We start from the raw sequence: 144,179 nt of genomic DNA on the forward strand, positions 1-144,179 counted from the left end.
GTTTGGTTGTCATATTTTTGTGAGATCAATAGTATCCAACAAATTTATTTTCAGAAATGTTCTGTACTTGAAAAGAAATACTGCTAAAAGGCAAATAAGCATTGGAAATCACAAGGCAAACAATTTGGAGTTTTATCTACCCTTAGTTCAATTTATGGACTCTTTTTTTTTTTTACCTAGGTCTTAAGAATGACAACAGAATTACTGAAGTGCAAACGTTTTATTTAGATTGTCATATTTTGTCACGATTAGGCGTGTTTTTAAAGCTAGAACGTATCAAGAAAATCCTCGAAACAAATATTTCTGTGGTTAATTAGTAATGATCGAAAAAGCTTCAGAATCGAATATAATTTATTCCAAACAATAAAAGTAGTAGTATAGAAATTTCGGTAAAGTAAGTTTGATATTCAGACAATCATATACCAGTATGCAATGATTGTTGGTGTATTGTAATTGCACGGAAATCTCTAGAAGATATACTTTAGAAAAGAATTGACTTCTTTGTGATAGGAAGAAAAGAGGGAGATGATAAAACTCTTTGTATTTCTCTTAAATTATCTGAAAGTTGAAATGAGAGAGAGTAAAAATCAATTCAATACTTTTATTAGTTTAGCGCCTTTTTCCTTGAAATAAAAAGCATGCACATATGTGGCATTGCTTTTGACGTATGAAGATTCAGATGTTGTTTAAAATATGTTCCAACAAGTTAATGGCCTTATATATTTCTTCATTCGTATGAGATGGAAATTATTCAAGTTAATACGATTGTTTAAGACACAAGAAGAAAAAAGAAACAATTGTTATCTGTACTTTGTGATATGTTTAACTATTTTGATATGAGCGTCACTGATGAATCTTATGTAGACGAAGCGCACGTCTGGCGTAATGAATTATAATTCTGGTACCTTTGATAACTATTTGCCTGGTTATTTTTTATCGTGTTAATCAGATCATTGTCTTAAGTACTTACATCAGAACAAAATAAAATAAGCTTCGAATTCTTTATTCTTTTTAAAAACAATTGATGATCTTGTTTGTTTTTTTTTTTGTCAAAGTGTACAGCTTTCATCTAAGTTTCTAACCAACTTTAATGTATGAACTGTGCAAAAGTAAAACAAAGTACAAAAGTACATGAAAATAGATTAGAATGTGCGATCCATGTCTATATAGTTCTTTTTCGATCAGCCATATTATAAAATGATTTTGTTTGTGGGTTTTAATTATACAGCTGTGTTGATAATGATATAATGAACGCATGATATTCTAAAATGGATTAGAATAAAATTCATAATATAAAATATTAATATATGATTATTTTGTTTTTTTCTATATTGCGATATCAGCATATTTTTGTTCTGGAATGTTTCATAGGATTGTAGTACATGTAATACCTAATTTTGTGCGTATCATTGAATTATGAGCAAATAATGTTGCTGAAGTCTGTTAGTCAGAATGAGTGAAATAAGATTTATAGAAACAGCCCTACGGAATATCCATTGGTTAATATTAAAAGGACAACACATAAAAAGTAATTCATTGCAAAAATATCACCACCTACATGGATTGATAGTTATGCCTTTAAAAACTTTTTTATATCTGTCATGGCTTATAATTTTCGGTAAATATAATTCAAATGACTTAAAATGAGTCTGATATATTCGGGTTTTGGTGAACCAGGTATCCCTCACTTGAATTGAAAAATGTTAAAAATGTCAGTATCTATTACTATATAGAAAAGAAGATGTGGTATGATTGCAAATGAGACAACTCTCCAAATGAGACCAAATGACACATAAATTAACACTATGGGTCACCGTATGGCCTGCAACAATGAGCAAAACCCATACCGCATTGTCAGCTATAAAAGGACCCGGAATGACACATGTAAAATAATTCAAACGCGAAAACTAATAGTCTAATTTATGCACCAAAACTGAACGAAAAACAAATATGGCGAGTTAAGCTTACTCCTGGATGAAATATTAACAACATTTAAATTCCATTGGCCCCATTATGGGTTTGTATATGCTTCTGCAAGTTATATAGTAACTTTTTATCGATCATACATCCCTTACTTTACTCCCCATTTTGTAGACAGGTGAGTATGAACAACCTATTACTGTGATGGATCACAGCAGACACACCTGCATTGTGAGAACAAATGTTAGATACCAACAGTTAAATGTGATGAAAACAATACCGCCAATATGCAATGCTACATGCAGACAACCGACAATTACAAGAACAGAGGGTAGATACCAACAGTTAAATGTGATGAAAACAAAACCGCATATATGCAATATGTTACAAGCAGACAACCCAGAACTACAAGAAAATATTGTTGATATCAACAGGTAAATGTGAATTAAATCATCCTGTGAAATGTCCTAGCAGACCAGACATCAGTTAAGAACCTGTTAAAGATATTAAAAGGAAATGTGAATGATAAAATACTTTGATTGATCACAATTATGCAAAGAACACGATACAGAAAATATCTTTCGCGGATTCGTTTCATAAAGCTGTGACACAAAGTCAATTTATTTATGCATCATACGAACTTACCGAGTTGGTTCTGTTTAAAACTAACTAGTTTCATGTAAAAACACAAAAGTTAATTTTTCAATACGTTTCTTAAAATATCAACTTTCACCCGCATTTTTGGAACGTTCCCTTTAGTTTATACGCCTTCCAATTCGTCAATTAATTTAAAGTTGAATGCAATAAAATGTTTGTAAATTCATACAACTATGCGAAGTACAAATTCATAGACACTTTTCTTGCGAATACAAAGTAAAATAACAAAAATACAGAACTCAAAGGAAAGTCAAATTAGTTATCAAAAGTACCAGGATTATAATTTAGTACGCCAGACGCGAAAACGGAAGGTCAAATGGCAAATCAAAAGCCAAATACATAAAACGAATGGAAAACAACTGTCAAATTCCTGAATTAGTACAATTATTTTCTTATGTATATAGAAAAAGTAGACTTAATCTGGTTTTATTCCTGTAGTTAGTAAAACCTCTCACGTAACAAATGCGTATAAACAAATTATACCGTTGATTTGTTCTTGCACCTTTGTTATGTAACTTTTTTTTTAAAGTAAAACATCGTTTGAAAATGAAAAAATGGTAGTCTATGAGATCGCTTTTTAGGTAAAAATGAAAACCGTTTTTTTTTAAATGCTTGTTGTCTTGATAATTTGATAATTTTAAATGAAATATTAGACAAAACTTAACAATGCTGACGTATTAATAAATCGACGGACATGTAATTTACCTAACATTATGCGAACTAAGTAAAGCCCCCAAAGAAAACGTAATTTTCATTGATTACAGAATAAGGAAAACAAATCGCAAGCGTTTGAATACTTAGTAAATATAATTCATTTTTGAATGTGTTTACATTTGTCAATTTGTTATATATCTCTCGATGGCAAAGCAGTGCATGAATAAAACTTGAATATTTGATAGCTAGTTGGTGTCATATGACAAGTTTTGCACTTGTTTAAAGAAAGCTTCCTACAATTTCTCATCTTCATGAATCATGATTAACCTTAGCCGTATTTGACTTAAACTTTCTTAATTATTTGGTGTGCAATGCACTTTAAAATCCTACATAGTTTTTAGTTAAACTTTTTGTAATTTGTTGCGCCATTGATGTTCCGTAGGTGGACGAAACGTGTGTTTGCAGTGACATTTAAGCTTCGCATCTTTGATGTGTTTTTAGTCTCCTCTCAGTGTTTAACACAATGTCGTCATAAATGAAGAATGAAGTTTCGTTCCATTATTTAAAAACATTAAATTATCAAACATTGTTAGGTTGTATTAAATCTGATATTTATTTAGAATTATGTGAATATGAAATTACCTCTTTTTAACAACAGTACAACGTTTAATGAAGTGAGACATACACATGATCTGCATCTGTAAATACATATACTGGCAATATTCTACTTTTAGTGCTAGCATTGCCTGAAATCGAATTCCATAGCCTTTTAACTATTTCCACTTATTGAAGCGTTCTTTATCTTTAAAATTTTAACAGAATTCAACAATATTCTAAAGAGAAATGCCGATACATGTAGCCCAATGCTTTACATTTGGAACCAATTTGTCTTATTGTCTAATGAGCATTTACATTATATTTCAATGTAAAATATATGAATTCTCATAGTTATTCATAGCTACCCAACAAACTGCTTCAGAATATGTGTTTTAAGATATTATTCTCGATCTACACTAATCTCATAAAGAAATACAATTTGTTCTTATATCAGATACCATGATCATATCATTGGGTGTTTTCTTCGTATTTCGTTTTGTCTTGATTTTGTTTTTTAGTTTGCCTTATTAGACAGTTTTGTTACAATTCAAATTTTCGAAGATAAAAGATTTTTTTCACTCTTCGCATGTTTTATTTTCATTATCTTTTTGATTTGTCGAAAATGATTTATCAAAACATAATTGTTTTTCCTCTGCTTTAGTTGTAACATTTATTAAACTGTGCGAAAATTTAGGAAATTTTTCTGATTTTAAAGGTAATTTCACTCTTTCTTGGTATTAATTTTATTTTACTCTTCTAAACTCATATACAGATACAAATCACTAATACAGTCTCAAATATGTATTTCTCTAATACAAAGATACTTCAATTGGTCACTTGTGGAGAGTTGTCTCATTGGCAATCATACCAAATTTTCTTTTTTATATTCACAATAAATATAATTGAATTACTGTTTATGTGTTTTCATTTTAGAAATAAGGGGACATGACATGATTGACAAGGACACACCTGTCTACTAGATACTAAACCGAAATAGATGTCAGCAACTATAAAACGCTCTAAGCCTTCAACAATTCACAAAACTCATGCCATATAGTAAGTCATAAAAGACCTTAAAATAAAAGCATTTGAAGATTTTAAAACGTGAAAACTAACAGCCTGTTTTTCTATACCAGTATAGCTCAACACTCTGCAATATCAACACTGGTTTTTTTCACTCAAAAAATCTATATGTCTCATCAATACAGAACAATAAACCAAAAAACATTTTGAAGACAGCGGAATAACGACACCCACTGAATTACGTGATTCTGACTTTGGACAGACACTTAAATAACGTTATGAGGCTAAATATGTTTTGGGAACACTCCACCCTGCATCAATTGTCTGTGTTCTCGCTGTCCATTCGATAAAGTTTTTTTTATACAGAATTGTTGTTGACAGGATGTGTACAAGCAATGCTTAGGATCATGGTTTTCTAGGTTTTAGCGTTCCTGATGAGGTAAATCTTGAAATGCGCTTTTTGATGCACAAATATAAAGTGAATATCTCATCGTTATCGTTGATGCCACTCCATTCATAGTTTTAATGACGAACATAGCTTTAAAATGAAAAGAACACCACATTAAGTGATTGTGTTCAAAATGCTTTAGGGATTTGCTTTCACAAAAAATGCCGATGACCAATTTTCTATACCAGTATAGCTCAACACTCTGCAATATCAACACTGTTTTTTTCTCTCAAAAAATCTATGTCTCAAAATTGCGGTTTGAACTTTGTTTTCAATTTAGACTTGTTTATATTTTTTCGTATGGGCTTGTATTATATTTGCCTTCGTGTTTATATGATCTGTTCATCCTATTTCGACTGATTCAAAATTCACGAGTCTATCCTCAGTTGAGGTTAATTTTAAGGCCGTCCAAATCCCGTTTCGATTCCTAACATAACTGAAGAGACATTAATTGTCGAAATCCGGATATGGTGTTCAAATGTTTGCACCTCACGTTCAACAAACGGATCACCAGATGTAACAAAATGGATCTTAGGTATCGATTTAAAACCAAACAAAAACTATAAACCTGCAGATAAGATGGTATTCCGCAAGCAAAATGTGCATCCGGATTTTCCATAATTAGCTGTAACCAGCAAGAAACCCATGCCAGGGTATATCAGCAAACAGAGCAAAAATTGGCAGAAATGATTAATGAACCCTTAAATTACATCTTTTTTGTTTTTGTTTTTTGTTCTTGTTATGTTTTGTTGCTATGGATACATTAAATAATATATATGCATACCTAAAAAGTACAGGTAAAATAAAATTCTTTTTTTTATATATATATTTGCGAAAAGATTTAAGAGACAGAATGTTTTCCATTCAATTGCCTTGCATATAAAATGAAATAAGAAATTAGAATCTTGAATGATTTATCTGTATGAAATGGGATAAAGACTATTTATATCAGTATATTGTCATGTTGCCATCTTGAAATATGAATGTATATATAAAAAATGCAGAGGGCTTTTATTTATATCAGTTCTATGCAATTGTCCTCTTTAAATTTCTGTAAAAGAATTTAGAATGTGATCGTCAAAGACATTTTGAGAAAACCGGTTTTATATTTACCTCTTTTCAGTGATGTTAGTAATCGAAACAGTATTTGGAAGGCCATATAATAAACCTCAATTTAATATATTTTGAAGAGTCGAAATAGGATGAACGGAACCCGAAGTGTGAACAATACTAAATTAACATTTTTTTTTATTCAGATCAATACCAAACATATTGAGTCCAAACAGATAACATGTTTTAGAGCATAACCGTCTAAGTCATACTATAAGATTTAAGAACTCGTTTAATATATATAAAAAAAAGATGTGGTGTAATTGCCGGTCAGACATCTCTTCTTTATCAGAGACCAAATGACATAGAAGATAACAAATCGTTGGCTATTTCCTGTTCTGATTGTTTTGGATTTCAAACAGGGTAATAAATGTATTACTAGTGAATGAGTAAGTACTTTCAGATCTGTACTTAATGTCTTTGTTTGTTCTTAGGAATGTATAAACCCCCAGCAGCGTCCACCCTGTGTTGTTGTTAAATGATTTGTCTGCCTTGTATCAAGCTGATGAGTTACGCCCTTTTAAACTTTTAATGATGGATATGTTCCAATTGTTGTAACCACAATACCGTTCCATTTATCATCGAATGTGATCTACCGAATAAGACTTAACAACTTATGTATACTTACAAGTTTAGCACAATATTTGCGAAATGTGGAACAGGATCTGGTTACCCTTTCGGAGCAACTGCGATTATCATTAGGACTGTTTTAAAGGGCTTCGTGTTTCTAATGCATTAATTGTTTATTCTTTGTGCTCAATTAGTGTGCAACACTATCCTTTGTCATGAAAGAGTTTGTTTCAATTTCAAAATTTCAGGGTTGGAAACCTTTGACATGACCAGTTTCCAGAACCTGGTTGTGTCTTTAGGTTAGATAATAATCTATCAGATAAATTGCATGATGTCTAATCACGTGATATAACTTATCAACATATTGTAAAGGAGTAACACGGCAGGTGTCGCATGTAGAGCAGGCTGTGCTTACCCATCCAAAGCACCCCCAGTTTTTAGTGGGATTCGTTTTGCTTTGTGTACTGTTTTATTTGTTTTTGTTTTTTCAATTTTTGCTTTTGATTGCTTTGGTATCTTACGGCTCTTTTTTCCCAGATCATTTTTAAATTTAAAGCTCGATAAACAACATCACTGTATAATTATTAAGGTGTTATTCCGTTTGTAATAATCGTGTTTCAGGTAAAACAAAACTTTAAAGAAATCTTGTTGATTTAATCAATTGAATGCAAGCGTCTCGAGAATTGAATATCATAAATCGTTAATGCTGAATTGAAAAAAATGAAAAGAAAAAAATCCATTTAAATGCTTTATTATATATACAATTTGTACATGAAATCAATAAAATGTAATAATAAATAGCTGAATATACCCATTAATTTTGTATCGTCAACTTGCTAGCTAGATTTAATTTAATATATCATGACTATAATAATTGCGTTATAGTACATTATGGAATAGTCCAAGTATTTATTTATTTACGCATTATGAGATAATTTTAATGGTTTGTAAATGTAACCGATGACAATTCTATTATAAGTACTCATGGAAATAAGTAATACAATGTATTTCAATATCCAAACTGTATTTTATATGTATGTGTGTGTAACAATTCAAAATGAAACCATCAGCACTTGAACGGAAAACATTTTTGAAAATCCAATACATATGGACCATTTAAATATTCTATCTCTTAAAAGCGGCAACACAGATATTCATATTTCACATTTTATTGTCCTTGATTCTTTTGTCTGTCCATTTATCAGAAAACTATTAGATACACTTCACACTGTATAATATAGGAGTCTGAACTGCCAATATGCTGTACGGATTATATCTGTGAATACAAATATTTGAAAAATATTTCAAACTGATTATAGTCTGAACGTCTTTAATGATTTAGGTCAATGTGATAGCAAACTAAGAATGGAAAAATATAGGTCATATGATTGTCATTGAGTGACATGTGTGCTATATCTAGCTCTAAATAAAATAGATAAGGGATGAGTTATCGAAACAGAAATTACCGAGTCAAAGATCTGCAATAACCACTACTTTACAGTGATAACATAAACACATTAAGATAAAATATGCGACAACCACAAATCGGGATTCCGACTTGAAACAGGTATATATTGATGTGGTTAGGTTAAACTAATACCTTCAGTTCCAAACTCTTTCGTATACCCGTAGAAAAGAACATGCAACGTCAGATCTCGACCCTTCCATATAACAGTGCTAATACCTTTAGATCTAAACCCTTCCGTATAAAAGAACAGGCACCGTCAGATCTCGACCCTTCCATATAACAGCGCTCATACCTTTAGATCTAACCTTTCGTATAAAAGAACAGGCACCGTCAGATCTCAACCCTTCCATATAACAACGCTAATACCTTTAGATCTAAACCCTTCCGTATAAAAGAACAGGCACCGTCAGATCTCGACTCTTTCATATAACAGCGCTAATACCTTTAGATCTAAACCCTTCCGTATAAAAGAACAGGCACCGTCAGATCTCGACCCTTTCATATAACATCGCTAATACCTTTAGATCTAAACCAATCCGTATAAAAGAACAGGCACCGTTAGATCTCGACCCTTCCGTATAACAGCGCTAATACCTTTAGATATAAACCCTTCCGTATAAAGGAACACTAGGCTAGCAATGCAATTGCAAATATTTTTGTTCACTGCATATGCCTTTTAAATTGCATCAAAAATCATTTAGATAATTTCTCTTTTTGTTCATTAAGTATTCGTTTTGATGTAAACTACTAATATACAGTACCTTGTTTATGTACATTCAATTTGTTCTTTGACTTCTACATCAGAGCCTAAATGAATAAAATATCAAACACTTTGAAGAAATATACGTTTTCATCTATTGTGAAGCGAACTTTTATAAAGATAAAATGATTGAAAATTGCACCATATTTTCAATATTGAGACTGACAGCTATCCGACTATTTCTCTTAAAACTTAGCAGCAATTTTATCATACCAGGTCTTACGATATTATACTCCAATATTTGGTATTCTATTACGTAAACATCTTGGTTTTGGTTTCTCTTCTATTTTCTTATTATTTGTAATAAAAAAAGTTAAATAATCAGGATGTTGGTTTCTAAATGACGTTGCATGATATGTTAAATTGTTTCGTTTATTTATGACGGCATACGTGTATACGGCATGAGTTGTTCTCATTGTTGAAGGACTATTATTGCTCACATCTACTTTATTTATGTTTGAATATTTGCCTCATTGGCAACCATGCCAAATTATAGATGTAGAGTTTATTGTGATATAAATGACTTTCATTGACCATAACCAGTTTGTTAGAGTGCGTTGGCAATTTTTAATTACATGTATTAACGTCTAAAACAATGCAACTTATAAAGCACCGTTATTCTCCTTTAGATTACGAAAATAGACCTCACTCACTTAGATTTTTAATGTGTGGATTTGACATTGACACTATTGAAGATCTTATACTTAAGTTCTAATGCATTTTAATAGTGACAAATTATTTTCTATTCTTTATGCAAAATAGCAACAACAATATAAGGTCGATTTAATGTCACAACTATGTAAAAACTTAACCTACCCCATCTGGACCTCTTTTTCCTCTTCGTCCTACTTTTCCTAAAATATTTTTTTTAATATTTTATAAAACTCAACAATTCAAGCTCTGTGAAACAATTGTATGATGCAATATACTATATAATCGATATACACTTTGATTCTTGGGGATTCCTTTTTATTTTCTTTACGTTTTCGCTTCCCCTTCTAACTCTCGTTATGAAGTGTTATCTAATAATCTACTATTACGTGGCTATGGCGTTTGACATTGACTGCTACTACTTAGTTTATATTACTACGCGTACTAATGTTCTACTAGTACTCTTATGTGTGTACAACTAGAAATGTGTTCTTTTTCTAATTGTAAAGTTTTGTTGATTGTTTCTTTTTGGGTTTTGTACAAGCAAAAAGTTCAATATTGATAGATTCTTGTTTACAAATACTATGTATGGTATAAATCTTTATTAGCCCTTGCGTGATTGTGTAAAGATATATTTCATTGTTTATTAAGTTACGGTGTAGTGCGGGGAAAACTAACGATTTATTCGCATTCTCATATGATTGAAATGGATGATAAAGACAAGCACGATTTATGTTTGTTTTGACTTTAACAATTATAGCAAAAAGGGGCAGTTAAAGTTCAAGATAAAAGAACTAAAGGCTCCCAAGAGCCTGTCTCGCTCACCTTGGTCTATGGAAATATCAAACAAAGCCTACTCTTCAACGTTGTAGACGATAATAGACCATGACAACAATCTCTTTTTTGTTGATCGTGTATCAATGGTCTTTTAGTCTGTTTAGTTTCATTGGCTTATCATAGATCTTGTCTTAGTGATCGCTTATGTGATTTAGAGTGTTTATTTATCTATCATAATAAGGCATAACAGAAAACAAATGTTTTTTTTCTCTAAATATCATAGTTTATATAAGGTAAAAATTAAAAACAAAATAACGGACGACAACGACGACTACGGACGACAGGCGCAAAGTGATAAGAAAAGCTCACTTGGCCATGTAGGTCAGGTGAGCTAAACACTTATTAAACGCAACAACTAATTGACTACGTAAAATATTTTGATCAAATATTTACCGGTAACCGGTACCTTAAGGAAGTATATTTTTATGATAAAAATGGAAAAGAATAAAGAAAGTTCTAAATGTATATTAATAAAGAAAACTTAAACAGACATCAATAAATGACATCAACTAAATTGAAATGGATAGTAGTAAATGACATTAAGCGAACTAAAATTAATAGAAGTTAAGGTAGTAAACTAAAGTTAACTAAAATGGTCATTAGTAAATGACATCAAGTAATCTAAAATGGACACTAGTAAATGACATCAAGTAATCTAAAATGGACACTAGTAAATGACATCAAGTAATCTAAAACGGACACTAGTGAAAGACATCAAGTAATCTAAAACGGACACTAGTGAAAGACATCAAGTAATCTAAAACGGACACTAGTGAAAGACATCAAGTAATCTAAAACGGACACTAGTGAAAGACATCAAGTAATCTAAAACGGACACTAGTGAAAGACATCAAGTAATATAAAATGGACACTAGTAAATGACATCAAGTAATCTAAAATGGACACTAGTGAAAAACATCAAGTAATCTAGAATGAACACTAGTGAAAGACATCAAGTAATCTGAAATGGACACTAGTGAAAGACATCAAGTAATCTTAAACGGACACTAATAAATGACATCCAATAATCTATAATGGACACTAGTGAAAGACATCAAGTAATCTAAAATGGACACTAGTGAAAGACATCAAGTAATCTAGAATGGACACTAGTGAAAGACATTAAGTAATCTAGAATGGACACTAGTAAATGACATCAAATAATCTTAAACGGACACTTATAAATGACATCCAATAATCTATAATGGACACTAGTGAAAGACATCAAGTAATCTAAAATGGACACTAGTGAAAGACATCAAGTAATCTAGAATGGACACTAGTGACAGACATTAAGTAATCTAGAATGGACACTAGTAAATGACATCAAATAATCTTAAACGGACACTAATAAATGACATCCAATAATCTATAATGGACACTAGTGAAAGACATCAAGTAATCCAAAATGGACACTAGTGAAAGACATCAAGTAATCTAGAATGGACACTAGTGACAGACATCAAGTAATCTAGAATTGACACTAGTAAATGACATCAAGTAATCTAAAATGGACACTAGTGACAGACATCAAGTAATCTAGAATGGACACTAGTGAAAGACATCAAGTAATCTAGAATGGACAATAGTGACAGACATCAAGTAATCTAGAATGGACACTAGTGAAAGACATCAAGTAATCTAGAATGGACACTAGTGAAAGACATCAAGTAATCTAAAATGGACACTAATAAATGACATCAAGTAATATAAAATGGACACTAGTGAATGACATCAAGTAATATAATACGAGCACTAGTGAAAGACATCAAGTAATCTAGAATGGACACTAGTGAAAGACATCAAGTAATCTAAAATGGACACTAGTGACAGACATCAAGTAATCTAGAATGGACACTAGTGAATGACATCAAGTAATATAAAACGGACCACACTAGTGTGTGACATCAAGTAAATATCAATGGACATAATTAAGGGAAATCAAGAAAATTTAAATGGTCTTTAGTTTGACCTTTATCTTTAAAGAGTGGTATAAGTTCTTGGGAAGTTAAAATCACAAGATGAAAAAACGTTTTGTTGTATTTGTGATCTTAAAGTAGCACAAAGGTAAGTGCAACTCGTACTATAGAAAATAATGGGAGATATTACTTCATCGGCAATAAGTATATGGGTATAAACTCTTATAATTCTCTTTGTTGAAAGTTTGAAACAAAAATGTTTTCAATAAAGCTTAACTATTTAACGAGTGAAACAGACCCTGACCGACAAAATACGATAGTAAATAACTGATTAGGTTAAAAACTTTTAAACACAAAACGAGGTAGCCAAAAAATAAAGGCAACAGTAGTATACCGCTGTTCAAAACTCATAAATCCATGGACAAAAAACAAAATCGGGGTAACAAACTAAAACCGAGGGAAACGCATTAAATATAAGAGGAGAACAACGACACAACACCGAAACGCAACACACACAGAAACGGACCAAGCAATAGACAAAACACCACGAGAATAACAAATATAACATCAAAACCAAACATATTCCGTAGATTATAATTTCTTTATATAATTGACCATCATTATTCATTTCTATATAAAAAAATTTTTTTTACTGTTAATTAAAATACTGTTAAAAGTATCGCAGACTAGTAATCATTGAATAAAACTTATAAAAAAATGATATTTTACTTGCTTTAATGATTATTAATCAACATCTATAAAGGGATTTACGGAAGTTTCTGAAACTATCAAAAATGTACAAAGCAATGATTAAAATCTGTATTGATTAGACACTGACAGATATAAGTAAGGACATACCCTTTATTCCTTTTTCTGATCCTTTGTCGCCTTTCTCTCCTTTAAAGCCTTTAAGTCCTTTTGCTCCTCGTTGACCTCGTTGTCCCTTAACACCTTTTAATCCTTTATAACCTTTTTGTCCTTTGTAGCCTTTTTGTCCTTTAGTACCTTTGTATCCCTTTTGTCCTTTATTTCCTTTATGTCCCTTATAACCTTTGTATCCTTTCATTCCTTTATAACCTTTCATTCCTTTTTGTCCTTTGTATCCTTTATTTCCTTTCTGTCCTTTCATTCCTTTGTATCCTTTGTAACCTTTTTGACCTTTTTGTCCTTTATATCCTTTGTATCCTTTCTGTCCTTTTAGACCTTTATAACCTTTGTGTCCCTTGTCTCCTTTCAATCCTTTGTATCCTTTAATTCCCTTGGTTCCTTTATATCCCTTTTGTCCATTATTTCCTTTGTATCCCTTCAATCCCTTTGCACCTTTGTGTCCTTTTTGTCCTTTGTATCCTTTAATGCCTTTTTGTCCCTTACTTCCTTTCAAACCTTGTTGTCCTTTTAATCCTTTCAATCCTTTACTTCCTTTGTTTCCTTTGAATCCTTTCATTCCCTTGATTCCTTTTAATCCCTTTTTACCCTTACTACCTTTGTATCCATTTATTCCTTTACCTCCTTTATTTCCTTTCTGACCTTTGTATCCTTTATATCCCTTTAGCCCTTTTTGCCCTTTGTGCCCCTCTGTCCCTTTATATCCCTTTACACCTTTCATACCCTTAATTCCTTTGTACCCCTTTTCTCCCTTTTGTCCTTTATAACCTTTCTGTCCTTTGTTACCTTTGTGTCCTTTAAATCCTTCTAAACCTTTGTAACCTTTTTGTCCTTTAAAACCTTTTTGTCCTTTTTCACCCTTAAATCCGTTATATCCTTTCTGGCCTTTCTGTCCATTGTTTCCTTTGTATCCTTTCATTCCTTTAATACCTTTATATCCTTTTTGTCCTTTGTTCCCTTTGTTCCCTTTTTGACCTTTGAATCCTTTGTATCCTTTCTGTCCTATACTTCCTTTGTATCCCTTTTGTCCTTTTTCTCCTTTATATCCTTTATGTCCTTTATTTCCTTTGTATCCTTTTGTTCCTTTCTGGCCCTTGTATCCCTTTTGTCCCTTGTTACCTTTGATTCCTTTCTGTCCTTTATATCCTTTATTTCCTTTTATTCCCTTTAATCCATCATAACCTTTTTGACCTTTATGTCCTTTATTCCCTTTCTGGCCTTTGTAACCTTTGAACCCTTTCTGTCCTTTCTGTCCATGTAGGCCTTTTTGTCCTTTGTATCCTTTTAGTCCTTTCATACCTTTGTAACCTTTAACTCCTTTTTCTCCTTTATGCCCTTGTATACCTTTAATTCCTTTGTATCCCTTTTGTCCTTTATAACCCTTTTGTCCCTTTTTTCCTTGGTTTCCTTTTTTCCCTTTATAACCTTTATTCCCCTTTGTTCCTTTTTTACCCTTATACCCTTTATGACCTTTATTTCCTTTGCCACCTTTATGTCCTTTGTATCCTTTCAATCCTTTAGAACCTTTGTTCCCTTTAAATCCTTTCTGTCCTTTTCCTCCGTTATATCCTTTAATTCCTTTGTATCCCTTATTCCCTTTCAGACCTTTAAATCCTTTGTTTCCTTTTTGTCCTTTAAATCCTTTATATCCCTTTTGCCCTTTGTATCCTTTCTGTCCTTTATGTCCTTTATTTCCCTTTATTCCTTTCATACCTTTGTAACCTTTAAATCCTTTCTGTCCCTTATTTCCTTTTAATCCTTTTTGTCCTCTATATCCTTTAAGACCTTTCTGTCCTTTAAATCCTTTATATCCTTTCATTCCTTTGTGACCTTTGTAACCTTTTTGACCTTTATATCCCTTTAATCCTTTCTGTCCTTTGAAACCCTTTCCACCTTTTTGTCCTTTCTGTCCTTTAAATCCTTTATACCCTTTCGATCCCTTGTACCCTTTATTACCCTTCTGCCCTTTGTAACCCTTGATTCCTTTCATTCCTTTATGTCCCTTATAACCTTTCTGTCCTTTAAGTCCTTTGTATCCTTTTTGGCCTCTGTAGCCTTTAAGTCCTTTTTGTCCTTTGTATCCTTTAGTTCCTATATGTCCCTTGTATCCCTTTAATCCCTCCATTCCCTTCGATCCTTTGGAACCTTTTTGACCATTTAATCCTTTGTTACCTTTCTCACCTTTATTTCCTTTATATCCTTTATGTCCTTTATATCCCTTCATACCTTTATCACCCTTGTCTCCTTTATATCCTGTATGTCCTTTGTACCCCTTATAACCTTTCATGCCTTTGTTTCCCTTATACCCCTTTTGTCCTTTAAGTCCTTTATATCCTTTCTGTCCTTTATTTCCTTTGTATCCCTTTATTCCCTTTTGTCCTTTATATCCCTTCATTCCTTTAAAACCTTTATTTCCTTTTTGTCCATTTTCTCCTTTGTATCCCTTCATACCTTTATTTCCTTTGTTCCCCGCCATTCCTTTAAATCCTTTATACCCTTTTATCCCTTGAAAACCTTTCTTTCCTTTGTAACCTTTTTGTCCCTTTACACCTTTTATGCCTTTTATTCCCTTGTATCCTTTTTGTCCTTTTTGACCTTTGTATCCTTTATTGCCTTCAAGACCTTTATATCCTTTCGACCCTTTGTTTCCTGTTAGTCCTTTAGATCCTTTGTTGCCTTTTATACCGTTGATGCCTTTGTGACCTTTCATACCACTCAATCCTCTCGATCCTTTCGATCCTTTTGGTCCTCTAAATGGCGATCTATCTCCTCTCTGTCCCCGTTTCCCCCGTTCACCTGTCCCGCCGCTGATGATATTTGTCTCACCTTTGGGACCAGTCATTCCTGTAAATAGTTATCAAATGTATCAGGATTATAATTTAGTATGTATCAACATCCTTTGTCAAATGTGATTAGTTTTCTAAAGATCTTTACAACGGTTTATCGTGTTCTCACTAGGCGATTGAGCAGGTGATAGTTCAACTCTTAATTATAAAAGAGAATATAAAGGACAAATGGCATAGAAATTAACATTTATAGGTCACCGTACGCCATTACAGACCTGTATTTACAAAGTGCAACCAAAAAAGTTTGGAAATGTTAATTTGAATGTATATGTGTGCATGATTATCAACAGTTAACTGAATGATTCCCTTCGGTACTTTATATCTGTGCAGGCTAATTAAAAAAAGTTAATTTGACGGAACGAAACAATAGAAAATTGAAAAAAAACGGTCGTTTTCAATCTGAACTTGAATTTACATAAAATAAAAGTGAAATTAATAACGATATATATTTAAAATAAATAACCTTCCAAATTTTCAACTTTTGTTTTTTACAACACAATATTAATGACTAATATTTGGTGTAATATACAAAACTCCTTCGGATAATTAAATTGTAAAAGAAAATACAAACAGATCCGACATCTTCCTTTAATACAACTAATATACAATTTTAAATTTTAAATATCGATATCTTTTTAGTACGTGTACTTTTGTGCATAAGTTGAACAATTATTTTCAAAAAATCGACTTAACCATAACTTACAATGTTGAAAACATGAGCATTCAAACTGCTGCTGTATATAGATTCTATTTGGAGTATTTAATCGACCTGTGAATATTGTAGTTATGTAATTCTTACCCTTCAGTCCCTTCATTCCGTCTTTTCCCGTATTTCCTTTGTCACCTACGCCTGTCATACCCTTCATTCCTATGGGACCAGGAAGACCTTCAGGTCCAGGAAGTCCTACAAAATACCAATATGTATGTAACCGAAGTTTTCCTCAAAGTCGTTTCACCAGACATGTGTTTATCATACGTATATGATTCAGAAATTATTCATGTCAAGATCACCACACAATGTCTGTTATTTTAACAATATAATAATAATCATATTCATAAACAGAAAAATGATGATGTTTCAGACTTTAGTTGACCAATGATTAAAATTATCAAATAGTGTCAACATTAAACGATCCATTTTATTTTGATCTATTTTCCTTTTTGCCTATAGTTGCTGTATATACTCAATTATCAAATAATCCAGGGTTCACTAAAATATTATTGCAGTTTAATTTTTGTACATTTCAAAATAAACAATTTTTGAAAATCAGATACAAATGTAAACTATGTGCACGGTAAAAACATATATAAATGTAAACTATGTACACTGTAAAGACAGATATACATTGTAAAAACAGAAATAAGTGTTCCAAGCATACACATTTAAAGCAAAGAGAAATGTAACACATGTGCATTGTAAAAACAGAGATAAGTGTACCAAGCATACACAGTTAAAGCAAAGAGAAATGTAGCACATGTGCATTGTAAAAACAGAGGTAAATGTACCAAGCATACACATTTAAAGCAAAGAGAAATGTAGCACATGTGCATTGTAAAAACAGAGATCCATGTACCATATGTACACTGTTAAAACAGCAAAAAGAGTATATACAACCGATAACAGGAAAACACACAATACTCTTCAAAGATATCAGGCTGCGATACCCCAGTGGTGCATTTGACTATTTATACTTAAGAAATCGATACCCCAGTGCATTTGACTATTTATACTTATTAGTTCAATTAGAACAATTAGAGGACCATTAGAACAATTAGAGGACCAAATCAAATACGCCGTTTATCAACTTTAAAAACTGAATTACATTCCGATAAGTTGTACTTAAAATAATGTATGCAATATATGCTTAAGGGTACACAAACCTTATTATTTCAAATAATTCACCTCTTCTTTAACAGTAAATTTAATTAAATTGATCATATCTATGATATTTAAAGTCACCACAATATTTATAATCCCTAATTTTGTGATGCCGTCGGGGACAAACAAATATCACAGACAACACCAGCCACCAAATCCGACTCACCAAAGACAAAAAAAACAACGATAAACATATAGTCATGATTATAGCCCGAATTGACAAGACCTAAAGTTTGGTCACGTCAAATCAGATTTCTTTTGCATAAACTGCAATCTTTACTTTGTTGCTTAGATGTTGTCAAACTAAAACAAACAAAAAATATCGTGTTGCTACTCAAAGGGTAACACAAGGCAAAGCTAGAGAGAATCATTTTCCGTCAACTGTTCAATTGATTATATAAACTAAAACATTGACACGGATCTTTAATTTTTCCCAGCTGTATAATTTTCGTCATTCATATACTATCAATTTATAACAGTTTTTTTAGAAACGTTTTATATTTCATAACCAAGGAGTGATCATCCTCAAAAATGTATTTTCATTAATATAACTATGTTTTCAATGACATTCCTAAAGTCTGGCTTGAACTATTCTATATTTTGCTTTGTTTATTACCCACCTTCAATAATCAGCAATGGAGGCACTGAAAAAAAATTACAATATTAGACTTTCGACGAAAACGTAATACATATATAAAATGATCAAATAGATAATATTACAATTGCAAGTAATAAGCTTCAATTTTGAATTTGTAAAAAGCATGCATGATGTATGATTTAAAAATGCACATATGAAATTAGAGAAATTATTTATGTTAGTCGTAGAGAAGCATACACTAATTTGTCGTCGATTATACGCCAAGAACGAAACTTAACTTTTAACCTTAAACTTTATCGATTGAACAAGAAGCCGGACACTACTTTCGAGTTAAAATCCTTTTTCAGACAAAAATATATTTGGATATTAACAGGGCAGGTATTGCATGTATTAATCAATATTTTTTATATAATGCACTACTAGTTTGCTTTCAAATATACGATATAAAATATATACACTTACCACAATCGTATTCAAGATATAGATTTTTAGTTGGACAGATGTCGTTGTTATTTAACACGGTATCAGATACAGTGATAGAGCATATTGTGAGATTATTGCAAATATCTGACACGGCGACAGTTACAAATTTTCCACATGCTGTAATTGACATAGTCTCAATTGGTATCATTGCATTAGAGTTACAGTCTATCTCTCCGTAGAATGCTTTCAGTATATGAAGGGTATCAGGTACATCACATGGAAGCGTCGTCATTGTTGCACCTTGGCAAATACTCATGGTATCCACAGGAACTAAAACAGACAATGTATAGTATAACATAAAAAATAGTGGTTTTAGTTTAATAGCATTAACTTATTTCTTAGTTAAAATGTAACAGTTGGTACCTCAAGGCACCACACTTTGTTCTTTCATCATAATGAGTCATCAAGTGTATAATTTTACCGAACAAGATTTCTATGAAATCCACATATAATTTCTGATCATATCTGGCAAAAAAACTATAAATGGATGCATACGTTATTGAAAGGCTTGTTGCATTGTCTTATTTTAATATGTTCTTTTTTGAAGGACTATTGTTTTAAGAATATATGTAGTTGTCAATAACTAAGATAAACTACCATACACCATGAATTCTTAGATGAAAAAAACGACAACATTTCCATACCATACATTTTTTATATTGTACTTCTGTAAAAATAATGATATTCATGTAGATTGTTCTTGCTTATTAAACAGCTCCTTAAAAGTGATGTTAAACTCGAAAACATATTTAGATGATGACAACAAGTGATACATACATATTTAAAGTTATAACGTATAACAATTTCTTGTTTTCAGTGTGTCAGTTGAAAGTAAAACAACAAAAATACCGAACTCTAAGAAACATTGAAATCAAAAAGTCCTTTAATACCAAATGGCCAAATAAAACGCTCAAACAAATCAAATGAATTTAAAACAACTGTCAAATTTATGATTTGTTACGGTCATTTCCTGATGTAGAACATAGTAAAATAAACCTGGTTTTATAGCTAGCTAAACCTCTCACTTGTATGACAGTATCTTATAATTCCATTATATTGACTGCACAAAACAAACAGACAAAATAGATCAAAATGTCAACAATAGAGATACAGCGGTCAACTCTACCGTGCTAAAAAGAACAAGTACAAAATAGTAGGCAAGGACGTTAGTTAAATAAAAAAAAGTACAAGAAAGAAAAAAATAATTGGAAACAATAAAGTTGGGAATTTTTGAAACTCTTACAGGATGTTACCGGATTATCGAATTTTTTCGAATAACTCCATAAAAATAATGTATGTTGATTACTATTGAATAAAATATTAGTAGTTGAAACATTATGGACAGGAATGTATCATAGTAACACATTAAATAACATTGAAGAAATTCGTTTTACATACGCAAACCTCAGTTAGCATTGACAAAATATCATAAGATATATTCTATCATATGTAACTACCTGTAAAAAACAGTACGCGAATGCTTGGCGATTTTCTCAAATTGATTTCGTTGTTTTAGTTGAAGCTATATCATATCTATACCTCCGGTTTATATGATCACGTTTATCCTATATTGACTCTTAAAATTCAAGAGTATATCTGAAATTGAGGGTAAATTATATGGCCTTCCAAATACCGTTTCGATCCCTAACATCACTGAAGAGACATATATTGTCGAAATCTAGATCTGGTGTACAAAAAAAATATTGACACCTTGTGTTTGTGGCATGACATCTTGGTCTCAAGTTTATCGTTTTCTGTTAAGTATTAAATTTATATTAAGATCCATTTTGTTACATCTCGTGATCAATTTTATTTGGCAATCGCCAATGGCAGTCAGCAGGGTTTAAGAACATCAGTTGTTCGACCTGTTAGTCAAATGCGTTTTGTTAAAATATACTTTTTCATTTTTTTGGTCTTTTGGAAAATGTTGTTTGTGCTGTATTTTAGACCCTTCTACAACGAAATTTGTTTTACATGCACACGTATAAAAATTGCGGTTTTTATCCAACGCAATCATAGGTTTGAACGTAGTTTTCAATTTAGACTCGTATATATATATATATATATAAAATTGAAAAAAAAGGAATTTTTATACGTGTGCATGTATAAACAAATTTTGTTATAGAGGGGTCTACATACAGCACAAACAAATTTGCAAAAAGACCAAAAGAGGGAAAAAATATATTTTAACAAAACGCATTTGAATATATATAAAGCGTATTTAAAACAAACTATGATTCTAGTTATTAGATATTTCTGAAGGCCTAAAACCAACTTTATATAAAGAATATTATCAAAGAGCTTTTCTATAACAGATGATGACAAAATTGAAATACTTCATCAGGAAGCGAACAAATTAAAAACAACGATTCAAATAAATATGCAAGGCATTAAATCACTAAACCCCCTCAAAGATCTGCTATCGCTATAGTCTTCTAAAAACCCGGGACATCGATGTAAAGTTTATATTGAAAGGACATTTTTGCGTATATAAACTTGCTAATTGTCTAAATAAAAGTCCTTCACCCTGATAGATACTGGTTGACGGGGGACCCAAGATGATCATATTCGATATCAAAGTCGAACTTGAGTTCGAGGTAAAAGGAAATTCTCAGGTTGTTTTAAAAGAATGGATATTTTGAGGTATGAAACATCTGCTTTCACACTAAAACTTTATAATAGAAAAATGATAAGTGTCATCAACAGCATATTTCCCATGTCTCTAGTTATTTATATTATGTAAATAATTATGATGTCTAAAAAGTCTTTATTTCAAGACGTCATAATTATTTGGAGGCATTTTTGTAGAGGAGCACGCATTTGTACACTAACACTAATAATTTAAAATGTTTTTGTTTCTTCATAAATATAATGAAAATCACTGGATTATACAAAACTGTCTTTTTCAATTTGCAAGTAGTCTTTAAAGCATTGGGAGTGAATGCGCTTTTTTAATGTATTCTATGTTTCAGTTTGCAGAATTGTAAATAGTATTCTGAAAATAGTATTATGTACCTTACATTCATATCACAAATACATATACTTCATAACCACAAATATGAAAATGTAATTTAACCGATATTTAGGTCATACCTACCAGCCCTTTTCTGGCGGATCAAATCTTGTTTGTCCTGTGAAATATTAAAACATATATAAACTTCTTATTATTGTGTTGTCAATATTATATACCTACTGAAGGTTACGACATCTTTTTATTATTTGGTTGTATGTGAAACACATTCGGGTTTGATTTCAGGAGAAACTCCTCATTAACGGGTTCGATACCAACATTAATACCTCTTAAATTATAAGTAAGAGAACAACATACTTGAATTGTTTAGACACTAAATGTCAGTTTCAAAAAATTGCATAAAGAACGAGACTAAATACAGCTAGGATAAGATATTAGATTTTTTTTAGAAAACCACAGAAAAAAATCGGAAGTTTACTTGTAAACTTTTATAAACAAAAGCCTAATTTACAGCAAACACATTCGTATATGTGTTTATATTATTTTAAAGAACTTTTTATAAAAAATACCTGTAAAGCGTTTTATTATGTTTTGTATATATCTTACATCAAAGAGGATTGTTGTGTGATATTGATTCAGTATAGGAATTTGCATGCATTACTAACCAATCGTATTTAATTATTAAATAAAGAGATCGAACGAACCGTTGACTGAAATTCTTTGTTATCCTCCAAAGCATTAATCATGGCAGGCTTTTGCAAATCTACCAAAAAAAAGTGTAAGCTATTGATAAATGAAGAGTGAAAAAAACTTGTTGGTTGTTTTTCTAGAACGAAATGATTTTTTTTTTATCTGTGTGTCAATTTAAAGGAGCGAAATATGAGATACGAAGTCGTCTTCATCACATTTTTTTTTTAAATGCATACATGTTCAAGTTAATCGAATCTGTCGAAAAACTAATAACATTCGGACGCCAGTCAAAGGTATTGAGAATGACTGAAACGATTCTGTCATCAAATCCTATATGGCACTATTCCTTTGTAAGTATCTAAGCACTCCAATTATTCCCCCGTGCGTATATTGATTAGATTGGTGTCTAAATAAGGCTTCTCGTCTCATTATTTGATAGGTTATAAAAAAATGCTCTTCATGTAAATTCGTGCTACTCATTCCTTTGATATAACAAGACAAACGTTTAAATCTTTAAAAATTATATTTTGAATGATTTCAATCTCTATTATCTAAAATAAACTATTCAAACCGTTCTGGAGAATTAATTCTATGTAATTGTGGTATTGTAACGAAATGCGTGCAAACATTACATTAATTGTTTGAGTTGTAAAAAATAATTTCTGAAAAGTAAGGGACTCGTGTAATTCTTATAGATCTTAGGCTTACCCAAGGCATTTACAGCGACCATGGTCCCTACCACTAAAACAATCAACCACCGCACCAAGTTGTCCATGGTCATGGTGGTGCCTGTCTTTGTGCATATGGCGTCGACGTTAATGTATTTATACAGAGAAATAACTGATTACCTTTCAAACATTGAGGGACAAATATTTTTCTATTTGACTTTCTTTAATACAAAAATAATTAACGCAATCACAAATGTTTTATTCATTAATTCATTAAATGAAAATATTTGTAAGCATATCTAATAATAATTGTATACATATCATCAAATTTGATTTCGATAAACATTATCCAAGATGGCACTTCTCCATATTCAAAAATCATTTAATACATATGGTCGTTTTGTTTTATACAAGGGCACAACACGGGTTGATACATTTTAGAAATGCTTAAGTTTTCCATTCATATATCAAATAAAACATCAAACAGTCATTCATGTTCTATTAGATAAAATATGTCGACGGCACAATCTTGTGCCATATGAATAAAGAAGTAGGTGCAGAAGTACAAGCAAATAGGCTATTAGATAAACAAAAAAAGGAAGACTATTTGTGCTATAACATATATATACTTTTTGTCAGATCTATAACACCCATTCCATGCTGGAATCTTAATCTTATTAGAATTGTAAAGGTCATGGTAACACACAAATGTGTACATGTATATTATATCGTGTCATGACGCACCATAATATGATTTTCGGAATGTTGTCCTCGATGTTCTTTAACTTCGTACTTTTATTGGTCTTTTAACTTTTGTATTCGAGCATCATTGATAAATCTTTTGTAGAAAATGTACGTGCAATCAGTTAGGAACCGTTAAATATATAAAAAAATATATTATAACTGTTGTCAAAATGGAGATCAAGTTCGATATTGAACATTTTCTTTTTTTGTACATTTGGAGTTAAGTCATTGCTTATTATTTCATTTTCCACAATATTCACTCTTAACATTGCACTCATTTGTGAACAGATTTCACCACCTGACACCTTTGACTACATTATATAACTCAAAGTTAGATTTTCAAGCAAAATCTATATGGTCATATACAGTAAATTTAATATAAACCAATTACTAGTACTTAATTAAGGGTCTTATATATGATAATTTTAGAAAATGGACATAAAAGTAACTAAAAAGCAATTATATACAGGAACAAAATATTAGAGTTATTTGTAAACCTCATCAGAAAAAAACATTTACAATTGCTTATTGTGCTTATTGGATAAAAATTCGCGAATGAATACTTGATCTGACAGAGATGCATCCAATTTGCCGTGCAATTAGGGTGAGCATCCTAGGTAGATCATGAACTAAAAAGTTCTTTTTTATTGATGGAAGTAATTTGTATGTGAACAATTTGTTTTATACAGAAGTTAGACTGCATAACAGAATTGGTACAAGAAGGATAACTCGAAAAATTCTTGCTTATCAACCAACTCTCTGATCCATCTAATATTTCTTACATCATTTTGTATACTAAATACTTGTATGAGGTTTTTTTTTATGAAATTCGACAGACACTAAAAAAACAAATATATCATCTAACACTTGCGCTTATAGTTTGCAGTGTTCTGAGTAATAATTCGTAAGTTAAATAATTCGCAAATTTAAAGAAATGTGACTAATTTGATAAAAATTATCTGTTGACAATTCTGAGATATTTGGCACGACAAGGGAAGGTCATGATCCAAAAAATAATTAGTCGGAAACTGCCTTTTTTTATATTCAAAATACGACCTCATGTTTGTGAATTTTCGTAACGAATTCGAACACGTGATTAGAGTTCAATCAACTTCATTTTAATTTATCCCCATAAATATACATAAAAACCAGTTGTATGCGAATTTGGAAAAAAATACTAAAATCGTTGTCCTTGAAAATCTCGAAACAGTTGTTAAAGTAAACAGTAGCAATGTGATGACATAGATGATGAACAAATGTAAACAAGCCTGCTGTTTAACTTTAATCATCATGATTGTTGTATATTAATAACATTAACGGTACCAATTTTTCTGCACCAGATGCGCATTTCGACAAATAATGTCTCTTCAGTGATGCTCGTGTCCAAAATATGTAAAATCCAAAGCTTATATAAAAGATGTAGAGCTATAATCCAAAAGTGTTCATGTTACTATGTGTGACAAACATTTGAAAGTTTAACATAAAGTGTTTTGAAACATTGACGGACAACAATGGTAATGGCTAAATTTGGATTATAATTCCTATGATGTACCAGAACTGATAGAGGTGTACCCAAATTTATTATAATCTATTGTTTTTTAGGGAAAAAATATTTCATAAGTTCGACAGAGTTGCAGAAAAAAACTAGAGAACGATAACTCCTCTGCAAATTCGTGCGTATTAACAAACTTTCCGATTACATTGTATATTTCTATAATATGCACTTATTTTTGAACTGTTATGAATCACAGTTTATGAGCAACACTCGGTAAAGACCCGCCAAAATTGCATTTAATTGATAAATTTAACAACACTTACCGTTATCTTGATGATATTTTTTCGTTAAACAATCAAGAATTTATCAATATACTGCTGGAATTTACCCAAAGGAACTTACTTTAAATCAATCAAATTTAAACGGTAATAACTTTTTTTCCTAGATTAAGATATTTCGGTCTTAAACGGGAAACTCCGCACTCAAATTTACGACGAAAGGATTTTCCATTTTTAGATGGTGATGTTCCTGTGTCTGTTGTGACGTTTCTGGTTTTAACGAACGTAATCTATATGTATTACTGGTAAATTATTAAGCCAGGGATTTCTTTACCATAAATTACTTAAAACCTTTACTAAATTTTTCATTAGATATAAAGATTTGGTTTTGAAGTTTAGTTGTACCTGTAGAAAACTTATTTCTATAGGGATAGCACATCCTCATTTTTACGGAAATGTTGTTTTCCGTGACCGAAAATTTAGAAGCAATCCTGGTAAACTTGTAGATCCTTTAAATAAACTTATTCTAAAGGTAACCAATTCAACACTGTAATAAGATCATTGAATACTGTTTTTATTGGTATAAATATTGATTGTGTTATCAGTAAATTAAAAGCAAACTAAATATTACTCGAATGTTATATACCTATACACATTCATGGACCTACAATCTGTACATAACTGTATCTTGGCATTGCACAAGGTCATGTTTTTCTCTGACTGTTTATGACGTCTTTTACGAAATTCATTGGATGTTGGGTGTGTACGGATGGATAATTTAGGCTTACAAGCATGATTTTTTATTAGTTGTTAAAGGCTTTGAACTAGCTGTCAGTTAACTGCGAGTGCTCTCAGATCTGTACCTAGTGTCTTTTTGTTGTTGGCATGTACAAGTACTTGTCCACGTCCACTTGTATTTTATCGTTCTGTGAGTTCAACCTTTTTCAACTGATTTTTATAGTTCGTTCTTCTGTTGTACTGTTGTACCACTGTCCCAGGTTGGGGGAGGGTTGGGATTCCGATAACATGTTTAACCCGCCACAATCTGTATGTATGTGCCTGTCCCAAGTCAGGAGCCTTTAATTCAGTGGTTGTCATTTGTTTATGTGTTACATATTTGTTTTTCGTTTATTGTTTTGTACATAAATTAGGCCGTTTGTTTTCTTGTTTGAATTGTTTTACATTGTAATTTCGGGGCCTTTGAGAGTGACTATGCGGTATGGGCTTTGCTCATTGTTGAAGGCATTGCGATGACCTTTAGTTGTTAATGTCTGTGTCATTTTGGTCTCTTTGGGAGAGTTTTCTCATTGGCAATCATAACACATATTCTTTTATTATATTTCTATGACTTTTGTTTTTTGGATATTAGGTCATTTTCTAAGTCCGCTCTTCCCATCTGTACGTTAACAGTATCATACCTTCTAATTTTTATATTGACAAAGCAAAGGCACGCTACACGAATACAAATGCATCATCTAATAGTGATGTGTACCTTGCTTCAGGTAAAAATAAGCATATAATCATTATAATATCGCGCAAACTAATATTAATATGTATCGTGCAATTCCAAAAAAAGAGTAAACATTATCGACACTTGATGTTTTAGTAAAAGTTGTCATTTCTTGTGGTAACGAAATTATAGTTTATTAGATATTCGTAAATTACATCCATTGAACTTCCGAAAATATCCTTGGGTATTTTTATTGAAATTGGAGATGGTTTTTTTTCCCGCGAATGATTGTATGACTTGGTGTCATTGTAAGACATTTCGATTATTTGCTGCTAAACAATGTCATCGTTCAAAGTTATAATGGTCCTCTATTTGTTGACAAGTAATTATTTCATATGTTCTTGAATATCATAAGTGAGGTAAATCTTTACAAATTTCTGTAAATACTCTTTTTAATAATTCAAGTGACATGTTTATATTTGTTCTTTTCTAAATTCTATTAAAAAATAAGGAGATGTAGCATGCTTTGCCAATGAAACAATTTCCCATTCGTTCAGTTGACGAAGATCAAGGGACCTAGATGTCACCGTGTGACCTTCCACAATGAGAAAAAACGTACCGTGTACTCAGATATAACAGATACCGATATGCTAAATGTAATACAGCCCAGCCTACTAGTAATTTATTTCATACAATTTACGAAAAATAAATGTGATAGAATGCATGATCATGAGTTACCATAACTGTGCATACATAGCAATACAATTAAAGTTATTTTTTTTTTTATCAAAAGCAAACTCCATATAAGTACCGATAAAAAAAATATGTTAAGATTTCAGTACGGCTGTAAATTGATTACCTTCAACAATTAGTGGATTCAATGGATCGAGCAGTTTACATGGAACGTATTTGAATACAAGGACTCGTTTAACTAAATCACTGTAAAATTAGAATGTGTAATATCCCATTATCAATAAGTATTCTACATGCACAGCAAATCTCCCTAACCTAATCTTTGTATCTATGAAAGAGTTTAGTAAAAGTTATCATGTATGTGTTGATAATTAATTATAATTTATTCGATAAACATAAATTATGTGAATTGAAATTTCAGACCGTATGATGAATCCAAGGGAAACAATCGTTTCTTTTAGTGTAATTTTTTAAATAAAGTTTTCCGCGTGAAACTGAATCCTCCAAACTAAAAACGGACAAGTATTGATGTCTGAATGTGTAAATTCTACAATTAAAAATGGATTTTTTTAAATTCTTATACAAGGCATTAATATATATCATCAAGGTATCGGTTTGAAATTTATCAATTAAAAGTAATTTGTCGAAGGATATTGCCAAAGGCAACACGAAGCGTGTCACATGTGGAGCAGGGTCCGGAGCAACTGAGATCAGCCCCACTTTTTGGTGGGATTCTTGTTGCTAAGTCTTTAATTTTCTATGTTGTGTCTTCTATACTTTTATTTGTATGTTTGTCTTTATATTTTTAGCCACGGCGTTGTCAATCTATTTTCCATCTATGAGTTTGACTGTCCCTATGGTATCTTTCGGTCCTCTTATACAGATTTAATAATCTATCACACTCCAAGTATTTTCCGGGTATAGAAAAAAACCAATACAGCAATTAGATAATTAGTGTACATAAACTTGTTTCAAAACTTGCTATGAATAGAGATATTGGATGGATACCATCAAAATGATTTTCAAATATTATTCAATACTGGAATAGAGTGCTTAAAATGATTCATAACATACTTTGTAAACAGGTATATCTTTAGATATTAACGAGTGTGTTAACAACTGGTCATCCGAAATTAGAGAGGTGATGAAACATCTAGGATTATTAGAATAATCTAACAGGAAATTATTATGTGACGCATATGACGTTAAAAACTTGCTTACTGGAACATATAATGATCAATACATTTCATTAACTACGAACATATAAACTTTTTAAGTAGAAGTTAGAATAAAATCTTACGTTCAAATGAACCTACTTTAGCCCAGTTTCGATGTGAAATTTTACAATAACCTGTAAAAACAGGCCGTTGCGCTAATGGACAGATACGTATTCACTAGCGACACCGTCTTTTATGTAAGAACAAAAAGTTCAAAGATAAAGTTAATTACCTAACTGAATTTGATTACTAAATAAACAGAACTGAGAAAGAAACTTTATTCAATCAAAGCGGGATTAAAATACTTTGTTGAATCTACCTTAATTAATTTATTTATCTATTACAATTTGAGTTCCTTTCATCCTTTTCTTTTCCAAAATTTCTTCCGTCGCTTATATCGTATAATACAGTAGAAGAGCAAACCTCTAGCTTTGATCCTCCGTCTATCATCAAACATTTAAATCGGTTTTGTATAGAAAGTTTATTAATCAAGAGTCAATCATAATCTGTTACTTTCGTATGTTAATGATATAAATAGTGACCCAATAAATAAACCACACCCCCATAACAGTTAACGTTTCAAACCTCTAAATATTATCGTGATTCTAAAGAAACAAAAATGAAAAATATCAAAGAGCAATTAGATTCAGCATAGGTACTTTTTATTGTATAAATCAATTAACAATGAAATCAGCATAGTAATCACTAGAAATTATTGGTGGCTGTTGATTATTAGACTAATTGTACAAGCGTTTTATTTGAAAAAGAGACTCAAAAGCAGAATCAACCTCCGTTACTCAATTGCAAGACCAAAACACAATTATAATGCAAACATTACATATGAATGTAGATTGTTTCTAACATGTTAGCCTTTTCTAAAAATACAAAGATAGTTAATGTCTTAATTATTTCAGAGATTCAAAGACGAATATCCACATATAGATTATTTTCAGAATGTCCTGCGTTTCCAGACATTTCCATGTATGTGCTAACCACCCCATCTGTATCTTTCATGTTCATGTACTGTGAATCAGAAGCTATCTTTCCATTTGACAGGTCATTTCCATTTCCAGATCTTACTTGTGAGTGTAGAGTTTGTAGATCAACGTAGCCTGTGTGGCGCACATTCTCTCTGCTGGTATCCGCATAACTGTATTCGTTATCTGATTTCGAGAAACGCTTACAAAATACATGCCTGCAATTTTTAGTGACAAATTACGTTTGAATAACTATAAACTACATATGCACAATACACAATACAGCTATGAAAGTGCTCCACTTTCTAAATAATCAACTTCAATTGTATCAACAATCAAAGCCAGAATTCAAAGTTCTTGTGAAACTGCATATTCTAGAAGTGGCATGAATCAGACGTGGATACTAAAGAAATCTAAAGATCTTTCAGAGTACATGCAATCTAAGACTCTTTCACCTTCCAATAGTATTAAAACATTCGATGCTTCTACACTTGACACAAGTATTACATATTCCAAACTAAAAGACAAACTAAAGGAGTTGGTATTGCTTTGTTTCATATATAATTTAAAAGGATGGCCAACGTAGATTCAAGTATCTTGTCTTACGGAGGGATAAATCCTACTGTGTGAAAATTCACTCTGATTCAAACAAAAAAAAATTCTGCAACTGATATTATCATGATGCTTGATTTTTTGATTGACAACATATGTTTTACGTTTTGGAGGACGTGTTAAATAATAAACCATCGGCATTCCCATGGGAACCAACTGTGCCCCTGTTCTTGCCGACGTGTTCCTATATTTTAATGAGGCGGACTATATACAGGAACTTATTAAGAAGGAAAAAAAAGTTAGCAGTATCGTTTAACTTTACTTTCCGCTATACAGATGTTGTGCTCTCACTAAATTATAAAAAAAATTGGTGAATATATTAGACGCATCCATCCCATCGAACTTGAGTAAAAGGATACGACAGATAAGTCGGTTAAAAAAAAACATAACGACAAAAGAGTTGATCTTAGCTTCCCAATTGTGAACTTTCATTTCTATGTAGTAACATTTCAACAGCGCTTGCATACGGAGGATATGTCTCCCATGCCAATTGATACGATATTCTCGAATTTGAATTTCTTGTCATGATTTATTTGATAGAGGAAAACTGCTCATAAGTAATCTATTAAACCAAGAGATTTAAATTGTCAAGTTAAAAATCATCCCTTCGTAAATGTTACGGACGCCACCACGAGTTGGTTGATCGTTACGGAATAGCCGTATAACAGACGATCTCGTTCCCTTTTCACGAATGTGACCTACTGAATTAGACTTATTACTGGGTTTGTACAAACATGAGCAACACGAAGGGTGTGGAACAGAACCTGCTTACCCTTCCAGAGCACCTCAAACACCCCCAGTTGTTTGGGTTTTGTTTTTTTTGGGGGGGGGGGGGGGGGGTCTTGTGTATAAGTCTTTTTCGATGTTGTGAGTTGTGTACTATTGTTTGTCTGTTTGTCTTTTTCATTTTTTTTTGTCTCGGCGTTGTCATTCTATTTCCGATTTGAGTTTGAATGTCCCTGTTTACCTATTACGAGTTTCTTCAACATACAAATGCGTAGACTAAATAAATAACCTTAGTATTGTACAATGTAGTTTTATAGTGAAACATAAATCCGGTTTACGGTGTGGTTTGTGTTGCTCTGTCTTTTTTTTTCTTTGTAGTGTTTTATAGACAGACTGTGTTTTTCCCTCGGTTTTAGTTTGTTACCTGGATATGTTTCGCTTTATATTTTTATGGTTATTGAACAGCGGTATACTACTGTTGTCTTTCCTTGCCGTTTCGTCGTTTTTCATAGAAGATTTATCCAAAATTTCGTCAACACCCTCTTCGTTTTATGAATTGTTTATGTCCTTTTGGTACCGCTTGTATTGGGTTTAAGTTATCAATGACATCAAGTTAAGTCTTAAAAGATTGCAGAGGAAAACATTAAAAAAAAAAACCAACAAAATGTGATGTTGTTTTGTTACCGTATTGGGCAAGTTAGTTGTTTGTAGTGTTTTGTAGTTCTTGATTCATTTGAACATCATTGCCATGAATGTTCTTAATATTGATGTACATACCTTTTTCTAACTATGTCAACAATCCATCCAGTTACAACATAACAACTCATACAGATCATGATTCCAGTAAAAATACCTGTTACGGTAAAATAAAAATCATAAATCGTTGACTTATATAAAAATAAGAAGTAGCATAATTGCCAATGAGATCAAATGAAATAACTATAGGCAATCGGTCTTCCACATAGAGAAAAATCTATGGTAAGTAAGCTATCGATTCTTTTTTAACGTGTGTGCTTTTAACAGGATTCTATACTTTGAATTAACTGAAAGAACATTATTTCTTTTGTTACGTCGTCTTATGTCTTTATGTACCGACTATCATTAAAGAAAACTATCATTTGATTTTGTCATTTAATTAGGGACTTTCCGTTTTGAATTTTCCTCGGAGTTCAGTATTTTTGTGATTTTATTTTTTAAAGGGGCACTAGCTGTCAAATTCATGTTCACCAATTTGACTCAATTCTCATAATTGATTAATAACATTGTAAAACATTCATCCAAATTTAAAAAAAAAGTCTAAAATAAACAAAATACTGTGCATGGTCACGATAATATGTAGCTTGAATTCGTTTCGTGTATATTTTAGTCTAGACGAGTTGGCCTCCGAAGGTCTCCGATTGCCATATACGCGATATTAAAATAAATAAAGATATAAATAGAAGCAGACTCGTGCAATTAGATTTTTCTAAGTCTGTCATTTTATATTATAGATTAAAATAAATTGTTAATCATCGTTTTTACCTGTATAAGAATGATTTTTTTGTGGATCGAACCAGTCAATCAAATGATTTACCTTTCTTTCACTTTCAATGTTGATATTCTTTTCCTTTAAATAGTTTTAACTAAGGGGGTAAATTTAAGTTCACATGAATTCGGAGTCAATTAGGTTGAGTTATTTACTTGCATGTGAATAAATCATCATCAATGTTTCTTATCTTATTATGACAAAATTTAACCAAACTGGCTGTTTGAATCGATATATTATTTCACTATTTCACTTACATTATTGATGAAAAAAATTCATGACATTTCGTAGCTAGTGCCCCTTTAGGTCATTAGAATAAATTATTAATGTTCAATTACTGATACTCCTGAAATTAGTTCATGCTATAACTTCATACATTGTCAATACATTTCCAGAATCACAACTTCCGAATGGAATATATTAAAAAAAAATTAATAAGTGATAAATATAGTGAGAAAATTCAATTACAAAAACATGATCTTTTTGTTCTAAAAATTTTATTGAAAAATTCGTCAACAGCAATGGTTAATACTGAATAACATTTTAACCTCATGGCGGTGTGTAAAACTATAATATGAACAATGGTGTATATTTTTGTTCTTATATATGCATGTATATTGTTGTTTTGTTTTGGTAGGGTTCATGTTCATCAATTTTAATCATTGGAAAGTTTATCGAAGGTGATGTTACAGAGGATTATTAAGAAAATCAACGCGATTCTAATCTTTGGTTCTGTGGATTCATAATTATTCGTGGAATACCAGTTTTCGTGGATTTTGTTGGTACAGGTGAACGTCGAATTTAAATATTCATTGAAGCATAATTTTCTATTGGGTTGTAGACAGATTTCGATAAAACCACGAAATCATATATCCACGATGATGAAAGATTTTTCAAATCCAGGAAGATTTGTATCCACGAAAATAAATGAATCCAATGATTTAAAATCGAGTTGATTTTCTAAACATCAATACTCTGTGACTGCATTTTGTTAAATTTTCAAAAGATCTTACTCTTTTTTATTTGATCAGCACAATCCTTCTATTAGGCTGGTGATTACTTAAACAATTATTCAATTCTCGTTAATTTGCATAACATTCTTTAATGACTACATTTTCATTGACTTTTCAATGATTATATCTTATAATGTATTATTCACTAACTCTTCTTGTACAACTTCTTTTTCGTGAACTCACCGACGTTATCAACACCTTAATTTGCTTACAACTCTTAGTGAGTGTATTTTTGTTGTCTGAACAATGATAACCCACTCGTTAATTTGCTAACAACTCTTATGTGACTGTGTTTCTGTTGTCTGACCAATGTTTGCCCATTCGTTGATTTGCTTACAACTCTTATGTGACTGCATTTCTGTTGTCTTACTAATGTTAACCCACTCGTTGATTTGCTTACCACTCTTATGTGACTGTGTTTCTGTTGTCCTACCAATGTTAGCCTACTCGTTGATTTGATTACAACTCTTATGTGACTGTGTTTCTGTTGTCTTACCAATGTTTGCCCACTCGTTCATTTGCTTACAACTCTTATGTGACTGTGTTTCTGTTGTCTTACCAATGTTAGCCCACTCTTTCATTTGCTTACCACTCTTATGTGACTGTGTTTCTGTTGTCTTACCAATGTCTGCCAACTCGTTGATTTGCTTACAACTCTTATGTGACTGTGTTTCTATTGTCTTACCAATGTTAATCCACTCGTTGATTTGCTTACAACTCTTGTGTGACTGTGTTTCTGTTGTCCTACCGATGTTAGCCCACTTGTTGATTTGCTTACAACTCTTATGTGACTGTGTTTCTGTTGTCTTACCAATGTTTGCACACTTGTTGATTTGCTAACAACTCTTATTTGACTGTGTTTCTGTTGTCTTACCAATGTTTACCCACTCGTTGATTTGCTTAAAAAGTTTCGCTGATCTGCTTAACACTCTTTCATGACTACACGTTCACCAACTTACCGATAACTAAACTCTCGTTGATTTTGTTACTGTTTTCATTACTTTTCAGCGAGGCACCTGTTAACATGAAAACAGTAATATAAGTATATATGTACACGGAGATTTAGAATGTCATTACAATAATGATTATAAGTATCCTTTATTTTGTGTCCGTTACAGTCTTTGATAGCTTTTAAATACATTCAGTATTGCATTCACGCCTTTTGAAACTCGATTTAAATGTTTCCAATATGTTGTTGAAGAATATATTTGCTGAAATTAAAACTCATTTTGGTTAACAGGCGGTCTTATTGTATCACATTTGTTCATAGAAATAAGTCAAATTGTACACAATTTTAAATGATATCATATCAATAGACTGTCAATATGGAGATATATCTAGCCTTATATTTGATAGTACAATGCAAATGTTGAATCTAAATGACAACATGTGAATGATGAAAAATGTTCAAGTTCAACGGTCCGGGTCTGACGGTACAGGGCTTACAAACATGATATGATACCTCATAGAAATGACAAATGCTCATAAAACTGCATACCAAATACTATGGACATTTCATACGCGTTTACATTTAAACTAATATAAACACAAATTTCAACAACTTATATTAAGCTATGTAAAAGTTTCAATGTCAATGAATCATGACGGTGGGCGATACTCTGCAGTGTATATGGAACTGATCGAGACTATAACAAGACAGTGTTGTAGAAGAATCAGAAGGAAATTATATTTTCTAATGCTAATACAACTGCATCAACATATAATTGACTTAATATTGTATAAATGGTTGATCTTAAACTGATGTAGTCCCAAACTTAAAAATATGAATTATGCAAAACAAATTAATAGGATGTGATTGGGAGGGTGGAGCTAAATATTCTTCGTGGAAATGAGATGTGCTAATGCTAAAACAACTACATGTCATATACACTGACTCTAAACTAGGGATTCCTCTTAAACTGACAAAATCACACAAACTGATATCCGTTAGGGGACGACCATTTGATATTCTGGGGGGGGGGGGGGGGGGGGGGGGGGGGGGGTCTGGGGGCAAAAGGATTTTGAATATAAATAAATAAATTACCTTTATTATCTAAAAAAATAAATGGTTTGTTCTGTGGTCGTTTGAAAATAAATTAACTGACTTGCAATGTATTTAAAATAAATAACTCAGCAGGTCTAATCGAAAGTATGAGATGGCATCAGAATCTTCATAAATTCATCCTTTTTCCAAAAATAAAATCGGGAATGACTTCCCAAGTTTTTTAATAATAAAAGTATAAAAATTATATTATTAATATATACTTGAAATGTCTGAAAATTGGTTTTATTTAAATTGAGGTATATTGTCTCACTTTTATTACAGGGCCGTAACTACATTGAGGCAAATGCCTCATGTAGGAAATTTCAAAACCAAACGCTTGTCTCCATATCAAATTGTGTTCACCGTGAGTGCCTTGCAAGGAGCAAGTTCTGTTCTCCCTCATACTTAGCCCTTGATTTTTTGGGATCAATGTTTCCTATTTATTTGTCTTTTGTTCATAGATTGCCCTTCTTTATTCTGTTAGTGTTGCATTCATTTTGTAATTTAGTAATTTTGTTATTAACTAGATCATGAGTTTAAAAAAAAACAGAAGCCACAGACTTAACTATGTGAATTACATTTTTGCTTTATCATGGATATTGGTCTTTTGGTGTTGTCCCTAGAAACTTAAGTCTTACACTAAATCTATACATTTTTCTTTGAGACCAAAATATTGTCACAAAATTATTAAAACAGAACTGCATTTTCAGATTAAGAAAGGATCTTGGGAACACCCAGAAAGCATGATGTGGCATCATTTGCTCTGTAGCTTCTTGGGCCTTCAGCGGATCCAAATCCCTTCAAATTTTTATTGACTCGCTCCGCTCGGCGAAACAAGTTTGACAATACTTTTAAAGGAGCCTAGTTACAACCAAACTTTAAAACTGTGTATGTCTGCAAAACATGTATATGCAGTTGGGAATATATAAGATTCATTTATGCAGAGGATGATGATTAATTTTGATTAAATGGTACATAATGACTTGACTTGACATGTACTATTTATAATAATCAAATATTTAAAAATTGTCTGTTTTCGAATATTATAAATATAGTTGTGAAAAAAAATAATCAGTCCCTTGCTTTAATAAAAATGAAAAATCTTGCTTCAATAGTGCAGAAAATAGATAATCTGTCCCCCAAGTTTACAAAAATAAATAACCGATCCATAGCAAATCCTCCTGCCCCCTCCCCCCCCCCCCCCCCCCCCCCCCCAATATCAAATGGTCGTCCCCTTACATTGCACTACAAACCATTAAAATTCTGAAATGGCCTATATCATGTACTCGAGTTTTTGTTGGCGTGTGCTTTTTAAAGTTGATTTTCCTAAATTCCGAAATAAAAAAACTACATATTAGTTTCATGTTTACGTACAATATAGTTATATAACTATCTTTTTAATGAGGTAACAACCGCCAAAAAAAATCTCTGACATTGTTAACCCTAAAATATATCAGAAATATATCTATTCTGAAGACCCATTTGTTATATAATTATCTTTTAAATGAGGTAACAACCGCCAAAAAATTCCTAACATTGTTAACCCTAAAATATATCAGAAACATATCTATTCTGAATACCCATTGGTGGCCTTCAGTTGTTATCTACTCTGTTTTTGGTCGAGTTATTGTCTCTTTGACGTATTTCACATGTTTCACATATCTATTCTCAATTGTATTAGTTATTATAATTTAGGGTGTATTTTTAAAAGAGGAAAAATAAAGAAATCGTTCAGACTCGTTTAAAATGGTTTACTACTGGTCCAGTAAAGATCAAGTGCAAATTCAGAATGTTAAGTATGGTTCAGACTACAGTCGAGTAAAATCAAGTAAATTTCAGACCATTTCAGACTGGTCGAGTAAAAATCAGTTCAGTCGAGTACATATATAGGTCATTTCATACTTTTACTGGTTTGTAGTGTTGTTGACATAGCAAGCATAAGTCTCGTTTTTCGACTTCAAAGAGGCGAGACAAAATATTTGACACAATGTGATTATCTAAATGCGATTCATTTACTAGTGTTATTATTTAGAGTTGGAAATATATGGATTGTATCAGGTTAAATGACAGCAATCCTGGTTCCTTGTTGCACTTTTATACATTCGAACGATATCTTTCAAATTGTAAAATAACAAAGAATTAGATAAAAAAAAAAAAAAAAAAAACACATCATCTCACCTGAAACATGCAACAGAAATGTCTGTATAGAAACAATTAAAATACATATTTTACATATTATTGCCATATCAAGCATAATCTTTCTTCCTCATTCAATCTGTATATTAAATCAATAATTGACACTTTAGATAACAAAATGTATATCTGATATTTACCTGTCATAGTTTAAATTCTTTGTACATTTCAAATCAGCTGATTGGTGGTTGTTAGTCCTTGTGAACCTTTCGTATTCCTTGTATAGATAATAACTATTTGTTTATAGAAAAGAAAAAATGTTGCGGGTAGTAGAAAGCTGTTAAATTAAAAAAAAACATTATATCGATCCCCTGGATCCTTCAGGATGTATCGTCTTTATTTATGTTACTTTCCTCAATTTTAAAGTTATATTTCAGATGAATATTTAAATCAATTACAACATGTATAATGAAAGCTAACTTAGATTAATATCAACTATAACATGTATAATGATAGCTAAATAAACTTATCATAGATACCAGGACTAAGTATTGTTTATACGCCAGACGCGCGTTTCGTCTACAAAAGACTCATCAGTGACGCTCGAATTCAAAAAAGTTTAAAAGGGTCAAATAAAATACGAAGTTGAAGAGCATTTAGGACCAAAATTCCTAAAAGTTTTGCCAAATACAGCTAAGGTAATCTATGCCTGAGGTAGAAAAGCCTTAGTATTTCAAAAAATTCCAAATTTTGTAAACAGTTAATTTATAAATATAACCATATCAATGATAATTCATGTCAGCACAAAAAGTGCTGACTACTGGGCTTGTGATACCCTCGGGAAAATAAATCTCCACCAGCAGTGGCATCGACCCAGTGGTTGTAAATAAACTCATCATAGATACCAGGACTAAATTTTGTATATACGCAAGACGCGCGTTTCGTCTACAAAAGACTCATCAGTGACGCTCGAATCCAAAAAGTTTAAAAGGGCCAAATAAAATACGAAGTTGAAGAGCATTGAGGAACAAAATTCCTAAAAGTTTTGCCAAATACAGCTAAGGTAATCTATGCCCGACTAATATCAATTATAACATGTATAATGATAGCTAACTTAGACTAATATCAATTATAACATGTATAATGATAGCTAACTTAGATTAATATCAATTATAACATGTATAATGATAGCTAACTTAGATTAATATCAATTATAACATGTATAATGATAGCTTACTTAGACTAATATCAATTATAACATGTATAATGAAAGCTAACTTAGACTAATATCAATTATAACATGTATAATGAAAGCTAACTTAGATTAATATCAATTATAACATGTATAATGAAAGCTAACTTTGATTAATATCAATTATAACATGTATAATGAAAGCTAACTTAGATTAATATCAATTATAACATGTATAATGAAAGCTAACTTAGATTTATATCAATTATAACATGTAAAATGATAGCTTACTTAGACTAATAGTAATTATGTATTCTCTAAATGGCTTTAACTATATCATGTTCTCAGAGACTATTGGGATCATTATAAAAGAAGGAAAAAATAAATGTTAGTACTTATTTTACCATGTGTTGAATACCAATTCGTCTTTTATTGTTTCCAGATTTATTTTATATAGTGTTTTTCTAATTCATTATAATAGCTAAACTTGATCTACCGTTGAAGAAGACGTAACTAAGTTGTAAAACTTGCGTCTGATCCATTTGTCATTTTGAACAATAAAATATGTTTAAGGTTCATCATAACAAACGGACGAATATGGCTGTATTTACATGCCAAAAAAAATACTCGGAGTACAGACTTACCTGTCCAGTTGGAGAAGTTTTAATGCCTGGCATCCAGTAGATATATAAAAGTACAATGCATTTTGTGTTTCAGAACTGGTTTGTATTGTATTGATTGTCCTTTATTGACATGGACAATATGTATCCTGACAACTATAGGTGAGTTAAAGAGTGTATCTGAGTGGACAGTATAAAGTAATTCAGGTGTTTGTTTATTTTTACACCTTCTGCAGAAAGGAAAAAAATGCCCATCAAAAACCAAAAAAGATTTTACCTTTCTTAAACACAAAATGCATTAAACTTTTATATATCTAGTGGATAATAGGCCTTAAAAGTTTCCAAACAGCACAGATAAGTCTGTACACAGAGTAGTTTTTGAGGTGAAGATACGGCCATATTTGTCCATTTGTTATGATGAACCTTAAACTAACTATCTACCGTTAACTCTTTCTTGTCGTTGTACTTTGTACAGGAAGTTCACAAAAAAATCTACGACTAAGATTGATCTTAAAGCAAGAACAATTCAGTATACTTACGACCGATCTTAGTCCTCAGTTTTTTGGTGAAACCGACTAGTGGATCCGCCACATTATCTAATTTGCTGCAATTCATAATGTAAATGTATAGTACACGTAGTAGTTTATCTGAAAATTATCGCATAAATCTGCCAGGCGGAAGCAAGCGAACAAAAAGAAATATAGAATGAAATTGGTGGACAGATAAATTAATAGTTACTTAGCCACTCGAAAATCAAAAATTAAGATCTACAACGCTATGCTTTACATCTACTGTGCCGACCGTTATACTTTAAATCTTCAGTGTTATTCTTTCCATCTCGTTAGCTAGACTTTGAATTATACTCTTTAGTATCTGTATTACACCAGAACAGGACTCCTTTATACACAACTAATGTCAAAACAAGAAATAAATTATGACAACCACTATCTAATGCATAGGGTTCACGATTTGGACGTTCGCATCCGTTTGACAATTAGTTAGTTAGGAGTTTTATTTGACAGAAGATCTCAACATTCTTCCTGTGACCTTCACCTTGGTTTATGTGCATATTCAATAAAGGACACTTTCCAACATTATAGACGAGAATAGAATTCATGTTTAGTTTCTCTCTACCTTCTTTAGTTTATACTCAACACACAAAAAAGGGTAAACAAATCCTTTTTTAAGGGCAATCTCTTCTTTACTAAAGAGTGAGAGTTTTGTTAATGGACATTGCCTTGCTAATCATGTTAATTTGTGCTTTAAAGTGTCTATTTCTCTATCATTATATGGCAAAACGCAAAACATTGGTACAAAAACTTCAATAAGGAGTCATCAACGATTTCCTCCTATCCTTTACTTTTCACTTATTCAAGTTTCTATCCATTAATTGTAATTTTTAAGATGTAAAACAATCAAAAAAAGATTGTAAAAAATAACTCTTTAAGAAGTCAACTGACAATTTGAAACATTGCAAACCCATTTGTAGAACTTGTTTTGCTAATCAATTTTACAAAGTAAAATTTCACCCTATCTACATGATCTAATGTAGTTTTAAAAACACTAGGCAAAAAAGAAAAAGAGTGAAAAATTCGTCCTTTAAGAGCAATAACGCATATAAGAAGTCATCTGACGGTTTTGACATTTATATACAAATAGTAAACAGTAAAGCTGAACATTCTAAACATTTTTGCCCTTGTCAGATTTTCTATATTTAGAAGGCAGATTTTCTATATTTATAAATGTTTTCAAAATTTAATATACAAAACTATATACTCTATGTTCCTTTTCAGGCATGTCAGCCATTTTGGTTTAAAAGCAGACAAGGTCTCACAACAGATTTTTAAACTAAATATTCCAATGATGATTTTGACCAAGTTTGTTTAAATTTGGCTCAGAAGTTTCAATTAAAGAAGAATATTTTGTAAATGTGAATGACGGCAACAGCAACAGACGCCAAGTGATAAGAAAATGCTCATTCACTGTCATTTGATGCTACATGCCATTTGAGCTTATAAATTTATATTAGAAAAGCATTGTTTTGGTCCCCAATTCCTATCCAAAAGGACCAAAAGCCCTAAATGCATTCCACATCTTTCCTTTCTGCAATGCAACCACGTTGTACAATTTCAATTATAGATGGACTCAAGTTCTTTAACCCAACAGTAGATCGACATAAAATTATAGCAAAAGTTGTATTTAATTACACTATAATCAGATAATAAAAGAAAATTTATTGTCTTCTTAAATCTCATAGATAAGTGTCCTGACTATTGTCAGAGTAGAATTGGTTTTTTTTTCTTTCTAACTAAAGTATGAAGATAATTAACCATTACAAAATAACTATACTCATGATAATAGGAAATGATTGATTACAACCAAGAAAATGAAAAAAACAAAACAAAGAAAGTGCACTACCCTGAACAGTCCTTTAAGTTATTAGAACTTTATTTGACACAGAATACTTTGAGATGTCCACATGAAGTGCAGCAATGAATGTTTTACTCTCTTGCCCTATACCAACATGACCAAGCTCATCTGTGTAATATATATTTAATATTGGAGCAAAAATTGATGTACCAAAATTGACTTTCTAGAAAACATAAAATTAAATCTTTCAAACTATTAAATTTGTAATTGCTACATCATCATGATCATTACTTTATATCACATATTAATATATTTGTGTACATTGTAGCTCTTATTAAAATGTTTCATTCAGATTAATATCAGCATTGGCAGTCATTTCTCGATCTATGACTCTGGCTGCTTCAACTTCAGCATTAACATCTACTTTCTCAGCCTCTTTCTCAAGTTCATTTTGCTCTTCATCATATTTTTCGACAAGTGCTTGGACCAGCATACAACGTGTTGCTCCACAATGACATGGAACTGGATGATGAGAGGCATCGTCTTCAGAACTTGATTGTTCATCCTCTTCACCTATAATTTCTACCGATATGTTGTAATGTCTTTTATTATCCTCATCTTGTGACAGATCTATATTGGCCGTGATCTGATCACCTTCATCTACTGTCATGGAGGCTGGCAGAAATATAACAGTTTGCTTCCAATGTGTTTGGCGTGTAGCTGGGGAGGTACTTAAAGTGACGATTTTTGTCCCTTGATCAGGGGATGCTGCAATAGGCCCTTTGAACTCTACATCAAACCAACTGGCAAATCCATGTACAAGTCCTGGTTTGGTGAATGTGTAGGATAATGTCTGATTAATATTTTGAATATCTGTTATAGTGACAGTTTTTAAATCTAGTTCACAGAAAATTTCTGGTTCGGCCACACATTGTAACTGTTCAATACATGTTATAGTAGGCTCACACATTTTATTCCCTAGAACTGCATATTTTACTGCAGAAAAATTATAGCCATAAATATTGTCCCAGAACAAAATGTTTTCAGCAACATAAGAAGACATGTTCACTGGTGTCATGTACAAAACAGCATCGGATGGAATCATAAGACCATCATTGGCCAAGTATTTGTCACGAGCAAAAATTACCGAATCCAACATGGATTCATGAAGCAGATAAAATCCCATCCATTCAGATATAATAATGTCTACTTTATCTACAGGTAAACTAATTTCTTCAATCTTTCCTTTGATGACCTTCACCTTATCCTCCATTTTGTTTTCCTCAATAATACTCTGGCTTAAATCAGCTATTGCACTAGCTTCCACAGCAAATACCTGCAAAATATAGAATAAAATTTGTTTATTATAGTGTCACATATTGATGGAAAACAAGGCATTCACATAATATTCATATACACACACATAACAATATTGTAACGTTTATGGATCATTGTAAATTCCCCTTTTTCTATTTTTAGATACTATATATGGGTCATTTTCAAAAAATGTCGAATTTTGAAATTGAAAAAATTATTAAAAGTTACTTATTCAAACAACCCTCTACATAAGCAAATCATAACAAACAGTACTTTAAGAACAACATATTAAAAGATGCAATCTTAATGATGTCATACAAGAATATGTTGAAACATTTTTTGATCGGTGGTACATTATTTTGTCTATCCTGTTACCATTTTCAAAAGAAATTTTGGGTTATTAAGAAAAGGTTTAGATAAAATGTTAAGCTTGTTTTACGTAGACAATTAGATGGTTTTCAAGAGAATAAACTTCTATATATATTCATTCTGTAATATAATAGATTATTTGCCAATTTTCCAGGTTGTACTGAAAAATGCCTCTAAAAATTGGTTTTCAAAGGTTGTAAAAATTACCACCAGTAATGCAAGTCTAAGATAGCAATGTATATTGTTTGGCATTTTTTCACCCTTTCAAATAAACCCAACATCAAGTAAATCCCTCATAAGTTAGTTTACTTTTCTCTATATTTCATTGGTAACAGGAACGTACGTTTCTGATATATTACTATATAAAAGTCTATCCTGTTACCTTTTTGTCTATCCTGTTACCGATATCAGTATTGCACCTGCGAATGCTTGAATTGGGAAGATTAAGACGTTATAACCTTAAGATGACTTCAAACAACGAAATATTTCATTCGTTTTGCACCTATATGTTAAGATAAAAAAATTAACGACGTTTTTGTCTACAATTGTCTATGCTGTTACTGTAACCATAGCAACCATAGTAACAGGATAGACATAACAGGATAGACAAATTTCTTCGTTTTTGATTGCTGTTGTAAAATAACTACTCCCTTTGGTGAAGTGATTATGTTTTTCTATTGTGAATTTGGTTTCCAACACGTTATTGCACTTTTTACAAATATACTGTTGGTGTATTTAATCAAAATTGATGGTAACAGCATAGACATAAAAAAAAGTACGCTCTATTTTTTTCACTACATGTCTTGAAATTTCTTTTCTCTACACTGTCGTTCAAGAAACGAGGCGTTTTAAATGTAAAGATTACTTTGCACTTTTGAAATCAACACTGACTGATTCAATATTCATAGGGAGAATAATTTCACGGCTGTTTTAAGTAGCGGTAACAGGAAAGACATGAACCTCCTGTACGCAGATTCAATTTAGTTTGTAGATAATATGTTACATACAATGATATAGAAGCTACGAATTTTCGTTAGAGTAATATTTAACGTTCTTAAAAAGTCCCTTTTGTAGATATCAAGGCGATCAGAAAATCGCAAAAAAATCATTTGAAATGTGTTTTTCTGACACTGTACGCAGACAAATACCCCCAAAATGGGTCTTAAATGCAGTTTAATCTTATCAAAATAGATGCAAGGTGTGTTTATTATTAATGTTCTGAATCACAAATCCGACAAGCTTTCATTTAAACCATTACAACTGAAATTTCCATTAGAAATAAAAAAGTTAGCATGGGTGTACTGAAAATTCGACATTTTTTGAAAACGACCCATATAACTATAGTTATCACCATCTTACGGTGTTTATATATCTCAACTTGTACGATTCGCTCGTGTATATAACAATGTTTTAGATTTTAACGAGAGAAATTTATGTATTACTGAAAAATTATTACACCAGGGTTTTCGATATCACAAACTAGTCAAAACATTTACTAAATTTTATCATCGGTATAAAGACATCATTCGTAAATATAGCTCAAGATGCAGACTTTTAATACGTTCAGGTATTTCACATCCAATTTTTTATGGAAATATTCTTTATAAAGCACAAAGGTGTCAGTATTCACCTCAGAAACTTACAAAACCTTTGAATAGACTTATTAAGAAGGGATATAATTACGATTCTGTTGTCAAGTCATTAAAGATTGCATATTTTGGCGTTAATATTGAGTCACTGATAAGGTCTTTGCATCGGAACTAAACACATTTATTCTAAAAACAGTTGTTGGCATAACACGGGTTATGTTCTTCTCATATATGTTATGATGGTATGATACTAAACCCCTAACGGGAAGGATTGTGCCTGATGTTCATATGATGAAATCATAATCTTTCAGTCAGTTTAATTGAAGTCTGGAGCTGGCATGTCAGTTAACTGCTAGTAGTCTGTTGTTATTTATGTATTATTGTCATTTTGTTTATTTTCTTTGGTTACATCTTCTGACATCAGACTCAGACTTCTCTTGCACTGAATTTTAATATGCGTATTGTTATGCGTTTACTTTTCTACATTGGTTAGAGGTATAGGGGGAGGGTTGAGATATCACAAACATGTTTAACCCCGCCGCATTTTTGCGCCTGTCCCAAGTCAGGAGCCTCTGGTCTTTGTTAGTCTTGTATTATTTTAATTTTAGTTTCTTGTGTACAATTTGGAAATTAGTATGGCGTTCATTATCACTGGACTAGTATATATTTGTTTAGGGGCCAGCTGAGGGACGCCTCCGGGTGCAGGAATTTCTCGCTACATTGAAGACCTGTTGGTGACCCTCTGCTGTTGTTTTTTTATTTGGTCGGGTTGTTGTCTCTTTGACACATTCCCCATTTCCATTCTCAATTTTATTGTCCAGTCACTTTATTGCGGGGATCGTTTTTCTCGTGCTTGAGACTCAATGTCTAGACCTGGATATTTAAACCTCGTCAGGGCAGTATTTCTTTAGATTGGGGAAAACTTTCGTACTGGTAAGTTGTACTTTAAATTTCATTTTATTTTGTATTTTGATGTTTGACTTAAATATTTATTTCTTCACATTTGATATATTTTTTTTCGGTCTTGTAGTCAAACAGTTCTAAAATATAAATTACGTTTCCGTTCCAGAATAAATAGAGGGAATTGTACACTAGCTTGATAATTTATGATTTCGGGTTTATAAAGAGATGGAGTTCATTTTGATAGCTATATTTAGACAGATGGTTAATCCGAGGGATATTTTGGAGTAACGGTCGTCAATCTGCGGAATTGTTCATGCCCTACTCTGAAATAGAATTTTGTATTATCGCATGTTTAAGTTTTGGGTCTTGAACTGGTCAATGATATTGAAAAACTTTTTCAGACATTGCTCTGGTTGGACTGAAGATTAAACGGGTATAGATAAATGCGATGGTTTTTTTTACTGGATCGATTTTTGTTCCCTAGTCATAGAATAATGAGGTTCATGATCTAGTCTAACAAAGTCGGTGGGAACCAGTGGGTATATTTATTTGGTCTCAGAAGGTTGACGTCACAACTTGATTGATTGGATAATATTTCAGTTAAAGACCACTAGTGTACAGCTCTCAATATTTTAAGTAAACAGACACCTCAAAATTCTAGTATCATATTATTTTATTCAATTAGATAGCACTAAGGCCAAACGCTTACTTGAATTGGTTAACTTGTAATGGGTATTTTTCACCGCATCGTTTATCCCAAAAGGGGAAGTTCGAAAGTGTATTGAAATTCTGAATTGATAATTTCACATGGAGATACCGCAATACTTATGTATTTATATTGTCTTTGTCTATTAAATATGAAACTGTTTTATGAATTTTGGTCATTTGTTATATGAGCAAATACTTTGCTTGGCAAATCGTCATCACTGGTCATTTTTAGGTTTCTTATACCTGTCATTTATTGAATTTACTGTTTCGTTGTATTGTCAGTATGCTGTCAGAAGTCCTGGGGCGAAAGCACAGGCCAAACCCTCTCTACCAGTAACGTAAACGGCTGAGCTAGCGGGGTATAATGTCATGAGACAGATTATGAAAGAAAAATAGGTTTACACATGAAAACCCATTTACGTTGCAATATACACAATAACATTCAACTACATTGTACATACAGTACTACCTGTGACATTATCTTATTCATGGTGGCCATAAAAGTTATGTCCACCATGGTGGCCCTATATGTCCATCATTATACCCCCTGTTGCTTAATTAATACACAAGGTATTAATCAAAAACTAGTCAAGGATAAAGGTAAATCTTGACTGCATTGAAGTGTTAAAATTATATAACTTACAGGTCATGTGTCTCATGTAAAATATACATGTATGTGTTTGTGAAATTTAATTACTGTGATTATGACAAGAAAATTCAAAAATAAAATTAAATAATATAACTAGTTGAATAGATAGCTGATTTTTTTTAATTTGACTCATGAATATTTGTTTTGACATTTTACCTTTTTAATAAATTTAAGTTATTTTTTACATATACTTTATGGTAAGTGAAGAATAAATGAATATCATCTTCTAATATAATGCAAACTTTCCTAATGCCTGCCTTTTTCTATTGAAAACTTGTTTCTTAAATTAATTTTCTTAAATCAAAATGATTTATACTTAAATCATAGTAGATATATACTTATCTGCATTCAATACTGTTTCACAAATGTTAAAGATTGTCTTTAGAACTTATTCTAAATAAAATTTAGGCAATTCCTTATTTCTCTATTGAATAAATATATTCAAAATATTCATTAGATAATATTTGTATTGTCATATAAACATATGTTATTTAGTTTGTGACAAAAAACAAACAAACAAACAAAAAAAGACAATTACAATGCAAAGAATTAACAATTCTATAAGAAATTAAAACACATGGATTTTTTTCAGGTTTCTGCCCTCAGTTCTAATACATTTGTAATGACTATTTTATAAGGGAGGCAATATTTTCAACATATTGATGTAATAAAGATTTATCATTTCTTTCACTTTTTGTTCTTGGGTAAGACAATATTATGAGAAGGTAAACAATTTTCAAATAGATTATCTCAAGTTGTTTTGTTAATTTTACAATTAAGGAAGGAGTGGTCTTCATTGTCCAGCAAGTGGCACAGTTTATCTTTTCAAGGAATTTTATATTGTCCACTATTTTCTATTTCTAAAACTTTATGACCACTAACTCTCTATGTTCTTTTCAAGGAATTTTATATTGTCCACTATTTTCTATTTCTAAAACTTTATGACCACTAACTCTCTATGTGACACATTTGAGTATACAGTTTTTACCAAAGTTTTTATTCTTAAATCTATTTAATAAATTTATATACAATTAAAGGCATAACAAGGACTAAGTAAGTAAGTAATACAATTATAAATCTATTTTCAAAAATGTTCTTATATTTTCTCCAAATTGATTTTTTATCAAGATAAAATAGAGAATGGAAATGGGGAATGTGTCAAAGAGACAACAACCCCAATTTTAAAGTCTTAATTCATTCAAGTCCCTGAAATTGTTAACTTTATCTAAAAGGCCTGAGTTTAGGGAAATATTTGCAAATGTATACAAGAATATGTATCATACCAGTCCAGCACTTCCAGTAATATAAATGTACACAGAAAAAAATGATATAATTAATAGACCATAAAAGTGTACCATCTATATAAGTGTATTTTGTCAAATTTTGGCTTTTAACTGACAGATATTAGCCAAACTGAAGATAGTCATATTTAATAAGTTCAAATTTGTTTCAAAAAGGAAAAGCAAGACAGTTTTTTTCTTTAAATATTTTTTTTGGAAAAATAAGTCTCTTCAACATGTCCATTATGTTAACTCCTGATTTCAGATTTAAAAAAAAAAAGATAGACAAAAATAGTTTTTTCTAGATTAAAATAGGGATAATTCATTCAATAATGCAAATAAACAATAAAATACGATGAACATCATGTACATTAATTATTTTTTTACTTTTAAAATGCTAGTCAATAACTTTATCTTTGACATTTTTGTCTTTTTGCTTCTCAAGATTCTTACTAAGAAGACATTAAAAGAATAAGAAACAAAATCATACAAAAATGAATAAAAACAAATAAAACAAGTGAAACTGCGAGCTACTGCTCACTGATGATACCCCCGCCGCAAGTGGATAATATTAATAGTGTAAAAATATGCAAGTGTTCGGTAAACAGGAAGTTGTCGAGTGATGAATCTGAAAACGCATCACACGGCATAGCTGACTTATATAAATCCTGAAACCAAATTTCAGAAATCCTTGTATTGTAGTTCCTGAGAAAAATGTGACGAAAATTTTCAACTTGGCTATCATGTGTAAAATCATACAAGTGTTCGGTAAACAGGAAGTTGTCGAGTGATGAATCTGAAAACGCATCACACGGTATAGCTGACTTATATAAATCCTGAAACCAAATTTCAGAAATCCTTGTATTGTAGTTCCTGAGAAAAATGTGACGAAAATTTTCAACTTGGCTATAATGTGTAAAATCAGACAAGTGTTCGGTAAACAGGAAGTTGTCAAGTGATGAATCTGAAAACGCATCACACGGTATGGCTGACATATATAAATGTTGATACCAAATTACAGAAAGGGTGGATGTGTAGTTCCTGAGAAAAATGTGACGAAAGTTTCATGGGACGGACTGACTGAAGGACGGACTGACGGACGGACTGACGGACTGATGGACGGACTGACAGACGGACTGACGGACAGACAGAGGTAAAACAGTATACCCCCCCTTTTTTAAAGCGGGCTATAATGTGTAAAATCAGACAAGTGTTCGGTAAACAGGAAGTTGTCAAGTGATGAATCTGAAAACGCATCACACGGTATGGCTGACATATATAAATGTTGATACCAAATTACAGAAAGGGTGGATGTGTAGTTCCTGAGAAAAATGTGACGAAAGTTTCATGGGACGGACTGACTGACGGACGGACTGACGGACGGACTGACGGACTGATGGACGGACTGACGGATGGACTGACGGACAGACAGAGGTAAAACAGTATACCCCCCCTTTTTTAAAGCGGGGGTATAAAAATAAATTTGAATAAATTCAAAAGATAGAAAAATCAAAAATAATATTTAATTAACAAAGACTAAAACAATGTCTTATTCTACATTTTCAAAAAAAGGTAAAATGTCAATTTTGAAAGAAACCTAAGTTACCTGTACAGGTAAATTTTAAAGAAACATACAAGTTGAAAACTTCAACCCTGATTGATTACAACAGGTAACATTATTAGCTAAAACATCAACCTATGTTTTATGACCCCAATAAATGGCCAACATCTCAAGATTGAATACCCCAATAAATGGCCACCATTGGATGTTGACCATGCAAGAGGGTGGACATAATTAAGAGAATGTCACAGGCTGTACTGTATATGACTAGAACATACATGAAGCTCAACCAAATTACTTTAAAGGTGATTAATGATACACTTGGGATATTTTCCCACCAACAGATCAGAAACACTGCACCTGACATGGGTGCTCATATTGAAAATGTATTGAGCTGGGATGCAAAATACTTGTGTTTTCTGGACTCTGTAGTTAATATGATGATATTCTTATTTTGAATTATCTCCCTTCGTCTGCTTTTTGATTATTGGTTTGATATCCAATCATGAAACAACAATTATACACTTTTAAACTTTTGTTGTTCAGATTTAATGTTCTTTCTCATGTATATCCATTTTTATTAGTTGTTTTGAGTTTATGACATGAGTCATGTATGTACAACGCAAACTGTTGAAAAAGTGAATGTAAAGAAAAAAAATGGTTTATGACTGATAAAGTTTTTAGCCTTTTTTCCTCTTGTGAGTGGTTAAAGAAGAATGAAAAATTTAATAAAGCTTCTCCAGAATAAAGTTATTAGTATTTAAATTTCATTTATCAGAGACTTTCCAAAATTACAAAAAATATCACGTTTCAGGTACCAGATGTAACATAATATCCTGACATGTATCATGAACTACACAAAAATGTAGTTCAGTACTACATGTACGAAGATAAGGTTAAGACACCTGTTTTACATAAACATGAAGAATGAAGAAGCAACAATTCATGACTGATAACTAATTGAAAATTAATGTTTACACATTTTTCCGCAAAAGCAGGTTATACTTAAGCTTGAGTTTAATGTTAAAACAAACTGTTTACTTGTACCTGCTTTGCTCCAGCTGAAGCAGCAAACAATGACAGGATACCAGTTCCTGATCCAACATCTAAAACAATTTTATCTTTCAACAAATGGCTGTTTTGTTGCATAAATTTTTGGTAAGCGGCAGTTCTTGGTTTATCTCTCAACATAAGTTCATGAACAGAAATATCTCCATAACTTTTGAAGTATTCATCAGTTTCAGGCTTGTCCATGTTTTCCTGGCTTTGATCATCCATGATCTTGATACAAATGGAAATCTAAAAAATGTTCAAAAGTTATATTATATCCTTTGTCTATAATCAGGCTTTGGACATTTCTAATAAAATCATAAACAACATAATTGGTTTATACTTCATCAAGTTCATGTACTTGTAATTAGACCTACCCATTTAGTAACGCCATTTGTAGACCTACCCATTTAGTACCTCCATTTGTAGACCTACCCATTTAGTACCTCCATTTTGGTGAGCATGGTGAGGTTTCTGTTTCTCTGTCTTAAATCCTTATCTTGTGTTTTGAGAACTGTTGGTTGTCTTTTCAATGGTTTTAGTTTTTTGGAATGAAATGTCAACTACAAATGTAGTGTGTTTTCGAATAACAGAGGAGGATTCAAAGGGTTTTCCTTTTGAATGGTATTATTTTATTATACAAGTCATGTTTGGGGCCCTTTCATGCCTTTACAGCTTGCTGTTCAGTGAAAAACAAGGCTCTGTGTTTAAGACCATACTTTAACCTAAAATGGTTTACTTTATATATTGTGACTTGGATGAAGTGTTGTCACATTGGCACTCATTCCACATTTTCTTATATTTATATATGGTGGACTTTGTCTTCTTTCACCATTTGTTCACAGGTAAAACATGTTGATATAATTTATTGTCCTAGGTTACATCTGGTAAATTTTATAGAGATCCATTCACTTAAACCAAAGTTATTGTCTGGAAACCAAATGCATCTTTAGATGACACTGACCGACAACGTCATACCAATATAAGACGCACAAAAATATTTTTGCAGTCCTATAAAAATATTTGTGTTTCCTATTTCCCTACCTACATCATGTACATGTACTCTAAAGCTATCATGTCTATATTTCAATATTAGAAATAGCCTACCTCAAATTTTTTTTAGTCATTTTTCAATAAGCACTGTTAAAATCAAATTTCTCTCCCATAAACTCTAATTGTAATAAAAATAATTAAAATAAACATGATAAAAAAATAATCCTATTTTTTCAAAGATGTCATGCATCATTTGTACATGTAGGAAAGGATTTTACCATGTTTACACTAAAATTTTCTGACAATGTACTCATACAAATTGTCATGGTTAATCATGATGTCTTGAAAGGCTATAACACCTTTTTTCTATGACAACTGACATCGCTGTAAGGCGTCAAAGCAAAAAATAAAATAAAATTTCAAGGTGTCATATAAAATTATTTAGTCCGAGATTACTCTGACGTCCAACAGCTGTTTTGCCAGACAAGCTGGGACCATGGGACAGTCTGAGATTACTCTATCGTCCAACGCTGTTTTGCCAGACAAGTTGGGTCCGTGGGACGTCAGAGCTTGTCTCATATCACATGTATCAAAAAGTGGATATTTGCCCGTCCTAAATAAATGCCCTGGTTTGTCGCTTCTGGTGCCAACGGACGGCCTTGGAATTATATAAATCCGGTATCAATTTGTTCATTTTTCTTTATCTCTTCATTTATGTAAGTTTCACCTAAATGTACCTGCCACCCTTTATTTTCTCATATTTCAACAGTTTTCACAGTGACCCACCGATTCTAGCATTTTGACTTTTATTGAGAAAGATTGTCATGTGATCACGAGAAAAAAGTAAGGCACAATGGACTATGCAGAGGTTAAAAAATTTTGTTACAGCTAACTAGCCCAGGACTTATTGGCAGCAGGATTTTACCAGCCCTGTTGGAAGAACTGCTAGTCCATCAAAACTGACCTGCTAGCCCTAGTATACCTTAAAAATCAAGAGTTTGCTGCATAATACAAAGTGGGTGTCCTTTGTTTTGAAGGAGACAGTATACACTGTATTCAATATTTTTTGTTGTTCTGTTATTTATTCTTTTGGTGCTTAACCTAACTTAGTTGTTCCCACATTCAAAGCAGACTTTTTATTGGCGTGCTTTGGGCAACTAACGGCAATATTCACAGAGCATTGTCTGTTTTTTCATCAGCAACAGCCAACCTTGCCAGGGGAATCATTGTGTCCCAGTTCTGCCAACTTTTCAGGAAGTGAATTCGTGATTTTTTGGCCAAATTGTAAAGATCAAAGAGAAAAAAAAATAGATCAAAGGAAAATGCCACCAAATAAGCATGAACATGTGTGAGTCTCGTGCTAAAGACTTGACACTATTATTTTTCTATGCGGCTTTTCCCTGTCGTATTTAGCATTTTTGAGGGATGAATTTTCAGCCTCGTTACTCCCTTCATCATGTTCATCTACCGTTTTTTGTTTTGAAACTGACGAAGTTCCTGTGGTTCCCTTAATAAAATATTAAGAAATATTTTGTTGCATGGTTTCGTGCTCAAGAGCTGTGCAACAAGACAGATCAATACCAATCAATACATCATACCCCCAAATACCGTTAATTGAAAATCTCGGCACGATAAGCAATGTACAATTCCCCAAGCCATGGTATGAGAAATCGATATTTAAAGTACGAGAATTGCAATCAACACATGATACCAGGCCACCCAGACATGCCGGAGTTATTTGTTCTATTTTTAAAATATACTAGAACACACCCGCGGGGAAATAGAGCGTATGTAAACTGTAAAAAAAATTATCTGGAGAATTTCAGGAGATGACTGTATGAAAAGTCAAAGGTACTTGTGAACTTGGCACTTTTATTGCCCTCCCCCTTTTTTCCGAATACCGATTTTTTATTCCTTCTTTTTTTCTGTATACTATGAACATACATATAAACTATAATTACTATGAACGGTAACTGATATATTATATATATATATATATATATACATCAGTGACCGCCTTGACGCCTTGAACAGTAAAGAGCCCCCCCCCCCCCCCCCCCCCCCACTGAAATACTTTAAGCAAGGATGATAGATGCTGGAATACACCCGCGAAATCGCGGGCATTCAGAGTGTGGTTTAAAGTACGTAAAGTGTTGTAGGATGCTTTTTTGAAAAAGATTTAATGACTGAAGAATTTCAGGAAAGGTATCAAAAGTTATAGGTACTTGAAGACAGTCGATTGTTTTTCTTTCAACCCCTCATCCTTTTTCCCAAATTTCCCAATTTTTTGTTTTTTATTTATTTCAATATGAACGTAGTACGTTTATATTTAGTACATGTATATTATAAACATTCATTACTATAATGTGTGTTTGCTTTTTACTATCAATTCTCAGTTTACTAATGAATCCACGGCGGTCTTTGATATACATGTATTCTATAGACCTCTCTATTTAATCAGGAACATATATGTTAGATATACTGTTCCCAGATTTAATATACTTAGTGACTCGATGAATTTTTGTAACAGATTTTATGACTGCAGAATTTCAGAAAAGGTATCAAAAGTCATACATGTAGGTACTTTGGAACACGACAATTGTTTTTCTAGCCAGGCTCCTCATTTATTCCTCCCAAATTCCGATTTTTTTTACTATCAATTTCAATGATGTTAGCGTTTATCTGTATATTATGAACATTCATTGCTATAAATAAAGTGTATTTGCTTTTTACTTTCAATTCCCAGTTTACTAATCGATCCACGGCGGTCATTGACATATTAATATAGACCCTATCTATTTAATAAACTCCGTGGATAGTTACATTGTAACTTGAAAATGATAGCAGATAGCAAATACACTTTATTCATAGTCTTTGTTATGTTCAAAGTGCAGAAAAACGCAAACCGGAAGTCTAGTCTGACTTAAAATTTCGTCCAATAACGGAAAAATAACCAAAAACTAAATAATCATAAGAATGGATGACAAATGCGACTATACATGGTACATTTACCTATAGGACACAGAGACAGGATAATTAATTTATTGTGGAAAGAAGAGAAGCGACACATAAAATGAGGTCTTCTCGTTTAATAGTATAGATATATGTACAACAGGACCTGTACAAACCAGTTCAAATGATCATGATTGGAATCCAAGATGACTTAATTGAATCGAAATGGCTAACATAGAATAGTGATGAAGGGATTTTTCACTTCCTATTTTGAAAACATCAAGAATTTTTTGTTACTAGTCCGTCGGGCATATCGGATTACACATTTTAATTGCCCGAGTCGTAAATGATCTAGTCCCAGGCGTCGGGCTAGTGGATTTTTTAACCCCTGCTATGGGAAATGATGTATGCATATGACCCTAGGTAAATATGAATACATGTATATAACCTAACACCTGGCTCATTTACTATGCAAGCAATGTAAATATCCTAGAGCTTCCGAATGTTTAGCGTGGTTGGCACTAAATGCTTAATACTGATCTCCTGTAAAGGAGGTGAAAAATCGTGGTTGGCTACTAAATGTTAAATATCGATCTCCTATAAAGGAGGTGAAAAAAGTATAAATATTTGCATACTTGAGCAGAGATGCAAACAGTTTTTTTTTCCTGTCAGACAATGGGGCCTACAGGGTACCAAGTTTTGCCAGACCCATCAAATTTCTGCCAGACCCATATTTTCACTCAAAAATCAAATGAAATTATGCTATTGAACAAACGTTAATTTTGATTTTGTTGATATTATTATTATTTTAAAATAACCTGTGATTCATAACAATTGTAGTTTATTGAATAATACATTACATAATATTGATCTGATTAAAAGTTATTCTTCACAAGAGTACTTGGAAACAAGATAGTCATTGGTAGTTTCATTCTGTTCAAATTCAAAATCTGACTCATAGTCAGAATCATTATCACTCCCAGATTCATTCGTCTTTACAGCTTTATCAACTTGAATAGGTGACTGGTTTGGTCTTTTACCGGGTTTCGACCCACTTACAAATTTTATCGGCCATGACATATTTCCTGAACTTATCAACTATGCTTAATAGACCTCCTTCCTAGAGAGCGAATTTCTAAAACAAAAAACATGACGGAAATACGGAGAATTGTTCGGGGCGAGATGGACAAGGTACGAAAGACTATTTATTACTGAGCGGAAATACTGGTTCCCGGAGTTAGAAAATGCGGGGGAACAGGACATTTACTTTTATTAAAGATGATCGCAATTTTATAAACAAAATACTCTGCCGGGGCCGACGGGGATTTCAGTTTTGGCGGACCCAAGCGGACTTAAATATTGCCGGCCATCAGGTCCTGCACAGCTACAAGTTTTGCCGGACCTGCATAAATTCTGCCCCTTAGGTCCGACGATTAGTTGCATCTCTGCTTGAGTCTTGAGGTCGCGAAATCTCTCGTAACTGGACGTCCATTTGAAAATAAAAGTAAAATGTCTGAATCAATGGGTCAATATGAAAACTGTCTAAAATCAATATGAGAAAATAAAGGTTAACAGGTACAATGTAGGTGAAACTTACATAAATGAAGAGATAAATGAAAAATGAACAAATTGATACCCGATTTATATAATTCCAAGGCCGTCCGTTGGCACCAGAAGCTACGAAGCAGCGCATCTATTTTGGATGGGCAAATATCCACTTTTTTTATATGGGACGAGCTCTGACGTCCCATGGCCCAAGCTTGTCTGGCAAAACAGCTGTTGGACGTCAGAGTAATCTTGGACTAATAATTATTTGGACTGAGTCATGGTAATCCAAAAAATAAGACGTCTTAGAGGAAGGCTATTTTAATTTTTTGCTTGGGACACCTTAATAGACGTATTTACACTTGTATGCAAATTTGTCCGCCATTACGTAAACTCACACAGGTTCCCGTAAACTTTTACATCATAGATTAAAATATTTGACGTCACAATTTAAAAGTGATTGTTGCTTGACGTCAAAAGGTGATTCGGAGTAGATCTAAGGTCATTCGGAGGCAAGATTCAGCTAAATACCAAAAGTGTAAATACGTTTATTCCTATCCTAATTTTTTTTACCCCTTACCCTTACATCATGTAAGGGGTATAAAAAAAAAGAATATAATAGCCTTTCAAGACATCATAATTATTTGGACTACAGTAATGGAAGGACAGATAATCATGCCGTCTGCTGTGGGTATAGCTGCGGAACCGTAGCTCTTAAGTCCTTATGTTATTTTTTGACTATTTGCGGACCATCCTAAGAGCTACGGTTCCGCAGCTACTGTGGGTATTTTTCGATTTTGACTTTTTTTTTATCCAATTCTTACCAGAAAAATAAATAGCCTTGCCAGACGTAATTTCCGGGTGATTGATTGGTTTAATATAGATTTGACCTGAATGAAAAGTATAACCTTACATAATTTCAAAGTAGTTGTAAACGTTATTCCTGAACGTGATGCATGGATAGTAAATCTGATGTTTGTCAACAGAAAAATATACACGTGCTTCCGGTAAATAGAGTTTCCTAAAAATAAATTAAAACGGAAAAGCTATGAAAGAATATCCGCGAATGATTCAAATTTTAATGCATTTTTGATATAAACGGTTCATGTAGTATATCCTATGACTTTTTGCAGTTTTACATTCCCCCCTTTTCTAATCAAATAATAACTCGATTGGAAGAGTATCCCCTACCACTGTATCATGTGAGTCAAAAATACCGTTTACCCCCGTGTCTCCCGAAATGGGTTTTTGAATTAGAATAGACACGAAAACTTCCTGTTGTTATAAAACCAAAAAATCTCAAAATGAACATTTCTTACGTTCTAAGAAATTTTAAGCACCAATTATTGAAGTCTTTTATTTCCAAGAAAACAAAAATTTCCACTAGATTGTTTACTACTACCTCAGTTTTTCATCAGGAAAGGGTAAAAGGGGAAAATGGTCTGAATAAAAAAGTAAAGGTATGATTCACCATGATCTTTACCAGTTTACTCTCGCACTTGTACATTTGGTACTTGCTTATTATATAATGATAATGACTTTTGGAAACCACATGTGGGTACAATTCAAATCGGCATCCATACTGGCCATAGAAAAAGTCAAATCGGCACCCATACTGGCCATAGAAAAAGTCAAATTGACACCTGGTTAAATCGGAATCTAGTCAAATCTATTTAAACTTTCTTGCAAAATACATTTGTAATTCTAATGCAACAACCTTTGTAACGTTCATTTTGATTGGATAACGTCACTTTCTTACATGGCATCAATTAGGAGATAACTGTATTGTATTTTAAGCTCCGACGGCATCAATTGGGGATTTGATGGTCGCAAATTAAGTTTACTGGCGACGCGTCAGTTTCATTAGAATGGGGATAACAATATTGTATTTTAAGCTCCAACGGCATCAATTTGGGATTTGATGGTCGCAAATACCCGTAAACTGTCTCCGCTAATGGGTCGCTAGTAAACTTAATTTGCGACCATAAAATCCCCAATTGATGCCGTCGGAGCTTAAAATACAATACAGTTATCTCCTAATTAGCAATTAAGGTGCAATCCTGCAAAATGTTCAACTGGTTAAAAATTGCATAAAAAATATCCGATACACCATACATGTATATATATATAATTAAAAATACATCAACCCCCATAATAGTGAATACTATTAAGTGAATATTGCTGGACAAACCCTTCCTTATTTAACTCTATTATTATTTATTTAAATACTGAAAAATTTCTGGACAACCCATTCCTTATTTTTACTGTTTTTTGCTTAAAATACTGTTAAAAAAATATTAAACAAATCTAACATGGGTAATGAATTGACTATATCAAGTGCCGATTTAATCAGGTGCCAATTTGACTAGGTGCTGATTTTACTATACAGGGTGCTGATTTAACCAGGTGCGGATTTGACTAGAATTCCCACTTGTTACTCCTTTCCTTCGTTCGATGTTCTGAGTGAGTGCTGTCACAATTTTTATGACCATTTATCTCTATCATGTCTATTCTTTATACTTTTTGCATATAATTTTTTTTCTATAGATTTTATCATCTCATTCAAGTATGTATTCTCTTTTCTTTTGTTTTTTTTATTGTTTATATTATTCTTTATTCTATAAACTCCTCATCCATATTTAACATTTGTTTGCTTTTTGGAAATTGTATGTGTATGTTCCTCTCTTAGGGATGACATCAAAAGTTTAATGAAGGATAAAAAAAACTTAATTCACATAGTTTTTTCACTGACACCCCCCCCCCCCCCTTAACTTAATTTGAGAAAAATGTATTGACCAATATGGATATACATTGTACATGGACATGTATGAAAAATTGATGTTGGATAAACAAACTTGCAGCAATTTTACCCACCCCTACCCCCCTAACTATTTGAATTAAGTTTTTTTTTTATCCTACATTGATCTTTTGATGTCCTCCCTAAAGGAGCTACCATTTGATTTTTATGGGGGGGGCTAGGAAGAAATTTGAAAAAAAGGCAGGACAGGATTTTGAGTAAAAAAAAAAGGCAGGATAAGTAACTTGGCAAAAAAAAAAGGCAGGATGACAATTGTTGTAAAAAAGTCAGGACAAGCTAAGAAAAAAAAAGGCAGGACCGAATAGACTGAAAAATAAAAAGGCAGGACAGAGATTACATAAAAAAAAGGCAGGACACAATTTTTCATCCTAGCCCCCCATAAAAATCAAATGGTAGCTCCCTAATAGGGGATGACCGATTACGATTTTTTTTCTAAATGTCAACAAAAATTCTGATAAGTTTTGTCACTAATATTTGTAAGAGTATAATTATCAAGATATTCACACTACATGTACATGTATTCCAAGAAATTTATCCTTTCCTCATTTGATGCTAACAGACTAACTATGATCTGTCCCAATTTAGGCTAACAATAAATGAAGATCTTTGAAGGAGGTTTTGTTTATGCTTTTTTCCTTCATGTTATTTTATATCGCACACAATATATACATGTACATGATATAGCTATAATTCTCTATTCTTTTTTTATTTTCTGTTGTTTTGTTATCTTTGGTTTTCAACCCATTAACTCTGTTCTGTAAACCACATCTAGACCCTCAGCTGAAACTTGAAACTTAAGTTACATGTAACTCTTACTAATTAGATCTCTCAGGTGTAATCTTTGAATCAACATGATCAAATTAAAGTTGATAACAATTACATGTATTTTTTAAGCAACTAGTACATGTAGCTATATTATATAAACAATAGTGGTTATTTAACATTTCATACAATGAGCACACCTGAATAAAGAAAGATAACTCAATCTGATTTATTTTCCTAGCATTGAGTAATCCACTTAACATATTCTAAAATATGTCTACTACAATGATACTTCTTGCTTAAGAATATATATGTTTAGGTATTTTGAGTTATGGGAAAAGTTAAAGAGGGTCTTAGTAGCAGTGTTGGTAGGGTGCCTTGGTCATCTTTTTCTGTTTTCTTTATTTTTAATACAAATTTTCACTGTTGCTATATATATCCTAACATTGTGCATTTACTGAGCACAGCTGTTTTGTGCTGTATTGCCATTAAGCACAGTAGCTGTAGAAAGGTGAAACTGGTAAAGTGTGTCAGACCATAGAAACAGAATGAAGCAGGACACCTTTCAAAACATGCTGCATATAAAGCTCAACTGTGCCAAGCAATGATTTAAAAACTTGTGTGACAAGGTGCTTGACAAGTTTTTCAGCCTAAAAAGTAGAAAGATAAGAGTTCTATAAGGGCTAATGATGTAGTTCTTGTATAACCAGTGATTTCAACGAATAAACACAATGTTTGATTAATATCTTTATTAAAACATGCCCTTTTCATATTATCATATCATGCGTTAAATGCCCTTTTTCAGGATTGGCACCCTGCCCTTTTGAAATCCTAGCTGGAACACTGTACATGTATATAGTTGCTTTTTCAAATGTGATATGCATCTTTTTTTTAACATACATTGTAAAAGTTTGTTTAGTTTTAATCTTATCTACTTTTGTCTTTTCCCAGGTTTTGTATGATGGACAGTGTCCTATCTGTGCTGTTGAAATAAACTTAATGAAGAAATTAAACAAGAAGGACAATGTTGTAAATTTTGTGGATATAACTGTTGGAGAATACAAACCAGATGATCATTTAGGGATCACTTATAGTCAGGCTATGGGTAAAATGCATGTGATAGTAACTCATGGAAATAATACAAAGACTCATTCTACACCAGAAGTAACAAAAGTAAGTTATATAAACAGACCTTTCCAACAGATAGTATTAAAATTGTTCGATATATCAGTGGGTTTTTTCCTACATGCATGTAAAGAATTAATATTAACTGTTGACTGAATAAGTATATGTCATATATTTGGGATTAAAAACAGAATATTAAATGATGTGTGTCTGCCTGCCACCAAGACACTTACTTTTCCTTCTCTGGATCATTGGACAAACAGAAGATACATACATTACAAACACACAATCAAATTAAGTACTGGAAAAATGCCTAACTCTATATATATATATATATATATGCGAAAGCAAATTTACAGATCTAACATTGTTGGGTTGATGTTTAGACGAGTTGTATATATATATATATATATATCATGTATCTACATGATATACAACATTAATAAAGACAAATATTGATATCCATTGATAATAAGAAAAAAATGAAAATGAGGACAAATTTTATTAACATGATTAAATAGAAAGCAACTTTTGTCTTCACAAATCTCAATACAAAAAGAAAAAGATGAGAAAATACAAACTGCAAAAAAAATGTTTATTTATTTGCACCTGAAGCCATTTCTTGTTCTTAGTTAACTGTGGAACCATAACTCTATTGGTCCTTATTGTATTGCCTGATTTGTGAGGAAAGTCTACCACAAAAGGACCTGATTATATATGTATATTAGAGCTACAGTTCACTGCTAGTGCATGTACATTTTACTTATTATTATACTGTAATTCAAAGATTTTAAAAATATCAATTATTGGGTTAAAGGGAGACAATTATTCTTTATATTTCAACATAAATAAACAAACATAAAGGAAACTACATTCATGAATCAAAATTAATATAAGACTAAGAGAATAAGGGGTGTAATTATAAATGAGACAAACTTGTATTTACTGTTTTCCAGATATATGATAGTATGGAAGGAATGAAAGTTATGTATAATGCAGTTGGACTTACCTGGTTATCTAAACTGTTATCATACCCTGGGATCAAAGAGACTTCAGATAAATTCTATAGGTGGTTTGCAGTCAATAGATACAGAATGACTGGAAGAGACAAAGAAGAATGTGAATCAGAAAGATGTAATATCTCTGACAAAAAGAAGTGAATGTAACAACATCAACATTTGAGTGTAGTGTATGTTGTCAACCATAAGCATATAATATTCATATTTTTCTGCTCACCCATCATCCTTAGATGACAAGGTCACATCAGTATTTATATGTTTAAGCAAAAAGAGCGAGAAATTTTGGTGATAACTATATGGTAACAGACAGAAATGTTGATAAGTGACACATTTGAAACTAAAAGGCCATTTCATCAATGATGAGACGGTCACAGATTGTGTAATTAAGATAGATAAGAGTGAATTTTTAATAGTGTGGTACATGTACCTATTGTTTATGTTAATATATTGTTCTATATGTACGGGGGTATACATTTGATGATATATATATAAGTACGTCTGAGTCAGGACAACTCTACAACAGATTTATCCATCGGATCACCAGCAATGATGGTGATACATGGCTGTGTACATTATGTATATACAACTCGTCTAAGCATCAACCCAACAATGTTAGATCTGTAAATTTGCATTTGATGATATATACATACTTAAAAATAAATACTCCTTTAGACTGGCACAACCAAAGCTAGATAAAATAATGTCATATTCTGGTAAATTTTAACAATGTAAAATACAATCATTCTTCAGAATTTTAATTTCCTACTATAATAAGTACAGCTTATTTGAAAAAATCAATAAAAAATATATGTCACAGAGGAGTGAAAAATGATATTTCAATTTTAATTCCCAAAAATGGCATTTTGCAGCAAAGGGAGATAATTTGGAGCTTTTTCAATAATAAAACCTTTTAAAAGTCATCTGGGGCCAAAACAAATTGATTTTTATGGTTGATTTTTTTACCATATCATAAAGTAACAACTTATAGAAATGTAATAAATAAAATTTGTAATGAAAAAAAAATGTTTAACATTTTGCTGAAATTTGTGTTCCCTTGAGCCTCCTAAAGTAGACTTTACAGAGATATGAAGAAAAGGAGATATGGGTTGTAATTTTGTCAATGAGACAGAATCTTAAGGAGAAATATATCATGCATAACCAAAAGATATATAAAGAGCAATACACAATCTTCAACAAAAGTAAGGTGTATATAACAACATTAAGAGATCTGTAATCAACCTACCAATTCTCCAAATGACAAATAAACATTGAGACTTAACATGTGGAACTACTAACTAGGTTCCTGACTACTAACTGACTTTCTGAAAAATGTATTTATCAAGTAAAAAGTCATGTAAACTGGTAAAAGAAAAAGAAAAAAAAATCATGTTAAATCATTTCTAATGTCTTTGATGATTACCATTGTCTTTCAATTCTGTTCACTTTCAATCAAAGTATTAACATTATTAATAGATATTTATCCAATGTTTTATGTTATTGTTATTTAATGTAAAAATGAATGAAATTTTATGCATTTTTTGTACAGCATTTGTACAAAGAAGTAATCAATTTGCAAATAAACTTTTTTTGAAAAACAATCAAAGAATTTTTTTCTGTAGACTAAATTTATTATTTAATTCCTTTCATTATTATGTTAGTTCTAATATCAATTTATCAAATGATTAGGATGATAATCTGCAGACAGAATAGTTAGTTTTGATGTCATGAACATGTAACAGAATCAATTGATATTAACAGTTAATTCTTATGTTGTGCCCACTATCACCTGAAATCACCCCCAGTGTTTGTTGCTTAGTCTTTAGTTTTCTATTTTTGTGTCGTGTGTACTATTATTTGTCTGTTTGTCTTTTTTTTAGCAGTAGCATCGTCAGTTTATTTTCGATCTATGAGTTTGAATGTCCCTCTAGAATGTCTAGTATATTTTCCTTAATGCTCTTCAACTTTGTACTTGTTTGGCTTTATAAATATTTGATATGAGCGTCACTGATGAGTCTTATGTAGACAAAACGCGCGTCTGGCATTCTAAATTATAATCCTGGTACCTATGGTACTATTTACACCACTGGGTCGATGCCACTGCTGGTGGACGTTTCGTCCCCGAGGGTATCACCAGCCCAGTAGTTAACATTTCGGTTTTGACATGAATAACAACAATGTGGCCATTTTAATAGATTTCCTGTTCACAAAACTTTGAATTTTTCGTAAAACTAAGGATTTTCTTATTCCAGGCATAGATTACCTTAGCCGTATTTGGCACAACTTTTTGGAATTTTAGATTCTCAATGCTCTTCAACTTTGTACTTGTTTGGCTTTATAAATATTTTGATATGAGCCTTACTGATGAGTCTTATGTAGATGAAACACGTGTCTGGCGTACTAAATTATAATCCTGGTACCTATGATAACTATATATTCCCCCTCTTTTAAGTTTAACATTTTGTGTGTACCATTTGTTAGATATACAAGTTTTATCATGGTTGAATAAGGTCACTATAATTTATTTTTGTTTGAATTCTAATTGGTAAATATTTTAATTGTCAATAATCACTTAAATCTTGAAAATCATTATTGGTCGTAATTGATAAACCACATCCTTAATAGCCAAGGGTTGATAGTAACCAGTCCCTTCTGGAGAGGGTGGGACTAGAAACTGTAATAGAAAAAGAGAAACTTTAAAAAGCTAATTAACGAGATTTACGAATAGTCAGACATATAAATACATGTAAATGTCAACCCTGAAAAAATATGAGATATTGGCTTTAAGGTAGATAAGGTGTCTTCCTCCATCTTGGATTTTTAAATACCAGAATACAATCGGTCTAGATCTTTAATCAAATGTACAAATTTTGAGAGTAGTAGGTAATTCATGTGAAAGAAATGTCATTTCAGTATAGAAAATGACATGTATGTTTATTAGCAATGTGCAATTTACTAGAAAAAAAATGACAGATATGAAGCAACTGAGAAGCATTTTTATTTTTATCAAAGTGATAAGTTTTATTCTTTTTTCCCAATTAGATATTCTGTGAAACAAACAAGAGAAAAGAAATATGGGCTCCAGCCTTAAAGAATTAATTGATACTGTCATTACAGAATATGGATAGACTCACTTGTGTTGAGGGAATAGACCAGTATTAATTAATAAACTCATCATAGATACCAGGATCGAAATTTCATATTTACACCAGATGCATGTTTCGTTTACAAAAGACTCATTAGTGACGCTCGAATAATTTTTTTTTAAAAGCCAAATAAAGTACGAAGTTGAAGAGCATTGAGGACCAAAATTCCTAAAGTTTTGTCAAATACAGCAAGGTAATCTATTCCTGAGGTAGAAAAGCCTTAGTATTTCAAAAATTCAACATTTTGGTTAACAGTATATTTATAAAAATAACCATATCAATGATAACTCAAGTCAACACAGAAGTGCTGACGTGCAACTGGGCTGGTGATACCCTCGGGAAATAAATCTCCACCAGCAGTGGCATCGACCAAGTGGTTGTAAATAAACTCATCATAGATACCAGGATTGAAATTTCATATTAACGCCACACGCGCATTTCGTCTACAAAAGACTCATCAGTGACACTCTAATTAAAATGGACAAATAAAGTACAAAGTTGAAGAGCATTGAGGACCAACATTCCTAAACGGTTTGCCAAATACAGCTAAGGTAATCTATTCATGAGTTAGAAAAGCCTTAGTATTTCAAAAATTCAAAAAAACCATTTACAGTAAATTTTGTAATTATGAACATGTCAATGATAACTCACGTCAACACAGAAGTGCTGACTACTAGGCTGGTGATACCCTCGGGGAAATAAATCTCCACCAGCAGTGGCATCGACCCAGTGGTTGTAAATAAACTCATCATAGATACCAGGATTGAAATTTCAAATTTACTCCAGACGCGGATTTCGTCTACAAAAGACTCATAAGTGACGCTCGAATAAAAAAATGTTAAAAAGGCCAAATAAAGTACGAAGTTGAAGAGCATTGAGGACCCAAATTCCTAAAAGTTTTGCCAAATACAGCTATGGTAATCTGTTCCTGAGGTTTAAAAGCCTCAGTATTTCAAAAATTAAACATTTTGTTAACAGTAAAGGAGTAGGTCCGGTAAGGACCGATTTTGGCCTCAAATTTCAGGTTCATCTGACGAAAGATTTTGACCACTTTTTAAACACTTAAGTGACTATTTTATTTGAATTAATTAGTTTATGTGAAAGATTTTAACAGATTTAGTCATTAAAAACGATCCGATTCAAGCTCAAATATGAAAAATCTACCTAATATGCCGAAAAATGTCACTTTTCAGATGGTTTTTGGTAAAAATGAAAGTGGCCGCATCCGTGTTCATCCTCAACCTTTATATATGTTATGTATTATCATAAAATACAACTTACATTTCAATATTAAGGATGAACACGAATGCGGCCACTTTCGTTTTACACGAAAACCGTCTAAAATTTAACTAAAATGCTAGAATTATGAGGATTTCAGTAATTTAACTAAAATGCTAGAATTATGAGGATTTCAGTAATTTAGCATGACTTAATGGTGCTAGTACCGGATATATGTGCATTGTATTGTCAAAAACAGCCCATATTTATGTAGCAGAAGCATTCTACTGTCCAAAAAATAACTAAAGGTTTACTCTTTAACAATTTCGTAAAACTGCTATATTTTGGGGCCAAAAAGGGGTCTTACTGAACCTACTACTTTATAATTATGAACTTATCGATGATAACTCAAGTCAACACAGAAGTGTGGACTACTGGGCTGGTGATACCCTCGGGTAAATAAATCTCCACAAGCAGTGGCATCGACCCAGTGGTTGTAAATAAACTCATCATAGATACCAGAATTGAAATTTCATATTTACAACAGACTCGCGTTTCGTCTACAAAAGACTCATCAGTGACGCTCGAAACAAAAAATGTTTAAAAGGCCAAATAATGTACGATGTTAAAGAGCATGGAGAACAAAAAATCCTAAAAGTTTTTCCAAATACTACGGGGCGCCGAACGGGACTCTTGTGGTTTTGTACTCGAAATTCAATTTTGTACGGACAAAAGTGATTTTTGTTTTAAAAACAAAAATGAGTTCAGTTTAACAAAATTTGTAGTATACTACAAATTTAAATTTTGTCATACAAAATTATCTTTCAGTGGACAAAAGTTACTTTTGTCATGACAAAATTCATTTTTATATCACAGACTTGACTTTGGTTACCTAATTTGAAAATTGGGCGACAAAAGTCAATTTTGTATGCAAATTAGTTTAGGTTGGATTCTGTGAACTAATTTGCATACAAAATCGACTTTTGTGAGACAAAATTGACTTTTGTGAGACAAAATTGACTTTTGTGAGACAAAATTGACTTTTGTGAGACAAAATTGACTATTGTGAGACAAAATTGACTTTTGTGAGACAAAATTGACTTCTGTGAGACAAAATTGACAAAATTGAATTTTGTCTCACAAAAGTTAATATTGTCTCACAAAATTGAATTTTGTCTCAAAGTACACAAAATTGACTTTTGTGAGACAAAATTGACGAAATTGAATTTTGTCTCACAAAAATTGAATCTTGTCTCACACAATTGACTTTTGTGTTTTAATTTCCATATCAGGTAACAAAAGTCAATTTGTATGCAAATAAGTTTATATTTGCATACCTTTTTGACAAAATTGACTTTTGTCATGACAAAAATTAAGTTCTCATAAAACAAGTCTGTATCACATAGTTTTGTAAGACAAAAATGAATTTGTTATGACAGAATTAAATTTTGTACAAAACCACAAGAGTCCCATTCGGCGCCCCGTAAATACAGCTAAGGTAATCTAATCCTGAGGTAGAAAAACCTTATGGCAGTGTGATTCTGAAACTGTGCGCCATGGAACACTTGTATTAAGCAATTATTTCATAGGAGAGGTATTGAACGAGAGGGATTGATCTTTATTGCTTGTCTAGAATAATAACCATCAAGTGTCATATTTTCAGGTCAAAGGACCAGGTGAGCTATTGTCATACGTTGTCGTCAACTTTTTAAAAGAAATTTTCCTTCAAAACTACTGAACATATTTCACTCAACTTTGAGTGAATGATTCTTGTACCATAATTTTGTGATATTCCGGTCAGTCAAAAACATTTCTGATATTGGTTAAAATAAGACGGGGATAAAATGGAGGTTATGGCTTACATCTCAAGAGTAAATTCTATTGCAAAAAAATTAGCAGCAGGTTAATTTTTTCAGACTAAATTGACAACCCATTCTGGAGTTAAGCAAAGTTAGATTTAGCAATAAGTTTATAGACTGAATTCACCAATTGATTCCTTATAGCAGTTGATCACCTTAAAATACTATTCCAATAATATTTTTTCTTTGAGAAACTATAATAGAAAGACTTGTACAGAAACTTTCAATCGAAAAAAAATGTCAAATGACCGAAATTGTCAATTGTTCTCTAAAAGATAATTATCATATAGTTTTTACCAGACACTATAATTGAATCATAATTAATAGCGATAAACGCTACTCGGGGAAAATGTTCAGCAAGTAAGACCTATACAAACAAGTCAAGATGACCGAAATCGTCAACTAATCTATATAGTTGTTGCCGAGGAGAGGATTTTTATTTTCAATTTATTTTAGTGTTACAGAAACATAGATAGAAGAAAATATTTGAGCACGCATTAATATAAATTAATAATGAAAAAATAATCATTGATGCAAGATCTACACGGCCATAAATTCAAGACATTCAAGCTCTTGTGCACGGTTGAGTCTCTTGTTTTTGATGATTCTTTACAATATCTGTATACTGAATAATCCGTGTATATGCGGATATGGACAGTAAAATGCACATTGCAGCATGCACATATTAGTGCCAACGTTAAAAATTTGATTCAAATAGAAAAAAAATATGATGATTAAAAAATACATGTCCGCTCGCATCCTTTGGTGGGTTTTTTTACCGCCTAGAAGTCAGTACATTTTGATGCAAATATTATAATTAATAATTATTGAACTCATTAATCGTTATCATATCAAGTAAATATAGACCAATAAAAAATTAACAAAACCAAAAGAAAGAAAAATTGTAACCATGTCTCCGTAAATAATATTCAACATCGCCAGCCACGTTATGGATATTGATATACTAATAAGCAAATTATGATCATGGTCAAGAGGAAAAGTTTGAAATGGAATGCTTGTAAACATTTTAATATAAAAGGTATTATAAGAATATGATTGCAAAGACAACGACAATAGTATATTAACTCTTTTTTTATTTTCCTTCGTTAAAATATAATAATAAAAACTTAAATGTTAGGAGACCTTCAATAGATTTCTGTTTGCCAAAGATCCTTTTTCTATTAGAATATTGATATGTTGAGATAAACTTACCGTCAAAATCTAAGCGAGCAGTGATTCTTAAAAGACATTTTCTTGTCTAATGATTTGGATATTTATCTTGTTTTATTGTATATATGAACTTATGAATGTCTTACATAGTGAAATGTAACGGTATCTCAGCTATACATCTTTTTGAACAATAAACAAAGAATTTAAATGGCCTACTACAATTTGTAAACAATTGGCCTTTTATTCTGCTACAATTAAAATATTACACATTGCGTTGTGGTAATGTAGTGATAAATAAGGGTATGCAGAACTTTAATTCATATACTAGACAAACAAATAATTCATTCTATTATTATTAAGATAATTAGATTTCTGATTCAGCAAATAATATATATAATATATTTCTAAAAGTTTTAACATCCTGTGATGTGAAGACTGACAATTCCATTGTGATGAGGAGACAGTGGACATAATGAACATCGTGCTGGTACAAAAGAGCAAATATCTACCATATGCGATTTTAATTCATCCGCTACAGATTTCTCGTCAATCTGCACAACAACTGACGTGAAGGTAAGACAGTAGTATAATTAATAGGCGGGCTTGGGATTATTGAACATGGGGCTGATTTCCTAACAATTAAAAAATATGCGCGATTCTATACTAATAGTTATAAATGTCGTGGAAAACATGATTTTGTTTTGTTTTGGGGGATGGGGGATCAAAAGGGTTGCTCGCCCTCTATTATTTATACCGCTGGATCAGCCACTGGAATCATTCTTGAAGGATTTTATAACAAGTCTGTTTAATTATGGCACACTAGCTCTTTCCACAGGGACTCGGTTAGCAGATAAAAAAATTTGTTAATCAATGTTTTTTGTATATTTTTTATAATATTTCCTGTCTATTTGTATTGCTTTATTAACGTATTTGACGATGAAAGCGATATATTTTTGTTTTCTAGCAATGTGCAGTTTACTATCCCTATCCGTATACTGAACTATTTGTGTCAAAGCGACACGAATGGCCCCGTCCCAAAAAGTTGAAAAATCTGCAATTTCAATAACACACGTGGACACAAACATGATGGTATAAGTCTCACATTGATATGTTCATAATTATAAATAAACTGTTAACAAAACTCATAACTGTTAACAAAACTCAGCTCAAAATGTGGAGGCCTATAGGAAAAAAGTCTGTATAACTGTGATTTTCAACAATTTTCAAAGTTGTAAACCCTTAATTTTGGCAACACTTAATGGAGTGGAACAAAACTTAAACTTGATCTGTAACTCATCATGAGTAACTCACATACCAAAAATCAGCCCAATATCTGAAAGCGTTTAGAAAAAAAGTCTGTATAACTGTTATTTTCAAAAATTTATCAAAGTCCAAAGCCCGTAATTTCTGCAAAAATTAGCAAAGTGGAACAAAACTTAAACTTGAACAGTATCTCATCATGGTTAACTCACATACCAAAACTCAGCCCAATATCTGAAAGCGTTTAGAAAAAAAGTCTGTATAAATGTGATTTTCAACAATTTTCAAAGTTGTAAACCCTTAATTTTGGCAAAAATTAATGGAATGGAACAAAACTTAAACTTGATCTGTAACTCATCGTGGTTAACTCACAAACCAAAAATCAGCCCAATACCTGAAGGCGTTTAGAAAAAAACTCCGTACAATGGTTTGTTGCGGAATGACGGAATTTCGGAATGACGGAATTTCGGAATGACGGAATTTCGGACTTCGTTGCGGGGCCATACAAATCATATATTGTCCCGACAATGTGTAACAGTCCGAACGAGAAAACGATTTATACTTCAAATACTGCACATATTTTGATCTCCGATAACTTTTCGTTGAAAACTAACTTGAAATATCAAAATAACATGCAATTAATTGCAATATTCCATCATTATTCGGAATGACGGAATTTCGGACTTCGTTGCGGGGCCATACAAATCATATATTGTCCCGACAATGTGTAACAGTCCGAACGAGAAAACGATTTATACTTCAAATACTGCACATATTTTGATCTCCGATAACTTTTCGTTGAAAACTAACTTGAAATATCAAAATAACATGCAATTAATTGCAATATTCCATCATTATTCTTTTTTGTTTTAGCCAAGAAGCATAAATATCCAACGAAAACACAAACAAAAGAAAACCAAGAATACACTGCTATGAATGCAAGGATAAGCATACAAAATGCAGTTTTTGGAGAAGGCATAAATAATCCAGTAAACCCAAGCCAAGCCAAAACAGTCTCTAGTATCAAAAAACCAAATAACAAAAAATCACAAGAGAAAGTGTCCGCTTCTACAGCGACAGCAACAAATGTCGCAAAACGAGATCAAGAACATTTTATGCGAGGTCACAAAGTTAATCATAGTCGAGGTATCACAAAAACGACATCGCAGCAACAAAATACGACGGAGAGAATCGCAGAAAATCACCAAAATGGAAATCCTGCAGCGAAAGTTCTGCAAAAGGAAGAAAACAACATACAGGCAAGTTAATTATTTATTGGCCTAAATACGAAAACAAAACTTTGACTATACAGTGCTTATCAGTTTTAATCGCTCTTTAAATCTGTCAAGAGAACTTGTCTAGAAAACGGTCTTCTGTAGAACAGTTCTCATAAAACCCACAGAATAGTTTCAAAAAATACTTTTGGACAGTTCTAAACTAAAATTCAGTTTTTGAATTTGTTTTACATGATACTAAGTATAGTGCATATTGCCATGGAGTTGGATTTTGGCTCGCCCTTACTTTTAATAAACACTATTGTAGCGCTAAAAACAATTTTAGATGTTATTAGGATTGAACATTATTGAATAATTCATGAAAAGTAAGAACAATATCTCAGAATATTTTGTTAAAAATAAGATTCATAAATTTCCTACAACAAAAACGGTACACAAATAATAAACTAATTGATTCATAGATGAATTATGCATACGAATGGATAAATAAAATTGATAAGATCAGTAATAAAACAAATAAAATAAACCAATATACATATTATTTAAAATTGTTGTAGAGATAAAACCGTCAGGATCTATTCCATGGTGAAATTGTTCATACGAGAGAAAAGAGCATGATTACAACGTGTTGATGATTAATCATATTTCAAATGTTTAGATTTTACTTTAGAATTCCATTCAAATTGGAGAAAATAGCCTATACATATTAGACACTTTTAGCGAGTCTCAGTTTTCTTAGTCCGAGATTTCTCTGACGTCCAACGGCTGTTTTGCCAGACAAGCTGGGGCCGTGGGACGTCAGAGCTCGTGCAGAAATCGATGGGTCTCTGTGAAAACTGTTAAAATATGGAAAAATAAAGGTTGGCAGGTAGGTGAAACTTACATAAATGAAGAGATAAATGAAAAATGAACAGATTGATACCCGATTTATATAATTCCAAGGCCGCCAGTCGGCACCAGAAGCGACGAAGCAGCGCATCTATTTTGGGTGGGCAAATATCCACTTTTTGATATGGGCCGAGCTCTGACGTCCCCCGGCCCCAGCTTGTCAGCGTTTAGAAAAAAAGTCTGTATAACTGTTATTTTCAAAAATTTATCAAAGTCCAAAGCCCGTAATTTCTGCAAAAATTAGCAAAGTGGAACAAAACTTAAACTTGAACAGTATCTCATCATGGTTAACTCACATACCAAAACTCAGCCCAATATCTGAAAGCGTTTAGAAAAAAAGTCTGTATAAATGTGATTTTCAACAATTTTCAAAGTTGTAAACCCTTAATTTTGGCAAAAATTAATGGAATGGAACAAAACTTAAACTTGATCTGTAACTCATCGTGGTTAACTCACAAACCAAAAATCAGCCCAATACCTGAAGGCGTTTAGAAAAAAACTCCGTACAATGGTTTGTTGCGGAATGACGGAATTTCGGAATGACGGAATTTCGGAATGACGGAATTTCGGACTTCGTTGCGGGGCCATACAAATCATATATTGTCCCGACAATGTGTAACAGTCCGAACGAGAAAACGATTTATACTTCAAATACTGCACATATTTTGATCTCCGATAACTTTTCGTTGAAAACTAACTTGAAATATCAAAATAACATGCAATTAATTGCAATATTCCATCATTATTCTTTTTTGTTTTAGCCAAGAAGCATAAATATCCAACGAAAACACAAACAAAAGAAAACCAAGAATACACTGCTATGAATGCAAGGATAAGCATACAAAATGCAGTTTTTGGAGAAGGCATAAATAATCCAGTAAACCCAAGCCAAGCCAAAACAGTCTCTAGTATCAAAAAACCAAATAACAAAAAATCACAAGAGAAAGTGTCCGCTTCTACAGCGACAGCAACAAATGTCGCAAAACGAGATCAAGAACATTTTATGCGAGGTCACAAAGTTAATCATAGTCGAGGTATCACAAAAACGACATCGCAGCAACAAAATACGACGGAGAGAATCGCAGAAAATCACCAAAATGGAAATCCTGCAGCGAAAGTTCTGCAAAAGGAAGAAAACAACATACAGGCAAGTTAATTATTTATTGGCCTAAATACGAAAACAAAACTTTGACTATACAGTGCTTATCAGTTTTAATCGCTCTTTAAATCTGTCAAGAGAACTTGTCTAGAAAACGGTCTTCTGTAGAACAGTTCTCATAAAACCCACAGAATAGTTTCAAAAAATACTTTTGGACAGTTCTAAACTAAAATTCAGTTTTTGAATTTGTTTTACATGATACTAAGTATAGTGCATATTGCCATGGAGTTGGATTTTGGCTCGCCCTTACTTTTAATAAACACTATTGTAGCGCTAAAAACAATTTTAGATGTTATTAGGATTGAACATTATTGAATAATTCATGAAAAGTAAGAACAATATCTCAGAATATTTTGTTAAAAATAAGATTCATAAATTTCCTACAACAAAAACGGTACACAAATAATAAACTAATTGATTCATAGATGAATTATGCATACGAATGGATAAATAAAATTGATAAGATCAGTAATAAAACAAATAAAATAAACCAATATACATATTATTTAAAATTGTTGTAGAGATAAAACCGTCAGGATCTATTCCATGGTGAAATTGTTCATACGAGAGAAAAGAGCATGATTACAACGTGTTGATGATTAATCATATTTCAAATGTTTAGATTTTACTTTAGAATTCCATTCAAATTGGAGAAAATAGCCTATACATATTAGACACTTTTAGCGAGTCTCAGTTTTCTTAGTCCGAGATTTCTCTGACGTCCAACGGCTGTTTTGCCAGACAAGCTGGGGCCGTGGGACGTCAGAGCTCGTGCAGAAATCGATGGGTCTCTGTGAAAACTGTTAAAATATGGAAAAATAAAGGTTGGCAGGTAGGTGAAACTTACATAAATGAAGAGATAAATGAAAAATGAACAGATTGATACCCGATTTATATAATTCCAAGGCCGCCAGTCGGCACCAGAAGCGACGAAGCAGCGCATCTATTTTGGGTGGGCAAATATCCACTTTTTGATATGGGCCGAGCTCTGACGTCCCCCGGCCCCAGCTTGTCTGGCAAAACAGCCGTTAGACGTCAGAGTAATCTCGGACTACAGTTTTCTAGACCCGAATAAAATATTTAAAAACCTTTAATTTGATTACTGTGGATTCATTTTTATTCGTTGGATACCAATGTTCGTGAATTTCGTGGGTACGTGTGAACCACGAATTAAAATGTTCAACGAATTTTATATTTCAATAGACTTTGTACAGAGAGATTGGCAAAACCACGAAATCAAATATCCGCGAAAATGCAATTTTTCAGCAACCCACGAAATCAAATATCCGCGAAAATGCAATTTTTCAGCAACCCACGAAAATTGATACCCACGAAAATAAATTAAATCCACAGTAATAATATTTCAACGTTGTTTTAGATTTCAATACCTGGATGCTCTGCAGATGGTCAAACTCAGTCTGTGATACAACCATCTAATGTTATTAGAGACCCGACTAAAAAAGATTCGGACGACAAGACAACGGACGAAAAATCAAACATTGTGGCTCCCTTACTCCCTACCAACACAGATACATCTGCCAACAATTCAGCTGTAGATTCGAGATCGACCCCTACCATTACAGATACACCTGCCAACCCCAATAATTCAGATATAGATTCAAGATCGCCCAATGGAACAGTACTGACGTCTACAGAAGACGATGATTTCTTTTCTCTTATTGGTCGAGCAGATGGACGTGTTTCAGAATTGGATCAACATAATGATGGAATTACTAGTTTACAAACTGCCAACGCGTCTGGAACAAGTTCTTAAGCAAAACATATCTAAAGGATAAGGAAAATATTCCTGACAAAACATAAACCGACTTAGATCCAACAGGGGTCGCATCTTACATTTTAATATATTTGTATCAGAGTTAGGTTTTCGTTGTTCGGCGCTCATCAAAGAAGAGTTCTGTAGGTCTGTGTTGTTCATTGCTCATCGAAGCACAGTATTGTAGGTATGTGCTATTAATCGCTCATCAAAAAACAGTTTTGTAGGTCTGTGTTATTCATCACTCTTCAAAGCACAGTTTTGTATAGGTTTGTGTTGATAATCGCTCATCAAAAACAGATTTTTTAGTTCTGTTTTGTTCATCGCTCATCAAGGCGAAGTTTTGTAGGTCTGTGTTGTTAATCGCCCATTAAAGCACAGTATTGTAGGTCTGTGTTATTCATCGCTCTTCAAAGCACAGTTTTGTATAGGTTTGTGTTGATAATCGCTCATCAAAAACAGTTTTTTAGTTCTGTTTTGTTCATCGCTCATCAAGGCGAAGTTTTGTAGGTCTGTGTTGTTAATCGCCCATTAAAGCACAGTATTGTAGGTCTGTGGTTTTAATCGCTCATCAAAAAACAGTTTTGTAGGTCGGTTTTTTTATTGCTCATTAAAGCACAGTTTTATAGGTCTGTGTTGTTCGTCACTCATCAAATAGCAGTTTTGCAGGTCTGTGTTGTTCGTCGCTCATCAAATAGCAGTTTTGCAGGTCTGTGTTATAAATCGCTCATAAAAACAGTTTTGTAGGTCTGTGTTTTATCGCTCATAAAAAAATCAGTTTTTTTAGGTCTGTTTTGTTCATAGCTCATCAACGCACAGTTATGTAGTTCTGTATTGTTCATCGCTCATAAAAGCACAGTTTTGTAGGTCTGTGTTGTTCGTCGATTATCAAAAAACAGTTTTGTAGGTCTGTGTTGTTAATCGCTAATAAAAAACAGCTTTGTAGGTCTGTGTTTTATTACTCATCAAAGCACAGATTTGTAGGTCTATGTTGCTTATCGCTCACCAAAGAACAGTTTTGTAACTCTGTTTTGTTCGTGGCTCATCACACAACAGTTTTGAAGGTCTGTGTTTTCTCGCTCACCGAAGCACAATTTTGTAGGTCTGTGTTGTCTGTCCCTTATCAAGGCACAATTTTGTAGGTCAATGTTGTGATGAGCCCATGAAAGAACAGTTCGTCGCTATGTAATTAAGTTGCTGAGGTATGTTGTACTGTTCAACTTTGTTGGTAATTCCTGTTTTGATTAATTTGCTGATGTTTCTTTTTATCGTGGAGTCAGGTTTTGGTGGTTGATGTAGTCTATTATTATGTCCAGTTTTTTCCTGTTAACCTCTATATATTTTATTGTATTATCTCAATTTTTGGCAAAGATTATATATTATTGTTAATAAGATCAAATGTTAATGATACAATACGAATTGGTGTAGAGTGGAGAAGGACATTCCATGATTTCCCTTTTCGGAGAATCCAATCTAAGGATCATGGCGTTAAAAATAATATGTAGATTATACAACCTAATTACACAAATAGACAATAAACAAGCATCTATATATTAACATAAGTAATCAATTTCAACTCAGCTGCATGGTCATAACAAAGAAGAAAACCATCAAACATAAAGTTTAACAGACCAGACGTGGTAGGGTATTTATCCATCCTTCACCCCACCAGGTTTCTGTGTCTATGTCAATATTTAAGCCCCCTATTATATGATAATGTTGTAAACAGAAAAAGAAACTTGCAACAACTGCCTTGTACTGTAGATATCTTATATCCGATCAAATTCGTCAATTTTTAATTTCCTTGTATTATAATTCAGTAGAATTATATAACAAGGAGTGTTAAAAGCATGTGCATGTTATTGTAACCTTCTAATACACGGTAGGTTTACATTTCATTTAGAAGCTTATTATCCGTACTTACTATTTTGTACTATAGTTAATGGTGTTAAATTTCAATTCAACGATGTGCACATATCAAGGATACGGATTGACAGTTCTAAATTGTGCAGGTATGAAACGATCCTTGTAAACTTATCGCTCCTTTCAATAAACTTATTCTAAAAGGTTACCAATTCAACACTGTTAAAAGATCATTGAATATTGTTTTTATTGGTATGAATATTGATTTTGTTATCAGTAAATTAAAAGCAAACTAAATATAACTAGTATTTTACTAGCATATACATATACACATTCATGGATCTACAATCTGTCGATACCTGTAACTTGGCATTGCACAAGGTCATGTTTTTCTCTGACTGTTTATGACGTCTTTTATCTAAATCCATTGGATGTTGGATGTGTACGGATTGATAGTTTAGTCTTAGATGCATGATTTTTTTTATTAGTTGTTAGTGGCTTTGAACTAGCTGTCAGATAACTGCGAGTACTCTCAGATCTGTTCATTGTGTCTTTTGTTGTCGGGATGTACAAGTACCCGGCCACGTCCACTTGTATTTTTGTCCACCTGATGAGTTAAGCCTTTTTCAACTGATTTTTATAGGTCGTTCTTATGTTGTACGGTTATACCACTGTCCTAGGTTAGGGGGATCCCGCTAACATGTTAAACCCCGCCACATTATTTATGTATGTGCCTGTCCCGAGTAAAGAGCCTGTAATTCAGTGGTTGTCGTTTGTTTATGTGTTACTTATTTGTTTTTCGTTCATTTTTTTTTATATAATTTAGGGCGTTAGTTTTTCGTTTGAATTGTTTTACATTGTCTAATCTGGGCCTTTTATAGCTGACTATGCGGTATGGGCTTTGATTATTGTTGAAGGCCGTACGGTGACCTATAGTTGTTAATGTCTGTGTCATTTTGGTCTCTTGTGGACAGTTGTCTCATTGGCAATCATACCACATCTTCTTTTTTATATTTTCATTGTTTCACGGCTGTTATTATGGAGCCGTGTATAGCTGACTATGCAGTATGGATTTTGTTAATTGTTGAAGGCGGTATAGTGATATAAGTGATCTCTAATGTGTGTTAACTACTCTGGCGGAAAGTCCAAATCATGCCACATCTTATTTTTGTTTTGTTATTTTGCATTTTAAATGACCCAAGGAAACAAGATCATTAGGATGATCATAGATGGTACACAAATTCGTGTGTAAACACTCATCAATTAAGAAATAACTAATCATCAATCAAGAAATAACTCTAAAATGATGATTTTCTGTAAAACAAATTACTTCTTGGTTCAATATTAATAGGTTCATACTATTTTTTGTTGTTTCCACTGTAAAATAAATTGAGAATGGAATTAGGGAATGAGTCAAAGAGACAGCAACCCGAACATAGAGCAGACAACAGCCGAAAGCCACCAATGGGTCTTCAATGCAGCGAGAAACTCCCGAACCCGGAGGAGTCCTTCAGCTGGCACCATTTATAGAAGCTAGGATTTTGAGCCAAGTGTTTGTTTACAATTATCGATTGATGTATATATCAGATAGACTTTAACTTTCTATTTCTTATTAGTAATAAACACTCACTTAATATAATAGGAAGCGTGCGCTATGTTCTAAGCTGATACAGTGCTTTTATACTATAATCATATATGATGTGGCAAAATTACTTCCTACTAATAAAAAAAAAATGTATTTTCTTTTGTTGTATAAGAATTACAGTCACAATCAACACACACGTTTAATCTCAATCCATAAACGAAAGAGTGCTACATGAACAAAATGCACCATGTGCCTATTTATCACAATTCAAGGAAATTGAAAAGGACATCACTTAACTGTTGTTTTATCAGATAAGTCATCATCAACATCAAGCTTCAAAAATCGATTAATTAAAGTTAACCAGAATAGAAATGAAATTACTTAGTATTTTATTTTATGACTAAGAGAAAACAATATTTATTTGGCAAAACAAAAAGGATTTGTGTTTAGGGTTAACTTTTTTTTAAATACCCATATGTATATGGGGTACATTCAACAAAAGTGTTTACATCATCATGTAAGTGTCAAATGTATGCACTCTATGCATGAAATAAATACGGCATATGTAAAACTCACGACAATATTTTTATTTCAACCTTCTCACACTTCCTGGAAAGTAACTTGTCTAGTGTGGATGTCCTGATACAAATGTAAATAATTTAAAAACAATCCCTACTGATTCATAAATTGACGTTGACTCCTACAAGGAAGTGTTAAATTTGAATATGAATTAAAGAAACATAAACAATATCAAGAGTAAAATAAAAGATTCATATGAAAATACAGGCCCTTGGTAAGAAGTAATTATTAATGTTTACATCAGATGCTTTAAAACCGGAACTAGAACAAACTACATATAGATTTATGTAAATGATAAATAGTATGCATAACTCTTTCGCTCTTTTCTATAATTTGTCATTCATCGCTTTTATTTATTAGGTCTGAGAAAGATGCGAGTAGCTATCATTGTCGTGCGTCAATTGGTATGATTGATCAATGGTAACTCATCCTAACAGAGACGAGTAACCCGTTGTTAATGTACAGAAGGAAAATGTCAACGATATCAATCATCTTTCATCTGAATGCACATCATTGTAAAATACATCTTTTTGTATACGTGAAATAACAAAAATACTGAACTCAAAGAAAATTCCAAACGGGAAGACCCTTCACAAATGGCAAAATTAAAAGCCCAAACACTTTAAAATAATAGAAACAACTGTCAATTTCCTGACTTGGTACAGACATTTCTTTATGTATAGAATAGTGACATCAACTTGGTATTATAGCTAGTGATCATCTCACTTATATGACAGTCATATATATTTCCTTTATATTGTATTTTTTTTTAACTATATCGCTGTGTTGAAGATAAATGCAAATATAGGAAATAGATATTTGTTCTTCTTCCTCAATGTAATAAGTGGTCCTTATTGTGTTTTCAAATTGTCGAAAATGTCTTATAATAGATATAGAAAGATGTGGTATGAGTGCCATTGAGACAACTATTTATCCAAGTCAAAATTTATAAAAGTAAACCATTATAGGTCAAGGTACGGTCTTCAACACGGAGTCTAGGCTTGATAAACACCGAATAGCAAGAAACTCTTATGAACTACATCAACAATCGACACCTACTGAACATCAGGTTGCTGACGTGTGACAGGTGCATACAAATGCAGCGGGTTTAAACGTTTTATAGGTACAAACCTTAACCCTTACCTGAAACAAAATTGTAACATCATAACAAAAAAGGACACAATATAAAATATCAATTGAAGTACTTAACTCAATCAAAAGACATATAAACACAAGTGAACATACACTGAACGAATGCATTTGATCTATAAAATAAAATAATGATTGAATAAATAAAGGTAAAAGTAGTATACCGCTGTGAGATGTTAAAAAAAATATATATTTTTACCCAAATCATGAATCATTAAAAATTGATAATCATATGTTGGTCCCCATTCGAAATGTAAGAAAGATCTTGATATTAAGGGGACTCATTTTACTTTTAAAAGTTGTAATATATAATGCAATAACTTTTGGCGTGATCCACTAACGGTAGCCAAATTTCACATTCTTGTGCAAAAGAATAAAATTATCGAATTTCAAAGAGCAGACAAAGTTGTTGCTTACCGATACCGGAAATTTATATACGATCCGGGTAACTTATCGGTCCTTTAAATAAAGTTATCATCAAAGGGTATCAATTCAACACAATAACTAGAATCTATGGATTTTGTTTTATCGGTATTTTAAAATCAAACTAAATATTATTTGTATAAACATTTGCAAATTCATGGCTCTACAATCTGTCGATACCTGTATCTTTGCATTGTACAAGGTCATGTTTTTCTCTGACTGTTGATGACGTATCTACACTAAATCCATTGGATGTTGAAGAATGTTTACTTATATAAAAGTCTGCATGTTTTTTTTTATTATTAGTTGATATTGGATTGACCTAGCTGTCAGTTACTGCGAGTAATCTACTATTTATACTTAGTTTCATTTTTTTGTGGTGATTTATTAGTACCCTGCCACAGTGTCACGTGTTTATTAAATGTTTTTTGTCGAGCCTGCAACTTTTGTTACAGAAAGCTCGACATAGGGATAGTGATCCGGCGGTGGCGGCGGCGGTGTTAGCTAACTTCTTAAAAGCTTTATATTTTAGAAGTTGGAAGACCTGGATGCTTAATACTTTGTATATAGACGCCTCATGTTACGAACTTTCCGTCAGTCACATGTCCAATGTCCTTGACCCTCATTTTCATGGTTCAGTGACTACTTGAAAAAAAAAGTTAAAATTTTTTGTAATGTTAAATTCTCTCTTATTATAAGTAATAGGATATCTATATTTGGTATGTGCGTATCTTGCAAGGTCCTCATGCCTGTCAGACAGTTTTCACTTGACCTTGACCTCATTTCATGGATCAGCGAACAAGGTTAAGTTTTGGTGGTCAAGTCCATATCTCAGATACTATAGGCAGTAGGTCTAGCATATTCGGTGTATGGAAGGACTGTAAGGTGTACATGTCCAACTGGTAGGTGTCATCTGACCTTGACCTCATTTTCATGGTTCAGTGGTTATAGTTAAGTTTTTGTGTTTTGGTCTGTTTTTCATATATTATATGCAATAAGTCTACTATATTTGGTGTATGGAATGATTGCAAGGTGTACATGTCTAGCTGACAGGTGTCATCTGACCTTGACCTCATTTTTATGGTTCAGTGGTCAAGGTTAAATTTCTGAGTTTTGGTCTATTTTTCTAATACTTTATGCAAAATGTCAACTATATTTAGTGTATGGAAATATTTTATGATCTATATGTCAGTCGCGCAGGTTTTATTTGACCTTGACCTCATTTTCACGGTTCATTGCTAAGTGTTAAGTATTTGTGTTTTGGTCTGTTTTTCTTAATTTATAAGCAATAGGTCAACTATATTTGTTTTATGGAAGAATTGTTAGCTGTTAATGTCTGCCTGGCATGCTGGATCTGACCTTGACATCATTTTCATGGTTCTTTGATCAATTTTTAGTTATCTTGGTTAATGTTGAGTTTATGTGACAGTTGTAATAAAGCTTTAAATATATATAGGACTATCAACATAATATCAATGATTAGTAAAGAAGGCGAGACATTTCAGCGTGTGCACTCTTGTTGCTGCTTTGTATCGATCTGTTGAGTTAACCTCTGTTTAAGTGTTAATTATAGTTTGTTCTTATGGTTCACTGTTACACCAATGTCCCAGGTTAGGTTGAGCACTGTGCCTTCTAACTAACATAACCCACCACATTCTATATGACGATTGTGCTTGTAAGTCAGGAATCCAGTGGTTGTCGTTTGTTCTTGTGTATCATATTTGCTTTTCGTTTATTATTTTATACATACATCAGGCTGTTTAAGTTGTTTTACGTTTGACATTTTAGGGCCTTTCATAACTGACTATGCGGTATGGGTGTTACTCGTTGTTGAATGCCGTATGATGACTTATAGTTGTTAATTTCTGTGTCATTTGGTCTCTTGTGAAGAGTTAGTTCATTTTCTTCTTTTTTTATACTATCAGTCTCCAAAAACAATATATGTTGCTGCAAGTCTTCCGTGTTTAGTAATGATAAGGTTGGTGTGTTTCATCTTACTGTTCGCTACCCCGAGTATAGGCTAACGCTTGCCTTCTTTTTTAAGTTGACCTTCTTACCTTGTACCACGGAAAATTTAGTAATGCATTCGTGTAAAATCTATTAATTAAATTGTTTAATTAACAAGTGTGGACACAGATCAGTGTGGATAGTATAGATATAATTCCCCTTGAAGAGAAGACTAGATTTCATCAATTTATCTAGTATGTTGATTGATTAACAACTTGAGCAAACATATTGGAAGCTACTGCATATTCTATCCTACACACAAGCATTTATATTATGCATAAATTACATCCGGCCCTCTTCTGAAAAAAAATCAGCATTTGTGCAACTTGCAGCAAATATTTTATATATTTTTATAGATATAAATTTATTTACAGCCAGCTAACAGTAAGCTTAAGAATATTTTCAAATATGATATTCATGTTTTCTGCAAATGTGCTGCAAGTCCACCACACAAACATTACTATGCCAAGAAATATTTGCTGCTGATCTGCAGCCAATATTTTATCCAACTGAGTATTTGTTGCAGACCTGCAGCAAACATTGATATGCAAATCAATAGTTTTCCTTCGTTTTTGCTGTAAACCTGCAGCGAACATTTATATGAAGGAAAAAGGTTTTCTCCTGTAAGTTTGCTGCAATCATGCTGGAACTACATACATTACAATTGATTAATTTCATGTTGTGTGCAATCTACAACACTATTTTTTAATAGCGAGTTCCCAAAACAAAGTTTGGTAACATACACACAACCATTTCAATACTTATGTTTCACCAATATGTTTTATAAATGCTACTAGTACTATTTTTCTGATTGGTTGAAGTGCTCAAATGTTTTAGTTTCAAGTTAAAATGATTTTTTGCATACACAGCTCGCTATTTTTATTTTATGACAAAATTGAACGTGATTCATAGAAATATTATATTTCATATGTAAATCCAAACAGATTTGAGAGTAAAATGTGTTATAAATATCTTTGTAAATTGTTTTCAAACTGTATACAGTCATTTGAGGAGGTGACAAAGAAGTACTTTCATTAGTTTACAATCTATGAATAGTGTATGTTTATTCTTTTTAATTTCGAAATTGAATAATGGAATTTTTTAATTTTTTATATCCAAAAACGTAATGAACCTGCCATGCCTTTCTGAGCAGTCATATTCAAAATTAATTTAACACATTCCCCATTTCAATTCTCAATTTTACAATCAACATGCACTCACCAATTAATTTCGAATTCTCAACTTACATTAGAGGTAGTTACTAGTATACATTTCTTGTGTATTTCTTTCGATGCTCATGCAAACAACTAGAATGGTCCAAGATGTCTGTAATATAGCTGCAAATATCCCTCACATCAATTCTTATGCAACTTATTTTACTGCGAACATGATTTCTTCTGCAAACTTGCCGCAAGCTTGCAGTATAAATCTTTCAGAAAACTTGCATGCACGTAGTCTTTCAAAACCGGTAAGACCATGAAGACCTATCTAACGGACATTATAGAAAATATTTCCTCTTGCTACAAACATATTTATTTTGGCAAAGATTTCAGAACAGTACTGTAGATTTATATATTTTCGGATTGGTTAATCATATAAATAACATATTCAAACATTTGATATACTTCTGTAAACATTTCCCTTATTCATTGCCAAATTAAGATCATGCAGATTTTGAAAAAGTTTGTTTGATATTATTATAGAAATTCATGAAAATGTATCAAATAAAATAGTAGTAATATCTCCAAACTAACGGAAGCAGTACATTCACCTTTGCTTACGTACCTTCAAATATACAATTAACAGATCAGTGCATGTTTACATGTCATTATAAATAGATGGGTTGGGTTGACATGGTTCTATAAACAGATTAATGCATGTTTTCAGGTCATTATAAATTGCATGATGGGTTAAGTTGACATGGTTCTATTAACAGATCAATGAATTTTTACAGGTCAATATAATGAGATAGACTAGGTTGCCATGGTACCATTAAGAGATCCATGTCTGTTTAAACGTCAATATAATTAGATAAGTTAGGTTGCCATGGTACCATTAACAGATTAGTGCATGTTTACAGGTCAATATAATTAGATCGGTTAGGTTGACATGGTTCTATTAATAGAACAATGAATGTTTACAGGTCAATATAATTAGATAGGTTAGGTTGCCATGTACCATTAACAGATAAGTGCATGTTTACAGGTCATTATACATTGATGGGTTAGGTTGACATGGTACAATGAACAAATTAGTGCATGTTTACAGGTCAATATAATTAGATAGGTTAGGTTGACATGGTACCATAAACAGATCAGTGCCTGTTTACAGGTCAATATAATTAGATCGGTTAGGTTGACATGGTACCATAAACAAATCAGTGCCTGTTTACAGGTCAATATAATTAGATCGGTTAGGTTGACATGGTACCATTAACAGATCAGTGCCTGTTTACAGGTCAATATAATTAGATCGGTTAGGTTGACATGGTACCATAAACAGATCAGTGCCTGTTTGCAGGTCAATATAATAAGATCGATTAGGTTGACATGGTACCATAAACAAATCAGTGCCTGTTTACAGGTCAATATAATTAGATCGGTTAGGTTGACATGGTACCATAAACAAATCAGTGCCTGTTTACAGGTCAATATAATTAGATCGGTTAGGTTGACATGGTACAATAAACAGATCAGTGCCTGTTTACAGGTCAATATAATTAGATCGGTTAGGTTGACATGGTACCATAAACAGATCAGTGCCTGTTTACAGGTCAATATAATAAGATCGATTAGGTTGACATGGTACCATAAACAAATCAGTGCCTGTTTACAGGTCAATATAATTAGATCGGTTAGGTTGACATGGTACAATAAACAAATCAGTGCCTGTTTACAGGTCAATATAATTAGATCGGTTAGGTTGACATGGTACCATAAACAGATCAGTGCCTGTTTACAGGTCAATATAATAAGATCGATTAGGTTGACATGGTACAATAAACAAATCAGTGCCTGTTTACAGGTCAATATAATAAGATCGATTAGGTTGACATGGTACAATAAACAAATCAGTGCCTGTTTACAGGTCAATATAATTAGATCGGTTAGGTTGACATGGTAAGTATGTAGCATTCTATGTAGTGTTTTGTAGACATGATCTTTTACTTTGTTGTTTTCACATTTTGCAATGTGTTGCCCATCTTTTAGTTTTTAATACCCTCTTGAAATTTTCCTCTTTTTTTAAAGCTATTTCTGTTGTTTTTTTTTAATTGAAAAGCAATATCAAATCATCTGTGAAACAAACAAAGACATCACAATAAGTACACTATAACTCGTTACTTGAGGGCTACAAAGAGTATAAATAATCAGACGAAGAACTACCGTTCACATCTCACTTCAAAATATTGATGACTCTAACGAAAATCGAATAGTAAAACTTATATGTTTATATCAAATATGCATAATTGATCTTTACACAGAAAATCGGTGAACACATTTTGATGATAAATTTTTTCCAATTTCAGACTGCAATAATTGGTGTTGATAGATAATTTTGATTTTTCCTAGTCACAGAGTCAACAATGGCCACTGGTGGAACAGAAATCGAGGACATCGCACAGGATATTAAAATTGGACAGATTGTTGATAAATCGGGTGCGAAACTTAATCATACATCAAAACAACAAATTAAGAATGAAGGAAACATTATATCCGTATCGACATCGGATAGGCATGCACATCGGACTTCTCGTCATAACCGAACGGTATTGTCTGATGATGGAGGAAGGTTAACACACAACTTATCATCATCGCCAGATTTGGATAAAAATTGTACTAGTAGACAACCGGAACTGTTCCAATCATTTTCACACTCGGGTGTAAACATACGTGAAAAACCGACTCCAACAAACACTGCACGAAGTCTATCAAAACCGGTAAGACCTACAGCGAAAATCATAGAATAATACATCTCCTTTAATAACAAGTACAGTCATCAAGTTTGTTTGTTTTTTTATTGACTATTACGCAAAAATATCGGCTACAACGACTGTAATATTTATACCATGCACGTGACGTGCAATGTATGTTATCAGGCCTTGACACGAACTTCTATCTGGCTTTAGCATCAGAGTACACTCACGATGTGGGTTAGTGGAAGAAATAATAATGCAAATACTATAATATTTTGATGGCATATTTGATAGATTTTTCATATTAAAGCTTGAATCAGAGCGTTTTTAATGACTTAATCAGTTAAAATCTTGCACATACACTAATTGAAACAATTGAAATAGACACTTAAGTGTTTAAAAAGAGTTAGATGAACCTGAAATTTGAGGCCAAAATCGGTCCTTACCGGACCTACTCCTTTGACATTTTAAAGTATTTTATAACATATTTTTCAAAATCAAGAATCAGTTATTAATCTTATGTATGTCTCAAAACAGCAAAGATTTTCTTCCAACTTTTGTTAATTGATTTTAAGAGTAATAATCAATTAACTGGTGTCTATTTTTTATTTCTTATATGACCAGGAAGAAGCTAACAATTCACACACAGCGAGATTGTCAGTTAACAGTAAAATACAATCAAATGTCAGAAAGTTACCAACAACAAAAAAGAAGTCTGCAACCCGGAGATTACTTGAGGCCTTTCGAGGAAACCATTCTCAATCTAATGAAGCAGATTTTAAAGGTAGTTATAAAGGAGAAAAGCTGAAAACTAAATTCATTATGGAAAACAAAGTTAAGATAAACGATGACACTAGTCTACCTGGAATTAAACCGGACGGACGTGTTTCACTTACAGATGTCAAAAGTCAAATACCTGCAGGTCACACAAATGATGTCTGCAATATTCCCCCTAATCATCAGGATAACTCGATTCTTGAGCACGGAAATGCAGAAAGGAACCCGGCAAAAAATAGTAACCGTTTTTCTATAACTGAAATTACTGTATCAAAAGACAGTATTGCAGAATTAGACGTCGATGTTATAGTTAGTAGTGAAGATTCTGCAATACAAAGCGGAGGTATGGTGGCTAAGATTGTTGCTGAAAAGGGAGGTAAGCTCCAAGAGGTTTACAAAGACTGTTTGAGAAAGATGTGTTCGACTATACCTTACTGGACTTTCCAACCCACCCCTGCTACGGAAAAATTGAAATGTAAACATGTCTTCCATGCTGCTGTGCCACAGTTTTCCATTCAAAATCAAGATAAATGGACGGAAGGACTTCAATCATTGTTAAAGAATATACTCAGTAGAACAGAGTTTATGGGATACGAGTCTTTAGGCCTTCCAATAATTGGGACTGGCAAGAATGGGGCACCTTCTGACTTTGTGATTGATTTGATTTGCGAATCTGTAAATCAGTTTTCTCTCTCAAAAACATCAACTAATGGTTTGAAAACTGTGATTATAGTCCATCCTGACAAACGAGTCAGGCAAATTTTAGAGGAAAGAGTTACACTTTTACGAAATGGCGCTCCAAAACAAAAAACAAAGATTGCACCAAAGACAACGAAAGGAAACGGGAAAATGTACTTCCAAAATGTTGAAGATACAGAGACAGACAAATGTCCTATTTGTTTAGAAGAAATATCCGGTTCCAAATTGAGACAGCTCTCCAGATGCAAGCATATATTTTGTAAGAAATGTCTTGAAGAGTGTTTTAAACGAATGCCTACGTGTCCAATATGCAACATGGTTTACGGCGAATTAACCGGAAATCAACCAGAAGGACTTATGATAGAATGCTTCCTAAATGATATCCATCTACCGGGTTATAAAGATTGTGGCGTAATCAAGATTTTCTACTTATTTTTTGATGGGAAACAATTGGTGAGTTTCTGAAATATAATGAAACGGGAAACAAAGTAGAAGTAATTATAACTCCTTCATATATTTTTTTTTTATATAAACCTAAAATGTAAAATCACAAAAAAACTGAACTCCGAGGAAAAGTGAAGTGTGTATGATATTTATTTAAAATCTGATAGTCATAAACATATAAATAAATACATTTACATGGATCATGATCTCTTATAACCAGCTGATATTTTAAATTAAAAATTCTTCAAGCATGCTCATCCCCGCCACATGTTATAATCAATTCAAGAATATATGTTAGTCAGTGGTTGTCGTTGGCTCATATACAGAAAAAAAATAGATGTGGTATGATTTCGAATGAGACAACGCTTCACATGAGACCAAATGACAAAGAAATTAACAAGTATTGGTCATCGTCCGGCCTTCAACAGACACAACATCGTGTATACCATATTTGTTTTTTCAAAAACTATATTGATATAAAAGAGGTACCAAAAGGTACCAGAGGGACAGTCAAACTCACAAATCGAAAATAAACTGACAACTGACAAATTAGGCCGTCAGTTTTCTCAATTAAATTTTGATATATTTTTCATGTCGTTGCATTATATAGCCTCCTATTCGGTATGATATGTTTTGCATTGACAAATCTGTTCGGTGGCCTATAACTGCTGACATCCACATCATTTGTACTACGGTAGATAGTTGTCTCATCGGCAATTATACCATATCTCATAATCTTGAATTCCAGACATACTTATAAAACATATGCAAGAAAACCATTGCGACAACTCTTTGGTGGTTTCGTAAGTGATCTTGTTGTCTTTATAACTTGACCAAAGTGTCCTACTTGCCTTTCGTCCGGGATGTCTAAATTCGACATATCTCTGTTTCGAGTAGTTGTGCATGTATTCTTTTACTGAACTCAGAATACCTTGCTTAAACATTATTTATATGTTTCTTGTTCACTCGTGTACATTGTTGTAATCAACGAATGTATATTTCATATGTTTCTATATCCTAAACCGTTAGGACTTTCTTTTGAAATAAAGTTGTTATATTTTTACAATAAATTATTTTTTTATAGAAAGGACAACCCAACCCAGGTAAAAGTTTCGAAGGAACGAACAGGACAGCATACTTACCAGACAACACAGAGGGACAGAAGGTTCATCGGTTACTGAGACGCGCCTTCCAACAACGTATTCTCTTTACGATTGGCAGTTCTAGGACAACTGGAAAAGAAAACGTGGTCACATGGAACGATGTTCATCATAAAACAAGAATGGATGGAGGACCTGCTAGGTAAATATAATATCATACTTTTCAATTTAAAAGACAGAGGATCTGCGATGTAACTATAATATTAGATTTGTCAAAATAATAGACTGAAGGCCTGCGAGGTAATTATGATATCAGGTTTTTCAACATAAGAGATTATGTAGATCCCATTTACATTCGATTAAATCTGAAACAATGAACACTTTCTCTGTAAGTATAGTCAGTGTTCTACCATACTATGATCTACACACACAAAAATCCGAAAGATCAACGACTTCGCTACGCTGCATTCATAAACAATCGTCTCATCAACAATGATCTAAGTAGTTATCAAATTTCGTAAACCTTTTAATCACGAAACGTTAAGATAGTTACCATATTGCTTTGAAAGTAGCAGAGACGACTATATGACTATTTCGGAGTTTCACAGACCAAACTATGTTCCATTCCAACGATGAGAGATAGATCAAAGCAAAATATTTTAGTGTTTACATAAGCACAAAGATTGCAGAACGAAAATAATCAAATCATTTAAAGGATTATCAAACTGTCTGGTGCAATACCAAAATATAGATACGTCCATTCTTTAAAGTAACTATGCAATATTTGGACCACTTTAGGTTATATATGTGCATTTAGATAGAAGAGAATTTCAGAGACACCGTTTACAGCTGGATTTGCTATTTGCTATACTTCCACTGCAAACGATTCCGTTTGTGTGTAAACATTGAAATTTAGATTTTGAATATATAATATCTATATCAAAAGAATAATTGACATTGCTGATGTTAGTAGAGTCTTCGTAAGCTGATCTATTTACTGAAATCACATGTAGTACTGCTGAAAAACTTGTTGTTTCTCGTGAGTTGATGCATTTTCTCTATAATATATATACATATAACCTTATTTATGTTGATTCATGTAACCGATTATTTTTATATTTGTATAAATATATATCCTTAATTGTAAAATTGTTTTACTAATCTCATGAGCAACAGATTCCCATGGTTTGCTTCAGTTTCTTTTTGTTTTTTTTGGAAATATATCACTTTTGAATTCTTCAATAGTTAAGTTTACAGCAATAAACCTCTTAATCTGTAATTATCAGTGTTATTAATTTTTTTATTTTTTTTTCTGATCCTTTTTAGTTTAAGTTTTAATGATCCTCTTTTTTTTTAGACTTGATAATAACCAAATCTCAAATTATTTAAGGCATATAAAGTATGTTGCCAAATTTATAATGCTTAATTGTTTATTGTGTGCATTGGATATCCGTTTGCCTGTATTCATTTCTTTTATTTTTATTTTTTTTTTTTTTTTCGCTATGTGTACCCTGTTTGTATTGTTTTGTCAACTTGTATTATATTGTTTGTTTATGTATACGTTTTGCTCAGTGATCCATAATCCCGCAACATTCCACTTGCTTACCTATGATCGGGGTTGATCAGTATAGAGCGTGTATCGGACGATTTCATAATACTATTGTATCAAAGCAATTACGAATAAACAGTTCTCACTTTTTGAATAGCACCTTGTCACACTCTCGTTACGTGTACGTCTTTTGTTCAGTTATTACTGTTCTTTCATTTTCTGTTTCACTACACAAGCTAGCAATGATGATATTTTTATTACTAGTCACATCGGGAACTATTCATCCTAATCCGGGTCCGTCCGGGGATCTATCTGTATGTCACTTAAATGCACGTAGTTTATATTCTTTTGATACCGTATTAAAGTCCAACCGAACTAAGCTAGATGAAATTGAGTTCGTCCTGTGTAACGAACTCCAATATGATGTGATCTGTATAAGTGAAACTTGGTTAAAACCAGATATATCATTTGAAGATATTAAGATTGATAATTATAATACTTACAGGCGAGATAGGGCTGACGGGTTTGGTTACGGTGGTGTAGCCATATATGTTTCCGACCGACTATATTCTATGCGCCGTCAGGAGTTAGAAATACAGGGTCTCGAATTCTTATGCATTGAAGTCAAAACCAAGGATAAGTCTATCCTTGTTAGTGTTTGTTACCGACCGCCGAATGTAACGGCAAATGAACGTAAAAAATTCACTGATAGCTTTACTGCAGTCATTGAAAATATGAAATCACACAGCCCAGATGTGTGCCTGATTCTAGGGGACTTCAACGACCGGTGTGTTTCATGGTTTGATAGTCATAGTCACAGCGAGCTCGGTCTAACTCTTTTTAATCTGGCCCATAGGTATGGTCTATCACAATTAATTGATGAACCGACCAGGTATACGGATAGCAATGCGACATTGTTAGACCTTATATTCACTGACAATGAACGTTGTGTATCGGACTTCGGAGTTAGCCCACCCCTACTTAATCTCGACCATTGCATTATTTTCTGTAAACTATCCCTCAAAGTAAGTAAATCACGTGCCTTTCAGCGTCGTGTTTGGGATTACAAGTCAGCTGATTTTAATAGTCTTAATACCGCATTATTAAACGCTCCCTTTGATTCCGCATATGAAATTTTTGACGATGTAAACGACATTGCTAGTTATACTAGTGATCTTATCACCTCCGCTTGTTCTGAATTCATACCGAATAAAATAGTAACTATTCGTCATAGGGATAAACCATGGATGAGTAACGAGGTTAGGCGAGCGATTCGCAAGCGTGATCGTTGCTTCAAAAAATATCAACGGACTCGAAGAGACGAAGACAAGTTATATCACATAGTTGCTAGGAGAGAGGTCAATCGCTTAAAACGAGACGCAAAGCAAAGATATGAAATTAATATCATTCGCTCATTTTCTAGAGAAAACCTTAATCCTAGGAAATTTTGGTCCCTTAGTAAATCTGTGTTAGGTTACAATTCAGATAGAACTATCCCCCCTTTAAAAGATAACATGAATCTGATATCTGATGATCTTGAGAAAGCAGAACTCCTTAATTGTTATTTTTCTGCTCAGATGCACTTGGGTCAACATGAAAATGACTTGCCCGCTCTACCGCCATTATCTTTTCTTACAGTAGAGCGTCTTCAGGAGATAGTAGCTGTCGAAGAAGATGTTCTTAAATATTTACGCCAATCTAACCCCCATAAGTCATGCGGCCCAGATGGTATATCAAACCATATCCTAAAGTACTGTGCTCATTCTCTGTATAAACCACTCACTAAACTCTTTAATTTCTCACTCCATTCTGGAGTATATCCATCTCTCTGGAAAGTATCTAATGTGTGCCCAGTGTACAAAAATAAAGGCGATAAAAATATCATGTCTAATTATCGACCAATTGCTCTACTATCATCTGTGTCCAAGATCCTTGAAAAAGTCATCTACAAGGCTATCTATGAGTTCTGTGAATTTAATGACTTACTCATCAGTGAAAATTCGGGCTTTAAGAAAAACGACTCAACAGTGAATCAACTAATTACTATAACTCACGAAATTTACAAGTCATTAGATAGCGGTAAAGATGTATGTACAATCTTTTTAGATGTTTCAAAGGCCTTTGATAAGGTTTGGCACAAAGGCCTGATTTTCAAACTTAAACAATTTGGCATATGTGGCTCATTTTTGTCTCTTGTAGAGAATTACCTCTCAGGTCGTACTCAAAGAGTCGTTATTAATGGTCAGACATCATCGAGTCAAAACACCTATGCTGGTGTACCCCAGGGCTCTATACTCGGTCCTTTGCTTTTTCTTATATATGTGAATGATATTAAAGATGGAATTGTCAGCAATATCAAACCGTTTGCTGATGATACGTCCCTTGTCAAACAAATTGATGACATCTCTGATTGTTTCCAAACTCTGAACAGTGACCTCGTCACGTTGAACACATGGGCCCAGCAATGGTGTGTAACATTCAATGCAGAAAAAACGGAGTATCTTATTATTTCTAAGAAGAAGCAAATACCACACTACCCTCCATTGATCTTAAATAATGTAAATATAAAGAGAGTTACATGCCATAAACATTTAGGTCTTATCTTGAATGATAAACTTTCTTGGACCGATCATATTGCTGATATTTGTAAGAAATGTCATAATAAACTGAACACTATCTTGAGGATGCGACATATATTACCTAGATTATGCATTGAAAAATTATATAAAACATTTGTTCGTTCATTGCTAGATTATGCAGATGTCATCTATGATAACTGCACTAGCGCCGATTCTGCAAACATTGAACATGTACAGAGACGTGCCTGCATTATATCTACTGGGGCAATCAGGGTCACAAAACATGTCACTTTATTGAAAGAGGTTGGTCTTGAGCTTCTCAAAACACGCCGTCAAGTTCATAGACTTACATACTTATACAAAATTAAAAATCATCTTGTCCCAGATTATCTTTGTAATTTTCATCCATTGTTCCATCATAATACTGAAAACTATAACTTAAGACGACATGCTAACCTGATACCCATCAGGTCAAGAACAGTAGCATACTATAACTCTTTTCTTCTAGCTACGATTAGAGACTGGAATAGTTTGTCAGCTGAACTAATTACAGCAACATCTTTGGCAAGTTTCAAAAGGTTGTTAAAGAAGAATCTCAATTTGTGTAGTAAAAAAATATATTCACGAGGACATGGTTATGAGAAAAAGATTCATACTAGATTACGCTTAGGGCTTAGTGCTCTTAATGACCACTTGTATAAATATAATCTAACATTAAATAGGTTTTGCGATTTCTGCCCAGGTAACTGCATTGAAAACACTGAGCACTATTTAATTCATTGCGCCCGTTACACGAACTATCGGATTACTCTTCTACTTGGAATTAAGAATCTGCTTTGTCCAGATATAAATATAGCAATGTTGCGGGATCTATGTCCCAACTATCTGAGCAAAATATTAATAGAAGGTAGTGATGATTTGTCTGATGATACTAATTTAGAGATGTTTGAGTGTGTGTTTCGATTTATTAAATCTTCAAACAGATTTTCTCGATAGCTTAAAAACTTTTTTTGACCTGATTGTGCTCAAAATTGTCTTTCCATAATCACTATTTTATATTACTGAATCATACATGTTTGTTAATTCGTGTGCATGTAAGTAAGAATGAGCGAGTGATTGGATGGGTGTGTAGTATTTGTATGTCTTGTCCTGTACATATTGTCTTGTCTTGTGTTTAACATGTTTGTATTCAAAACTTTGATAATTGTGAATCTGTATATATCTATGTTGAGGAGATCCACGCGTAGCCTCTGGCTGTTGGCAATCCTCTTTAAATAAATAAAGAATTAAATTAAATCTATATCATTTTTAGAGCTAACGTATAATTATTCTGAAACGAACATATGGTACATAAGAATTATAAAAGTTTCTTATACGTGCTAACACTTCATAAATCAAAGTTCCAATATTGTTTTTCTCTTTAAGGTTTGGATATCCAGATCCAGAATATGTGTCACGTGTCCTTGACGAACTTGCAGTCAAGGGAATTACAGAAGAATAAATTATTGTATAATATATTTTGTTTCAATGTTTGACAGCTATTGAAAAAAAGTATATTTATTTAAAGACGTTTACGTTATTGGATATATTCTAACATGATAATGTATTGCTTTTGAAATAAATGATTCGACAATTATTAGAGAGAAATATAGAAAGGAGTATTTAATAAAATAAAAACTGCTGGGAGTTATAAGGCTGGTTTATCTTAAATTGGTGCTTATGGGTCGATGACACTGCTGGTGGAGTTTTAAATGCCCGAGGGTATCACCATCCCAGTAGTCAGCACTTCTGTGTTGACTTGATTTATCATTGATATGTTCATAATTATAAATTACCTGATAACAAAACTTTGCATTTTTGAAATAATAAGGCTTTTCTATTTCAGGAATAGATTACTTTAGCTGTATTTGGCAAAACTTTTAGGACAATTTGGTCTTCAATGCTCTTCAACTTCGTACTTTATTTGGCCTTTTAAACATTTTTTTATTTAAGATATAATTCTGTTCTGCCGTGCTCGATGCTCATTTTAACATGGGTAGGCATTATATTTGTTAAGTTTACAAATATAATGCCTACCCATGTTAAAATGAGCATAGAGGAAATTATTTCGATTCTAATAGGAATATTTGAACTTTTTCAGTTCAAAGCGGACCTATAGTAGACGCTCGGAATATCGCCATTTTGATTTCATGAACCAAAAACGTTATAGAAAATCAGAAGTTTATCAATAAAAAAAGAACAGAAACATTTAAATAAACTCATCATAGATACCAGGACCAATTTTTTTTTAAATACGCCAGACGCGCGTTTCGTCTAAAAAATCAGTGACGCTCGAATCCAAAAAAGTTGAAAATGCCAAATAAAGTACGAAGTTTAAGAGCATAAACTTACTTTTATAATGTTTTTATTTAATTTCCTAGCGAGCAACACCAACAAAAATGTCCATTTTGATCTCTGGCGTTGTTCAAAATTCATCTGACGTTGCAATTTCAATTGTGCCGTCAATCACATGCAGCCTATTTTCTATTTGAATTAGAACATGGCTTTGTACCCAAAGCTTAAGAAGAACGTCATATTAGAATCGAGCGTCACTGGTTAGTCTTTTGTAGACGAAACGCGCGTCTGGCGTTATTAAAAAAATATAATCCTGGTATCTATACTGAGTTTATTTAATAGCATGGAAATTGCTTAATATTTTTCGCAGTGCTATCCTTGTAGAGATATTTATTTTGTTTGAAACCATATTTGTATACTATGATGACTGTAATTACTGTAATCGATCAACATTGCTTTAAAGGCAAAATAAATTGTTTGATTTTGTTTCAGTTGTTGTACGTGGGATACTATATTATCTTAAAATAGGGACGAAAGATACCAAAGGGACAGTCAAACTCATAAATCTAAAATAAACTGACAACGCCATGGCTTAAAATGAAAAAGACAAACAGACAAACAATAGTACACATGACACAACATAGAAAACTCAAGAATATACAACACGAACCCCAAACGTTTTCATTTATTAAAATACAAGTACTAATTTATTTGCTTCTTCATGTTGCTACTTCATGACAAAAATCATTGCATTATACGTTAAAAATCGTCCGCCAAGTCATGGCTCTATCACTGTTGAATTATTTAATTGTTTTAGTATGCAAAAGTCCTATATACTGATTGGTAATAATGAACCTTGGTCTGTGTTCTTTTACATTCTTCGCAACTGAAGCTAAGTGAACAGTTATTCTTTAAGTAACGTACTTGTACGATTCAGTTAGACGCAAGCATGAATGCTATACATGCGGTATGATATCGTTCGTTCTTTTGTATTTTTTCTGTTAATGTATTATTCAAATCTTGTATTTTTTGTATCTTTGAGTACAATAAAACATTTGTGTAATGTGTCGAATGAGTGTGCCGTCTTAAAGTTAACTATTTGTTCAAGTAAGAGGTCAGCCCCTCGATAGCTATACTGCGCAGGTTTGTTATTGTGTGTTTTACCTTAAACAGTTTCATTATCACGGTGGGTATGGTTGTCCTGCGAGAGAACGTACTGTGCTGGTGATTTGGTCCTGACGGGTGCTGGTGGGTCCTGATTCTGTGCTGGTGGGTTTGTTTACATTGTATCAGAACGGCAATAAAACGACTGTTTTGTTGCTTAATTTTTCTCTGATGTGTCATAAGTACCATGCAAAGTATATTACAACAATATTATATTGCAAAAGTCGTGCAAGTTCGTTAAACGGAATTGTCCTGACGCTGTGCTGGTGATAAGAAAAACGGTCCTGGTTCTGTGCTCCTATGTCCTGGTTCTGTGCTTTTATATTTTAGTTAAAAGTGGCATATATTCAAGAGCATTGATGCTGTACTGTTGTTGACTAATTAGCTGTTGTCTGCTTTCTTGAAATTGACATTGTTGTGAATCTGTTTACTGTTATTATGAGAGAAAAAATACCCCTATTTAAAAAAAAAAAGTTAGAGCGAGGTTACAGTGAAAGCTTGGAATAGTTTCCCGTAAAATTTTAAAGGTGGATTGTAAAAGAAAAATGTATCTTATATTAGCCTTGGTCACACCTTACCGGATAGCTCGAACTTTTTCTCAATCCGTTCATGTCCGTTGGACGTCCGTTCTTATCCGTTAGGCGTCCGTCCATATCCTTTGCATGTCCGTTAAGCGTCCGTTTTATCCGTTGACGTCCGTTCTGTCCGGTGGAAAATTTTGAGCATGTTCAAACTTTGAACCGTCGTCCAACGGATAAAATGTCCGTTGAACGTCCGTTAGGCATCCGTTTTGTACGGTACTCGTCCGTTTTGTATCCGTTACGTATCCGTTATGCATCCGTTGGAGATCCGGTAGACCAATTCACCAACGGATGTCTACCGGACGCCTAACGGATAAAACGGACGTAAAACGGATATTAACGGAAGGATAACGGATAAAACGGATGACTACCGGATGTAAAATGGACAAATGCCAATTGAAATTTCTCATGGTTTATTGCCTTTAATTTTTAGATGGTTTATTGCCTTTAATTTTCAGATTATTTTGTTCATCCGTTTTATCCGTTACGCTTCCATAGCGGTGTCTGTTTTATCCGGTACTCGTCCGTTGGATGTACGTTCGACGTCCATTCTGTCCGGTACGTATCCGTTTCACGTACGTTCAGTGTCCGTTGTGTGTCCGTTTGGCATTCGTTACATGTTCGTTAGTACACCAACGGACTCCCAACAGATACAAATTTTGTCAACGGATAACTTTTTTTTTATCCGTTAGGCGTCCGTTCGAGCTATCCGGTAAGGTGTGACCGAGGCTATAGCTATTAAGAATCACTTGCTGTAAGATTTTTCCAACATATTTTTTTTTGTCTAAGCGGTTATCAGGTATTTGTTTTTCGAAAATTTGATAAAACACTAAAAAAATCACTATTTTATGAAAGGGCAAGCTAGAATATGTCAGAGAATGAAGACGAGATAACCTAGAAAACACTAAAAAACCTAAGATTTCTTAGCTTTTTCATTTCAAAATAAATATTTTTGATAAAGAATACGGGGGATGAAGTGAACAATGTGTCCTACTTTTCTATATTTAAATATTTTTCATGAATAAAAATCAAATGTGCCTTGATTATAATTGAAAATGAGTAAATGGAAAAAATACCCAACTAAAATACACTTTTATTTTAATATTGGTAATATCACTAAGCTTTTAAGTTTTGTGTGTCAAACACACCATCTCTGTAGTTATGACTCCTTACTAAGATATTTCACTTCATTCATTTTTTTCTGCATTTTTTTATATTGTGAATTCATAGAAGTATTATATTAAAATGTAGCCTTAATTTATATTTAAAAAACATAAACACGCCTGGAAAGTAAAATGCGTACTCGGCTGTCTGTAATCGACCATTTTTAGACACCCCAGGCTCCTAAAAAACAAGCCGGGGTGGGGGTTCAAAGATGCAAATTAAGTACTTATATCAATATTTTATCTTTTCGTGTACGGTTTATGACAATGTCAATTACGAAATGTGCATATATCAAGGGGAAACTTCTTGCAAAGCATTATTATTCATAATAGTTCATTATTGTATTTAGTAGAAAAAAGAGAATTTAGTGAAAATAAAATCACTATTTTTGTAGAAAATTCACAGACCTTTGTACAGAGATTTTTGTTATGTTTACCATGGGATCAACACAAGGGTTCATTACCGAGTAAACAAATCAAAATGTCTATCTACCTTGCACATTTCAGAAAATTCGGATCAGATAACGAAACTAGGTCCAGCAACATTTATAAGCAATTTTAGATTTTGACCCTCACAGTTTCCATTCACCACAAATATTCTCGTTACAACGAATCATTTTAAATACAAAAATACCAGTTGCAGCCTTTCGTTTATCTATTAATATATGTATACGGATGAAGTTATGAAAGGCAGCAGGGTCATCAGGGTGAGGAGTCCATGTCATCTGAAATAAATGCTAAGCATAGATCTAGAAAGCGACAGATAATCATGACATTAACTTAAACTCTCTTCTTTTCGACTTTTTTCGAACAAATTGACACATAAAATGAATTATATAGTATTGTGGAATTTTTAACTTATTTTAGATACTATATATTGTTATCTGATATTGGACGAAAGATGTTGCCCTTTTATGTTATTATGTAATACAAGTTAAGATCATTTGAAAACACATATTAAACAGCCAAATGGATGCACAAGAGCTAAAATAGGAGTCATAGGTCCTGTTGGCAACAATTATCTGCCCAATTTTATTGATTTTGTAACATTTGTTTCAAATATGACCAACTTCTTATCCAAAATCACCAGCACCGTATCAGGACCCACCAGCACAATGACAGGACCCACCAGCACAGTATCAGGACATGCATAAATTGAGAAAATGCTAAATTTTAAGAAATTGCAATGTTTTTTCACAAAATTGTTTTGTCGTGTGGATTGCGGTATAGAAAGCGGACTCTATGAGCATTTTTGTTTAATTTTTTCAGTTCGAGATTTTCTGAAAATGAGCATTTTTGTGTTACGCTTACTGAAACAGTTTAGAGGGTCAATTTTTTAATGGTTTATATATGAACCCATAAGAAACGAAATTGAAAAATCTCAACTGTTTTCTTCCATTTTTTATGAGTGAAAACGTCAAAAATCATCATTTTCGTCTTTGTTTACATTTTTTCATTGATCACCAGCACCCGTCAGGACCGAATCACCAGCACAGTACGTTCTCTCGCAGGACAACCATACCCACCGTGATTATGGTTACTTTATATATGAGGGGGTTTAAAACTAGTCCACAAGCTATCGGGACAATGTGTTGTTAATTTTTCTGATGAAACGGAATGTTGATGATTAATGTTGTTTGTTGTACTGTCCAGTATTTTTCGATAGTTCACGTTTTGTAAATTGCGAATAGTTAACAAAGGTACCAGGATTATAGCTCGTGTAAGTATGACATTTTGTGTTAAGAATATAGTGAAAATAGAAACAAAAGACTAATGGTTTTGAGTATTAGTATCAGTATGCAGTGTTATATATCTATAAAGACATAAGGTAGAAACAAACAAAAATATGATTCTAAATAAGGGTCCATAATGTGCAACATTAATTTCTCATCAACACCCATTACAATATGATTTGATCACACAGTTACGAACGAAATATTAACGGTTGATACTAGTATATTATCTGAAATGAATCTGTGCATACCGATGAATATAAAGATACCGCATTCGATATGCAGACGACTCTTGCCAAATTTTCCCAATTTGTGCATATTCGGTAATAACTCACATTAATGAAGTAGTAATGTCGGATAAAAGAAGACATGTAGGATAATCGACAGTGTTAACATGTCTCTAAAATGAAACATTATAACAATCAATCTATGTATGTTACTGTAGGAGGTAACCTGTCCCAGACTAGACATATGAACGAACAAGTAGGTTGTGACATCCTTTGTTAACAATGGGAACAAACTGTGCCCCTCTACTTGCCTTTAACTCTACGTTTCGCTATATAGATGATGTTCTTTCACTAAATAATTCAAAATTTGGTGACTATGTGGAACGCATCTATCCAATCGAGCTAGAGATAAAGGATACTACAGATACAGTTACGTCGGCCTCATATCTTGACTTACATCTAGAAATTGACAATGAGGGTCGGTTGAAAACAAAAGTTTACGACAAAAGAGATGATTTCAGCTTTCCAATTGTGAACTTTCCATTTCTAAGTAGCAACATTCCAGCAGCACCTGCATACGGGGTATATATCTCCCAATTGATACGATATTCCCGTGCTTGCATTTCCTATCATGATTTTCTTGATAGAGGGTTGCTGCTCACTCGGAAGCTATTAAACCAAGAGTTCCAAATGGTGAAGTTGAAATCATCCCTTCGTAAATTTTACGGACGCCATCACGAGTTGGTTGGCCGTTATGGAATAACCGTATCACAAATGATATCGGATATGTTCCTTACGTCGTAACTACAATCCCCTTCCCTTTCCTGAATGTGACCTACCGAATTAGAATATTTACCGGATTTGTTATCACATAAGCAACACGACGGGTGCCGCATGTGGAGCAGGATCTGCTTACCCTTCCGGAGCACCTGAGATCACCCCTAGTTTTTGGTGGGGTTCGTGTTGTTTATTCTTTAGTTTTCTATGTTGTGTCATGTGTACTATTGTTTTTCTGTTTGTCTTTTTCATTTTTAGCCATGGCGTTGTCAGTTCGTTTTAGATTTATGAGTTTGACTGTCCCTTTGGTATCTTTCGTCCCTCTCTTTTAGGCTCATTTCTGACAAGCTGTTGTTATATGGACGGTCAAAATCTTGTTATGGGAAAGTTATTTTGCACAAATGTCTATTTATTTTATTATTCTCTTTGGAATTAATATATAGATAAATTTACGAACAGATCGAAACAAATTGGGGTGTTAGCCAAGTCATTCATGTTTTATAAAGGCGGGATATTAAACTTTCGCTATATATTATGTTCCTTCTTCACATAATTAAAAATCTAAACATTATGCACATCTCATTTATGAGGATATTCAAATGAGACAAAAATGTAGGTCCCTACTTAAAAGGCGAGATCTGCAGTCGTCCATTTAATTATAGTAATATCATACATACAATAAATACGTAAAAGATATTTTTTTTTCTATCCTAATATTTGGAAATCTGTTTCACCAATCGCATTTTACCTTAGTAGATGGTTTCTGCTTTTAAGCAATGGCAATCTCTTTGAAATACAAATATAATAGTTAACAATATGCGTAATGGTTACTGAGAGTGGTAACAATCGCATGAAATAAAACGTTCTTCATAATATTAGTCTAAAATGGATAAAAATTTCTGGGTTACCATGATTTCATCTTGATCAATATTTTTGTTCCTGCCGAAGCAAATTGACGGTATACGATGTTTGTTCCAGCGAGGACAGATATAAAAGCATTTTTATAGCAATGCTTCAAGAGGAACGTTGTTAATAAAACGCATACTAATATATCAAGTCGAAAAACATACAGTTATTAGCCGCTGTGAACAGAAGACTCACTTCTAAGGCTAAATCAAATGAAATGTATGTTTAATGACAATAGTAGAAAAAAATTAATAATAAAATTAATACTCTTAATTTAATTGTATCATTTACGGCAGTCGTATTATTGAAACATAATTTAAAGTGCAGATCGATACTACGAAAACGAAACTAAACGCGATTGCTATTTAAATATAATGTGCCTTGACATTTGAAGTGTACATGGAAATAGATATACAATCTATGCGGAAGAAGAACTATAGGAATTTCCTGTTTCATTTTTCATTCTGCTGATGAACAGTAAGTACTCGCTATAATTATTTTACGAGAAATGATATACTAGTATACATAATTCAAGAGGTTATGTTTTTAAAAAATATATTGATATACTTCATTATCGTTTATACATTGACAACTGATATCAACAAGAAATATTTAACACATAAGCTGAATTATTCGATATCCGTCGTTAACTAAATCCCAACTTTTATAGTCTAGGGACAATTTAGAGGCTGGTATATTGCATGATTTTACAAATTTGTCTTTGTGTGTAAAGGCATCGAGTCTATTTATGTCGTTGAGTTGTTTTCTTGTAGAAAACACCCCATACATATTTTTGTATTCTTATTTGGCAGTGTTATGTTAATATTTCAAAATGTATAACATGCTTACCTACTTTACAAACTATAATTAAAATGATTCCTATGCCATTTAGAAGTATAAGGCATATTGGTGGATTGTGGTATAATCCTCGTTTATAGCAGTTGTTTCTTTTATTAAAGAGTCATTAGAACTGAGGAAAGGAGAACAATAACTGTTTTTATCATATATCTATTATAATATTGTCGAGTTTTCATTATGTTTGATCATGTTTGTTTTGTATTTGCCATAGCCTAAATTGGTTTTTGTCTGTTTTGCAAATAAAGAATTATTATTAAAAATTCGAATATTAGATGAACAGTTTTTGAGATTTCATAAGTAAATTGCAGTGTTACAAAAAGACATATTTTCATTTAAGTCATGGCGGCTAAAGATTCAAAGAAACCAAAGAGCAAAGAAGACCAAGGGAAAATTATTATGCACAAAAAAACACACGACATACAAAATGCAATATTTGGGGAAGCCATAAATAATCCAGCAAATGCCAGCATAACGAAGCCAGGGTCAAGTATGAGAAACCCAAAAATAAAACCACGTGCAGAGTCGTTTGCCACGTCTTTACCAACAACAATTGGAAAAGCAAGCCGACTAGATGAAGGAAGGTCAAAGTCAAATAACAAAGCTGGTAAAAAATTAGATAGTAAAAGTCGAAGTCTCACAGAAAAAAATGTAACTGAAGTTCAGTTAAATGGTGGGAGCACAACAAAGGTAATCAGATTACTAAGATTTTATACATGCATATGCGAAGATTATAGCTGCAAAACGTATTCTAGTATCATATATAGTAAACCTCGTTTGAGTCTTTTTCTTTTTTGAAGCATTGGTTTTCTTACATTACATCCTCATATTCTTTCATTAAAAAGATATCAATAATACATGTTTATGTCGAAGTATACATCATTTGATAAGTTTAGATATTTAATTATTTGATTTTCTGATTCATGTGAAAGTGTATGCATTTTGATATCATTAAGCGGCAAATGCAGCGTATATACGTAAAGAGATTCACAAAATTAATATAGAATGCACAAAAAGCAGCTAAAAAAAACTTATTTCTCTTAATCCATGCACACCTTATTGAGTATGCCTCAAGTCAAAGAACTATGACAGTTGTCTTCCATTTGTTTGATGTGTTTGAACTTTTGATTTTGTCATTTGTTAGGAGAGTACGTTTTTAATTTTCCTTTGACATCGTTTTTTGTTTTTGTTTTGTTATTTTACTGTTTTACTTTTAAGAAATAGTATGTTATTGCTGTGGACATATCCGTTTGATAATATGAAAGTGATTGTGAGCTCATCCTAGCTATTAATTTTTGTCATGATTTTGATTTTTGTCATGATTTTATTTCCGCCTCCAGAAGTGTAAGTGCTATATATCCAGTTATCAGTATTCAGATTCAGAACGAGGAATAAATTCATACAACATTAATCAGGTTTATATAACACAAAAAAATACCGCCTTGCAACGTAATCATGCAATGCACCTTAAAAGTACGATATTAAAAACAATGAAAGTGATTTATAAAGGATACGGATTCCAGGGGACAAGACGGATTCTTCTGAAAACATTCATTCGTGTATGCTCGAAATTAAGGAGGGTCGTAATGGGGGTACTTTCATGACGAATAACGGTAAAAAAAATATTGCCAATTGACGTCAACAGTAATTGTTGGTGCATGACGATAAAATGCACTCTTTCCTTTAGACGATAATACAGTCAGCTGATTTTGACAAATCACGTTATTTTTTATCCCAAAAATAACGATAACGATAATTATTTGAGACCTCTAACGAATCACGATAAGGATATTTAGACAAATCCCGGTAATAGTCAACCGATTTGACGCTAGTGGTTGCTGAAAATTAATGTTTGACGCCTGACGGTAGAGGGCATAGCGACCCTCATTAAGTGTTCAAAAGGCCCAGAAATGGGATTTTTTTCTTGATATTAATATCAAAAGGCATAGAGAGAACAACAAAGAGAGCGTTGGGGTCAATTATTTAGAAGAATGTCACAATTTATTTATTGTAAAAGTACAGTCAAAAAGTGTCCTTTAGATTACATTAATATCGAATGTGAACTACATGTAGCAGAATATATACCATTTCAACACTACAGGTGTTCTTGAAATAACCTGAATCAGACACTATAGAGCGCATATAAACAAAGGCAAAGTATTTACCTTAAATAAGTTCAAATGTATTGAGGTTTTTTATATGCGGGAAATACAAGTACGCGATAAATATTTGAACACTATTTATTCACTTCTAAATGAAAAAAAGTTCTTTACTATATATTGATCGTAATCAATTTTGTCTTATTCAAAATAAACTACTCAAATTATTGTAGATTTCACTTCCAGTATGGCAATCAACGGGAAACAGTGAGAATCAGTTAACAACAAACACAACTAATTATATCAGCAAGTCAAAGGAAAGAGAATTAGACGACACAAGAACTATCGAAAAATCCACCAATGTTGCTCCTTCATTGTCTACCATAAAGGATAAGTCTGACACCAACCAAAATTCAGCAATAAGTTCAATATATGAAGATAGAATATCAAAGAAATTTGCAGACACTAACGTGTCTTCTCACACTGGTAGTGTATATGAAAGCTATTCAGAAGATGGTTTCCGTAAAAAGAAAAATATGGAGGTACAAACTGCTGATGTATCATGCGGAACTTCTGGAGCATCCCCAAAAATACTAAAAGAGGAAGACGCTTTTCTGAAACAAACCAATACTGACTCAAATGTAAAAGAAGATACTTCTTTTATAGAAATCATTGCATCAAATGAAAGTATTGTCGATCTAACTGTAGATGTTATACTCAGTAGTGAAGATTCTTCAATACAAAGCGGCGGCATTGTTGCTAAAATTATCGCAGAAAAGGGAGGCCCTCTTTTAGACGTATGTAAAGATTGCTTGCGGAAAATGCATCCGAGCATTCTTAACTGGGCATTTCAACCAACTCCAGCAACAGGCAAATTGAAATGTAAACATATTTTCCATGCGGTTGTCCCTCAGTTTCCCAGACAATGGCAATCTAACTGGGTAGATGGGCTTGAATCTCTCCTATTTGATATCTTTTCAAGAACAGATAATATGGGATACGAATCTATAGCTCTTCCAGTAATTGGCACTAGAAAAGGTGGTGCACCGATTGATTTCGTAATTGATTTAATTTGCGCAAGCATTGATACGTTTGCGACGACAAAAACGTCAATCAAAGGACTTCGAACTGTGATGGTAGTTCATCCTGATAAAAGAGTGGTAGATACTATAGAGCATAGGGTAAAAAGTTCAAGAACATGTCTCCGTAAGCTAAATCATGTACAGTCTCTGAAGGCAACACAAGACAATGGGAATTCCTACTTTCTAAGTGTGGTTGATAGAGAAAAAGACACGTGCCCTGTTTGTATGGAAGAACTAGCAAGTTCAAAATTAAAACAGCTTTACAGATGCAAGCATATATTTTGTAAAACATGTATTAAGAAGTGCTTTATACAAACACCTGCTTGTCCAGTATGCAACATGGTGTACGGCAAACTAACCGGAAATCAGCCAGACGGAATCATGATCGAATGCTTCCAAAACGATATCAATCTGAAAGGTTATAAAAAATGTGGGGTCATCAAGATTTTCTATTCATTTCTTGATGGGAAACAATCGGTGAGTATTCTGAGAATGTAATGCAAAAGTATGAGAGAGAGAGAGAGAGAGAGAGAGAGAGAGAGAGAGAGAGAGAGAGAGAGAGAGAGAGAGAGAGAGAGAGAGAGAGAGAGAGAGAGAGAGAGAGAGAGAGAGAGAGAGAGGGTAAAGTAAGGCGTATACTAAAAGTCGATCTTCTTTTACTTTGTAAACAAAGTCATCATTTAATTCCAATGAAACATAGGTTGCACAACACCGAAAATAAAAATTGGCAATTGGGTTTGTGATGCTCAAAAGGAAATAAGGTGGCATGCTCTACGCGCATTTTAACATTGGTACTAATTACATTTGCCAACATGTAACACTTTGATAACCCTAACTAAAAAGATATGATAAAAAATGATGTTCATGTTGAGACAAGTACCACGCATGGTATGAATCAATTATTTCGAATTTGTAACATTTGAAGGACGTGTTTTTCAACAAACAGAGTAATATCGCCGGTGTCACGAGTTGATAGGAATCTGTTACCTAACGGAGCACCTGAGATAACCCCATATTTAGTGGGTTTTTATTAAACAGAATTATATGTATTTTGTGGTTGTTTGTCTTGTCTTTTGTTATTTGCATTTCGATTCATTAGTTTCGAATGTTCCCTTGGTATTTTCCACTTATCTGTTTTTTAAATATAGTTTTTATACACACACAGGTGCTGCATTTTTGATTTGTGTATTTAATCAAATAAATTGAAACACTCAACATTATTTCCTGAGACATCAAGAAAAAATGAAAGAATCATCGAATCTGACATTTTCAATTCGACGAAATCAAAAACTGTTTTTTTTTATTTTCCAATCTGAAGCTATTACAAACGCCATATTAGAAACGGTGTATTGGATTATTAAAAGTCAAACTTAGTCGGGAATCCTCACAGACAAGCCTTACAATGCCAAAGGACAAACTTAAATTCATCGTATTTTAAAACGTACATGTGTAGGGTACTATGGATAAGACCTTCGATTATCAACCTAAACTACCGGTTGACCAGTTAATCGGTTAAATGATTATCCGAGTAACCGGTTAGGCAAAACTGTACGATTTGACAACACTACTATTTATATTTACGTTCATAGATCTGCATAAAGCGTTCGATGTATATTTCTAATTATAATTATTTTCTATAAGCAAGGTCATCCAAACCCAGGTAAAGTTTACAGAGGAACTAAACGGACAGCATACTTACCAGACAACACAGAGGGACAGAAGGTTCATCGGTTACTACGGCGGGCTTTTGAACAACGTATTCTCTTTACGATTGGCAGTTCTAGGACAACTGGAAAAGAAGATGTGGTCACATGGAACGATGTTCATCATAAAACAAGAATTGATGGAGGACCTGCTAGGTAAATATAATATGATTTGTCAACATAATAAACGGGGGACTTGAGAGGTAACTATACGATTTGATTGGTTAATATAATAGTCGTAGGACCTGCATGTTAACTATAATATCAGATTTGTCAATACAATAGACGGAGGACAGATGGCGTGTAAGGTTACTATAATACCAAATTTGTCAACATCATAATAATTTTTTCCATAAACGTTCGTTTGTAGATATTGTATTCTGATAAAACTACCATGTGTGTTAACTTTGCAAACATAACTAGTATGTGTAAATGTTCCAGCACACACGGATACCTACAAGCTACATAATTTACTTAAGACAAGCAACACTGTTGACATCAAATTTGACTGCATGCTCAGTTGACCACAAATTTGTCCGAAAGCTTTTTTTTTAATCAGATGTGTGATGTTCCAAATCATATTATTATTTGAATGCTTTATCTATGTAAAAGTCTGTATTATTCCTCAGATATTCTGTTGTCATTATGTATATACACGCTACCAGAAGCATTAATCATGTATTTGGTGAATGGATTTTTCATCTGACGCCGTTGATGTTGTAGAATTCTGCCCATCATAATTCGTGCTTTATTTGTATGGAACAGGCTTAATATACATAGACTTCTCAAGAAAGCTAGATGTATCGAAGCTCCACTTTATAAAAATACCGAAAAGTATCGTAGAGTGGTTGTATCGGACACAAATTAAGGCTTAGTAAATAAGAACGTCTGCTTGCAATGATACATGTTTTGAACTCTGAAAAGCTAACGTCACAACCACGGTGACGTCGTGTACATGGAGAGCGGTAGCGGGAACACCTCATGTGCAATTCTTAACATTCTGGGGGCCCGCAAATGAATTTAATTACAATAAAATGAAAATAAATTATGAAAATTTCACTTTGAATTACTGTCTCTGAAAACTTTGAATATCTTTCACTGTCTTTGATAATGAGCACGAATGAAAATAAAACTATTTCACAGTCTGTAATAAAGCACGAACAGTTAACAGTCCATAAAATTAAACGATAGTCTCATTTGGTCCACATTTTTATCTTTTCTTTTGCATCGGTCTTCGGTCGTCAGGAGGGCAGTATTTGATCACGGTCCTATATATTCTTTTGTTGTCAGTTCTAGCGGATATAATAATTGCGGTTCCTTTTTAAGTCTTTTAATAACATTTTCTTTTCTCAATTTTGAAATCTCTTTGTTCACTGGTGAAGGTGTGTGGTCATCTTTCCGGGATACAGCATCGAAATGTCTGTTGTTATGGTTACTTATACATGTCTTCTGATATGAATCTAATACTTGAAATACTTTCTTTCTCCCTGTCTTCTCGTCAATATGTTCAATACCAAATGATTCTGTCTTCCGTAACTTCTCCGGGTTGCGTTCTTCTGTCTTTGGTGATTTCCTTACATTCATTGTAGATGTTTTCTGATTACTGTGGCTTGGTGCACCGTGAAGTGGTCCTGATAATAAATAACCAATTTTGGATTTCACGGCAGTAGGTCCATCGCCTCTAATTATATGGTTGTCTACAATTGACCAATAGTAGTCGGCTCCTACAAGTACTGAGATGTGAAAATTGTCGTTCGCGGTGACTGGATGAGCGAGTTCTATTCCTGATAAATACGGCAATTTTGCAGCTTTACGGATGTACGTTTTGAGCGGTGCGGCGATTTCCGGTACGATCAATACTCTGATCGGCAATTGTCCTTCATCTGTTAGCAAATAAATAATACTAGTTTTTAAGTGTCTAATTCTTGTACTTTCTGCACTGTCCCCAAATCCGGATAGGTTTAAAGTTTCTGTGCCAGTAATTGATGACTGTAATTTAACGGCTAGGTCTTCTGTGATGAACGATCTCTGTGCTCCTTCATCAAAAAGAATGTTGGCATCTGAACAGTGTCGTCCCGATCTTACAGGGTTAATTGCAGTTTTGAGCAAAACATTTGTGGTTGCCTGTGATTGTGAAATTGTGTCCGGTTCCTTCGCGTTGTGTTGTATGGTACTTACGTTTACACTGTCTAGATAATCATTATGTGTATTCTCTTTACATAAACTTGTGTGATGACGCTTGTCACACTTTCTGCATGATTTGATTGACTTACAATCAACCAAATTGTGATGTCCTAAACAGTTGAAGCATAGGCGGTCTCTTTCGACTATTGATATCCGGTCTTGATATTCAACAACTTTGGTACAGTTTACCGATGCGTGTGAATCGTGACAATAATCGCACTGTTTAGATTTGAAGTTAGTGTTTTGGTGATTCTTATTTTGGTGGTTGTGACTTGATTGTCGATTTCGCGGTTTTGTGTTGGTCAAAAATGCTGCAGTAGCGGTAGGATTTTCATGACTGTCCGTTGAGTTACCGGCTTCCATGATATTTATTTCATTAAATATGCCTTTTCGTAAGTCTGCTAAGCGTATGTTTGTGGACCCAAATTCTCTTGCTAGGTTTTTTCGAATTTCCCCTGGTAGTTTGTTCAATATTATTGGCACTAACAGTGCTCCGTATGAATCATCAGTTTGTCCTAGTGATTCTAAACCTCTTATGTAAATTTCAATGTTGTCATAAAAATGTCGGAGGTTGAAAAGTGTGTACCTAGGCGACGTAATGTCAATAAGTTCCTGCATGTACCTCTGTGAAATTTTATGTTGCTGACCATATCTTTCTTGTAATAAGGAAATTGCCTTTTCATAGTTTGCATTAGTGAGCGCAAAACCTGTCACTGATTTTAGAGCTTCATCGTGAAGTAACGATTTCAAATAATTGAATTTTTGGACGTTGCTTAAGGTTGGGTTCGTATGCACGGCTGTCTCAAATGAGTCCCAAAATGATTGCCATTGAAGTATATCTCCATCGAAAGTAGGGAGATTCAACTTGGGTAGTTTGTTGTATTCACTAGTTGAGCTAAAGGATGGGCGAAAATCTGACAAACGGTAATTTGAATTGTTCTGATGTTCTGTATATGAAGAGTTTATAGTATGAACGGGTTGAGTAGTTTTTATGCGTGGAGTAAAACTTTCTGCGTGTGTATTCAACGCTGTAGTTTTGACTAAGATAAATTTGTTGACTTGACGAATTTTACCTTCTAAGTTAAATGCATACTCATCTGCTTCAACGATCTCTGTTTCAATATCTCCGTCGTCCAGTTCCTGTACTATGTCCTCATCTAACTTGCGTAATATTTCTTGCTTCCGTTTCAGACTATCCAATATGTTTGACAAATCCTCCGTGTCCACGGTTCCATCTTCTTCTTGTTGAACGTCTTCAAATTTCTTTAACAGTCTGGAAACTGCACTTCTATGTCCTGCTCGTATCGAACGTAGCTTCAGATTCATCCTGGTCACGGCACCAATATCGTAGAGTGGTTGTATCGGACACAAATTAAGGCTTAGTAAATAAGAACGTCTGCTTGCAATGATACATGTTTTGAACTCTGAAAAGCTAACGTCACAACCACGGTGACGTCGTGTACATGGAGAGCGGTAGCGGGAACACCTCATGTGCAATTCTTAACACGTGGTGACTCAATATCTGATTGAATTAGAATTGAATTACAATACGAGCAGTTAGATCTGCACCATACCATAATAAACAACATGAAGTCTACAATAAGAACGGTTCCTGACTTGCATTTTGTTTTTATTTTAAATGTTTCGTTTAAACATATTGTAAATATATCATCAATAAATGCGATGTTTCAGACATTGTGTTTCCTACCGGGATTGGAACATATCACAAAATAAAACACAAGATAAACGTTTCGTGGTTCTATGTGTTCATAAAATAACCCCTGTATGCTTATTTTTTTAATTGATCAAGTTATGCAATCATTTACTAGTATATCAAACGTTTTGTTTCATTCAGGTTTGGATATCCAGATCCAGGATATATTTCACGTGTCCTTGACGAACTTGCTGCAAAAGGAATTACCGAAGAATAATTCTTTTGTGGACTCCAGTTTAGTATCATCAAATTTGTTTATAAATACTGCATACACTCAATATTGTTTAAGCCATCATATGCGTTTTAATTTCAATATTGATTCACTTTCGGTGTATGAATTTTAAGAGCAAATAATATAATTGTAAAACTTTAAAAGAGAGTCAATGTCTTGTTTATTGTACAAAATGAAAGAATTTTCCATTCTGGAAATATTTATTCTTCAATGTTTTTTAAGGTCAACTTGCTTCACTGTTGTTAAAATATTAGAGAGTTTTAGAGAAGAAATGATTTATGGTTAACATGCTAGTTCTGATTTCTTTGATCTATTCATTATTTTGATTGAATGAAATGTTTGTGTTTTTAATGTATGTTATATTGGTTACGGTTATACAGGTTTTGCAGTGCTCATTTTGTGTTTGAATGTGCATCTATTGTTTATTGTTATTTAGTGAATCAGATATGCATCACTTAATTGTATCACTAGACCCCGAATAAAAAGAATGAACAACATTTTGTTTATGTTGTGTACCTTCTTGTAAATTTCGTACCATTTTATTTAATCATTTTTATACTTTTCCTTGCTTATATTGCTAATTGTAGTTGTATATGTCAAACAGCGAGTTTAAAAGCATAACCCATCGCATATTCTGTAAAAATTCAAATTCATGAACAAAGTAAAACTTGTTATAATGTATACAGGACAATAGAAGACAAGTGTGGACAGATCTAGTGTTAACATTTCTCTGGTAATTTCAAGTTCAGAAAATTAGACACTGTATCAATCAATCCATGGATGATACTATGATGGGTCCACTGGACAAAATTTGAATTATGAACGAATAAATTAGTTTTGTCAAGCTCAGTTCTCTAATGCTGTTGTTATATGGTCGGTCAAATGCTTCTTTGCAGAAGAATATTTTGCGAATGTCGAATTTTAATTTAATAACGTCTTTTACCTGTATAATTTCCAAGCTATCGCCTCGTAAGAGTCAGAACAGACTAATGATATTGTGCAAGGGAAACGCGGTCACAAAAACTTCTTAATGACGATAGTGTTTCACAGGCATTTGTCTCAGATTCCCCCCTATATACCTTAATATATTTTAGGGGGGGGTTTGATGCTGAGACAAATCATGCCTGTGAAGTGAACGAATACAATTAACATTCCGAAAGCAATTTGTTTTACTCTCTAATTTACATACAGTAGGACATTCGAATATGTATGTGAAGTTAGCAGCCGGTTCGTTATTCGTTATTCGATATTCAATATCCAACCGGCTGCTAGCAGCCAGTTTGATATTCAAAATTTAGTGAAAAATCATAAGAAATTAAATACTTGAAATTATAAAAAGCACGATTTTCATAGTCAAAAGGACTGAGAAGATACGTAGGAATCATTAAATGACCTTTTCAAGCTGTCGCAATTTCTCGTTGTCCTCGAATATAAACCCTTTTCCGTGCGACTTATTTGTCTGTATGTAATATAGAGTTTTGTCAAAAAATGTCCAAATTTTAGGACAAAGGGCACAGGGTGATGGTGAGAGCCCCCTGATCTCTCAATCTTTCTAATATTTAAGAGACATTTAGTCAATAGGTAGATACAAACGTGACTAAAAGGACTTTGGGTACACTTCCTGTCTTCTATGTTTACGGAGCGCCCAAAGTGCCAGTTGGATATTCAAAATATATAGCGAAAACCTACCCGAGACCGCTTAAATGAGGTTGAGACCCCCCTGGGGTTGAAGTCATAAAACTTTGCTCAGTGCTCGGAGCACAAAAATCATGCTCGAAACATGAAATCCAGCAATTTGATTGGTTGATTTTCGAGTCTGAGTACAAAAATCATGCTCGAAAGTTTTATGACCGCGAGGCCTGGTCTTTCAATGTCCCTAAAATTCAACCAAATCATTGACTCTGTATATATAAAGATTGCGTTAGATGGAGCTTCCAGAAAAACGTCATCTTCAATATCTACGGAGGGCTAAGATTGTCACTTTTCAGTCAAAAAATGTCCAAATTTTAGGACAAAGGGCACAGGGTGATGGTGAGAGCCCCCTGATCTCTCAATCTTTCTAATATTTAAGAGACATTTAGTCAATAGGTAGATACAAACGTGACTAAAAGGACTTTGGGTACACTTCCTGTCTTCTATGTTTACGGAGCGCCCAAAGTGCCAGTTGGATATTCAAAATATATAGCGAAAACCTACCCGAGACCGCTTAAATGAGGTTGAGACCCCCCTGGTCTTTCAATGTCCCTAAAATTCAACCAAATCATTGACTCTGTATATATAAAGATTGTGTTAGATGGAGTTTCCAGAAAAACGTCATCTTCAATATCTATGGAGGGCTAAGATTGTCACTTTTCAGTCAAAAAATGTCCAAATTTTAGGACAAAGGGCACAGGGTGATGGTGAGAGCCCCCTGATCTCTCAATCTTTCTAATATTTAAGAGACATTTAGTCAATAGGTAGATACAAACGTGACTAAAAGGACTTTGGGTACACTTCCTGTCTTCTATGTTTACAGAGCGCCCAAAGTGCCAGTTGGATATTCAAAATATATAGCGAAAACCTACCCGAGACCGCTTAAATGAGGTTGAGACCCCCCTGGTCTTTCAATGTCCCTAAAATTCAACCAAATCATTGACTCTGTATATATAAAGATTGCGTTAGATGGAGCTTCCAGAAAAACGTCATCTTCAATATCTACGGAGGGCTAAGATTGTCACTTTTCAGTCAAAAAATGTCCAAATTTTAGGACAAAGGGCACAGGGTGATGGTGAGAGCCCCCTGATCTCTCAATCTTTCTAATATTTAAGAGACATTTAGTCAATAGGTAGATACAAACGTGACTAAAAGGACTTTGGGTACACTTCCTGTCTTCTATGTTTACGGAGCGCCCAAAGTGCCAGTTGGATATTCAAAATATATAGCGAAAACCTACCCGAGACCGCTTAAATGAGGTTGAGACCCCCCTGGTCTTTCAATGTCCCTAAAATTCAACTAAATCATTGACTCTGTATATATAAAGATTGTGTTAGATGGAGTTTCCAGAAAAACGTCATCTTCAATATCTACGGAGGGCTAAGATTGTCACTTTTCAGTCAAAAAATGTCCAAATTTTAGGACAAAGGGCACAGGGTGATGGTGAGAGCCCCCTGATCTCTCAATCTTTCTAATATTTAAGAGACATTTAGTCAATAGGTAGATACAAACGTGACTAAAAGGACTTTGGGTACACTTCCTGTCTTCTATGTTTACGGAGCGCCCAAAGTGCCAGTTGGATATTCAAAATATATAGCGAAAACCTACCCGAGACCGCTTAAATGAGGTTGAGACCCCCCTGGTCTTTCAATGTCCCTAAAATTCAACCAAATCATTGACTCTGTATATATAAAGATTGCGTTAGATGGAGCTTCCAGAAAAACGTCATCTTCAATATCTACGGAGGGCTAAGATTGTCACTTTTCAGTCAAAAATGTCCAAATTTTAGGACAAAGGGCACAGGGTGATGGTGAGAGCCCCCTGATCTCTCAATCTTTCTAAGATTTAAGAGACATTTAGTCAATAGGTAGATACAAACGTGACTAAAAGGACTTTGGGTACACTTCCTGTCTTCTATGTTTACGGAGCGCCCAAAGTGCCAGTTGGATATTCAAAATATATAGCGAAAACCTACCCGAGACCGCTTAAATGAGGTTGAGACCCCCCTGGTCTTTCAATGTCCCTAAAATTCAACCAAATCATTGACTCTGTATATATAAAGATTGTGTTAGATGGAGTTTCCAGAAAAACGTCATCTTCAATATCTACGGAGGGCTAAGATTGTCACTTTTCAGTCAAAAAATGTCCAAATTTTAGGACAAAGGGCACAGGGTGATGGTGAGAGCCCCCTGATCTCTCAATCTTTCTAATATTTAAGAGACATTTAGTCAATAGGTAGATACAAACGTGACTAAAAGGACTTTGGGTACACTTCCTGTCTTCTATGTTTACGGAGCGCCCAAAGTGCCAGTTGGATATTCAAAATATATAGCGAAAACCTACCCGAGACCGCTTAAATGAGGTTGAGACCCCCCTGGTCTTTCAATGTCCCTAAAATTCAACCAAATCATTGACTCTGTATATATAAAGATTGTGTTAGATGGAGTTTCCAGAAAAACGTCATCTTCAATATCTACGGAGGGCTAAGATTGTCACTTTTCAGTCAAAAAATGTCCAAATTTTAGGACAAAGGGCACAGGGTGATGGTGAGAGCCCCCTGATCTCTCAATCTTTCTAATATTTAAGAGACATTTAGTCAATAGGTAGATACAAACGTGACTAAAAGGACTTTGGGTACACTTCCTGTCTTCTATGTTTACGGAGCGCCGAAAGTGCCAGTTGGATATTCAAAATATATAGCGAAAACCTACCCGAGACCGCTTAAATGAGGTTGAGACCCCCTGGTCTTTCAATGTCCCTAAAATTCAACCAAATCATTGACTCTGTATATATAAAGATTGCGTGTGATGGAGCTTCCAGAAAAACGTCATCTTCAATATCTACGGAGGGCTAAGATTGTCACTTTTCAGTCAAAAAATGTCCAAATTTTAGGACAAAGGGCACAGGGTGATGGTGAGAGCCCCCTGATCTCTCAATCTTTCTAATATTTAAGAGACATTTAGTCAATAGGTAGATACAAACGTGACTAAAAGGACTTTGGGTACACTTCCTGTCTTCTATGTTTACGGAGCGCCCAAAGTGCCAGTTAGATATTCAAAATATATAGCGAAAACCTACCCGAGACCGCTTAAATGAGGTTGAGACCCCCCTGGTCTTTCAATGTCCCTAAAATTCAACCAAATCATTGACTCTGTATATATAAAGATTGCGTTAGATGGAGCTTCCAGAAAAACGTCAACTTCAATATCTACGGAGGGCTAAGATTGTCACTTTTCAGTCAAAAAATGTCCAAATTTTAGGACAAAGGGCACAGGGTGATGGTGAGAGCCCCCTGATCTCTCAATCTTTCTAATATTTAAGAGACATTTAGTCAATAGGTAGATACAAACGTGACTAAAAGGACTTTGGTACACTTCCTGTCTTCTATGTTTACGGAGCGCCCAAAGTGCCAGTTGGATATTCAAAATATATAGCGAAAACCTACCCGAGACCGCTTAAATGAGGTTGAGACCCCCCTGGTCTTTCAATGTCCCTAAAATTCAACCAAATCATTGACTCTGTATATATAAAGATTGCGTTAGATTGAGCTTCCAGAAAAACGTCATCTTCAATATCTACGGAGGGCTAAGATTGTCACTTTTCAGTCAAAAAATGTCCAAATTTTAGGACAAAGGGCACAGGGTGATGGTGAGAGCCCCCTGATCTCTCAATCTTTCTAATATTTAAGAGACATTTAGTCAATAGGTAGATACAAACGTGACTAAAAGGACTTTGGTACACTTCCTGTCTTCTATGTTTACGGAGCGCCCAAAGTGCCAGTTGGATATTCAAAATATATAGCGAAAACCTACCCGAGACCGCTTAAATGAGGTTGAGACCCCCCTGGTCTTTCAATGTCCCTAAAATTCAACCAAATCATTGACTCTGTATATATAAAGATTGCGTTAGATTGAGCTTCCAGAAAAACGTCATCTTCAATATCTACGGAGGGCTAAGATTGTCACTTTTCAGTCAAAAAATGTCCAAATTTTAGGACAAAGGGCACAGGGTGATGGTGAGAGCCCCCTGATCTCTCAATCTTTCTAATATTTAAGAGACATTTAGTCAATAGGTAGATACAAACGTGACTAAAAGGACTTTGGGTACACTTCCTGTCTTCTATGTTTACGGAGAGCCCAAAGTGCCAGTTGGATATTCAAAATATATAGCGAAAACCTACCCGAGACCGCTTAAATGAGGTTGAGACCCCCCTGGTCTTTCAATGTCCCTAAAATTCAACCAAATCATTGACTCTGTATATATAAAGATTGTGTTAGATGGAGTTTCCAGAAAAACGTCATCTTCAATATCTACGGAGGGCTAAGATTGTCACTTTTCAGTCAAAAATGTCCAAATTTTAGGACAAAGGGCACAGGGTGATGGTGAGAGCCCCCTGATCTCTCAATCTTTCTAATATTTAAGAGACATTTAGTCAATAGGTAGATACAAACGTGACTAAAAGGACTTTGGGTACACTTCCTGTCTTCTATGTTTACGGAGCGCCCAAAGTGCCAGTTGGATATTCAAAATATATAGCGAAAACCTACCCGAGACCGCTTAAATGAGGTTGAGACCCCCCTGGTCTTTCCATGTCCCTAAAATTCAACCAAATCATTGACTCTGTATATATAAAGATTGTGTTAGATGGAGTTTCCAGAAAAACGTCATCTTCAATATCTACGGAGGGCTAAGATTGTCACTTTTCAGTCAAAAAATGTCCAAATTTTAGGACAAAGGGCACAGGGTGATGGTGAGAGCCCCCCTGATCTCTCAATCTTTCTAATATTTAAGAGACATTTAGTCAATAGGTAGATACAAACGTGACTAAAAGGACTTTGGGTACACTTCCTGTCTTCTATGTTTACAGAGCGCCCAAAGTGCCAGTTGGATATTCAAAATATATAGCGAAAACCTACCCGAGACCGCTTAAATGAGGTTGAGACCCCCCTGGTCTTTCAATGTCCCTAAAATTCAACCAAATCATTGACTCTGTATATATAAAGATTGTATTAGATGGAGTTTCCAGAAAAACGTCATCTTCAATATCTACGGAGGGCTAAGATTGTCACTTTTCAGTCAAAAAATGTCCAAATTTTAGGACAAAGGGCACAGGGCAATGGTGATAGCCATCTAATCTCTCAATCTTTGTATTACTAAGCAGACATTTAGTTAATAGGTAGGCAGAAATTATAACCTTATGTTGGAAAGGGCCAACCATATCCCCACTTGGGGTTGTAAGAGATTAAACAAGCAGCTGACCACCGTCTTGACAAAGAGAGAGACCGATTTAGCTCGGCAAATTGTGAGCTATGGGATGAAAAAAAAACAGGCGCACCGGGTATGATTACCACGAATTTTATATTTTTTGATATGGACGATAGGATCGAAAGATCAAAAGCTGGGTCTAAAAACCGTTTAATCGTGGATATTGGTTTTGGGTGAAACAAATTGATTTTATTTTGGATTGTTATAAAGATTAAGACATCGATCTAATAACTATTAATAGCTGGAATTAGTTGTTGAAAACGTCAAAGCCCTGAGTGGTATTGCCAAAATGAACCACCGCCGATGGTACTCCCGGATGAGGAAGGATCAGTTGGATCAGTTGATCGGAACGAAGACCAACATTTTTTTAGCGTTGTTCCAACCCTATACTAGGAAGGATATTATCACCCAAGCCAAAGAGCATGAGTTGATAGAGGTTAGCAGGATGTCGAAAGATCGACTACTGGATAAGTTACAGGAACAGATCAGAGAAGATAGGAAATCATTGGGGATAAAATTGAGGTACATCCACTGAAGAAAGCCTTTAAAGATGTATTTACTACCTGAAAGATGACCACTATTATTGACATGGAGGTGCAGACCTTCCTTGAGGTCTCTCAGATGTCAAGAGTGGAACTTATAGACGATTGGGCATTGAAAGGATAACAAGTCAATGTGATGCTGCACTGTGAAGATTAACCCAACAGGTAAGATGGATGATGAGAACGTGGGATACTTTCACTCGGGAAACCAGATTTTCCCTTCAACCACGGACTTGCTTGACACCCTTGAGAATGGTAGATTAACCCTTGATTTAGAATAGATGATAGTGAAGTATACCCGCTGCACATTTCAAACATTGGTGAACAGCGGGAGAGAGAACTCAACTTACTGCTGATCCAAGGCTGCATGTGCTTAAACCACGTTTATAGCAAGGAAGTTCTGGAAACCAACAAAGAGTGTTGCGTCAACCACAAGGCAGCCAAGATCAGAGCTGCCCAAAGAAGGGACATACCAGCTGACTTTTGTCAACAACACCCACCCGATGAGAGTCCCTTTCGTAGTGTACGCGGACTTTGAGTGCTTTGATTTACCGATAAGGTTGAAATCAAAAACGATAAGGTTCTATAGCAATACACAGTTTAATAGAAGTTTAGTATCGCATTATGGCCATGGTGAATTTTTTAAATATGAAAGTTTTTGTACAATGAAATACATTTTTAGATAATTGAAGAATAATATAGCCTCCTTAGTGGGGTTATATGAACATTTAGATTGTTTTTAAACTGATTGAAAGATTATGTCTTCATTATACGAATATATAGTTGACGGAATGCCGTTCAATGATACTCATCAGAGGGACATCAAATGCTGGATACTTTGAGTAAGGCAAGTGCAGGATTACTAATGACTAAATCGACCTTTCCAGACGAAACAATAAGTACAAAACCATCCAGACAAAATCCACGATCCTCTGTGGATTTCGCATGAGACAGTGTGATTTCATAGTCGTTCTCCAAGCCTCACAATTTAACTGCCGCCTAGCTGCCAATAGTGGTCGCGAAAAGCCAAGATATATTATCGTTGCCTTTCAAACCGACAGAGATAATGACAAAACCAATAATGCTTCCGTGTTCAATCGCTGTCGATTGCAAAATATCCATGTCACCCTCAAAGCTGAACGCTACTCAACCGTCGACTTTAATGCCGGTTTTTTTCAGAAAACAAGGTTGCCATAGTGTTCAAGGAGGATGTAGACTTCAGAAAGAAATTCTACAACATTGACACCCTCCTTAGTAACGGTGATGTCAACCCCTCTGATTTCATTGACATATAGCCGCTGTTGGTCATCGATGTAAGTCATCAGTCCGAGCGGACATCAAAATTCGAGCGGAATTCGAGCGTTATGTTCCCGCCAACACCGAAGCATTTGCACTTCCAATCTCCGTAGGAGTCCTAGGCATCCAGTTCGAATCGTTCGGTCAGTAGTTGAACGTCGTGTTTTAATAAATAAATGGACACCACACTGTTGCAGCAAATCGTCCACAACACAGACCTAAAACAAGGTTTTTCCATCCTTGTCTCTAGAAACGACAGTCGCATTTTTACTCTGTTCAACCCCCTCCCCCAACTACAATTTAAGGAATCAAACACCACATTGGGATTTAAGCGACAGCTCTACACATTTGATCGGGCAACAAATGTTACAAAGAGGGTGAAGACATTGTTAGCATCAGAAGCATCAACAGCATCCTGGTGAACAGTGGCATCATCAATAGCAGCTACATACACGGCTCCCAATAGTCCACTATCTGAAGCTCCCCCCCCCCCCCCCTGCAATCGATTCCGGGGTAAAGATCATTCAAACCCCCAAAAAATATGGTGTTCTTACCCGTGATCTTGAGAACCATCAATCGCATGCAGACATACCTCACCAATCCAGACGGCGATCCTCCACAATCTCCACAGAGAACATCTCACCATCCGCTTCCATCTTCGCGAGGCATGAATAAATAGTCTATTGAAATACGGTTTGAACTTTATAAAAGGTCAATCTAAATATTACAGAGAGCAGACAAAAAAGGTTTCCCGGTCACCATTCGTTTATCCCACACAAACCTGCATGGTGAACACAAGATGTTGTTTACCCCGCAACAGATTGAAAAGATCACCAAGCGTCTACAAAATGGTTCTAGTGGAAAAAAGCACTAACCAATTGAAGAAAAACATTCAAAAAGAAAGTGGATTCCTATCCATGTTAGCGGAAAGGGCAATGCGAGCCTTTCCTATGTTGGCGAACACAATTCATGTCAGCATGAGGTGTTGGAGCCCTAAGTTGTTTGTGTGAAATAGCGATCAACAATGCATTTGGACCTGGATTTTACATCAAAAGGGGTGGTTGTGTGAGCTGTGTGAAGGTGTGTGATAAAGGTCTGTATATTTTCCCTTCAACCTATAGTGACGGTTTGTATTTTAAACTAGGTCATCGATTCTACTAGGCCTAGGGTTCTGGTCTGATCTGATCTGCAGCAAACAGTCCGTTCAAGAACATTCCACCTTTGATACAATCTTTATATATATAAAATCTATGATTTGGTTGAATTTAATGGAAATTGAAAGACCAGGGGGGTCTCACCCTCATTTAAGCAGTCTCAGGTAGCTTTTCACTAAATATTTTGAATATCCAGTTGGCACTTTGGGCGCTCCGTAAACATAAAAGACAGGAAGTCTACTCAAGTTCCTTTTATTAATGTGTGCATCTACCTATTGACTAAATGTCTGCATAATATTAGAAAGATTGAGCAATAAGGGGGCTCTCACCATTGCCCTGTGCCCTTTGTCCTATAATTTTGATAATTTTTAGCTGAAAAGTGACAATACAAGCCCTCCATAGATATCGGATATGACATTATTCTGGGCAATCCTTCTGATACAACCTTTATATATACAGAGTCTATGATTTACTAAAATTTTGTGGACATTGAAAAACCATGGGGGTCTCACCCTCATTTAAGCGGTCTCAGGTAGCTTTTCACTATCTATTTTGAATATCCAACTGGCACTTTGGGCGCTCCGTAAACATTAAAGACAGGAAGTCTATCCAAATTACTTTTATTCACGTGTGTATCTACCTATTGACTAAATGTCTGCATAATATTAGAAAGATTGAGCAATTAGGGGGCTCTCACCATAGCCCTGTGCCCGTTATCCTAAAAATTTGATAATTTTTAGCTGAAAAGTGACAATACAAGCCCTCCATAGATATCGAATATGACATTATTCTGGACAATCCTTCTGATGCAACCTTTATATATACAAAATCTATGATTTACTTAAATTTTGTGGACATTGAAAGACCAGGGGGGGGGTCTCACCCTCATTTAAGCGGTCTCAGGTAGGTTTTCACTAAATATTTTGAATATCCAACTGGCACTTTGGGCGCTCCGTAAACATTAAAGACAGGAAGTCTATCCAAATTACTTTTATTCACGTGTGTATCTACCTATTGACTAAATGTCTGCATAATATTAGAAAGATTGAGCAATTAGGGGGCTCTCACCATAGCCCTGTGCCCTTTGTCCTAAAATTTTGATAATTTTTGACTGAAAAGTGACAATACAAGCCCTCCATAGATATCGAATATGACATTATTCTGGGCAATCCTTCTGATACAACCTTTATATATACAGAATCTATGATTTACTTAAATTTTGTAGACATTGAAAGACCGGGGGGTCTCACCCTCATTTAAGCGGTCTCAGGTAGCTTTTCACTATCTATTTTGAATATTCAACTGGCACTTTGGGCGCTCCGTAAACATTAAAGACAGAAAGTCTACCCAAATTCCTTTTAGTCACGTGTGTATCTACCTATTGACTAAATGTCTGCATAATATTAGAAAGGTTGAACAATTAGGGGGCTCTCACCATTGCCCTGTGCCCTTTGTCCTAAAATTTTTATAATTTTTAGCTGAAAAGTGACAATACAAGCCCTCCATAGATATCGAATATGACATTATTCTGGACAATCCTTCTGATACAACCTTTATATATACAGAATCTATGATTTACTTAAATTTTGTAGACATTGAAAGACCGGGGGGTCTCACCCTCATTTAAGCGGTCTCAGGTAGCTTTTCACTATCTATTTTGAATATTCAACTGGCACTTTGGGCGCTCCGTAAACATTAAAGACAGAAAGTCTACCCAAATTCCTTTTAGTCACGTGTGTATCGACCTATTGACTAAATGTCTGCATAATATAAGAAAGATTGAGCAATTAGGGGGCTCTCACCATTGCCCTGTGCCCTTTGTCCTATAATTTTGATAATTTTTAGCTGAAAAGTGACAATACAAGCCCTCCATAGATATCGAATATGACATTATTCTGGACAATCCTTCTGATACAACCTTTATATATACAGAGTCTATGATTTACTTAAATTTTGTGGACATTGAAAGACCGGGGGTCTCACCCTCATTTAAGCGGTCTCAGGTAGCTTTTCACTATCTATTTTGAATATTCAACTGGCACTTTGGGCGCTCCGTAAACATTAAAGACAGGAAGTCTACCCAAATTCCTTTTAGTCACGTGTGTATCGACCTATTGACTAAATTTCTGCATAATATAAGAAAGATTGAGCAATTAGGGGGCTCTCATAATTGCCCTGTGCCCTTTGTCCTATAATTTTGATAATTTTTAGCTGAAAAGTGACAATACAAGCCCTCCATAGATATCGAATATGACATTATTCTGGACAATCCTTCTGATACAACCGTTATATATACAGAGTCTATGATTTACTAAAATTTTGTGGACATTAAAAAACCAGGGGGGTCTCACCCTCATTTAAGCGGTCTCAGGTAGCTTTTCACTATCTATTTTGAATATCCAACTGGCACTTTGGGCGCTCCGTAAACATTAAAGACAGGAAGTCTATCCAAATTACTTTTATTCACGTGTGTATCTACCAATTGACTAAATGTCTGCATAATATTAGAAAGATTGAGCAATTAGGGGGCTCTCACCATAGCCCTGTGCCCGTTGTCCTAAAATTTTGATAATTTTTAGCTGAAAAGTGACAATACAAGCCCTCCATAGATATCGAAGATGACATTATTCTGGACAATCCTTCTGATGCAACCTTTATATATACAAAATCTATGATTTACTTAAATTTTGTGGACATTGAAAGACCGGGGGGGTCTCACCCTCATTTAAGCGGTCTCAGGTAGGTTTTCACTAAATATTTTGAATATCCAACTGGCACTTTGGGTGCTCCGTAAACATTAAAGACAGGAAGTCTATCCAAATTACTTTTATTCACGTGTGTATCTACCTATTGACTAAATGTCTGCATAATATTAGAAAGATTGAGCAATTAGGGGGCTCTCACCAATGCCCTGTGCCCTTTGTCCTAAAATTTTGATAATTTTAACTGAAAAGTGACAATACAAGCCCTCCATAGATATCGAATATGACATTATTCTGGGCAATCCTTCTGATACAACCTTTATATATACAGAGTCTATGATTTACTAAAATTTTGTGGACATTGAAAGACCAGGGTGTCTCACCCTCATTTAAGCGGTCTCAGGTAGCTTTTCACTATCTATTTTGAATATCCAACTGGCACTTTGGGCGCTCCGTAAACATTAAAGACAGGAAATCTATCCAAATTACTTTTATTCACGTGTGTATCTACCTATTGACTAAATGTCTGCATAATATTAGAAAGATTGAGCAATTAGGGGGCTCTCACCATAGCCCTGTGCCCGTTGTCCTAAAATTTTGATAATTTTTAGCTGAAAAGTGACAATACAAGCCCTCCATAGATATCGAATATCACATCATTCTGGACAATCCTTCTGATGCAACCTTTATATATACAAAATCTATGATTTACTTAAATTTTGTGGACATTGAAAGACCAGGGGGGTCTCACCCTCATTTAAGCGGTCTCAGGTAGGTTTTCACTAAATATTTTGAATATCCAACTGGCACTTTGGGCGCTCCGTTAACACAGAGAAAGGAAGTCTACCCAAATTCATTTTAGTCACGTGTGTATCTACCTATTGACTAAATGTCTGCATAATATTAGAAAGGTTGAACAATTAGGGGGCTCTCACCATTGCCCTGTGCCCTTTGTCCTAAAATTTTGATAATTTTTAGCTGAAAAGTGACAATACAAGCCCTCCATAGATATCGAATATGACATTATTCTGGACAATCCTTCTGATTCAGCCTTTATATATACAGAATCTATGATTTACTTAAATTTTGTAGACATTGAAAGACGGGGGGGGGGGGGGGGGGGGTCTCACCCTCATTTAAGCGGTCTCAGGTAGCTTTTCACTATCTATTTTGAATATTCAACTGGCACTTTGGGCGCTCCGTAAACATTAAAGACAGGAAGTCTACCAAAATTCCTTTTAGTCACGTATGTATCGACCTATTGACTAAATGTCTGCATAATATAAGAAAGATTGAGCAATTAGGGGGCTCTCACCATTGCCCTGTGCCCTTTGTCCTATAATTTTGATAATTTTTAGCTGAAAAGTGACATTACAAGCCCTCCATAGATATCGAATATGACATTATTCTGGACAATCCTTCTGATACAACCTTTATATATACAGAGTCTATGATTTACTTAAATTTTATGGACATTAAAAGACCAGGGGGGTCTCCCCTCAATTAAGCGGTCTCAGGTAGCTTTTCACTATCTATTTTGAATATCCAACTGGCACTTTGGGCGCTCTGTAAACATTAAAGACAGGAAGTCTATCCAAATTCCTTTTAGTCACGTGTGTATCTACCTATTGACTAAATGTCTGCAAAATATTAGAAAGAGTGAGAAATTAGGGGGCTCTCACCATTGCCCTGTGCCCTTTGTCCTAAAATTTTGATAATTTTTAGCTGAAAAGTGATAATACAAGCCCTCCATAGATATCGAACATGACATTATTCTGGACAATCCTTCTGATACAACCTTTATATATACAGAGTCTATGATTTATTTAAATTTTGTGGACATTGAAAGACCAGGGGGGTCTCACCCTCATTTAGGCGGTCTCAGGTAGCTTTTCACTATCTATTTTGAATATCCAACTGGCACTTTGGGTGCTCCGTAAACATTAAAGACAGGAAGTCTACCCAAATTCCTTTTAGTCACGTGTGTATCTACCTATTGACTAAATGTCTGCATAATATTAGAAAGATTAAGCAATTAGGGGGCTCCCACCATTGCCCTGTGCCCTTTGTCCTAAAATTTTGATAATTTTTAGCTGAAAAGTGACAATACAAGCCCTCCATAGATATCGAATATGACATTATTCTGGGCAATCCTTCTGATACAACCTTTATATATACAGAGTCTATGATTTACTTAAATTTTGTGGACATTGAAAGACCGGGGGGTCTCACCCTCATTTAAGCGGTCTCAGGTAGCTTTTCACTAAATATTTTGAATATCCAACTCGCACTTTGGGCGCTCCGTAAACATTAAAGACAGGAAGTCTACCCAAATTCCTTTTAGTCACGTGTGTATCGACCTATTGACTAAATTTCTGCATAATATAAGAAAGATTGAGCAATTAGGGGGCTCTCACCATTGCCCTGTGCCCTTTGTCCTATAATTTTGATAATTTTTAGCTGAAAAGTGACAATACAAGCCCTCCATAGATATCGAATATGACATTATTCTGGGCAATCCTTCTGACACAACCTTTATATATACAGAGTCTATGATTTACTTAAATTTTGTGGACATTGAAAGACCGGGGGGTCTCACCCTCATTTAAGCGGTCTCAGGTAGCTTTTCACTATCTATTTTGAATATTCAACTGGCACTTTGGGCGCTCCGTAAACATTAAAGACAGGAAGTGTACCCAAATTCCTTTTAGTCACGTGTGTATCGACCTATTGACTAAATTTCTGCATAATATAAGAAAGATTGAGCAATTAGGGGGCTCTCATAATTGCCCTGTGCCCTTTGTCCTATAATTTTGATAATTTTTAGCTGAAAAGTGACAATACAAGCCCTCCATAGATATCGAATATGACATTATTCTGGACAATCCTTCTGATACAACCTTTATATATACAGAGTCTATGATTTACTAAAATTTTGTGGACATTAAAAAACCAGGGGGGTCTCACCCTCATTTAAGCGGTCTCAGGTAGCTTTTCACTATCTATTTTGAATATCCAACTGGCACTTTGGGCGCTCCGTAAACATTAAAGACAGGAAGTCTATCCAAATTACTTTTATTCACGTGTGTATCTACCTATTGACTAAATGTCTGCATAATATTAGAAAGATTGAGCAATGAGGGGCTCTCACCATAGCCCTGTGCCCGTTGTCCTAAAATTTTGATAATTTTCCGCTGAAAAGTGACAATACAAGCCCTCCATAGATATCGAAGATGACATTATTCTGGACAATCCTTCTGATGCAACCTTTATATATACAAAATCTATGATTTACTTAAATTTTGTGGACATTGAAAGACCGGGGGGGGGGGGGGGGGGTCTCACCCTCATTTAAGCGGTCTCAGGTAGGTTTTCACTAAATATTTTGAATAACCAACTGGCACTTTGGGTGCTCCGTAAACATTAAAGACAGGAAGTCTATCCAAATTACTTTTATTCACGTGTGTATCTACCTATTGACTAAATGTCTGCATAATATTAGAAAGATTGAGCAATTAGGGGGCTCTCACCAATGCCCTGTGCCCTTTGTCCTAAAATTTTGATAATTTTAACAGAAAAGTGACAATACAAGCCCTCCATAGATATCGAATATGACATTATTCTGGGCAATCCTTCTGATACAACCTTTATATATACAGAGTCTATGATTCACTAAAATTTTGTGGACATTGAAAGACCAGGGTGTCTCACCCTCATTTAAGCGGTCTCAGGTAGCTTTTCACTATCTATTTTGAATATCCAACTGGCACTTTGGGCGCTCTGTAAACATTAAAGACAGGAAATCTATCCAAATTACTTTTATTCACGTGTGTATCTACCTATTAACTAAATGTCTGCATAATATTAGAAAGATTGAGCAATTAGGGGGCTCTCACCATAGCCCTGTGCCCGTTGTCCTAAAATTTTGATAATTTTTAGCTGAAAAGTGACAATACAAGCCCTCCATAGATATCAAATATCACATTATTCTGGACAATCCTTCTGATGCAACCTTTATATATACAAAATCTATGATTTACTTAAATTTTGTGGACATTGAAAGACCAGGGGGGTCTCACCCTCATTTAAGCGGTCTCAGGTAGGTTTTCACTAAATATTTTGAATATCCAACTGGCACCTTGGGCGCTCCGTTAACACAGAGAAAGGAAGTCTACCCAAATTCATTTTAGTCACGTGTGTATCTACCTATTGACTAAATGTCTGCATAATATTAGAAAGGTTGAACAATTAGGGGGCTCTCACCATTGCCCTGTGCCCTTTGTCCTAAAATTTTGATAATTTTTAGCTGAAAAGTGACAATACAAGCCCTCCATAGATATCGAATATGACATTATTCTGGACAATCCTTCTGATTCAACCTTTATTTATACAGAATCTATGATTTACTTAAATTTTGTAGACATTGAAAGACGGGGGGGGTCTCACCCTCATTTAAGCGGTCTCAGGTAGCTTTTCACTATCTATTTTGAATATTCAACTGGCACTTTGGGCGCTCCGTAAACATTAAAGACAGGAAGTCTACCGAAATTCATTTTAGTCACGTGTGTATCGACCTATTGACTAAATGTCTGCATAATATAAGAAAGATTGAGCAATTAGGGGGCTCTCACCATTGCCCTGTACCCTTTGTCCTATAATTTTGATAATTTTTAGCTGAAAAGTGACAATACAAGCCCTCCATAGATATCGAATATGACATTATTCTGGACAATCCTTCTGATACAACCTTTATATATACAGAGTCTATGATTTACTTAAATTTTATGGACATTAAAAGACCAGGGGGGTCTCCCCTCAATTAAGCGGTCTCAGGTAGCTTTTCACTATCTATTTTGAATATCCAACTGTCACTTTGGGCGCTCCGTAAACATTAAAGACAGGAAGTCTATCCAAATTCCTTTTAGTCACGTGTGTATCTACCTATTGACTAAATGTCTGCAAAATATTAGAAAGAGTGAGAAATTAGGGGGCTCTCACCATTGCCCTGTGCCCTTTGTCCTAAAATTTTGATAATTTTTAGCTGAAAAGTGATAATACAAGCCCTCCATAGATATCGAACATGACATTATTCTGGGCAATCCTTCTGATACAACCTTTATATATACAGAGTCTATGATTTACTTAAATTTTGTGGACATTGAAAGACCAGGGGGGTCTCACCCTCATTTAGGCGGTCTCAGGTAGCTTTTCACTATCTATTTTGAATATCCAACTGGCACTTTGGGTGCTCCGTAAACATTAAAGACAGGAAGTCTACCCAAATTCCTTTTAGTCACGTGTGTATCTACCTATTGACTAAATGTTTGCATAATATTAGAAAGATAAAGCAATTAGGGGGCTCCCACCATTGCCCTGTGCCCTTTGTCCTAAAATTTTGATAATTTTTAGTTGAAAAGTGACAATACAAGCCCTCCATAGATATCGAATATGACATTATTCTGGGCAATCCTTCTGATACAACCTTTATATATACAGAGTCTATGATTTACTTAAATTTTGTGGACATTGAAAGACGGGGGGGGTCTCACCCTCATTTAAGCGGTCTCAGGTAGCTTTTCACTATCTATTTTGAATATTCAACTGGCACTTTGGGCGCTCCGTAAACATTAAAGACAGGAAGTCTACCCAAATTCCTTTTAGTCACGTGTGTATCTACCTATTGACTAAATGTCTGCATAATATTAGAAAGATTAAGCAATTAGGGGGCTCCCACCATTGCCCTGTGCCCTTTGTCCTAAAATTTTGATAATTTTTAGTTGAAAAGTGACAATACAAGCCCTCCATAGATATCGAATATGACATTATTCTGGGCAATCCTTCTGATACAACCTTTATATATACAGAGTCTATGATTTACTTAAATTTTGTGGACATTGAAAGACCGAGGGGTCTCACCCTCATTTAAGCGGTCTCAGGTAGCTTTTCACTATCTATTTTGAATATTCAACTGGCACTTTGGGCGCTCCGTAAACATTAAAGACAGGAAGTCTACCCAAATTCCTTTTAGTCACGTGTGTATCGACCTATTGACTAAATTTCTGCATAATATAAGAAAGATTGAGCAATTAGGGGGCTCTCATAATTGCCCTGTGCCCTTTGTCCTATAATTTTGATAATTTTTAGCTGAACAGTGACAATACAAGCCCTCCATAGATATCGAATATGACATTATTCTAGACAATCCTTCTGATACAACCTTTATATATACAGAGTCTATGATTTACTTAAATTTTGTGGACATTAAAAGACCAGGGGGGTCTCACCCTCAATTAAGCGGTCTCAGGTAGCTTTTCACTATCTATTTTGAATATCCAACTGGCACTTTGGTCGCTCCGTAGACATTAAAGACAGGAAGTCTATCCAAATTCCTTTTAGTCACGTGTGTATCTACCTATTGACTAAATGTCTGCAAAATATTAGAAAGAGTGAGAAATTAGGGGGCTCTCACCATTGCCCTGTGCCCTTTGTCCTAAAATTTTGATAATTTTTAGCTGAAAAGTGACAATACAAGCCCTCCATAGATATCGAATATGACATTATTCTGGGCAATCCTTCTGATACAACCTTTACATATACAGAGTCTATGAATTACTAAAATTTTGTGGACATTAAAAGACCAGGGGGGTCTCACCCTCAATTACGGTCTCAGGTAGCTTTTCACTATCTATTTTGAATATCCAACTGGCACTTTGGGTGCTCCGTAAACATTAAAGACAGGAAGTATACCCAAATTCCTTTTAGTCACGTGTGTATCTACCTATTGACTAAATGTCTGCATAATATTAGAAAGATTGAGCAGTTAGGGGGCTATCACCATTGCCCTGTGTCCTTTGTCCTAAAATGTTGATAATTTTTAGCTGAAAAGTGACAATACAAGCCCTCCAGGGGGGTCTCACCCTCATTTAACCGGTCTCAGGTCGCTTTTCACTATCTATTTTGAATATCCAACTGCCAATTTGGGCGCTCCGTAAACATTAAAGACAGGAAGTCTACCAAAATTCCTTTTAGTCACGTGTGTATCTACAAATTGACTTAATGTCTGCATAATATTAGAAAGATTGAGCAGTTAGGGGGCTCTCACCATTGCCCTGTGCCCTTTGTCCTAAAATTTTGATAATTTTTAGCTGAAAAGTGACAATACAAGCCCTCCATAGATATCGAATATGACATTATTCTGGGCAATCCTTCTGATACAACCTTTATATATACAGAGTCTATGATTTACTTAAATTTTGTGGACATTGAAAGACCGGGGGGTCTCACCCTCATTTAAGCGGTCTCAGGTAGCTTTTCACTATTTATTTTGAATATTCAACTGGCACTTTGGGCGCTCCGTAAACATTAAAGACAGAAAGTCTACCCAAATTCCTTTTAGTCACGTGTGTATCGATCTATTGACTAAATGTCTGCATAATATAAGAAAGATTGAGCAATTAGGGGGCTCTCACCATTGCCCTGTGCCCTTTGTCCTATAATTTTGATAATTTTTAGCTGAAAAGTGACAATACAAGCCCTCCATAGATATCGAATATGACATTATTCTGGGCAATCCTTCTGATACAACCTTTATATATACAGAGTCTATGATTTACTTAAATTTTGTGGACATTAAAAGACCAGGGGGGTCTCACCCTCAATTACGGTCTCAGGTAGCTTTTCAATATCTATTTTGAATATCCAACTGGCACTTTGGGTGCTCCGTAAACATTAAAGACAGGAAGTATACCCAAATTCCTTTTAGTCACGTGTGTATCTACCTATTGACTAAATGTCTGCATAATATTAGAAAGATTGAGCAGTTAGGGGGCTATCACCATTGCCCTGTGTCCTTTGTCCTAAAATGTTGATAATTTTTAGCTGAAAAGTGACAATACAAGCCCTCCAGGGGGGTCTCACCCTCATTTAACCGGTCTCAGGTCGCTTTTCACTATCTATTTTGAATATCCAACTGCCAATTTGGGCGCTCCGTAAACATTAAAGACAGGAAGTCTACCAAAATTCCTTTTAGTCACGTGTGTATCTACAAATTGACTTAATGTCTGCATAATATTAGAAAGATTGAGCAGTTAGGGGGCTCTCACCATTGCCCTGTGCCCTTTGTCCTAAAATTTTGATAATTTTTAGCTGAAAAGTGACAATACAAGCCCTCCATAGATATCGAATATGACATTATTCTGGGCAATCCTTCTGATACAACCTTTATATATACAGAGTCTATGATTTACTTAAATTTTGTGGACATTGAAAGACCGGGGGGTCTCACCCTCATTTAAGCGGTCTCAGGTAGCTTTTCACTATTTATTTTGAATATTCAACTGGCACTTTGGGCGCTCCGTAAACATTAAAGACAGAAAGTCTACCCAAATTCCTTTTAGTCACGTGTGTATCGATCTATTGACTAAATGTCTGCATAATATAAGAAAGATTGAGCAATTAGGGGGCTCTCACCATTGCCCTGTGCCCTTTGTCCTATAATTTTGATAATTTTTAGCTGAAAAGTGACAATACAAGCCCTCCATAGATATCGAATATGACATTATTCTGGGCAATCCTTCTGATACAACCTTTATATATACAGAGTCTATGATTTACTTAAATTTTGTGGACATTAAAAGACCAGGGGGGTCTCACCCTCAATTAACGGTCTCAGGTAGCTTTTCAATATCTATTTTGAATATCCAACTGGCACTTTGGGCGCTCCGTAAACATTAAAGACAGGAAGTTTATCCAAATTCCTTTTAGTCACGTGTGTATCTACCTATTGACTAAATGTTTGCAAAATATTAGAAAGAGTGAGAAATTAGGGGGCTCTCACCATTGCCCTGTGCCCTTTGTCCTAAAATTTTGATAATTTTTAGCTGAAAAGTGAAAATACAAGCCCTCCATAGATATCGAACATGACATAGTTCTGGTCAATCCTTCTGATACAACCTTTATATATATAGAGTTTATGATTTATTTAAATTTTGTGGACATTGAAAGACCAGGGGGGTCTCACCCTCATTTAACCGGTCTCAGGTAGCTTTTCACTATCTATTTTGAATATCCAACTGCCAATTTGGGCGCTCCGTAAACATTAAAGACAGGAAGTCTACCAAAATTCCTTTTAGTCACGTGTGTATCTACAAATTGACTAAATGTCTGCATAATATTAGAAAGATTGAGCAGTTAAGGGGCTCTCACCATTGCCCTGTGCTCTTTGTCCTAAAATTTTGATAATTTTTAGCTGAAAAGTGACAATACAAGCCCTCCATAGATATCGAACATGACATTATTCTGGTCAATCATTATCCTTCTGATACAACCTTTATATATATAGAGTCTATGATTTATTTAAATTTCGTGGACATTGAAAGACCAGGGGGGTCTCACCCTCATTTAACCGGTCTCAGGTCGCTTTTCACTATCTATTTTGAATATCCAACTGCCAATTTGGGCGCTCCGTAAACATTAAAGACAGGAAGTCTACCAAAATTCCTTTTAGTCACGTGTGTATCTACAAATTGACTAAATGTCTGCATAATATTAGAAAGATTGAGCAGTTAGGGGGCTCTCACCATTGCCCTGTGCCCTTTGTCCTAAAATTTTGATAATTTTTAGCTGAAAAGTGACAATACAAGCCCTCCATAGATATCGAATATGACATTATTCTGGGCAATCCTTCTGATACAACCTTTATATTTACAGAGTCTATGATTTACTTAAATTTTGTGGACATTGAAAGACCAGGGGGGTCTCACCCTCAATTAAGCGGTCTCAGGTAGCTTAAGTTTTCACTATCTATTTTGAATATCCAACTGGCACTTTGGGCGCTCCGTAAACATTAAAGACAGGAAGTCTACCCAAATTCCTTTTTTCACGTGTGTATCTACCTATTGACTAAATGTCTGCATAATATTAGAAAGATATAGCAATTAGGGGGCTCTCACCATTGCCCTGTGCCCTTTGTCCTAAAATTTTGATAATTTTTAGCTGAAAAGTGACAATACAAGCCCTCCATAGATATCGAATATGACATTATTCTGGGCAATCCTTCTGATACAACCATTATATTTACAGAGTCTATGATTTACTTAAATTTTGTGGACATTGAAAGACCAGGGGGGTCTCACCCTCATTTAAGCGGTGTCAGGTAGCTTTTCACTATCTATTTTGAATATCCAACTCGCACTTTGGGCGCTCTGTAAACATTAAAGACAGGAAGTCTATCCAAATTCCTTTTATTCACGTGTGTATCTACCTATTGACTAAATGTCTGCATAATATTAGAAAGATTGAGCAATTAGGGGGCTCTCACCATTGCCCTGTGCCCTTTGTCCTAAAATTTTGATAATTTTTAGCTGAAAAGTGACAATACAAGCCCTCCATAGATATCGAATATGACATTTTTCTGGGCAATCCTTCTGATACAACCATTATATTTACAGAGTCTATGATTTACTTAAATTTTGTGAACATGGAAAGACTAGGGGGTCTCACCCTCATTTAAGCGGTCTCAGGTAGCTTTTCACTATATATTTCTTTTATGGGCTTTCCATAAATATTTCTATTTATAATCCTAATTGTTTTCTAGAGTAATCGGTTTTTGTTTTTGTTTTTAAGAAAAATCCTGTATTAAAGTACTGTACCTCTTTGATTTTTTTTTATTGACATTAATCTATATTACATTTAGACAAATATGCAAATTAGAAAAGGGTTTATATTCGAGAACAACGAGAATTTGCGACAGCTTGAAGAGGTCATGAAACTATCTCCTACGTATCTTATCAGTTCTTTTAACTATAAAAATCATGCTTTTAATGTTATTAAGTATTATTCTTTTTTTATTTTCAACTTAATTTTGAATATCCAACCGACTGCTAGCAGCCGGTTGGATATTGAATATCGAATATCGAATAACGAACCGGCTGCTAACTTCACACACATCATTCGAATTGGCAATTTGCGAGGTTAATATTTGGATACAATGTTTTAACTGAAACTTTTCAACTTCATTTTTGACAGAGATATGTACTAATATTATTAATTCGTATATTTTAACTAATTTGATTCGTTCAGGGATAGTCACTGTTAAGCTATCTTTTCGAATGTAGATAGAAAACGGTGGATTGCAAAAAAAACATATTGCACGGTTATTTCTAGAATACTAGTATCTAAAAACCGATATACTGTGTGACGTCATGTGTGGAATTTCGTGATATTGTTTAAAGTTTTAAAAAATATTATATTTGAGATCAATCATTTGAAGAAAAAATCTTTAAATACATGTACAATAAAACATAAAAACAAATGAAATAACAACTGATATGGTATATATATGATATCTAAAAAAATAATACACAGACGATTTTGATACAAATAATTATGGTCGGAAATTGATAAGTTTTGTCTCGCCCCAAAGAAATCGAGGAAGTGAGACTAAGGATTGCTGTTTTCGGCGGCGGTGTCAGCATCAACAATGCATAAATTAAGTGTGCGACTACGTCAGTTACACTAGTGGAAGATCAATGTTATACATAGTATAAATGCACAGTTTGATCGAATTTTCTGATCTCATAACCATGAAGATTATGTGGCTCGTCCACTTCAGTCCTGGTATATTAACTTTGAACATTTTGAAAAAGTGACGTATTAATTTTTTTGTGAAAAATATTAAAATTAGAAATTGTTGTATAATTGCTAATGAGCAACTCCACCAGAGACCAAATGACATAAAAGTTAGAAACTTATATAGGTGACGGTGCGGCATTCAACAATGAGCATATCCCATACCTCATAGTCAGCTGTAATAGCTTGCCCATGATCTATTGGATCCGCTTTGTACACAGTTGTCTCATTGGATCTATTCTCCTTATTGTACCTATCTAGATTAAACAATGAAGATCTAAACCCACTTCTTAATGAAGCCTTTAAATTAACTAAAAGTTTAGATACCAAGGGAACATACTCTTGGTATACTTTTGCAAAAAATGTGTCACAAGATATAAATATTGACATTAAACTTATTGAGGAAACTAAAACTTTAAAACAGACTAAAATGTAAAAACCCCAATTAAAAAAAAGTTATATCAACTATTATCAAACTCTTATTGATGATAAAATAAATAACTTAAATGAAAATAATAAAATATATCTATATAAATTTCTTAAATCTAATATTAATAACCAAATGCAATACTATCTATCACACCCAAGTAAAGAGACAAGAAAAATGTTAACCAAATTTAGAATAAGCGAACATTGTCTCTTCATAGAAACTGGACGATATACCAAAATACCACGAAATGAAAGAAAATGTAAAATATGTAATATCTTAGACGATGAATTTCATTTTTTCTTCAACTGTAAAATAAATAAAAATATAAGAGAAATCTTTCTAAAATATTATATACAAAAATATGTAAATTTTAATACACTTAATTTTACTGATAAACTCGTGATAATACTTAATCCATCAACACCAAATGATGTAAAAGCAGTTGTTTCTTTTATTAAAGAGTCATTAGAACTGAGGAAAGGAGAACAGTAACTGTTTTTATCATATTTCTTATAATATTGTCGAGTTTTCATTATGTTTCATTATGTTTGTTTGTCAATGTATTTGCCACAACCAAAATTGGTTTTTGTATGTTTTGCAAATAAAGATAAAGATATATATTCATAGTGTACATGTTTTCAGAGACTATATATAAGTTATAAAAAGTCAATGAGATTTAGTATGATGTTTATTCAAATTGGTATTTCTTATTTTCATGGTGATTATATATGGCATTATACATTCAGTCATGGTTCATTTACTTTGAATTGTTTGTGATGTTTAAATTTCTTGTTTAAAACAAATCAAATTATATATAACAATTTAATATATGAGTCTGAGGAACCGTGAGGCTCCTGCACCGGACAACATCATTAAGTATCATTTGTTTATTAAGTAAGAACAGCAAGACTTTGAATTGTGCAAACGGCCGCTTACATGATTGTGAATGATAAATAATGTTCATTGTCTAGCTCAGTCTAGGTTCCATTGCATAGGTCTTCTATCATTTGTTACAATAACAGTATGAACATCGATGAATAGAAAACAAAGGGTGTCAGTAAACTATGTTTGAAACAAAAATATCCACAATTTATTAGAACTCGTGACATAGATGTATTTATTTTTATCATCGCACCTGAGTGTAGATTTTATTTTTTAATTCCGCTTCAAGTTAGACAATCCTATATGGACCTATATGCTGATGATTCAGCTCTAATTGTTACGATAAAAACTGGAAAATATGAAGAAAAAACTTTGAATGGTTGAGAGGGTTCATTTTTTCAGCTATAAAATTGAAAATGGAAATGCGAAATGTGTCAGATGTAGACAATTCGATAAAGAGCAAAAACAACCGAAGGTCATCCATCAGTTAGTCGTCAAAACAGCGAATTATTAAGAATTAAGTTAATTTTTTTTTATGATACAGTAATTTCTCACTGAGACCCCAGTGGCGGATCTAGGGGGATTCCGGTGGTTGGAACCCCACTTTTTTGGACGATCAATGCATTTGAATGGGAGCATATAGTTGGAATCCCCCCCTTTTACTCTGGGTTGGAATATTTGTCACTCTGGTATGACACAACGGTGAACAACGATTCTAATGAGAAAAAAAAACAGAAAAGAAAACACTCGGAAGAATTTAACTTGATTTCAGTGAATGTGACATTTCAGTTCTGTTCAGCCTGGAGTGTATATCAAATTTTACTAATTGGTACTGATTGTAAACATTAAATTTTAAAACGTAGTTATTTTACATTTAACCGATGATTACCTTTAAAATTTTGTGTTTAAAACCAAGGATTTGTATAGTAAAATTGAGAAAGGAAATGGGCTTCCTATACAAATCCTTAGCTTGTTAGAATCATTACCAATTCAAATTGAAATTGATATATTAAAGATAAATTATGGTGTTTATAAAAGCCATTTCTAATATTCTGAAATATATTTGTCTTGTTTTGAAAAGTTGTATTACCAGCTACCACTGATTCACAGGTGACCAGAACGAAAAAAAAATATATCTGAAAAAAGACACCTAAAACCTCAAGTTATGGTAAAAGATTCTTTAGATTTGAGGTAGCACAAGCATGCGCGTAGCTACGTTTACGTCAAAACGCCCGGGCGTACACTTGAATTTGGTAAAAAAAAATATATTTTCATCTAAATAAAAATGAAAGAATTGGTTAACAGTACACCAACCTTCTACGTCTTTCTTCAATGGCTTGTAATTGCGAATAAAAGTGACGAAAATTAGTATTATATTATATATTTGTTCATTTTCTGTCAAAGTCTGAATCTACCGTGAATTCTAATTCACTTTCCTTCTTTTTTTTTTAAAGCAATCCATTATGTGCTAAGATTCGAAATCTGGTTTGAATTTTTTGTCGAGTCATTGACATTTATGTCACGAAAGAGACATTTCGGTCCAAACTTTCGTCGACGGTGTCAATAATATGACTATGTACATGTAGGTTCATTACGCTGTTAAAGTTTGAAAGTATCAATAACTTTGTCAAACCTTCGTAAAATTTTACGGTAGCTGGACAAAAACTGTTTATGGTCAAACGAGTATTGAGAGCAAAGTGACGAAATTATGTATGATGAATTTTCCCGTATTTTATGAATAAAAGGAATTTCTTTTTGCATTTACAGGTTAGAGTTAAAATTTGTACATTATCAATTACTTTTTTATTAAACGTTCGTCGAATTTAATTAAACTTTCTTGATTTTTTTTCATGGTTAATTTCTGAAGCAACATTTTGTTCGTTCATTTTTTAGTTTTATACCATCAGGCGGTCGTGTTTTTGTGCAATTTAAATCAGACGATCTGGCCACCGTTTAATAACATTGCACAGGTAGGCAAGTTTTCGAATACTTTCTTTCATTGAAATTAGATTACGACCTCGGCTGAGAGGGCATGGTATATTAACAACACTTTATACACAAATAAAATATTCTTATTGAAGACAAAAACAGCTAGATTAACCGCTAAACGGAACTATCTGTCACATTGATATACGAGGGTCTGGAAAGGGGGCAACAGGAAGTGTTTTTTTTTGGGGGGGGGGGGGTCATCATTTCTATATTTCTTTGTTCTGTCATTCTTTTTGTCATTCTTATCTATTCAGTAAGCATTATGCTTATTCTTTTAATTGTGTGTCCCTTTTGAATTTGCCACTGTACTACACAAATGAAATCATTAATCAAATTTTATTAATATCTGATTGAAACCAAACACGGAAAAATATAAATATTTCGATTTATTTATGATAAATTGGATATGAGGGATAACAATCAATAGATCAGCTGAAATTAGTTATGTCACCCTGATGGAGGTCGGGTGACATATTGTTATTGTACGATTCTTTTTTCCTTCAGGACCCTCATCGAGGTTCGGGCGTACACGTAAAAATGGCCTAGCTACGCCACTGACAAGTCGTCGTGTGAATATTATAATGTTTTATGTCCCCTTTTTCTAAAACTGAGAAAATGACATTTAAAGTTGGACAGTCTGATATCCAGTCATATAAAACAAGAGCTGAGCAAAAAGTATGCGTAATACTAGTTCCAACACATCTGATTAAATTGTCCTTTTCAGAAATCTGATCAAGTATATATTATTTCGGCAATTTCATATTTCAAGTTTGGAGATAGTACATTTTAATCTTGTGATAAGTAAAGTTGAAAGAATTAAAATGGTATTGGACATAAAACATTATAATATTATTACTGGGCAATGTATATGCCATTAAAATTGAATAAAATCGGCAGTAGAAACAAAGGCCATACACAATCTTGTTGGTTAAAATAGTGTCTTATGTTTTCTTTGAACTATATAGCTATGCCTGCAAGGCAAACTGGACGTATAGTTCTTCTGTCTATGCGTCTGTCCTTGCAAGGTTAAGGTACACGTTGACTTTGTCTTTCTTAATAGAATTTCAATGTTAAAAAACCAGGTTAAGTTTCAGGTTTAAGTTTTTTGATATAAGAGTTATGATATCATCAAGCAGCTTTGTACATAGATAGCTTATGATGTGGACTGTTTGATGCAAAGTTGATGCTTGGGTCGTAATAAGTCAAGACTTATTGACTTTGTCTTTTGTAATAAAAAGTCAATGCTAAAGACCCAAAGTTAGGGTAAGGCCAGATCAAGTTAATTGATAGATTCTCATCCACCTAAATTGAAAATATTGGGTTGAGTTGGACTCTTATATTTTATTTTTACGTATTTTTATTACAGATTCCAAAGAACTTTGTAAAAATACATAAAAAACCTAATTGGTTGGAACGGATGGGGATAAGAATGTAAAAATTAATTTGATATGATCTTAAGGTTAAGTCTGTAATGGGTCTGTGTCTGAACAAACTGTTCGTTATTTTAAATACAGGATCATTGGCGGGCATGTAGTGTCATTGGACATTCTTTTTCTAAAAGGACAGTAATAAAATGACACATAATAATTAGACAATGACTTTATGAATATAAAACTAAAGAATTACAAAAATGGCACCTTTACTCCTTATAGGATGCTGATTTATAAACAAATCATAATTAGCACATCATCATAACAGTTGGACATTAAGTTCATGACATGATATGAAAGGGATCTGTATATGTTTCAGCTAAACAAAATGTATATTTTTTGCTATTATTCATTAAAAAGCTGTCACTTGGACAATTTGAAAATTTCTATACTTTGTCAATAATATTAACAACATGTAAAGACTATATTTATGTATGAAAGTGCCATAAAGTCCTATTAAATTATAATGCCCTCATTTCATACGGTCTCCATTGGTAAACTTTTGTCATGTGACCCAGAATCCGTCAATTTCATTGGTTTGTACTTAGATCACTATAATTCTGAATACAACATTGTATTTGGAGATATATCATTTTAATACTACTGTTTTAGGCAAATTTGAAGATAATTAAGCCTGGTTAAATATATAGGGAGATAAAACATTGCAGCACGAAACTAT

At 33.6% G+C, this 144,179-nt stretch overlaps 7 protein-coding genes across 12 annotated transcripts; 4 read left to right on the plus strand and 3 right to left on the minus strand.

The window, feature by feature from the left end:
• Positions 1-7,713: 7,713 nt before the first annotated feature.
• On the minus strand, positions 7,714-23,810 carry LOC139498628 (fibril-forming collagen alpha chain-like). Its single transcript, XM_071287105.1, has 10 exons — positions 23,675-23,810; positions 22,981-23,039; positions 22,403-22,436; positions 19,285-19,575; positions 18,845-18,868; positions 17,145-17,249; positions 13,473-16,343; positions 10,024-10,061; positions 9,209-9,254; positions 7,714-8,255 (listed from the first exon to the last, which is right to left on the minus strand). The coding sequence occupies exons 1-9, from the start codon at positions 23,745-23,747 to the stop codon at positions 9,243-9,245; spliced, it is 3,507 nt and encodes a 1,168-aa protein (XP_071143206.1). The 5' UTR covers positions 23,748-23,810; the 3' UTR covers positions 7,714-8,255; positions 9,209-9,242.
• A 6,330-nt stretch (positions 23,811-30,140) lies between these two features.
• Positions 30,141-38,765, minus strand: LOC139498629 (uncharacterized). Of its 3 annotated transcripts, none has more exons than XR_011657979.1 (4): positions 37,662-37,723; positions 35,324-35,380; positions 32,604-32,679; positions 30,141-30,706 (listed from the first exon to the last, which is right to left on the minus strand). XR_011657979.1 is itself a non-coding variant. In XM_071287107.1 (4 exons), exons 1-4 carry the CDS (start codon positions 38,746-38,748, stop codon positions 30,430-30,432), a joined length of 417 nt encoding a protein of 138 aa, XP_071143208.1. In that variant the 5' UTR covers positions 38,749-38,765; the 3' UTR covers positions 30,141-30,429. The 3 variants fall into 3 exon arrangements, 2 of the variants coding, with proteins under 2 accessions (XP_071143208.1, XP_071143207.1); XM_071287107.1 differs by lacking the exon at positions 37,662-37,723 and adding an exon at positions 38,742-38,765; XM_071287106.1 differs by lacking the exon at positions 37,662-37,723 and adding an exon at positions 38,587-38,727.
• Positions 38,766-42,968: 4,203 nt separating this feature from the next.
• Positions 42,969-63,417, minus strand: LOC139498630 (uncharacterized). Of its 3 annotated transcripts, none has more exons than XM_071287109.1 (3): positions 63,354-63,417; positions 52,147-52,398; positions 42,969-44,059 (listed from the first exon to the last, which is right to left on the minus strand). In XM_071287109.1, exons 2-3 carry the CDS (start codon positions 52,375-52,377, stop codon positions 43,058-43,060), a joined length of 1,233 nt encoding a protein of 410 aa, XP_071143210.1. In that variant the 5' UTR covers positions 52,378-52,398; positions 63,354-63,417; the 3' UTR covers positions 42,969-43,057. The 3 variants fall into 3 exon arrangements, with proteins under 3 accessions (XP_071143210.1, XP_071143211.1, XP_071143209.1); XM_071287110.1 differs by lacking the exon at positions 63,354-63,417 and adding an exon at positions 58,831-58,862; XM_071287108.1 differs by lacking the exon at positions 63,354-63,417 and adding an exon at positions 58,553-58,682.
• On the plus strand, positions 58,868-64,961 carry LOC139498631 (uncharacterized). Its single transcript, XM_071287111.1, has 3 exons — positions 58,868-59,099; positions 62,171-62,392; positions 63,301-64,961. The coding sequence occupies exons 1-3, from the start codon at positions 58,944-58,946 to the stop codon at positions 63,502-63,504; spliced, it is 582 nt and encodes a 193-aa protein (XP_071143212.1). The 5' UTR covers positions 58,868-58,943; the 3' UTR covers positions 63,505-64,961.
• Positions 64,962-74,901: 9,940 nt separating this feature from the next.
• On the plus strand, positions 74,902-78,484 carry LOC139498634 (uncharacterized). Its single transcript, XM_071287116.1, has 4 exons — positions 74,902-75,283; positions 76,674-77,418; positions 77,739-77,816; positions 77,857-78,484. Exons 1-2 carry the CDS (start codon positions 74,957-74,959, stop codon positions 77,067-77,069), a joined length of 723 nt encoding a protein of 240 aa, XP_071143217.1. The 5' UTR covers positions 74,902-74,956; the 3' UTR covers positions 77,070-77,418; positions 77,739-77,816; positions 77,857-78,484.
• Positions 78,485-78,921: 437 nt separating this feature from the next.
• LOC139498633 (uncharacterized) lies at positions 78,922-98,543 on the plus strand. Its single transcript, XM_071287115.1, has 6 exons — positions 78,922-78,951; positions 88,245-88,612; positions 89,213-90,517; positions 91,593-91,810; positions 97,162-97,449; positions 98,401-98,543. The coding sequence occupies exons 2-5, from the start codon at positions 88,259-88,261 to the stop codon at positions 97,235-97,237; spliced, it is 1,953 nt and encodes a 650-aa protein (XP_071143216.1). The 5' UTR covers positions 78,922-78,951; positions 88,245-88,258; the 3' UTR covers positions 97,238-97,449; positions 98,401-98,543.
• Positions 98,544-104,954: 6,411 nt separating this feature from the next.
• LOC139498632 (uncharacterized) lies at positions 104,955-114,941 on the plus strand. Of its 2 annotated transcripts, none has more exons than XM_071287114.1 (5): positions 104,955-105,102; positions 105,817-106,166; positions 107,809-109,134; positions 110,299-110,516; positions 114,400-114,941. In XM_071287114.1, the coding sequence occupies exons 2-5, from the start codon at positions 105,819-105,821 to the stop codon at positions 114,473-114,475; spliced, it is 1,968 nt and encodes a 655-aa protein (XP_071143215.1). In that variant the 5' UTR covers positions 104,955-105,102; positions 105,817-105,818; the 3' UTR covers positions 114,476-114,941. The 2 variants fall into 2 exon arrangements, with proteins under 2 accessions (XP_071143215.1, XP_071143214.1); XM_071287113.1 differs by having other exon boundaries at positions 104,991-105,098.
• The last annotated feature ends 29,238 nt before the right edge of the window (positions 114,942-144,179 follow it).

The sequence above is a fragment of the Mytilus edulis genome, chromosome 12 (genome assembly GCF_963676685.1).
Source record: "Mytilus edulis chromosome 12, xbMytEdul2.2, whole genome shotgun sequence".
NCBI lineage: Eukaryota > Metazoa > Mollusca > Bivalvia > Mytilida > Mytilidae > Mytilus > Mytilus edulis.

Coding starts and splice junctions, on each gene's coding strand:
- LOC139498630 (XM_071287109.1), bottom strand. CDS start 52,377: ATGGATGATCAAAGCCAGGAAAACATGGACAAGCCTGAAACTGATGAA. Junction 44,060..52,146: donor CTTCAGCTGGAGCAAAGCAG/GTACAAGTAAAC, acceptor TATATTTTGCAG/GTATTTGCTGTGGAAGCTAG.
- LOC139498628 (XM_071287105.1), bottom strand. CDS start 23,747: ATGACCATGGACAACTTGGTGCGGTGGTTGATTGTTTTAGTGGTAGGG. Junction 18,869..19,284: donor ATATCTTGAATACGATTGTG/GTAAGTGTATAT, acceptor ATTTTTTTTCAG/TGCCTCCATTGCTGATTATT. Junction 16,344..17,144: donor CGGAATGAAGGGACTGAAGG/GTAAGAATTACA, acceptor AACTATTTACAG/GAATGACTGGTCCCAAAGGT.
- LOC139498633 (XM_071287115.1), top strand. CDS start 88,259: ATGGCCACTGGTGGAACAGAAATCGAGGACATCGCACAGGATATTAAA. Junction 88,613..89,212: donor CACGAAGTCTATCAAAACCG/GTAAGACCTACA, acceptor TTATATGACCAG/GAAGAAGCTAACAATTCACA. Junction 91,811..97,161: donor ATGGATGGAGGACCTGCTAG/GTAAATATAATA, acceptor TTTCTCTTTAAG/GTTTGGATATCCAGATCCAG.
- LOC139498632 (XM_071287113.1), top strand. Junction 109,135..110,298: donor TTCTTGATGGGAAACAATCG/GTGAGTATTCTG, acceptor ATTTTCTATAAG/CAAGGTCATCCAAACCCAGG. Junction 110,517..114,399: donor ATTGATGGAGGACCTGCTAG/GTAAATATAATA, acceptor TGTTTCATTCAG/GTTTGGATATCCAGATCCAG.
- LOC139498629 (XM_071287106.1), bottom strand. CDS start 38,662: ATGCTTGATATGGCAATAATATGTAAAATATGTATTTTAATTGTTTCT. Junction 35,381..38,586: donor ATTTCTGTTGCATGTTTCAG/GTGAGATGATGT, acceptor TCATGTTAACAG/GTGCCTCGCTGAAAAGTAAT. Junction 32,680..35,323: donor CAACGAGAGTTTAGTTATCG/GTAAGTTGGTGA, acceptor TTACCGTAACAG/GTATTTTTACTGGAATCATG.
- LOC139498634 (XM_071287116.1), top strand. CDS start 74,957: ATGAATGCAAGGATAAGCATACAAAATGCAGTTTTTGGAGAAGGCATA. Junction 75,284..76,673: donor AGGAAGAAAACAACATACAG/GCAAGTTAATTA, acceptor ACGTTGTTTTAG/ATTTCAATACCTGGATGCTC.
- LOC139498631 (XM_071287111.1), top strand. CDS start 58,944: ATGAACATTTCTTACGTTCTAAGAAATTTTAAGCACCAATTATTGAAG. Junction 59,100..62,170: donor GTCTGAATAAAAAAGTAAAG/GTATGATTCACC, acceptor GTCTTTTCCCAG/GTTTTGTATGATGGACAGTG. Junction 62,393..63,300: donor CTACACCAGAAGTAACAAAA/GTAAGTTATATA, acceptor ACTGTTTTCCAG/ATATATGATAGTATGGAAGG.